General features: G+C 37.9%; 1 long non-coding RNA gene and 1 other non-coding gene across 2 annotated transcripts; both read right to left on the reverse strand.

The window, feature by feature from the left end:
- Positions 1 to 76,754: 76,754 nt before the first annotated feature.
- On the reverse strand, positions 76,755 to 109,274 carry LOC129624063 (uncharacterized). The gene is made up of 3 exons (XR_008700718.1): positions 109,184 to 109,274; positions 108,295 to 108,428; positions 76,755 to 76,963 (listed from the first exon to the last, which is right to left on the reverse strand). It is a non-coding gene; the product is annotated as an uncharacterized LOC129624063 (long non-coding RNA).
- A 7,241-nt stretch (positions 109,275 to 116,515) lies between these two features.
- On the reverse strand, positions 116,516 to 116,587 carry TRNAC-ACA (transfer RNA cysteine (anticodon ACA)). Its single transcript has one exon. It is a non-coding gene; the product is annotated as a tRNA-Cys (tRNA).
- Between the last annotated feature and the right edge of the window lie 27,592 nt (positions 116,588 to 144,179).

Consider the following 144,179-nt stretch of genomic DNA (forward strand, 5'->3'; position numbering starts at 1 on the left):
AGTTTCGGTGAACAAGGCCCACACTTTATTTTCCAAAGTAGTTTTTATACCTTAAGTTGTGCATAGAGGATAATGGGGGAAGGGGCGGAGTCATGCAAGGACAGCAGTTCCTGATCCTAATAGAAGCCAGGCTTTCAAACTTATCATATGCAAAAGTTCAGGTGATTGACATCATCTTCTGGCCAGGAGCCCTGTTAACATTTTAAGAAACTTATTTTTCTCTAAAGGTGATTATTCCAAAGTCAGGCACCAGCCTCCAAAAAAGCACTGGACAAAGCTGCATTTCTATAGGGCAATGGTGAGGTGGGCTCAATCAAGAAAAGAATTAACTCAAGGGTCCAAGGTTACAAACATTGAGGCTACTACTTACATTTCTATACACCCATTATATCAATCAATACACTGCCAAGGACACAGTAGGTAAGGAGTATGGAGACTTAGCAGCAAACATTGGCCCAATAAGTGAAAAACCCTTTACCAATACAATTTCTAATCAATCTTTTAACTACTCAAAGGAATCTGTGTTTAGACAGTTTAGAACATCTCCTGCCTCTCACAGTTGGGAGGCTCTGAACAATCACATGTGGCCGGAAAAACCTATTCAGGCAGGCTAGAGGATTTCCAAAGGAGTTTGTAGGTTGAAACACTGTCACACCAGGAATTATTAACTGGAGCTGTAAGCTAACTCTTTTTTCAGAGAGAGGTAGTGGGGGACAGCCCCCCTGTGAAGGCAGAGGTGTAGGTGAGAGCACAAAGCAGAAAGTAGTCAGACTCTGGTTTTGGGGGTAGATGTTCAAGAATTTCCAGGCGGGGACTCCTGAGGCTTGATCCCGCCTTTATGCATGCCAAGCCTCCTTCCTTATGACCTTTGTCATGGGTGGAGCTCCTCACACTGGCTCCCGGCAGTGATAGAATTCTAGTTGAGCTATTCCAGATCCTGGAAGATGATGCTGTGGAAAGTGCTGCACTCAATATGCAATATGCACTCAATATGCAATATGCACTCAATATGCAATATGCACTCAATATGCAATATGCTGGCTCCTGGCAACTTCCAAACTTATTCTACAAAGCCATAATCACCCTGATACCCAAACCAGGAAAATACAACATGAAAAAAAAAAAAAAATACAGACCGATATCACTGATGAACATAGATGCAAAAATCCTCAACAAAATTCTAGCAAACAGAATCCAACAACACACTGAAAACCTCATACACCATGATCAAGTCGGATTTATTCCAGAGATACAAGGATTCTTCAACATATGCAAATCAATCAATGTGATACACCATATCAAAAATTTAAAAATAAAAACCATATGATAATCTCCATAGATGCAGAAAAAACTTTGGACAAAATTCAACATCCATTTATGATTAAAAAAAAAAAAAACGCTTATAAAATGGGCATAGAAAAAACGTATGTCAACAGATTAAAGGTTGTATATGAAAAAATACCTCTGCAAACATTATTCTGAATGATGAAAAACTGAAAACATTCTCCCTAAGATTAGGAACAAGACAAGGGTGTCCACTCTCACCATTATTATTCAGTATAATTTTAGAAGTCCTAACTACAGCAATTAGAGAAGGAATAGAAATACAAGGAATCCATATTGGATGAAAAGAAGTAAAACTATCACTGTTTACAGATTACATGATACTTTATACAGAAAATCCAAAAGAAAATTTCAGAAAATTACTAGAATTGATCCGTGAATTCAGCAAATTTGCAGGATACAAGGTCAATACAGAGGAATCACTTGCATTCCTAATAAACTAACAATGAAACATCAGGAAGAGAAATTAAGGAATCAATCCCATTCACCACTGCAACAAAAATAGCAAAATATCTAGAAATGAACCTACCTAAGAAAACAAAAGACCTGCATAAAAAAAAAAAAAAAAAAAAAAAAAAAACAGCAACAACAACAAAAAAAAAAACAATAAGACACTGATGAAAGAAATAAAAGATGACATAAAGAAATGGTGAGATATTCCATGTTCCTGGGTAGGAAGAATCAATACTGTGAAAATTACTATACTACCAAATGCAATCTACATTCAATGTGATCCCTATCAAATTACCATGGGCATCTTTCACAGAACTAGAACAAAACATTTCACAATTCATTTGGAAACACGAAACACCCCAAATTGCCAAAGCAGTCTTGAGAAAGAAAAATGGAGCTGGAGAAATCAATCTTCCTGACTTCAGATGATACTACAAAGTTACTGTCATCAAGACAGTATGGAATGGGTACAAAAACAGAAATATAGACCAATAGAACAAGATAGAGAACCTAGAGATAAATCTACACACCTATGGGTACCTTATTTTTGACAAAGGGAAGAATATACAATGGGGAAAAGAGAGCTTCTTAACTGGTGCTGGGAAAACTAGACAGCTACATGCAAAAGAATGAAATTAGATGACTACCTAATGCCATACACAAAGATAAACTCAAAAAGGATTAAAGACCTAAATGTAAGACGAGAAACTGTTCAACTCTTAGAGGAGAACATAGGCAGAACATTCAATGAAGTAAATCAAAGCAAGATCTTCTTTGACCTACCTCCTAGAGTAATGGAAATAAAAAACAAAAATAAACAAGCATGACCTAATTAAGCTTAAAAGCTTTTGCACAGCAAAGGAAATTATAAACCAGGTGAAAAGACAACCCTCAGAATGGGAGAAAATAATAGCAAAGGAAACAATTGACAAAGAATCAATTTCCAAAATATACAAGCAGCTTATACAACTCAATCCCAGAAAAGCAAACAATCCAATCAAAAACTGGGAAAGGGACCTGAATAGACATTTCTCCAAAGAAGACATGCAGATGGCTAACAAGCACATGAAAAGATGCTCAACATCACTCATTATTACAGAAATGCACATCAAAGCTGAAATGAGATACCACATCACGCCAGTCAGAATGGCCATCATCAAAATGTCTACAAACAATAAATGCTGGTAAGGGTGTGGAGAAAAGGAAACACCCTCGCATTGCTGGTGGGAATGTAAACTGATATAGCCATTATGGAAGAAGGTATGGAGACTTCTTAGGAAGCTAGGAATAAAACCAGCATGAATCCCACTCCTAGGCAGGTACCTTGAGGAAACTGAAAACTGAAAAAGACACATGTACCCCAGTATTCACTGCAGAAATATTTACAATAGCTAGAACATGGAAGCAACTTAGATGTCCATCAACAGATGAATGGATAAAGAATCTGTGGTACATATACACAATGGAATACTAGTTAGTGGTTAGTTAGTGAAGTCGCTCAGTCCTGTTCAACTCTTTGTGACCCTGTGGACTGTAGCCCACCAGGCTCCTCCATCCATGGGATTCTCTAGGCAAGAATACTGGAGTGGGTTGCCATTTCCTTCTCCAGGGGAATCTTCCCAACCCAGGGATCGAACCCAGGTCCCTCGCATTTCAGGCAGACGTTTTAACCTCTAAGCCCCCAGGGAAGCCCACTGAGTTAAGTTCAGTCACTCAGTCTTGTCCGACTCTTTGCGACCCCATGAATTGCAGCACGCCAGGCCTCCCTGTCCATCATCAACTCCCGGAGTTCACTCAAACTCATGTCCATCGAGTCAGTGATGTCATACAGCCATCTCATCCTTTGTCATCCCCTTCTCCTCCTGCCCCCAATACCTTCCAGCATCAGAGTCTTTTCCAATGAGTCAACTCTTTGCATGAGGTGGCCAAAGTATTGGAGTTTCAGCTTTAGCATCATTCCTTCCAAAGAACACCCAGGACTGATTTCCTTTAGAATGGACTGGTTGGATCTCCTTGCAGTCCAAGGGACTCTCAAGAGTCTTCTCCAACACCACAGTTCAAAAGCATAAATTCTTCACCTCTCAGCTTTCTTCACAGTACAACTCTCACGTCCATATATGACCACTGGGAAAACCACAGTCTTGACTAGACGGACCTTTGTTGGCAAAGTAATGTCTCTGCTTTTCAATATGCTATCTAGGTTGGTCATAACTTTTCTTCCAAAGAGTAAGTGTCTTTTAATTTCATGGCTGCAGTCACCATCTACAGTGATTTTGGAGCCCCCCAAAATAAAGGCTGACACTGTTTCCACTGTTTCCCCAACTATTTCCCATGAAGTGATGGGCCCAGATGACATGATCTTCGTTTTCTGAATGTTGAGTTTTAAGCCAATGTTTTCACTCTCATCTTTAGTTCTTCTTCACTTTCTGCCATAAGGGTGGTGTCATCTGCATATCTGAGGTTATTGATATTTCTCCCGGCAATCTTGATTCCAGCTTGTGCTTCTTCCAGCCCAACATTTCTCATGATGTACTCTGCATATAATTTAAATAAGCAGGGTAACAATATACAGTCTTCACATACTCCTTTTCCTATTTGAAACCAGTCTGTTGTTCCATGTCCAATTCTAACTGTTGCTTCCTGACCTGCATATAGGTTTCTCAAGAGGTAGATCAGGTGGTCTGGAATTCCCATCTCTTCCAGAATTTTCCACAGTTTATTGTGATCCACACGGTGAAAGGCTTTGGCATAGTCAATAAAGCAGAAATAGATGTATTTCTGGAACTCTCTTGCTTTTTCGATGATCCAGCGGATGTTGGCAATTTGATCTCTGGTTCCTCTGCCTTTTCTAAAACTAGCTTGAACACCTGGAAGTTCACAGTTCACATATTGTTGAAGCCTGGCTTGGAGAATTTTGAGCATTACTTTACTAGTGTGTGAGATGAGAAGCCCACTGCTGCTGCTGCTACGCTGCTTCAGTTGTGTCCGACTCTATGCGACCCCATAGACGGCAGCCCACTAGGCTCCCCCATTCCTGGGATTCTCCCAGCAAGAACACTGGAGTGGGTTGCCATTTCCTTATCCCGTGCAGGAAAGTGAAAAGTGAAAGTGAAGTCGTTCAGTCGTGTCCGACTCTTCACAACCCCATGGACTGCAGTCCACCAGGCTCCTCCGCCCATGGGATTTTCCAGGCAAGAGTACTGGAGTGGGGTGCCATTGCCTTCTCCAGAGAAGCCCACTACTCAGTCATAAAAAGGAATGCATTTGTATCCCTTCTAATGAGGTGGATGAAACTAGAGTCCATTATACAGAGTGAAATATGTCAGAAAAAGAAACATAAATACCATATACCAACACATACTTATGGAATCTGAAAAGATAACATGATGATTTTTTTTATGGCAGCAATAGAGAAACAGACATAGATAACAGACACATGGGACATAGTGGGAGAAGAGGAGATGTATGGAGAGAGTAACATAGAAATTCACAGTACCATATGTAAACAGATAGCCAATAGGAATTTTCTATATGACTCAGGGAACTCAAATAGGGGCTCTGTGACAGACTGAAGGGTGTGATGTGGAGGGAGATGGGAAGGAGATCTAGGAGGGAGGGGACATAGATGTACCTATGGCTGATTCTTGTTGTTGTATGACAGAAAGCCACAAAATTCTGTAAGGCAATTATCCTTCGATTAAAACATTAACAAAAAAGAAAAAACAAAAATTAGAGTACTGATAGAAATGGGCTTCCCTGGTAGATCAGCTGGTAAAGAGTCTGCCTGTAATGCAGTTGAACCTGGTTCAATTCCTGGGTTGGTAAGTTCCCCTGGAGAATGGATAGGCTACCCACTCTAGTATTCATGGGCTTCTGTGGTGTCTCAGATGATAAATGATCCACCTGTAATTCAGGAGACACTGATTCAATCCCTGGGTCAGGAAGATCCCCTGAAGGAGGGTATGGCAACCCACTCCAATATTCTTGCCTGAGAATTCCTATGGGCAGAGAAGCCTGGTGGGCTACAGTCCATGTGGTCACAAAGAGTCAGACACAAGTGAGTGACTAAACACCACACAGCACATTGATAAAAATGTAAGATTACTGAGTTAGATGCAAACTGAGTAATGTGCAACTTTGGAGTTTTCTGTCTACAGACAGAAATTATTTGGATTTAGACAAGGCAGAAATCTACAAGTTAACATATAACATCACTAAGTCTGGAACCTTAAATCAATGGTGAATAGCAAGCTGAACAAGTTATTATCCAAGGTCTCCCAGATCAGGGGTTGGCAAATTACATACAACTTAGGTCTCCCATATCAGGGGTTGGTCTGTGGGCCAAATCTAGCCACTTATTTATTTACAAATGGTGTATGGCTGCTTTCATGTTATGATAGAGGTTTTTTTTGTTGTTGTTTTTTGTTGTTGTTGTTTGTTTTGTTTTGTTTTTGTGAAATAGTGTGGCCCAGAAAAGTAAAAATATTTACTATCTGGACCTGTATAAAAAACATTTTCTGATCATTGCCCTGACAGTCCTTGGATGACCTTCATTTTCTTATGACATTGAAAATATGTGGCCCCAAACTTTTTGTTTTATTTTTGTTTTGGATACTTTTTCTCATACTACTCTGATTCTGCCATGGGGAAAATGTTCTCTTCCACTTTTATGTTCACATATTTATTTGTATCTTTCTTATAATATTATATGTGGTATTATGCCCTCTTTACTAGATTTAAGCTTATTAGGAACATTTCATTTATCTTTTTTTTTTTAATTTCATGTTAGGTTTTAGGTTTTTTTTTTTTAATTTATTTTATTTTTTAACTTTACAATTTGTATTGATTTTGCCATATATCTTTGAATCTACACTTAACACAGTACTTTGCAAACAATAGATATTCAATATATATTCACTGAAATGGAAAAAAAAATCTTTTAGTTTCATTGATCTTTGCAATTTTTTTTTTCATCTTTATTTGATTTATTTCTGCTGAGACTTCCATGATTTCTTTCTACGTTTAGTTTCTTTTTCTTTCTCCAGTTGCTTTGTGTGTGAGAATAGGTTGTTTGAGATTTTTCTTGTTTCTTCAGATGAGATTTTATTGTTATAAACTTCCTTCTTAGAACTATGTTTGCTGCCTCCTATAGGTTTTATATTGTCATGTTTTCATTGTCATTTTTCTGTATATATTTTTCAATTCTCCCTTTGATTTCTGTAGTTATCTATTGATTATTTAGCAGCATAGTGCTTAGCTCCCATGTGCTTCTGTTTTTTTTGCAGGTTTCTTTTCTTTTTTTTTCCTGTAATTGATTTCTAATCTCATAGCATTGTGGTCAGAAAAGTTGTTTGATATGAATTCAATTTTCATAAATTTATTAAGGCTTGATTTGTGCCCTAAGATGTGATCTATCCTGGAGAATAGTCCATGTGCACTTGAGAAGAAATTGTGTTCTATTGTTTCCTGATGGATTGTCCTATAAATATCAATTAAATTTATTTGGTCTAATGTGTCATTTAAGACTTGTATTTTCTTATTAACTTTCTGTTTGGATGATCTAAAGGGTGATGTAAGTGGCATGTTAAAATCCCTACCAATAGTGCATTGTTGTTGATTTCCTCTTTTATGGCTGTTACCATTCGCCTTATATATTGATGCATTATTATGGTGGGTACATATACATTTACAATACATATGTCTTCTTCTTGGATTGATCCCTAGATCATTATATAGTGTCTTATTTGTCCTTTATAATATTTGTTTTAAAGTTTACTTTGTCTGATATGAATATTTATACTCCAGTTTTATTTTTCTTTTTTTGTCAGATTTTTTTTTAACTTGAGTTGTATTAGCTTTGCAATATTGTGTTTGTTTCTGCTATACAATGAAATGAATCAGCTATATGTATACACATATTGCCTCTCTATTGGGTCCCCTTCCTACACCCTCCATCCTATCCTTCTGGGTGGCTACAGAGCACCAAGCTGAGCTATACAGTAAATTTGCACTAGCTATCTATTTTACTCATGGCAGTGCACATAGGTCAATCTGATTTACCAATTCATGCCACCCATCCCCACCTCCACACATTTGATTGCTATGACTGCATTTCCATTCTTGCCCTGCAAATAGGTTCAGCTGTATCATTTTTCAAGATTGTGCATATGCATGCACAAGTATATAATTATTGCTTTTCTTTTGACTTACTTCACTCTATATAACAGACGCTACATCTATCCACATTTCTGTAAATAACATAATTTTGGCTTTTTATGACTATTATACTTTTGAATATACATACCACATCTTCTTTATCCATTCATCTATCGATGGACATTTAGGTGGTCTTCATATACTAGCAATTGTAAATAGTGTGGCAATGAACATTGATTTGCATGTGCTATTTTGAATTATGGTTTTCTCAGGATATATGCTCAGGAGTGGGATTGCTGATTGATATAGTAGCTCTATTTTTAGTTAGTTTTTTTTTTTTTTTTAGGACTCTCCATACATAGGGGCTGTATCAATTTATATTTTCACCAACAGTGCAAGAGGGATCCCTTTTCTTTGCACCATTTCTAACCTTTATTTTCTTGTAGATTTTCTGATGAAGACCATTCTGACAGGTATGAGGTGTTACTTCATTGTAGTTTTGATTTGCATTTCTCTAATAATTAACGATATTGAGCATATTTTCAATTTCTTCTTGGTCATCCATATGTCTTCTTTGATGCAATGTCTGTTTAGGTCTGTTGGCCATTTTTTGATGTTTTTTTTTTGTTATTTATGTTGAGCTTCATGAAAGTGAAATCTGCTCAGTCATGTCCGACTCTTTGAAACCCCATGAACTATACAGTCCATGGAATTCTCTAGGCCAGAATATTGGAGTGGGTAGCCTTTCTCTTCTCCAAGGGGTCTTCCCAACCCAGGAATTGAACAGAGGTCTCCTGCATTGCAGGTGGATTCTTTACCAACTGAGCTATCAGGGAAGCCCTCAAGGCTTCATGAACTGTTTTCATATTGTGGAGATTAGACCTTTGTTGTTGCTTTGTTTGCAAATACTTTCTCCCATTCTAAGGGCTGTCTTTTTTCTTATTTATGATTTCTTTTGCTGTGTAAAATATTTTAAGTTTCACTAGGACCCATTTGTTTTTGTTATTATACATATCATTCTAAGAGGTGGACTGGAAAAGATCTTGCCATAATTTATGTCAAAAAGTGTTCTAAATTTTTCTCTAATAATTTTTGCAGTGTACAGTGTTAAATATAAGCCTTTAATTCACTTTGGGTTTATTTTTGTGTAGAGTGTTAGGGAGCATTCTAATTTCTTTTACATGTAGTTGTCTTTTTTTTTTTTTAACTAGCACCAATTATTGAAGAGACTGTCTTTATTCCATTGTATATTCTTGCCTCCTTTGCCATAGATTAAGTGAAAATAGGTGCATGCATTTATCTCTGGGCTTACTATCCTAATCCATATGTTTCTATTTTTGCTCCAGAACCACATTCTCTTGATGATGTTGTTTCACAGTATAGTATAAAGTCAGGGAGTCTGCTTTCTTCAGCTCCATTTTCCTCCTGTTTTGGCTTTTCAGTATCTTTTGTGTTTCCATACCAACTGTAAACTTTTTTGTCCTAATTCTGTGAAACATACCATTGGTAATGTGATATTAATTGCACTGAATCTGTAGATTACTTTGGATAGTGTAGTTATTTTCAAAATATTGATTCTTCCAATCGAAAACTATGGCATATTTCTAAAACTGTTTCTGTCATCTTTGATTTTTTTATTAGTATCTTATAGGTTTCTGAATATAGATTTTTTTTACTTTCTTTAGTAGTTTTATTCCTATGCATTTTATTATTTTTGATCTTATGTTAAATGTAACTGATTCCCAGATTTCTCCTCCTGGTCTGTTGTTGTTAGTGTATAGGTATGCAAGAAATTTCTGTGTATTAATTTTGTATCCTGCAAATTTACTAAGTTCATTGATTAGGTCTACTAGTTTTCTGATGGTGTCTTTAGGATTTTCTATTTATAGGGTCATGATATCTGCAAACAGTGACAGTTTACATCTTCTTTTCCACTTTGAATCCCTTCTATTTTTGCTCTTCTTCACTGATTATGTCAAGAACTTCCAGAACAATGTTGAACAATAGTAATGAGACTGAACATCCTACCCACAGGGATCTCATTCAGATTCAGTGGAGAAATTAAAAGTTTTACAGATAAGCAAAAGTTCAGCACCACCAAACCAACTTTACAAATACTAAAGGAACTTCTCAAGACAGGAAACACAAAAGAAAGAAAAGACTCACAAAAACAAACCCAAAACAACAAAGTAAATAGTAGTAGGCTCATATATATCAATAATTACCTTAAATTTAAATGAATGAAATGATCCAACCAAAAGACACAGACTGGATGAATGTATATGAAAACAAGACCCATATATATATATTTGGTCTACAAGAGACCCATTCCAGACCTAGAGACACTTACAGACTGAAAGTGAGAGACTAGAAGAAGGTATTCCATGCAAATGGACATCAAAAGAAAGCAGGAGTAGAAATACACTTATCAGATAAACTAGACTTTAAAATATATATTATGAGACAAAGAAGGACACTACATAATGATTAGTATCATCATGTCCACTGAAAATGGATTAGACATAAACCTAAGGCCAGAAACCATAAAACTCTTAGAAGAAAATATAGGCAGAACACCCGTTGTCATAAATTGCATCAAGATCCTCTATGACCCACCTCCTAAAGTAATAGAAATAGAAATAAAACAAAAAGAAACAAATTAGAGCTAATTAAACATAAAAGCTTTTGCAAAGCAAAAAAAAAAAAAAAAAAAAAAAAAAAAAGTCAAGTTGAAAAAAGATAATCCTAAGAATGGGAAAGGATATTTGCAAATTAAGCTACTGACAAAGGATTAACTTCCAACATATATAAGCAGCTCAAGAAGCTCAAGTGGGCAGAAGACCTAAACAGACATTTCTCCAAAGAAGACATACAGATGGCCAATAAACACGTGGAAAGATGATCAACATCACTAATTATTACAGCAATGCAAGTTAAGTCTACAATAGGGTACCACCTCACACTAGTCATAATGCCCATCATCGAAAGATCTACAGACAGTAAATGTTGGAGAGTATGTAGATAAATAGGAATCCTCTTTGTACTGTTGGTGGGAATTTAAACTTATACAGCCTCTAAGGAGTAGAGTATGGAGCTTCTTTAACTAAGAATAAAGGTACCATATAACCCATAATCCCACTACCAGGCATAGCACCTCAGAAATCCACAATTTTAAAAGACATATGCATCCCATTGTTCACTGAAGCATTATTTACAATAGCCAGGCATAGAAGCAACCGAAACATTCATTGATAGTTGAATTGATAAAGAAGTTTTGGTAATATAAAAGGGAATATTACTCATCCCTAAAAAGGGATGGATTTGAGTAAGTGGTAGTGAGGTGTATGAGGTATAGAGTCTGTCATAAAAAGTGAAGTAAATCAAAAAGTGAAAAACAAATATATTAAAGCAACTAATTGGAATCTATAAAAATAGTGCTGATGAACATATTTTGAGAGCATAAATGGAGACACAGACACCAAGGAAAATCTGTGGACACAATGGGGGAAAGAAAGCTTTGGATGAATTGAGAAATTACAATTGACATATATACACTATCATGTGTAAAATAAATATGTAGTGGGTGCTGATATATAATACAGGGAGCCCAGCCTGGCATTCTGTGTTGACCTATAGGAATGGGATGTGGGTGTTAAGGAGAATCTCAAGATGGAGTGGATCTATATCTATATATATGCCTATCTATATCTAGCTATGACTTATTTTCATTGTGGTATGATGGAAACAGCACAACATTGTAATTATCCTCCAATTAAAATTAAAATAGGTAATTATCAATATGCATGTTTCTATTGCTATTTTTTTAATTGTTATGAGTTGGATTTTGTGGGTCTTTTTCTTCTCTTGTGTTCCCTGCTTCAAGAAATTCCTTTAGCATTTCTTGTAAAGCTGGTTTAGTGGTGTTGAATTCTCTAAGCTTTTTCTTGTCTGTAAAGCTTTTGATTTATTCACTAATGGTGAATGTTCTACTGAGTAGAGTACTCTGATTGTAGGTTTTTCATTTTCATTACTTTAAATATATCTTTACACTCCTTTCTGGCCTGCAGAACTTCTGCTAAAAAAAATCAGCTGATAATGTTATGTGGAATTTCTCATATGGTATTGATTTTTCTTGCTGCTTTTAATTTTTTTTTTTTTTTTTTTTTAGTTTGATTAACATATGTTTTGTCCTGTTTCGCCTTGAGTTTATCTTGTATGGGACTTTGGGTTTCCTGGACTTGAATTTTTACTATCCTATGTTTGGATAGTTTTTTATTATAATCTCTCCAAATATTTTCTCAGACCCTTTCTCTTTCTCTTTCTTTTCTGGAACCTGTTCTGACCTCCATTGTTTTTGACAGCTAACATTTTTTTTGGAAATTCCCTTGTACATAATTAACACAAGGATTTGCTTCTTTAAAGATGTTCTTGAAAATCTTTATCTTTTATTAATTTTACTATTATTTATCTGAGTATGATTTTTTTTTCCTTTTATCCTGCTAAGAGTTGGTTGATATTTTGGATGTGTACATAGGATTTTTTTCACCTCTAATTTTGTATTTGAGCACTGCTTTCAGTTTTTCAAATTTTTTTTCCTCTCATCTCACTGCCAAAATACGGCCTTGGGAACATGTCAATTACCCAAGGACAACAGTGGTTCTAAGCAGTCATCCTGGGCAACTCTTTCCCTGATCTCTCTGTCAAGCTTAGGCCTTTCTTGATATCATACCAAAAGTTTGTTGTTGCTGTTCTCTCACCAAGTCCTGTCCAATTATTCACTACCCCATGGACTGCAGCATGCCAGGCCTCTTTGTCCTCCACCATCTTCCAGAGTTTGATGAAGTTCATGTCCATTGCATTTGTGATGCTATCCAATCATCTCATCCTGTCACCACTTTCCCAGCATAAGAGTCTTTTTCAAAGAGTTGGTTGTTCACATTAGATAGCCAAACTATTGGAGCTTCTTTCAGCATTAGTCCTTCCAATGAGTACTCAGAGTTCATTTCCTTTGGGACTGACTGATTTGATCTCCTTGCTGTCCAGGGAACTCTCAAGAGTCTTCTCCAGCCCCACAGTTCAACAGCATCAATTTTTCGGCACTCTGCCTCTTTATGTTCCAACTCTCACAACTGTACATGACTATCATATACTCACCATACCAACAATTAGGTTGCACTAATGGTGACTGCAGCCATGAAATTAAAAGACGCTTACTCCTTGGAAGAAAAGTTATGACCAACCTAGATAGCATATTGAAAAGCAGAGACATTACTTTGCCAACAAAAGGTCTGTCTAGTCAAGGCTATGGTTTTTCCAGTGGTCATGTATGGATGTGAGAGTTGGACTGTGAAGAAAGCTGAGCGCCAAAGAATTGATGGTTTTGAACTGTGGTGTTGGAGAAGACTCTTGAGAATCCCTTGGACTGCAAGGAGATCCAACCAGTCCATTCTGAAGGAGATCAGCCCTGGGATTTCTTTGGAAAGAATGATGCTAAAGCTGAAACTCCAATACTTTGGCAACCTCATGCAAAGAGTTGACTCTGGAAAAGTCTCTGATGCTGGGAGGGATTGGGGGCAGGAGGAGAAGAGGACAACAGAGGTTGAGATGGCTGGATGGCATCACTGACTCAATGGACGTGAGTCTCAGTGAACTCCGGGAGTTGGTGATGGACAGAGAGGCCTGGGGTACTGCAATTCATGGGGTCGCAAAGAGTCGGACATGACTGAGCAACTGAACTGAACTGAATTGCTGGCTCTCTACTGTATTTGACAAAGCCCTGAGGCATAAAATCCTACACATTAGGATCCAATTAACTTAAAGATCCTTGAGAAGGTGATCAATATAGTGAAGGATTGAGAAGTGGAGCCTACCTTCTTCCTACAGATACATCAAAAATACATCTACCTATGGAACAAGTCTCACAGAATATCTTCTGAATGCTGGAAGAATAGCTCAGGCTTACAAAAGGACAAGAAAATCTCCATGTAAAAGGGTAGGGCAAAAGGAAAATAAATAATAATAATAATAAGAGAAAGAAAGGAATCATCAAGACTTGTGTCTATGGGAACGAGTGGTGAAGGAGGAAATGTTTCTTCCCACTGGGAAGTCCCTCACATGTGGGGATTTGGCAGGGGTTATCTTTGCAGCCTTGGAGGAGAGCTCAGGGTCAGATATATGGCAGTCAAAGTAGAGAAAGACCAGCAGTGAAAGTCAGTGCTTATTATCAGCACTCCCCAGTCTGAGACACTTGTCTATTCATCCAATTCCAGGGAAGTTGGAGGCCAAACGTTGAGGATAGGGCTTCAGAGGTCAGACCTTGGGTAGAGGACTGGAATTGAGATAAAACAGCCTAAAGGAGCTAGGGTTTAGCTTGGCAGAGCTGAGCGTATGTCAAAAGAGGCCTGGGGCTGCTAGAGGGACAATTGTTGGCAGCTGCTGGGGGCTCTTGCAGGCGTGTAAGAAGTACAGGCTCACAATAGGAGCCTCTTCTCTGTGCAGTCACAGGACCACCTGCATAAGTTCAAGAGGTGGGAATGAGCTATGGCTGATATCTCTGACCCCAGAGGCAGGTGTGGGCCACTGCCACCACTATAACTGAGGATCCTGTGAGAAAGCAAAGGTCACTACTCACACCTTGCTGGGAGTTTGAACAACCCATTACTGTCAATGGTCATGCAATAAGGGTCCCATTTACCCAGGAGTTTGCATGGTGCACCCCAGTTTTTTGCAACTTCCTTCCAGTCTCTATTCTGTAGACACTTTGTTCATGTCCCAATTATGGTTGCTTTATCCTCCTTTGTCTGAGTAAGTATGCCCCAGGTAGCTGCTGCTTTGCACTCCTTATACCTGGGTGCAGAATAGATGCCTGAGGATGGTTGAGATGCAGAATTGGGGCCAAAATCATAGATGACCCTCAGGGCCAGTGTAACTCAAGAAGGGGAGCAGAATTGTCTCCATGCAGTTGCCCAAGATGCAGATTAAATCCCTGCCATCAGCCTGTTAAACCTTGTGTCTGTGGAATATTGGAATGGACAATGAGTGTTCCCACAACTGAGATCAGTCTAGGTTAAGCAGCATTAGATTTGGGGGACAAGTACACATGAGAGTTGGGAAACATTAGAGCATGATCTGCTCCTGCAGTACCCCAGGAGTGTCCAGAGATCCATCTAGAGGAATTAGAGGACTTCCTGGGGAGGAAAGCATTGGGTGTGGTTCATGGTTGAGGCAAGGGTACAGATAGCTAAAGCCTCAAGAATATTCTATTATTATTATTTTTGTTTCATTTTGTTATTTTATTTTTATTAGTTCTCTCTATTGGTATTTCATTTTTCTTTTCTTTTTCATATATTTATCTTTATATTTTGACTCTTTCATTGCTTTGTGTTTTTCCTTGTTTTTGTTATTTTTTTCTTTATTTGATCTGCTTCTATCTCCTTTTGATAATTTTTATTTATTTATTTTTTCTTTTTTTGTTTGCTTTCTCTGCTTTTGGTTTGTTTTTGTTCGTTTTGTTTTCATTTGTGGGTACTTTCATTGTTCTCTTATTTTGTTTTCTTTGCTTTTGTTTTCCTTTCACTTGTGTGTGTGTGATTATTTTGCTTGTTTGATTTTTCTTTTACCACTTTTCTTGAGTTTTGTTTTTCTGCTTGCTTTTCTCTTTTTGTAGTTGTTGTTCATTTTTGTCTTTCCTATCGGTCTTGGCTTTTGCTTTTCTGCTTGTATTCTTTCACTCAATTTTTAAAAAGTTTTTTGCCACACCATGCAGTTTGCAGGTTCTCTGTTTCCCAGCCAGAGACCAAGCCTGAGTTCCTGTGGTGGGAATGCTGAATCCAAGATGCTGAACCACCAAAGAAATCCCAGAGCCAGGAAATATTAATTGGTGAGAGTTCTCCCAGTGATCTCCATCTTGACATAAAGTCCCAGCTCCACAGAATTGTCTGCAGGTTTCAGTGCTTGACACCTGATGCCAAACAACTGGCAACCCCTCAGTAGACAGAAAGTCTAAAGTCACACTAAGCTCACAGACACCATAAAACAACACCACCTAATATGACCCTTAAGTTAGAGAGACAAGCCTCAGTTCAACCTACTAGAGTAGAGGCACCAGTCCTTCCAACCAGGAAGCCTACACATGTCACTAGAACAAACGCATGTACCAGGAAGCAGACACCAGAAGCAAGAGGAATTATAGCCCTGAAGATACTGGAAGGGAAACCTCAAATACAGTAAATTAGACAAAATGAGACGACTGAGAAATATTTTGTAGGGGAAGACGCTGCTTGTGTCTGATGATGCATGTGTAAAGGGTATCAGTCTGGAGGGAAAATCTGCATGCTAAGTAGCTTCAGTCATGTTTAATTCTTTGAGACTCAAAGAACTACAGCCCACCAGGATCCTCTGTGCATGGGATTCTCCAGGTAAGAATACTGGAATGGGTTGCCATTTCCTCCTCCAAGGGATTTTCCCCAACCAGGGATGGAACTCAATCCCTCTTTCATCTCTTGCATTTGCAGGTGGGTCCTTTACCATTAGTGCCACCTTTAAGCAAGGTAAAAACCTACAAGATCAACTAAATGAAGAAGAGATGTGCAATCTATTTGAAAAAAAAACGAAAAAGAAAATTCAGAGTAAGGACAGTAAAGATGATCCAAGATCTCAGAAATAGACTGGAGACACAGATTGAGAACATAAAAGAAATGTTTAACAAGGAGCTAGAAAACTAAAGAACAATCTGATGAACAACACAATAACTGAAATAAAATTATGTTAGAGGGAATCAATAGAATAGCTGAGACAAAAGAATGAATAAGCAAACTGAAATATAGAATAACTGTCATGGAGGAGAATAAAGATAAAAGAATGAAAAGAATTAAAAATAGTCTCAGAGATCTCAGGGACAAAATTAAGAGCACCATCATTTGAATTGTAGGGGCCCCAGAACAGGAAGAGTCTGAAACAATATATGAATAAATTATAATTGAAAACTTCCTTAACATTAGGAAGGAAATAACCACTGAAGTCCATGAAGTGCAAATAGGATAAACACAAAGAGAAACACATAGGATACATACTAATCACACTAATAGAAATTAAATTAAAAGAAAAAAAATCAAAAACAGTAAGGAAAATGCAAAAAAAAAAAAAAAAGCAGAAGAATCCCCCATAAGGTAATCAGCTTATTTTTCAGCAGAAAATCTGCAGGACAAAATATAGTGGAATGATATATTTCAAGTGGTGAAAGGGGAAAATCTACAACCAAGAATACTCTAACCAGAAAGAATTTCATTCAGATTCTACAGAAAAATCAAATGATTTACAGACAAGTAAAAGCTAAGAAAATTTAGCTTCACTAAATCACAAAAATGCTAAAGGAATTCTTTTAGGTGGGAAACACAAGAAAAAAAAAAAAAAAGACTACGTATGGCAAAACCAATGCAATATTGTAAAGTAATTAGCCTCCAATTAAAATAAATAAATAATTTTAAAAAGACTACAAAAACAAACTCAAGGTTGTTAATAAAATGATATTAGGAACATGCATATTGATAACTATTTTAAATGTAAATGGATCAAATGCTCCAACCAAAAGATGCAGAATGAAGGAATGGGTACACAAAAAGATCTGTATGCATGTTGTCTACAAGAGACCCACTTCAGACACTATAGACTGAAAATGAGGGAATAGAAAAATATTTTCCATGCAAATTGAAGTAAAAAGAAAGCTGGAGTAGGAATTCTTATATCAGATGAACTAGACTTTAACATAGATTGTTATAATAAATAAAGAATGACACTGCATATGAGTGAATTATTCCAAGAAGAAGATATAACAATTATAAATATATATGCATCCAACATAAGCACACCTCAGTACATAAGAGAAATGCTAACAGATATAAATGGTAAAACTGAAAGCACTACAATAATATTCAGGGACTTTAATGCCTCACTTACAGAAATGATCATCCTGATAGAAAATTAATAAGGAAGCACAATCAGTAACTGACATATTAGACCAGATAGACTAAATTGATATTTATAGGAGATTACACACAAAAACAGCACACTACACTTTCTTCTCAAGTGCCCATGAAACATTCTACAGTAAAAATCACATTGTGGGTCAAAAATCAAGCTTTGATAAATTTAAGAAAATTGAAATCCTATAAGGCATCTTTTCTTACCATAATTCTATGAGTTTAGAAATCAATTACAGGGGGAAAAAAAAAGTAAACATCTCAAACAAAACAAAGCTAAACCAATATGATACTAAATGAACAAGAGATCACTGAAGAAATCAAAGAGGAAATAAAAAATAACTAGGAAAAAATGACAATTAAAAAAAAAAACCTATAACCTAAGAGAGGCAGCAAATGCAGTTTTAAGAGGGAAGCATTTCCTAACTTAAGAAACAAGAAAAATCTCAAATAAACAACTTTGAACCTAAAACAACTAGAGAAAGAAGAACAAACAAAACCCAAAGTTAGCATAAGGAATGAAATCATAAATATCAGAACAGAAAGAAATGAAATAAAACAAAGGGAAAATAGCACAGATCAATGAAACTAAAAGCTAGCTCTTTGAGATGATAAAAACAATTAATAAACCTTTATTCAGGCTTTTCAAGGGAAAAGGGAGAGGATACAAATCACTAAAATTATAAATGAAAAAAAGAAAGTGTATAACTGCCTCCACAGAAATACAAAACATAATAAGAGACTACTACAGACAACTATCCGCTAATAAAATGGACAAGCTAAGAAAAAATTGACAGATTCTTAGAAAGGTACAACCTTCCAAGAATGAACCAGGAAGAAATAGAAAACATGAACAGACCAATCACAAGAATTGAAATCAGCACTGTGGTTAAAATCTTCCAATAAATAAAAAATCAGGAACGGATAGCTTAACAGGTGAATTTTATCAAACATTTAGAGAAAAGGTAATATCCATCCTTCTTAAGGGTTTCCCCAGTGGCTCAGTGGTAAAGAATCCACCTCCTAATAAGAAGATGTGAATTCAATCTCTGGGTTTGGAAGATTCCCTTGAGAAGGAGGGCAACTCACAAAAGAATTCTTTCTGGGAAATCCCATGGACAGAGAAGCCTGAAGGGCTCCAGTCTATGGGATCACAAAGAATGGGACATGACTTCGTGACTCAAAAACAGTCTCCTTCTTAAACTGCTCAAAAAATTGCAGAGGCAGGGATAATACCAAGCTCATTCTAAAAGGCCCCCATCACTCTGTAACCAAAATCAGACTCAGATATCACAAAAGAAGAGAATCACAAATCAATATCACTGATAAACATGGATGCAAATATCCCCCAACAAGGTACAAGCAAATGGAATCCATCCATATATTAAAAGGATCATTTGCCATGATCAAGTGTGAATTATCCAAAGGATGCAAGGATTCTTCAATATCTATCCATTTGAGAACCATATTAACAAGTTGAAGAAAAAAAAAAATCATATGGTCATCTAAATATATACAGAGAAAGCTTTTGACAAAACTAAACACCCATTTATGATAAAAGCTCTCCAGAAAGTAGGGATAACATACTATCCATATATGACAAACACCACAAATCTCATTCTAAATGGTGAAAAACTGAAAGCATTTTATCTAAGATGAGGAACAAGACAAGGATGCTTACTCTAGTCACTATTATTCAACATAGTTTTGGAAGTCCTGTCCATGGCAATCATGGAAGTAAACACAATAAAATGAACCCAACTGGAAAAGAAGAATTAAAACTCTCACTGTTTGCATATGACATAATGTCGTGAATAGAAGATCCTAGAGAGGCCACTCGAGCTAAACAATGAATTGGGCAAATTTTCAGGATATAAAATCAATGCACAGAAATTTCTTGCATTTTTATACAGCAACAATGAAAGGTCAGAAAGAGAAATTAAGGAAGCAGTCCTACTTACCACTGTGACAAAAATAATAAAATGCCTAGGAATAAACCTACCAAAAGAGGCAAAACCCCTGTACTCAGAAAATTAGAAGATACTGATGAAAGAAATCAAAGACAATGTGGATAAAGTGATACACCATGTTCTTGGATTGGAAGAATCAATGTTGTGAAAATAATTCTACTATTCAAAGCAGTCTATAGATTCAATGCAACCTCTGTCTAATTACTGAAATGTTGCTGCTATGAGTCATGAATGACACCAGGATTCTTGGCCTCCAGAGGAGAGGAATTCAATCTGGGGCTAGTGACAAGGCTTGATCACTTAGAGCTTTTGTGTAATAAAGTTTTATTAAAGTATAAAAAGATAGAGAAAGCTTCTGACATAGACATCAGAAAGAGGCCAAAAGAAGGCCCCCTTGCTAGTTTAGAGCAAGAAGTTATATACCTATTAGCAAGCTGCTAATTAGAGAAAGGAAATGCCTCAAAACTGAAAGAGTTTCACCAGGCCCCTCACCCACAACATACATTTTGAGATAGCATTGGCACAAAGTGAGTCATCCTGGGCCATAAAACAATTGACATGCATCTTGAAGAAAGACAGATTTCCAAGCAAATACATAGCTTCATTAACATATTTTAAGAAAACATTTCCATGAGTAAAACATAATGGTTTATTGAGGCATTATCAGTTCTGAGTCTTGACTTGAAGAAAGACAGCGTTTAAGGTAAATACACAGTTCATTAACACAGCTTGAGAAAAACATCTCCATAAGAAAAATGTATTGGTTAGTTCAAAGTTTGAGAAAAGTTAAGTTCAGGTGGAACCAGGTGTCCTCATAGCAACACATAATTTTAAAATAAACCTTCTTTTAATTTTGTATAGAGAAGGGAGAAAAAGTCTGACACTTGTAGTTTGTTTCCTCCTTCTGCTTAAAAGAGAGAAAGAAGCATCTGACACTTGCAGTCTATTTCCTCTGCTTGGGGACCCCTAACCTTCCTGCCTGTTACCCTCTCATTATCAATGCGATTTTCCACAGAATTAGGAAAAAATCATCCAGTTAGTATGGAAATGCAAAAGACCTGGAATAGCCAAAAGAACCTCGAGAAAGAAATACAGAGTTGGATTTGCCAATCTCCTTGACTTCAGGCTATAATACAAATCTACAGCAACCAAGTCAGCATTGTATTAGCAGAAAAACAGAAATATAAGCCAATGGAGCTGAACAGAGAGTGCAGAGGTAAACCCATGCACTTGCAATCAACAATCCATGACAAAAGGCTGTGAGAGCATACAGTGGAAAAAAGACAAACTTTCAGTAACTGATCCTTGGAAAACTAGACAGTGACATGTAGAAGAATGAAATTAGAACAGTCTTAACACCATACATAAAAGTAAACTCAAAATGGATTAAAAACCTGGATGTAAGGCTGGGCACTGTAAAACTCTTACAGTGAAACTGAGACAGAACACTCTTTGACACAGATTTCAGTAAGATTTTTTTTTTTTAAACTCTAAATCTCTTAGAGTTATAAAAATAAAAGGAAAAGTAAAGAATAAATGAAAACAGAAACAAAAAAAAAATGAGATCTAACTAAACTTAAAAACTTTTTCACAGTATAGGAAACCATAAACAAAACAGTAAACATAAGTAACATAAGTAAACATAAGTAAACATAAGACTAAAGGACAATCCTCAGAATGGGACAAAAGTGGTTAAACTGCAAAATATACAAACAGCTTATGCAAAAAAACAAACAAACAAACAAACAAAAAACAAACAAACAAACAAAAAAAACAACCCAATAAGACAATGGACAGAAGATCTAAATAAACATTTATCAAAAGAAGATATGTAGATTACCAACAAACACATGAAAAGATGTTCAATATTGCTGAGTATTAGAGATATGCAGATCAAAATCACAATGAGGTTTCATTTCACACCAGTTAGAATTTTCATCATCAAAAATATCTACAAACAGTAAATGCTGGAGAGGGTGTGGAGAAAAGGGAACCCATTTAAACTGTTGATGGAAATGTAAATCAATACAGTCATTATGGAGAACAATATGGTGGTTCCTTTAAAATCTAAAAAACAGAGCTATGTTATGATTCAGCAGTCCCACCCCCGGTCATATGCCTGGATAAAACCATAATTGAAAAGCATACATGTACCTCAAGTTACACTGAAGCACTACACATTGTAGCTAGGACTCGGAAGCAACTCAAATGTCTATCAACTAAAGAATCAATAAAGAAGTTGCGGTACATATTTAACGTTACTCAGTCAAATAAAGGAAAGACATTGTTCCATTTGCCCATATGTGGTTGCCATTGTTGCATTTGCAGATATGTAGATACCACGTACAGATGTGTGGATGGACCTAGAGACTGTCATACAGAATGAAATAAATAGAAAGAGAAAATCAAATATCATATATTAACGTGTATTGTTTTTGTTTCTGTTCAGTCACCAGGTCCTGTCCAACTCTTTGCAACCTCATGGACTGCAGACACCAGGCTTCTCTGTCCCATTAATGCATATATGTGGAATCTAAAAATACTTTAGAGATTAACTTATTTGCAAAGCAGAAATAGAGACTCAGATATAGGGAGCACACCCGTGGATACCAATGGGAGGTTGTGATGGACCGGAAATTCAGATTGACAGATATACCCTATGTGCATACTAACTCGCTTCAGTAATGTCCAACTCTTTACAACAGTATGGACTGCTGTTCACCTGCCTCCTCTGTCCGTGGGGTTCTCCAGGCAAGAATATGGGAGTGGATTGCACACTCTCCTCCAGGGGATATTCCTGACTCAGGGATCAAACCAGGGTCTCATTTACCTCCAATAGGTGGATCCTTTACCACTAGTGCCACCTGGGAAGTCTAGATATACATTATTATGTATAAAATAGATAACTAATTAGAACCACTGGTATAACACAGGGGACTTTGCTCAATGCTCCATGGCAATGTAAATTGGAAATAATTTTTTTTAAAAAAAAGAGAGGATATCTGTATATTTGTAGCTGATTCACATTGCTGTACAACAGAACCTAAGACAACATTGTAAAGCAACTGCTGCTTAGTTGCTTCAGTCGTGTCTGATGTGCGACTAGCCTCCAGCAAAAAGAAACAAATTAAGGGTCCTTTTAAGGGTTTTTTGAGGCCAATCTTTGAAATTTTTTCTGGCTACTGAAGAGCTCTTCTTATCTGTATCTTTCCCTGATTCTTTCCAGTATATTCACTAGCCTGCAGTTTAGCTTGTTTCTCTCTTAGAGCTACCAGCATCCTGTTCATTGCTTAACAAATAAAGTCAGTCCCTCTGAAAGCTTCAGAGCTCTCTGTTCCTATAGCCAGCCTCTCCTCCTGCACTAAATTTCTACACCACAGCTCCAGAGCTGGGGATGTGAACTTGCTTTCTTGGAGTGACTCCCCTTCTTGAAGAGCATGGAGCTGCAAAGAGGCAGAGGTCCTTAGTCTTCTTAAGTTATTCATCAGGTGTGGAGCCCCCAGCAGACAAACAAAGGTGAGGGTGTTTGTCATTTCAGTATTCTCAGTCTCCCATTCCTGAAGTATGACTTCTAACTTACACATGTAGGTTAGTTATATAAAGGAAGCCTCTGAACTCGGTGTATGAGAAGGAAGAAATAAAAATGCTGACAACTAGTCTTTCCTGGAGAGACAGCATCAACATCGAGCTGGTGAATTGCAAGCTCCATACCCATCCAGTGTGGCACATCCATCGTGCTGAATGGGGCAGTTAGTGTACAGTGGTTGTGACAAGTACTCTACAATTACTATTCTTCCTGAGATTAAGTAAATGTTCTTGACTAAAAATTCCTATGTGGGTTTTATCCCATAAGTCTGCATGAGAATATAGGTAATTGTTTATTCTTTATCAGATTATTTTCCTGAGGAGAGAGTCCATGAAATTGCTCACAAGGCCTTATAGAGTATAAGTTTCTTTTTAATTAATTAATTAACTTTAATTGGAAGATAATTACTTTACAATATGGTGATGGTTTTGCCATACATTAAGATGAATAAGTCACAGGTATACATGTGTCCCCTCCATCCTGAAAGAATGTGAGTTTTACTTCATGCTTTCTTTCCTTTCCTCAGCAATGACAATATTCATCTATATTGACAAATATGATGTGTAACATTCGTTAATTGCTATTGTTTTAATTTACTTCATTTTGTGACTATGTCACAATTCCTTTCGCCCAATCTAAAACTGCAAGACACTCTAGGTTATATTCTTAGGATTGAAACCATTGGATTTTATAGAATGAAAATAAACAACTATTATTACTTAATGCCACATTGTTTTCAAGATATTTTCATTAGTAGTGTTCAAGAGAATTCAGAATAGATCTCAAATGACATAATTTAGAATAATACATTATTTGCAAATTTTTCTATAATTTTAAGGATTCAATTCCTGACTATTAGTAAGATTGAATGGTTATTCAATGCATTTTTTGGTGATGCATATTTCCTACTTGATAATGTCTATCTAATCTTTTTGTCCATTTTTCTGTTTGATTATGTGTGTATTCATGCTTTGATTTTTTTCTAAAAAAATATATTGAAAATCACTAGAGTACTTTGTCTAATACTGAAACTAAATTTTTGAAAAAAATATTTTTCAATTTTTTACTCTTTTTCTGGCTTGTCATTTCATTTATTAATTATATATTGATGAATAGAAGATCTTAAGATTAGTGTAACTGATCATTTTCCCATGAGAGTCTGTGTCCTAACTATAGTGTTCTTGAATTTCTCACCACAGTTGGTACTTTGCCCACTGTGTTCATTAAAGGCAAAAGATCAAATTTAGGGCTCCTCTGTCCTTTCCCAAAGGTTTTACTCCATCCATACCATTTTCCCAATCTTCACCACAAGCATTGATCCATCTATCAGTTCATTTCAGTTCAGTCGTTCACTCATGTCTGACTATTTGTGACTCCGTGGATTACAGCACGCCAGGCCTCCCTGCCCATCACCAACTACCAGAGTTTATTCAAAATCATGTCCACTGAGTCGGTAATGCCATCCAACCATCTCATCCTCTGTCATCCCCTTTTCCTCCTGCCTTAGTCTTTCCCAGCACCAGAGTCTTTTCAAATGAGACAGTTCTTCACATCAGGTGGCCAAAGTATTGGAGTTTCAGCTTCAGCATCAGTCCTTCCAATGAATATTCAGGACTGATTTTCTTTAAGATATCCTTGGATATCCTTGCTCTCCAAGGGACTCTCAAGAGTCTTCTCCAACACCACAGTTCAAAACCATCGATTCTTTGGTGCTCAGCTTTAATAATAGTCCAAATCTCACATCCATACATGACTACTGGAAAAATCATAGCTTTGACTATATGGACCTTTGTTGGCAAAGTCATGCCTCTGCTTTTTAGTATGCTGTCTAGGTTTGTCATAGCTTTACTTTCAAGGAGCAAGCAGTCACCATCTGCAGTGATTTTGGAGCCCCCCAAAATAAAGTCTGTCACTGTTTCCATTGTTTCCCCAATTATTTGCCATGAGATTAATGGGACTAGATGCCATGCTCTGAGTTTTCTGAATGTTGAGTTTGGGGCCAACTTTTCAGTCTCCTCTTTCATTTTCATCAAGAGGCTCTTTAGTTCTTCCCTTTCTGCCATAAGTGGTATCATCTGCATATCTGAGGTTGATATTTCTCCCAGCAATCTTGATTCCAGCTTTTGCTTCACCCAGCCCAGCATTTCTCACAATGTATCCTGCATATAAGTTAAAAGAGCAGGGTGACAATATGTAGCCTTGATGTACTCCTTTCCCGATTTGGAACCAGTCTGTTGTTCCATGTCCAGTTCTAACTGTTGCATCTTGAGCTGCATAGACATTTCTCAGGAGGCAGGACAGGTCATCTGATATTCCCATCTGTTTAAGAATTTTACACAGTTTGTCGTGATCCACAGTCAAAGGCTTTGGCATAGTCAGTAAAACAGATGTAGATGTTTCTCTGGAACTCTCTTGGTTTTTCAATGATCCAACAGATGTTGGGAATTTGACCTCTGATTTGTCTGCCCTTCCTAATTCCAGCTTGAACATCTGGAACTTCATGGTTCACGTACTATTGAGGCCCCAATTGGAGAATTTTGAGCATTACTTTGCTAGCATATAAGATGAGTGCAATTGTGTGGTGGTTTGAGCATTCTTTGGCATTGCCTTTTTTTGGGATTGGAATGAAAACTGACCTTTCCCTGTCCTGTGGCCACTGCTGAATTTTCCAAATTTGCTGGCATATTGAGTCCAGCACTTTCATAGCATCATATTTTAGAATTTGAAATAGCTCAACTTGAATTCCATCACCTCCGCTAGCTTTGTTTGTGGTGATACTTCCTAAGACCCACTTGATTTCTCATTCTAGGATGTCTGGCTCTAGGTCAGTGATCACACCATCATGCATATCTGGGTCATGAAGATCTTTTTTGTACAGTTCTTCTGTGTATTCCTTCCACCTCTTCTTAATATTTTCTGCTTCTGTTAGATCCATACCTTTTATGTCCTTTATTGTGCCCATCTTTGCATAAAATGTTCCCTTGGTATCTCTAATTTTCTTGAGATTTCTAGCCTTTCCCATTCTATTGTTTTCTTGTATTTCTTTGCATTGATCACTGAGGAAGGCTTTCTTATCTCTCTTTGCTATTCTTTGGAACTCTGCATTCAAATGGGTATATCTTTAGACCCATCTATAGTGTTTTTCTGTATTTTTCCACAGGCACCTCCTATTTTTCAGTGTCCTTGTGTTCATAACCACAAGCTCCATCTATTAAAGTCTCACATTCTTCACCACAGCCGCTGCTCCATCTGTAGTGCATTTTTCATTCTTCACCATGGTAAGAGCTTCATTTTTAGTGCTTTTTCCTTCATTACCATCGTGTGTGGCTTTTGATTCTGCACCATAAGCCGTTCTCTATTCCCAGTACTTTTTGTCCTTTGGTAGCGCTTCATTCATAGTTTACTTACATTTTGTTACAAAAGGCAATATGGTTCTCTAGAGCATTTGCCTAATCTTCCTTGCAGGCAATATTCCTCTGTAGTACTCTGCCATCTTCACCTATGCAGAACTTCATATAAAATCTCTTTTTCCACTCTCACAAATGACCCAAAATTTTTCCTCATTCAGAGCCTTACACTTTGGTAACTTTTCAGCTTCTTTTCTTCTTTATTTTATTATTTAATTCCTAGTCTTATTTCATTTTAGATTCAATTATCATAGTCGAAAATAGCATTCTGAATTACAGTGTAAATTTCATCATTCATTGTTATTCTTTCTTGTTATTCTGCATTATTTTTGTAAAAATATAATTTTGATTTATATCATTTAATATTTTCTAATAAATTAAACTATGCTTTTATGTGAAACTTTTGGCCATGTTAGCACAGTTTTTCTAATGTAAATAGTGCCACATAATAAATAATACTATTTTTAAAATGATCTTGATAATGATTAAATGAATGAGTAAATATTAAGCATGTCAAGCATGGCCCATATTTAACATTTGTTTAAGAAAAAAAGGAATTTTTAACAAATTTTAAGCAATCTGACAGACCTTCTAGACATAACACCAAAGAAAGATGTTGGTTTCATCATAGGGGACTGGAATGCAAAAGTAGGAAGTCAAGAAATACCTGGAGTAACAGGCAAATTTGACCTTTGAGTACAAAATGAAGCAGGACAAAGGCTAACAGAGGTTTGACAAGGGGATGCACAGGTCATAGCAAACACCCTCTTTCAACAACACCAAAGAAAATTCCACAGGTGGATATCACAAAGTGGTCAATACCAAAATCAGATTGATTACATTCTTTGCAGCCAAACACGGAGAAGCTCCATACAGCCAGCAAAAACAAAACTGGAAATTGACTATGGCTCAGATCATGAACTACTTATTGAAAAATTCAGACTGAAATTGAAGAAAATAGGGAAAACCAGTATGCCATTCAGGTGTGACCTTAATGTTGCAATTATACAGTGGAAGCAACAAACAGATTTAAAGGATTAGATCTCATAGACAGAGTGCCTGAAGAACTATTGATGGAGGTTCATAACACTGTATATGAGGCAGTAATCAAAACCATCCCCAAGAAAAAGAAATGCAAAAGACCTAATGGTTGTCTGAGGTGGCCTTACAAATAGCTGAGAAAAGTAGAGAAGTGAAAGGCTAAGGAGAAAAATAAAGATATACCCATCTGAAAGCAAAGTCCAAATAACAGCAAGGAGAGATAAGAAAGTCTTCCTAAGTGAACAATGCAAAGAAATAGAGGAAAACAATAGAATGGAAGGTCTAGAGATATCCTCAAGAAGATTAGAGATGCTAAGGGAATATTTCATGCAAAGAGGGGCACAATATAGGACATAAATGGTATGGACCTAACAGAAGCAGAAAATATTAAGAAGAGGTGTCAGGAATACACAGAAGAACTATACAAAAAGATCTTAATGACCCAGATAATTGTGATGGTGTGATTACTCATCTTGAGCCAGACAACTTGGAGTGCAAAGTCAAGTGGGCCTTAGGAATCATCACAATGAACAAAGCTAGTGGAGGTGATGGAATTCTAGGTGTTTTTTTTTTTTTTTTTTTAATATAAATTTATTTATTTTAATTGGAGGTTAATTACTTTACTTAAAATTCTAAAATATGATGCTGTGAAAGTGCTGGACTCAATATGTCAGCAAATTTGGAAAACTCAGCAGTGGCCACAGGACTGGAAAATGTCAGTTTCCATTCCAATCTCAAAGAAAGTCAATGCCAAAAAATGTTCAAACTACCACACAATTGCACTCATCTCATATGCTAGCAAAGTAATGCTCAAAATTCTCCAAGATAGGCTTCAAACCAAGATCATCCAGATTTTCAAGCTGGATTTAGAAAAGGCAGAGGAACCAGAGATCAAGTTGTCAATATCTATTGTATCATGGAAAAAGCAAGAGAGTTCCAGGAAAACTTCTGCTTCGTTGACTATGTTAAAGCTTTTGATTGTGTGGATCACAACAAATTGGAAAATTCTTAAAGAGATGGGAATACCAGACCACCTTACTTGCCTCCTGAGAAAGCTGTATGCAGATCAAGAAGCAACAGTTAGAACTGGACAAAAAACAACTGTAGAATGGACTGGCTCCAAATTGGAAAGGGAGTACACCAAAGCTGTATAGAAACACCAATAATCTCAGATATGCAGATGACACCACCTTTATGGCAGAAAATGAAGAGGAATTGAAGAGCTTCTTGAGGAAAGTGAAAGAGGAGAGTTAAAAACTTGACTTTAAACTCAGTATTCAAAAAATGAAAATGATGGCATCCGGTCTCATCACTTCATGGCAAATAGATGGGAAAACAATGGAAACAGTGACAGACTTTATTTTCTTGGGCTTCAAAATCACTGCAGATGGTAACTGTAGCTATGAAGTTAAAAGACGCTTGCTCCTTGGAAGAAAAGTTATGGCCAACCTAGACAACATATTAAAAAGTAGAGACGTTACTTTTTGCCAACAAAAGTCTGTTTAGTCAAAGCTCTGTTTTTTCCAGTAGTCATGTATGGTATGAGAGTTGGACCATACAGAAGGTTGATTGCTGAAGAATTGATGTGTTTGAACTGTAGTGTTGGAGAAAACTCTTGAGAAAACCTTGGATTGGAAGGTGATCAAACCAGTCAATCTTAAAGGAAATCCATCCTGCATATTAATTGGAAGGACTGATGCTGAAGTTAAAGCCCCAATACTTTTGCCACCTGATGTGAAGAACTGACTCATTAGAAAGACCCTGATGCTGGAAAAGATTGAAGGCAGGAGGAAGGAGATGACAGAGGATGAGATTGTTGGATGGAATCCCCAAGTCAATGACGTGAGTTTGAGCAAGATCCAGTAGATGGTGAAGGACAAAGAAGTCTGGTGTGCTGTAGTCCATAGGGGTCACAAAAAGTCAGACATGGCTGAGTAAGTGAACAACAACAGAAAATGTAACCAACATGAAAACAATCCAAGAACATCTTATGAGGAAATTTTGTTTTCTTACTTAAATATCATTTACCTTGTAATGAAAAATCCTCTTCTTTAAAAAAAGAAATATTTCTAGATATTTTGTCACAGTTTTTCCTGTCATTTATAGTTCCGTAATCAGATTTGTATTTCTATTTTGTTGTCAAATTTTCAACTTTTCCATTAACAAAGTTGTTTGAATTTTTTGTCAATTTCAAAGCTAGAAATTTGAAATCCCTCTAAAGAAAACATTTTTCTGAGAGATTCCTTAATAACACACATGAAAAAATAAACATTTTAAATATTTTGGAAAAATTGAAAGCTTTTATTTAAATTTAAAACAAGTTTTTAGATCATATTTTGACTTTTGATTTTATCCCTAGCCTTGGGAACAACTGCCTGTGATACTTATTTTATTCTTGTATTCAATATAATTACCAAAATGGAGAAATCACATCAATTTCTTTTCTTTTTAATGTAATTTTGCATACTTTTTAGTTTTGAAATATAATTGATACATGACATTGTTTTAGCTTAGGTATATAACATAATAATTTGTATATTTATATACTGCCAGATTATTATTACAGTAACTTTATTTAACAATATCCATCACCACACATTAGTTACACATTTTTCTTGTGATGAGACCGTTAAAGAACCACAGTTGTAGCACCTTTCAAATGTATTATATAGTATTTTTAACTATAGTCACTATGCAGTACATTATGTCCCCCCAAAATATCATATAATTGAAAGTTTATTCATTTATTACCTTCCATCATTTCCCCCAACCTCCACCATCTCCTTTGCCCCTGGCAATCACCATTCTGTTCTCTATATCTGAGTTTATATATATATATATATATATATATATATATATATAAAATCACATTTTTATTTTTAAATTGGCATTTATTTAAATATGTTTTTTAATCTTTTTAAGTATTAAGAAGTATCTTAAAACTTATTGTTAACTTCTGTGTCCCTATAGTGTTATCCTGCACTGAGAATTGCACAAAACCCTTCAAAAAATCTATTTTTGACCAAGGTGATTGCTTATAGATGTCTCACTGTTACAGAAAATAGAGGGCCTATACAGTTATTCTGCCAGTATATCACCCAGCATAAAAATAAATGGCCTGCAGGTCTAATGGTTAACAATCCATCTGCCAATGCAGGGGACATGGGTTCAACCTCTGGTCCAGGAAGATTCCACATGCTGTGGAGCACTAAGCCCTTGCACTGCAACTAATGAAGCATAAGCACCGTAGAGCCCATGCTCCACAACAAGAGAGGTCACCACAGTGAGAAGCCTGGGAAACACAACAAAGAGTAGCTCGCATTCTCCACAACTACTGGAAGCCTGCATACAGCAAGGAAGACCCAGTACAGCCAAAAAATAAATAAATGATAACACATGTTTACAATAGGTGTGCTGGTTATTTTCTCAGGAACTATCTGCATGACTTTTTAGGTGTAAAAGTGGAGCATTTATTTGGAAATATATAACTTTTACAATAGATAGTCTAACATTTGGGAAACTAAAAATCTGAGGAAGGTGCTACTCATTTGGTATGAAATAATTAATTGCCATCTCCTAGGTTTCTGCCAAGTCTATAGACAGCAGTTTGGTAGGTTTGTTTAGCTTTTTATTTCTCATAAGAAGCATTTAGCATTACTTGATATTTAAACTTCTGATATTAAGTTTCTAATTTCACATATTTTCTTGAGGAATTGCAGAGAAAATTGGAAAATTTTCCTCTTACCAAAGGATGAGGGTGAATAAAAGGGTAGAGGAAAAAAGAAGTAGTGGAAGAAGATGGATAAGAAGCAAGGAAAACTGAAGGAAAAAAGAGAAAGAAGAGAGCAGAACAGTAGTGATTATATGATGCATATTATAGAATAATACTTTTTTTCACCAGTACAGTCTCTGATTTAAGTGACTGTGAGAAGGCAATGGCACCCCACTCCAGTACTCTTGCCTGGAAAATTTCACTGACGGAGGATCCCGGTAGGCTGCAGTCTATGGGGTCGCTACGAGTCCGACACGACTGAACGACTTCACTTTCACTTTTCACTTTCATGCGTTGGAGAAGGAAATGGCAACCCACTCCAATGTTCTTGCCTGGAGAATCCCAGGGACAGAGGACCCTGGTGGGCTGCCGTCTATGGGGTTGCACAGAGTCGGACACAACTGAAGCGACTTAGCAGCAGCAGCAGTCTATGTGTGAAACTTAAGTTGTGAGACTACCATCACAGTAAAGCAGTATAATGACCACCACATAACCATATTGGTTAACACCTTCACAAGGAATTTTCTGTTCAGTTGTAAGAAATTACTGTGGATTTATTAATGGAAGGGAGTAGAACTCAATTTGTGCCACCTGGCTGTATATTAAATGACCTGGAGTAGCTTAAAAATCATGATACTTAAAAATATTTTCAAATTTGTAATTTTAAAAAAATATATGAATTTTTACAACCGTGGTCTCGTAATTAGATATTTAATATGTATCTGCATTTATAATATGGTCTGTAAAGGATCCTTTTGTAACATGATCACCAACTATTTTATTTATGCATTTAAAACAGGAATCCTATTTGAAAAGTTGATTTATTTTGTATATTAACACAACCAATCTGTAGAACTAGACAATTTTCTCTGATGACGTATCATTATATAAACCTCATTGAACCAATTTTGTATTATAGGTTATTCTGGGTCAACTATGGCCTTTACCCATGTGGGTAGAATCTACTTGCTCATCCATTTTTTTCCAGATTCTAATTGACTATTTCCCTTGTAATTCGTTTGAATGGTAGGGCTTTGATGACATTTATTTTAGTTTTATAACTCAATTTCCAAAGGTTATTATAGAGGGAACTGAGAATATGGACAGTTATAACTTGGAGATACTTTTGCTGTATAAACGTATTTCTGTACCTTATGCCATCTGCTATACAAATGCTAGTTTGTTCCCTGCTTCTGTGTAAGTAAGTTGCTTTGATTAGAAGGCAAACTAAAATAAATCCCTCAACTCATTATGTGTGTGTGTGTGTGTTTTAATTTTCCTTTTTGTTTCTAGGTCAATGCTTAGTTTTATGCAGATATTCACCTCTGCTCTGAGCCCATCAAATAGGCTTACACCCGGGACTCATCTCTTCTAATTAACAAGGCAAATCAGAGAGAGAGGGAGAGAAATAAAAGGGGAGGGGGGTCCTCTCCACTGCAATTGTTCTTCTAGCCTCTCCACTCCTGATGGACCCTGTTTGTAAATCCTTCAAGTTGCAGTCATAGGACCACTGTAAAATAATCTTCCAGTTATTTATCAAAACTTAAATATGTTTGTGAGGGAAATCTATGAAGAACACCCTGCCTTTTTTTATCGCTTTTGTTCAAGCCATATTTTATTTTGTGAATATTGTGCAAAGCTTGTAAAACAGTGATAAGGTCATTCTCTAATTGGTGTTTAAATGAAGTTTTCTTTGCTACATATAGTGATACTTCCTCTACTATTTCTCTCAGAACCTTTCTTTAACATCAAAGATTTGATGACTATAAGTCTACATGACTTGGATTGAATTATTCTGAGTTTTTGTTTACTTTGTTTTACATATGGTTGTACACACAACTCCATGTGCATGGTGGATTCAGTATTATTAAACAAGACATAAAATAAGTACAGGTAATGAATGGCTCAACTGACAGACAACCATCCAGTCAGTTATAAAGAATCAAAATGTAGTAACCCCCCAAAATGCATCTCTCTATTATTGTTAGAAGCAACAGAGAGGAAAATGGAGTTTATGGGCAGTCTTTTGTTACAATAAACATAAGAACTTTTATGTATAATATCATATATGAAATGAGTCGCCAGTCCAGGTTTGATGCACCATACTAGATGCTTGGGGCTGGTGCACTGGGACGACCCAGAGGGATGGTATGGGGAGGGAGGAGGGAGGAGGGTTCAGGATGGGGAACACATGTACGCATGTGGTGGATTCATTTCGATATATGGCAGAACCAATACAATATTGTAAAGTTTAAAAATAAAATAAAATTAAAAAAAAATTTTGCAAGTTTATGAGAAATTACAAATAAAAAAAGATCAACTTTTCTTATACTCTATGTATCTTAGAAAAATAGTTAATACTTTGTGAAAAAATCCCCCTAGAAATATTATATAGATCGATGAGATTATGAAAATGATTTGAAAGCCTTATTTAGGTACATTACTCAATATTTATCACAATAAGACCCTTGAATACAAAGTACTGAAGAGTCTTTAAAATTTTCTTATTAGTTGAAAATATTTATTAAGTATAAAGTCTCTTTCTCCAACAGTTTCAGAAATATTTTTAAAACGCTGTTTGAGTCTCATATATTTAGAAGTGAAGTAATATCCTATTTCTTCTTACTTAGTAAGGAGAAAACACACAAACATTGTCTTTGCTCATTTGATTCTATTTCAAAAAATTAATTTTCCCTTCTAAAAGTGTTCTTATATATAAAAACAACAACTCTGTAGAACTAGATAATCTTCTATATTTAGGTAGCATTATGGAAACCTCACTAAATCTTTTACTGTAGCTAATTCTGATGAAATAAAATTGACATACACTTTAAAAGACTTCAAAAAGGCAAATATTGACTTCATCATTTCAAATATATGCATATACACAAAACAGAAAATTCAGAACTATCAAATTTGAACACTAGTCAAAAACAGAGAGCCTTCAGAATTAAGTATGCATCTGCTTGGCCAGTTATATTCAGTGTTTTCTCGCTTCTACATTTTTAATCCTTTAAAGTAATCATTCTTAGAGATCTAGGGACTACTAGAAGATGTATAAGATGCTACCATGTTTTAAAAAGCAAAAAAACATGGGAATCCTCAATTAAAATTTATATTCATTAAATCTGATTTCCTGAGCAAATTTCTATGCCAACTTTAAGCTAATTTATATTCAAATTTTAACTGACTTATTTGAATGACTCTTACTGAATTCTTTGGGCTTCCCTTGTGGCTCAACTGGTAAAGAATCCGCCTGCAGTATGGGAGACCTGGGTTTGATCCCTGAGTTGGGAAGATCCCCTGGAGAAGTGAAAGGCTACCCACTCCAGTATTCTGGCCTGGAGAATTCCATGTACTATATAGCTCATGGGATTACAAAGAGTCAGACATGACTCAGCAACTTTCACTTCACTTCACTGAATTATTTTCTTTGCTCCAAAGATTACTTTGTACCCATGATAATTTTTGTATAACTTATTATTAAAGATACTAGGAATATTTAAAACACTTATACTATCAAACAAAATCCAGTTAGTGCCAGGGATAGCCATGAAAGTTGTCTTCTGACTGAAATGATATGAGAAGACTGTAGGGGAAAAGGAATCATATGTTTGAGTTTTGAAGACTTGCTACACTTTGTAAAACTCAGAAGGAAAAAAAGAGTATTTTCAACAATACAAGTTTCTTTTTAAAAGACATGATGTAAGAAAGCTAAGCATCTCTATAGAAGCAGAATATAGTTGTAATGTTTGTAGATAGTGAACATTTTTTATAAAAATGTTGTGTCTGAAAGAGAAGTGTCTTCTAAGGAAGACACAACTAAAGTTGCTGTTGTTGTGTTTGGTTTTATTCATTTTCAATTGATGAATTCTTAATATTTAAACTTTTACATAGAGATTTTGCTTTATTATTAGATATTAAGTTGGCTCACTGAAAACCAGAATCTCAATGACAGTAGAACTTACTCCTCCTAAGAGAAAGATACTTCCCTAATTTTTGCTGTTTGTTTTAAAATAACTTTTTACTAAAGTACATTTTAATATAGGTATAAGAAAAGCCCCCAAATCATTAGCATACAACTGAATGAATCTTTATCAAGTGTCCACATCTGTGTAATCACAGCACAGATGAAGAAATAGAATATTTTATATTTATTGCCATATAGTGTCCCATGGGGAGAAGGCAATGACACCCCACTCCAATACTCTTGCCTGGAAAATCCTATGGATGGAAGAGCCTGGTAGGCTGCAGTCCATAGGGTTGCTAAGAGTCGGACACGACTGAGCGACTTCAATTTCACTTTTCACTTTCATGCATTGGAGAAGGAAATGGCAACCCGCTCCAGTGTTCTTGCCTGGAGAATCCCAGGAACGGTGGAGCCTGGTGGGCTGCCGTCTATGGAGTCACACAGAATCGGACACGACTGAAGCAACTTAGCCGCAGCAGCAGTGTCCCAGGGACCCTACTAAGGTAAAAACACAATACATACAATTAACCATTTTACTATTTAAGCTGTCTCTTGTTTGGGGGTACTGTATGTAGTGTAGAAATGAACAGTCTCTGTTATGGAATGAATTGTGCACCAGGGTTAATTTGCTGAATAAATCAGCAAAGGCCTGATTCCATGTAAGATGATAGCACAATATCTAGTATAACTGAAAACATTCTAAACATGAACTATTCCTCATCCATAAGCATCTTTCTCCTTGAAGTAGTAAATATCAAGGTAGAGCAGGTAGAAATGATGGGGTCATGTCATGCTAATAAATAAGGCATTGTGTTTAATTTCTCCTTTGAGAAGCTGTCCACATAGCTCAACTAAAGAAATTTCTAATGTTTTTTGTCCACCTAATGTTCTACATTTTCATTCCTAGCACCATGTATTTTATTTTTGGGGACTTCTTGACTCAATAGCTATAGTCATCTTATCCTTCATCTGGGACTGCAGAACTTGTGTTCCTGCTGTCATAAAAACATAGCTGTTTCCTCCTGCCTGAAGGAGAGTGAGCAGCAATCAAATCACCATTTGGGCAGCCTTTTTCAATTCTTCTTCTCATATGCATCCTTCAAACATGCATTAATAGGTACAGAACTGAGGAACTCTTAATAGCACTTCCAGTCACTCACCAATTAGATAAGAACATTTGCTAACAGCTCCAAATGCAAATTTTGTGTTCCTTATGTCAGCTCAAATAGTCATCCTTTTTCTTCTAGAAAGCCATGCCTCTGTCATCACTTCATTCTCATGGCCAAAACTCACAGTGCCTATAAAGAATCTGAAAGTTTACTCTGTTTGCAAGTTAACAAGTTAGTCTGCCATGATTTGATGGATACTGGAAAGAAGAATTAATGTACTCAGTCAAAGATAAAGAATTGAGTCAAAGATAAAGAGTTACTAGTCACAAAAGTAGCACTAGCCAGAGTATCAGCAATCATGCTGGTTCACTGAAATCCAATTCCCACAAAGTGATTCAAAGGGGATCAGATATTGACTGAATATATTATAGCCTGTATTACAATAGAAAATAAAACAAGTTTAGGAAACCCAAGCTCTTATTCTGTTGGTCTATTTTTTTGCCCTGACATTATTTTTATTATGGGTGTGCAGTGTGCTTAGTCGCTCAGTTATGTCCAACTGTCTGTGACTGCATGGACTGCAGCCTGCCAGGCTCCTCTGTCCATGGCAATTCTCCAGGTAAGAATACTGGAGTAGGTGCCATGTCCTCCTCCAAGGGATCTTCCCAACCCAGGGACTGAACCCAGGTCTCCTGCACTGCAGGCAGATTCTTTACTGACTGAGCCACCAGGGAAAACTCATCTTTATTATACTGGACTGTAATTAAGCTTGTCATGTTCTCCAGAGGGAGATGCTATCTTTCTCTTCCAAGGCTCTGTGCTCTACATATATCCTTCAAAAGGTAAAGTAGAGTAAAATGAGTCAGCTCTTTTGCTCAGAAGACATGTAGCAGTGTAAAGAGATCCATGGAGAATTATCCCACAATATTCAACTGAATATTCTACAAAATCACAGGTATAGATTGACAAGAAAAAGGCAACAAAGTAGGAGGATGGGTTATGGGCATCTGGAACATAGGCTATGCAAACTATTTACAAATTTAAGACCTACCCAAGCCAAATCTTGTATATATCACATCTGTTTGATGATGGACTATTGCTGTACACATACACCTTTAAGGTTTGAAAGATCACAGAATACCTAAGTCATGATAGGCAGCTCAGGTCAAATGGTAATTTTAGTCTGTATGGTCAAGTATTCTGTCTCTCCTAGGGCCCTGAGGAGGCAAGAGTTGTTTCTCAAAAACAAACAAATAAACAAACAAAAAAAATCCCAAATAGTTACTATCAGCTGAGTAAGGGATCACATTACTACAAATTTCTTTTTTTTTTAATATAAATTAATTTATTTTAATTGGAGGCTAATTACTTTACAATATAGTATTGGTTTTGCCATACATCAACATGAATTTCTAAGGAGAAACCCCTGAGTCCAAACAGCAATCTTGTGTGCATAACCAAAGGCATTTCAAACAAAATTTGTTCCTCTGGACCATATAATAGAGTGGTAGAATAGTATTTTGTTTTGTTTTCTTTATGGAACATTGCACATGTCACAGAAATTTATATTGTCTAAATGACTGTGGCTCAGATCATGAACTCTTTATTGGCAAATTCAGACTCAAACTGAAGAAAGTGGAGAAAACCACTATACCATTCAGGTATGACCGAAATAAAATCCTTTATGACTATACAGTGGAAGTGAGAAATAGATTTAAGGGACTAGATTTGATAGAGTGCCTGATGAGCTGTGGTTGGAGGTTCATGACATTGTACAGGAGACAGGAATCAAGGCCATCCCCAAGAAAAAGAAACACAAAAAAGCAAAAAGCTGTCTGAGGAGGCCTTAAAAATAGCTGTGAAAAGAAGGGAAGTGAAAAGCAAAGGAGAAAAGGAAAGATATACCCATTTGAATGCAGAGTTCCAAAGAATAGCAAGGAGAGATAAGAAAGGCTTTCTCAGCGATCAATGCAAAGAAATAGAGGAAAACAATAGAATGGGAAAGACTAGAGATCTCTTCAAGATAATTAGAGATCCCAAGGGAACATTTCATGCAAAGATGGGCTCAATAAAGGACAGAAATGGTAGGGACCTAAGAGAAGCAGGCAATATTAAGAAGAGGTGGCAAGAATACACAGAAGAACTGTACTAAAAAGATCTTCATGACCCGGATAATCACGATGGTGTGATCACTGACGTAGAGCCAGACATCCTGGAATGTGAAGTCAAGTGGGATTTAGGAAGCATCACTACAAACAAAGCTAGTGGAGGTGATGAAATTCCAGTTGATCTATTTCAAATACTAAAAGATGATGCTGTGAAAGTGCTGCACACAATATGCCAGGGAAATTGGAAAACTCAGCAGTGGCCACAGGACTGGTAAATGTCAGTTTTCATTCCAATCCCAAAGAAAGGCAATGACAAAAAATGCTCAAACTATCACACAATTGCACTCATCTCACACGCTAGTAAGATCAGATCAGATCAGTCTCTCAGTCATGTCCAACTCTTTGGGACCCCATGAATCGCAGCACGCCAGGTCTCCCTGTCCATCACCAACTCCTGGAGTTCACTCAGACTCAAGTCCATAGAGTCAGTGATGCCATCCAGCCATCTCATCCTCTGTCGTCCCCTTCTCCTCTTGCCCCCAATCGCACCCAGCATCAGAATCTTTTCCAATGAGTCAACTCTTTGCATGAGATGGCCAAAGTACTGGAGTTTCAGCTTTAGCATCATTCCTTCCAAAGAAATCCCAGGGCTGACCTCCTTCAGAATGGACTAGTTAAATCTCCCTGCAGTCCAAGGGACTCTCAAGAGTCTTCTCCAACACCACAGTTCAAAAGCATCAATTCTTCGGTGCGCAGCCTTCTTCACAGTCCAACTCTCACATCCATACATGACCACAGGAAAAACCATAGCCTTGACTAGATGAACCTTTGTTGGCAAAGTAATATTTCTGCTTTTGAATATGCTATCTATGTTGGTCATAACTTTCCTTCCAAGGGGTAAGCGTCTTTTAATTTCTTGGCTGCAGTCACCATTTGTAGTGATTTTGGAGCCCAGAAAAATAAAGTCTGACACTATTTCCACTGTTTCCCCATCTATTTCCCATGCTAGTAAAGTAATGCTCAAAATTCTCCAAGCCAGGCTTCAGCAATATGTGAACTATGAACTTCCAGATGTTCAAGCTGGATTCAGAAATGGCAGAGTGAGCAGAGATCAAATTGCTAACATCCTCTGGATCATTGAAAAAGCAAAAGAGTTCCAGAAAAAAAACATCTATTTCTGCTTTATTGACTATGCCAAAGCCTTTGATTTTGTGGATCACAATAAACTGTAGAAAATTCTGAAAGAGTTGGGAATACCAGACCACCCGACCTGTCTCTTGAGAAACCTGTATGCAGCTCAAGAAGCAACAGTTAGAGCTGGACATGGAACAACAGACTGGTTCCAAATAGGAAAAGGAGTATGTCAAGGCTGTATATTGTCACCCTGCTTATTTAACTTATTTGCAGAATACATCATGAGAAACGCTGGGCTGGAGAAAGCACAAGCTGGAATCAAGATTGCCAGGAGAAATATCAATAACATCAGATATGCATATGACACCACCCTTATGGCAGAAAGTGAAGAACTAAAGAGCCTCTTGATTAAAAGGAAAGAGGAGAGTGAAAATTTTGACTTAAAGCTTGACATTCAGAAAGCTAAGATAATGACATCTGGTTCCATCACTTCATGGCAAATACAAAGTGGGGGGGGGGGAATAGTGGCTAAATTTATTTTTCTGGGTTGCAAAATCACTGCAGATGGTGACTGCAGCCATAAAATTTAAGGACACTTACCCCTTGGAAGGAAAGTTATGACCAACCTAGACAGCATATTAAAAAGCAGAGACAATACTTTGCCAACAAAAGTCCATAGAGTCAAAGCTATGATTTTTCCAGTAGTCATGTATGGATGTAAGAGTTGGACTATTATTAAAGCTGAGCACCAAAGAATCAATACTTTTGATCTGTGGTGTTGGAGAAGACTCTTGAGAGTCCCTTGGACAGCAAGGATATCCACCAGTAGATCTTAAAGGAAATCAGTCCTGAATATTCATTGGAAGGACTGATGCTGAAGCTGAAACTCCAATACTTTGGCCACTTCATATGAAGAGCTGACTCATTTGAAAAGACCCTGATGCTGGGAAAGATTGAGGGCAGGAGGATAAGGGGATGACAGAGGATGAGATCGTTGGATGGCATCACCAACTCTATGGACATGGGTTTGAGTGGACTCTGGGAGTTGGTGATGGACAGGGAGGCCTGGCATGCTGCAGTTCATGGGGTCACAAAGAGTCAGCACGACTGTGTGACTGAACTGAACTTAAATGCTATTCAAAACTGGAAAGTTTTAGTGTTGCTTGGTGTATGGGTCAGAGATGCTCACCGGTATTGGGTATATGTTGCCTCCAATATTGAAACGTCAGACTAAGCATGTGTCTCTTTTTCTAGCAGTACAAGGTATCAGATGCAAAATTTGTTAATTGAAGAAATATATCTATATGTCTTGAACAACTGGACCTCAAGAGATTAACGTAGTTGACAGCTAAATTTTTGTAAAATTTATTTCCCATTTACTGGCATACATGTATTTTATAAGGGATAGTAGAATATTTGCTAATTTCTGCTACTAAGTCAAAAGAAGAACACAGTGTTACACTGATGTATAGAACAGTCTTATGGACTCTGTGGGAGAGGGAGAGGGTGGGAAGATTTTGGAGAATGGCATTGAAACATGTAAAATATCATGTATGAAACGAGTCACCAGTCCAGGTTCGATGCACGATACTGGATGCTTGGGGCTGGTGCACTGGGACGACCCAGAGGGATGGAATGGGGAGGGAGGAGGGAGGAGGGTTCAGGACGGGGAACACATGTATACCTGTGGTGGATTCATTTTGATATTTGGCAAAACTAATACAGTTATGTAAAGTTTAAAAATAAAATAAAATTAAAAAAAAAAAGAAGAACACAGTGTTCTGTAAATAAAGAGGCAATCAAGGATGGAGAGTTGAATTAGCCCCAAGGGAAGGCATAAAAGCCATATTACTAGCCCTAGGAGTTAGACAAAAATGGCTGTTGAAGATCTTTAACAAGTATGGGGCGGGGGGGCGGGGAGGGGGTAAACACTGGCCAGATTACTGGCACTTATTAAATCCCTGCACATTTGTTGACTTGTTCTAGCAATAAAATCACTTAGAAACAATAACTTTAACTATTAATAAAGGAAGATCCATTAAGTCTCTAATAATCTGCCATTGCTATCTAAAATTTATCTATAAATTGTATGGGTATGTGGTAAGCAATCGTTATCACTGAATCTTTCAGGCTTTTAATGGTGGCAGAAGTCTCTGCAGTCCCTCCAGTAATGTGGTATATATTTTGTTTTAATATTTTTTGTAGTTCAAAGGAAGTTCTGGTGATTCCATTTGGCCTACTCTAACATCATATTTATCAGTACATTTGTTAAGGAATGAAAGTGAAAGTGTTAGTTTCTCAGTTGTGTTGACTCTTTGTGACCCCATGAACTGTAGCCCGCCAGGCTTCTCTGTCCATGACATTTTCCAGGATACATCAGTGGAGTGCATAGCCATTCCCTTCTCCAGGGTGTCTTCCCAACCCAGGTATCGAACCCAGGTATCCTGCATTTCAGGCAGTTTCTTTACCATCTGAGCCACTAAGTTAGGGTATATATGTGCTGCTGCTGTTAAGTCACTTCAGTCATATCCGACTCTGTGCGACCCCATAGATGGCAGCCCACCAGGCTCCCCTGTCCCTCGGATTCTCCAGGCAACAACACTGGAGTGAGTTGCCATTTCCTTCTCCAATGCATTAAAGTGAAAAGTGAAAGTGAAGTCACTCAGTCATGTCTGACTCCTAGCGACCCCACGGACTGCAGCCTACCAGGCTCCTCCTGCCATGGGATTTTCCAGGCAAGAGTACTGGAATGGGGTGCCATTGCCTTCTGCAAATTAATAAATGTGTATGCATGCTAAGTCGCTTCAGTCATGTCCGACTCTGCAACCTTATGAACTATAACTCACCAGGCTCCTTTGTCCATGTGATTCTCCAGGCAAGAATACTTGAGCAGAGAAGAGTGCATTGCCATTCCCTCCTCCAGGGGAACTTCTCAACCCAGGGATCAACCAGCTTCTCTTGCATCTCCTACATTGGCAGATAGATTCTTTACCACTTTCATTTTCACATTGGCAGATGGGTTATTTACCACTAGTGCCACCTTGGAAGCCACCCAAATTACTAAATACCTCTGTCCAATTAGACATTCTGAACTGGGGATACAATCACAGAGACGACTCATGACCTACAGGGACCATTGTGAGAAGAGCTCAGGCCAAAACTTCATTTCTAACATAAATTCCATAATCCCTAGTATAATTGTGGACCACAAGAGAATTTGGGGTCACCTGTAATTGTCAGTTCAAAGCATTGTATCCAGCAGTATCCAAAATTGATTGTTTCCCTTTCTGCAGTGCACAGTCACCTTAGTAAATAATCATAGGTCTATTTGTAGAAGGCTGGGGAGATATATAGCATATGGCATCTGACTATATAGTAGAATTCTTTCTCAAGCTCTACCATCATTCCCTTAACTCAAGGTGTTCTTGGATTATGAACTAACTCTATCCTGGAATTGCTTATGGGATTATTGTAGTGATTTCAGTTAGATCTTAGTTCATTAGATCTAGAGATTTTCAGGTTATACATAAATCAAGTGAGATTTTAACAGTCTAATCATGTATTTTATTTCAGTTCTTGGGGTACCATAATCTACTAGGCAATGCCAAAGACCTCTAATGGTCAAAACATTCTGATCATTGGCTTCCTCCATACTACCTAGTATAGTGAGCAAGCTTACTGCATTTTGTTGAGTTTGAGCAAAATCCTCATAGCTTTTTTGTCAAGTCTAATTTTAGCCCCAAATTTATTCTCCTTTTCTCCTTTTTTTTTATTTTATGTGTGTGTTCCTGTTTGCACTATAAAAATAAATGTACTTGCACATATGCATGCAAACACAGACACACAAATATAGGACTGATGAATTTAACATTAAAATTAGGTATTGTTATGCTTAGAAAAGTACTTTTCACATGATAGAGCCTTCTTAATATTATAGATGATGTCTGTGAATTATAAATCAATTCTTCACAGAATAATTGAGATCAAAACCCAGTTCAACATAGCTTAAGGATGGAGGACAATAGATCAATGCCTGTAACTGAGCTATAGGAATAATACAACCTAACCTTAAATATATTGAGAACTATAATTTACACCACAACCCAGAACTTTGTCTCTACTGCTTCTTAATATTTCTTTCTGTATGTTGGCTTAATTCTCTCTGATTAGTTTTTTTTTTTTTTTTTCAATTTTGGACATTACTATGGCCCTCAGGATATATTAGTATGATATATTTTCACTTTTATTACCAGAGAGTATAAGCAGGGCCAAACAAGCAAGATATTAAAATAAGTAACCCATTCCAGGGAAATATTATTGGCACAAGGTTGATAATAGCCTTCCCAAAGTAAGCTTACCATCCTGTAATGAAGAAAAACTAGATAGACAAAATAATAACCATTACTGATAAGACAGATGTAATATTCATTTGTCTAAAAATTTTATCTATATAGCCAAAATAAGATTGAACAACAACAAAAAAAGACATGATTTGTACTTATGGAAATATACCTAGGAATTGTAAATTATGTTACCCATTGGTGAGTAATTACTTGCACACATTATGTGTATATACATTTATGTGCACATATATGCATGTAGGTAGATATAAAATTGAGTTAAATTTAGCAAGGGAAACAATCTTACATAAAGAAAATGCAATATACTTTAAAATGATGCAAACCTTTGTTATCTCTTTTTTATTCAACTAACTAAGGAGAAATCACCAAGCAAAATAAATGATCCAAATTAGAAATCTTATAAGTTTTAAATAGCATCTGTGTTTTGTTACAACAGATGATTAAATTATCTTGGAAACTAAGTTGAGAAATTTCCTCACAATACTGAAAGAGAATAGAAAAAACTTGTAAATTGACTTTAAACAAATGTGTGTGTCCATATTAACATTATACATAGATGTTAGAAAATTGATAGCCAAGGGAAACAATATTTAAAGGGAGAAAGGAAATCAAATGGCACTTGTATGTGCAATAGTTTAGTATATGATTGCTAAAGAAATAAGCATATTTTAACCTATTATTTTGCCAAGAAAGGTGTCTAGTCAAGGCTATGGTATTTCCAGTAGTCATATATGGATGAGAGTTGGACTGTAAAGAAGGCTGAGCACTGAAGAATTGATGTTTTTGAACTGTGGTATGGGAGAAGACTCTTGAGAGTCCCTTGGACTGCAAGGGGATCCAACCAGTCTATCCTAAAGGAGATCAGTCCTGGGTGTTCATTGGAAGGACTGATGTTGAATATGAAACTCCAATTATTTGGCCACCTAATGCGCAGAGCTGACTCATTTGAAAAGACCCTGATGCTGGGAAAGATTGAGGGCAGGTGGAAAATCGGACCACAGAGGGTGAGATGGTTGGATGGCATTACTGACTCAATGGATATGAGTTTGGATGGACTCTGGGAATTGGTGATGGACAGGGAGGCCTGGCATGCTGCAGTCCATGGGGTTGCAAAGAGTCGGACATGACTGAACAACTAAAGTGAAGTGAACAGGTCTGTATTATATTCTGTACTACATCTGTAAGTAACAAGCTATGCTGTGTGTTAGAACTTAAATCTAATAATCAGTTCAAGCTACCATAATTCAATTGAGCTGAAAAGAGATCTATGAATTTTGACATGGTTTTCCACCTGTTGATTAAGGAGCTGTTTCCCAAATGATCTGATGCAAAAATAATGATTATGACATGGATTGGTCGAGGACTCTGGCATATTTATATTTCAGCTCCAGATAACTAGTACCCATTCCACTGGGATGTTTTAGATTTTTATGTAACAAAATATACAACAGAATAGGGACTATGTGATTAGAGAAATTTTAAATTTATCCAAAGTAAAACTATTTGCCTTTTCTTAAATGAAAATAATCTAGACTTTACAACTAAATGATACTATTCATAATAGATACAGTCAAGGAGGATGGATGAACAGTTTTATGATTTGGATATAATTACTGCTTTCCTCTACTGAAATATGCTTATGAGGCTCTTCTGTGTTTTGTCTTGACCTGTCACAGTCACAAAATTTCCTTGTTTGTTACTAGGGTTCTACAAAGTTGCATTCAAAAGGAGAACATGACAGCCTAGGGGTTAGAGCAGGGCCATCTGCTAATTCCAATAGCAGGCTGATAGTGCCAGGCCAGCTTCCACCTGTCATTTTCCTATGGAAATGTAGATGTGTAAAACAGCATTGTATCATAAAAGCAGAATAAAGAGTACAGATGGCAGTTGAGTAGGGGAGAGGGGTGGATATTTTCTATCAGCTAGATTCACTTGAAGCATTTACCTTAACATATACAGTGCATATCTATCCAAGAAACTCAAATATATTTTTGAATTCTGGAAATATTTGTGAGATCTGCTCAGGTTGTGAAAACCACTTCAATTATACTACTAAGTGAACAATTTCTCTGAAATAATTTTATGTGGCAGAATATTCTCCTCCTGCCCCCAATCCCTCTCAGCATCAGAGTCTTTTCCAATAAGTCAACTCTTCACATGAGGTGGCCAGAGTACTGGAGTTTCAGCATTAGCATCATTCCTTCCAAAGAACACCTAGGACTGATCTCCTTCAGAATGGACTGATTGGATATCCTTGCAGTCCAAGGGCACCCCATTCCAGTACCTTTGCCTGGAAAATCCCATGGACGGAGGAGCTTCACTTTCACTTTTCACTTTCACACATTGGAGAAGGAAATGGCAACCCGCTCCAGTGTTCTTGCCTGGAGAATCCCAGGGACAGAGGAGCCTGGTGGGCTGCCGTCTATGGGGTCGCACAGAGTCGGATACGACTAAAGCGACTTAGCAGCAGCAGCAGCAGCCAAAATATGTCCAAGTATATTCAATATTAAAAGTATTTTAATTATTAAAAATTATTAATGAGATATATTGCATTCTTTTTTCTTTTCCTGTGTTTTCAAAATCTGGTTATGCACACACTTATATAGCATATCCATTGGGTCTAGCCACACTTATTATTGATCATTGGCTATCATACTGGACACTGTAGATACATGCTGTTCTCTAAGCATTTGGGGAAAGGCACAAAAGTGTAGTCTAAAATTATCCAATCCAAATTTTCAGTTTTCGGTCCCCAGTTATTAGTCATGTGGCCATAGGGAGAATTCACACTTCCTTGAATCAATATATTTAAATTATCTAGTAAAGACACCAATATATATTTTGGACTCATTTTGCATTACTTCCCTTTACCTCAACGTTTCATGCTTTACATGAATTATCTTAATTGAAGAGAATCATTGTAGGGTTTTAATATATAAAACATATTAAATATTTTGGTGGGTGTGCAGAAAAGAGTTAACATAGCAGATCTTCAATTGCTGTCTTTAGAAAGGCTGGATTGCAAGGTTGAACCATGGCTGCTGTCTTGATCTATTTTCTAACTGATTAAAGATCAGTAATTTTGTGTAGACCGTAAAAATATGATTTATGGTAACCACTTGTTTTCCTTTTCAGAATGTGGAATTCTGAAGATGAGGTAGAGGATGCACATGTGATCAGGTCACTAAAACCACAGGAGCTGAGTCCCTAAGGGGCTTCCCTGCAAAGAAAGCTACAAAGATTTTAATGTACTTTTTCATTGCTTTGGAAAAGACATACTTAATTTGTCCCATCATAAGAAGAAGAGAACATAATGAGTCCTGTTTATAGATTTCTACAGATACTGTATACTTTGTTTGTTTGTTTGTTTTTCTTGTTAATCCTATCATATATCTTTTCACTGTAATAAACCTTAGTCTGAGTCCATATGGTGAATCACTAAACATGAGGGTGATCTTGGAGATCTCTGAAACATTCTAAACATGCAACAAATTATTATTTGAGTTTAATCTCTATAATAAAACTATTTCCATTTGAGTAATGTATTAGCACTTTCAGGAAAGGCAAAATTAAATAAATAAAATACAATTTCCATGTAGACAAATTGAGAAAACTGAGCTTAAGTGGCGGAGAAGTACTGGCAACACACTCCAGTACTCTTGCCTGGAGAATCCCATGAACAGAGGAGCCTTGTGGGTCATGGTCCATGGAGTTGCAGAGAGTCAGACACGACTGAAGTGACTGAGTATGAGCATGAGCACAAGCTTAAGTGGTACTTCTGGGTGAATTTCTGGGAGCATTGAGAGCTCCCACCATGGACCTCCCATGAATAAAGATTATGATTTTGTGCAATATGTTCAAAACTATTCAGGTTTTCAGTTAAAAAGGAAACCAAATGATTTCTTCAGGACCCTGATACTTGTTTCATGATGGTGTATTAAAATAGATAATGTTAACTATTTGCAATGAATTTTCATATAAAAATCTCATAAATGTAGAAGCTGCAAATGGCCTGTCTTGGATATGGAGAAATACTCTCAACTAATTGTCGACCTGTTCAGGATGGGTATTTGTTGTTGGAAACTCCATAAAATCAAGACAATGTATCTGAGTCTCCCTTTCAATGTGATAGGACAATATAACTAATTCTTAATGGAACATGGAAGGAAGTGATGTGTTTCTGCCAGGTTCCATTTTCTAAGATGCAGATGTCCTTCTCAACTGCCTTCCACTTTGTCAGCTGGGTAGAGAAGAAAATCCCAAGATCACAGTGGATGAAAAAATTGAAAAACAGAAAGAACCAATGCTTTGAACTCAGTCACAGGCCAAGCATCTGACCCAAAACATCCACATTGAGCTGTTATAGAAATAAGGCATATGCATTGATTGTTTGAAGATACTAAAACTGTAAGAATACTTAGTAGTTGTTACTCTAACACAAGAAAATTTCAGGATATATGAAAATAACTGTATTTAAAAACTACTCCAATTTGACTTCAACATTCAAACACACCTTGATATGTTTTACTTCCAGAAGATCCTGTTACTTGTGGATACATTAGTGCCTTGACAAGAGTAATGAAAGCTCTCTTCACGGTGATTAGGTTTTCTGAAAGGTTAAATCCTGGGCAGTTCAGTTCCAGATCAGAATTACTTTTAAAGAATCCCAGGCCAAAATTAAAATATATAAAACTTAACCTAAATTGTTTCATAAGCAATTAAATGTGTTTTTACAATATAATTACCTCGGAATACAAGACCACCTGACCTGCCTCTTGAGAAACCTATATGCAGGTCAGGAAGCAACAGTTAGAACTGGACATGGAACAACAGACTGGTTCCAAATAGGAAAAGGAGTACGTCGAGGCTGTATATTGTCACCCTGCATATATAACTTATATGCAGAGTACATCATGATAAATGCTGGGCTTGAAGAAACACAAGCTGTAATCAAGATTGCAGGGAGAAATATCAATAACCTCAGATATGCAGATGACACCACCCTTATGGCAGAAAGTGAAGAGGAACTAAAAAGCCTCTTGATGAAAGTGAAAGAGGAGAGTGAAAAAGTTGGCTTAAAGCTCAACATTCAGAAAACAAAGATCATGGCATCCGGTCCCATCACTTCATGGGAAATAGATGGGGAGACAGTGGAAACAGTGTCAGACTTTATTTTTTGGGGCTCCAAAATCACTGCAGATGGTGACTGCAGCCATGAAATTAAAAGATGTTTACTCCTTGGAAGGAAAGTTATGTCCAACCTAGATAGCATATTCAAGAGCAGAGACATTACTTTGCCAACAAAGGTCCATCTAGTCAAGGCTATGGTTTTTCCTGTGGTTATGTATGGATGTGAGAGTTGGACTATGAAGAAGGCTGAGCACCAAAGAATTGATGCTTTTGAACTGTGGTGTTGGAGAAGACTCTTGAGAGTCCCTTGGACTGCAAGGAGATTTAACTAGTCCATTCTGAAGGAGGTCAGCCCTGGGATTTCTTTGGAAGGAATGATGCTAAAGCTGAAACTCCAGTACTTTGGCCACCTCATGCAAAGAGTGGATTCATTGGAAAAGACTCTGAGTCTGGGAGGGATTGGGGGCAGGAGGAGAAGGGGACGACAGAGGATGAGATGGCTGGATGGCGTCGCTGACTCGATGGTCGTAAGTCTGAGTGAACTCCGGGAGTTGGTGATGGACAGGGAGGCCAGATGTGCTGCGATTCATGGGGCCACAAAAGTCGGACATGACTGAGTGACTGAACTGAACTGAACTGACTCTTAGTACCAACTAACAACTAGTTTCATACCAACCCTAAAGCTTCAAACTCACTCAAATGCTCCAAGAATTCTGTCTCGTGTTCTCTTTGTGTTCTCTTAATCATCTCTAATCTTTCATCCCCTCCAACTTTACCAAAATGCTGCTACAGTCAGCAGAATTATGAACCCCATGAGCATTACAACTTCAAGCAGATACTTGTTAGATAGAATATGTAATGCTATAGAAGATTTTTATAAACTCAGTGAATTATATATCAGTTGCCAATTTGACACATAGTCACCTCTCAGTATCTAAAGTATTGGTTCCAGGACCAAGCAGAGATGAAAAGTTGTGGATATTCAAGTCCTATATATAAAGTGAATTATATTAACTGCATTAATTTCTATATTTTCTTAACCGAATGTTAGTCAGTTATATGACTTTTCTGAAGTGTTTGAAAATAAAATCTCCAACTGTAGATGCCACAATACATAATGTATATTTTTATATAATAGAATATTCAATATATTCTCAGTCCTTTCCAGGAACAAGTAAATGTTTGCCTTTGAATGTGTAGATCACAACAAATTGTAGAAAATTCTTAAAAAGATGGGAATATCAGAGCATTATACCTGTCTGCTTAGAAACCAGTATGCAGGTCAAGAGCAACAATTAGAAATGGACATGGGACAACTGACTGGTTCAAAATTAGAAAAGGAGTATAACAAGACTGTATATCATCATTTAATTTATATGCAGAGTGCATCATACTAAATGCTGAATGGGATGAATCACAACCTGGAATCAAGACTGCCACTTTTTCCTTGGAAGAAAAGCTAGGACAAATTTAAACAGTGTATTAAAATGCAAAGACATCACTTTGCTGACAAAAGTCCATATAGTCAAAGCTATGTTTTTTCCAATTGTCATGTATGCATGTGAGAGTGGGACCAAAAAGAAGCCTAAGGGTTGTAGAATTGATGCTTTCAAACTGTGATGATGGAGAAGACTCTTGAGAGTCCCTTGGAGTGCAGGGAGGTCAAACCAATCAATTCTAAAGGACACCAATCCAGAATATTCTTTGCAAGGACTGATATTGAAACTGAAGCTCTGACTTTTGTTACCATATGTGAAGAACCAACTCATTGGAAAAGACACTGATGCAAAAGATTGAAGTCAAAAGGAGAAGAGGATGGCAGAGGATGAGACGGTTAGAATACATCATTGATTCAATGGGCATGAATTTGAGGAAACTCTTGGAGATAGTGAAGGATAGAGAAGCCTAACTTTCTGCAGTCCACGGGGTTTCAAAGAGTCGAACATGATTTGGTGGCTGAACACAACAGATCTGCTAATACAGTTCAGTTGCTCAGCTGTGTCCAACTGTTTGTGTCCCCATGGACTGCAGCACTTCAAGCTTCCCTGTCCATCACCAACTCCCAGAGCTTGTTCAAACTCATGTCCATTGAGTTGGTGGTGCCATCAAACCATCTTATCCCCTGTCAGCCCTGTCTCCTCCCGCCTTCAATCTTTCCCAGCATCAGATTTTTTTTCAAATGGGTTAGTTCTTCACATCAAGTGGCCAAAGTACTGGAATTTCAACTTCAGCATCAGTCCTTCCAATGAATATTCAGGACTGATTTCCTTTAGGATGGACTGGTTTTATCTCCTTGCGGTTCAAGGGACTCTCAAGAGTCTTCTCCAACATCACAGTTCAAAAGCATCAGTTCTTCAGTGCTCAACTTTCTTTATGGTCCAACTGTAACATCCATACATGACTACTGGAAAAACCATAGCTTTGACTAGATGGACCTTTGTTGGCAAAGTACTGTCTCTGCATTTTAATATGCTGCATTGGTTGGTCATAGCTTTTCTCCCAAGGAGCAAGTGTCTTTTAATTTCATGGCTTAAGTCACCATCTGCAGTGATTTTGGAGCCCAAAAAAATAAGTCTGTCACTGTTTCCATTGTTTCCCTATCTATTTGCCATGAAGTGATGGGACAAGATGCTATGGTCTTCATTTTTGAATGTTGAGTTTTAATCAGCCTTTTCACTCCCCTCTTTCGTTTCATCAAGAGGCTCTTTAGTTCTTCTTCACTTTCTGCCATAATGGTGGTGTCGTCTGCATATCTGAGGTTATTTCTATTTCTCCAGGCAATCTTGATTCCAGCTTGTGCTTCCTCCAGCCCAGCATTTTGCATGATGTATTCTGCATATAAGTTAAATAAGCAGGGTGACAATATACAGCCTTGACATACTCCTATCCCAGTTTGGAACCAGTCTGTTGTTCCATGTCCAGTTCTAACTGTTGTTTCTTGACCTGCATACAGATTTCTCAGGAGGTATTCCCATCTCTTGAACAATTTCCACAGTTTGTTGTGATCTACACAAAGGCTTTAGTGTAATCAATAAAACAGAAGTAAACGTTTTTCTGGAATTTTCTTGGCTTTTCCTTGATCCAGCAGGTGTTGGCAATTTGATCTCTGGTTCCTCTGCCTCTTATAAGTCCAGCTGGAACATCTGAAATTTCACAGTTCGCCTACTGTTGAAGGCTGGTTTGGAGAATTTTCAGCATTACATCAAATTTCGAGAAATTTGAGCATTTCAGTCACATGAAAATATATCTATGTAAAAAAGAAAATACATAGTAGTTCTTTTTCTATTTCCCTGACTGAATATCTCATATCTGGTGAATTTACAGCCATAATATTACCAGGAAAATATTTTTTTGACCTCTGAAAAATGCATAACCATCAAAAGTTATTATAAAAGCAATTCTTATAAAAATTTGACCATATTAATTTGAAGAGTTCATACTCATCTTTACCACCAAGGCATGCTGAAGTGTTAACCCATGGTATGGCCTAAAGCTGTGGTACCTAGTTTTTTCACTAAAAAACTTCTGAGATTTTTGTTTTGTTTTTAGTTTATTGTTGAGGTAGTCCAAGTATGGATTGGAAAAGAATTTCTAAACAGAAAGCATTTCAGAAGAATGAGTTTATTAAGAACAAAGAGCAGATATAATGATGGCTCTGTGAGCACAGTGGGCCAAACTCCTGACAGACCAGGGACAGTGACAGTTTTCCTGGGCTAGTAGCCAATTTTTAGTCCCAAGACAAAGAAAACTCCTGGAAAGTTGTCAGTAGATGATTGGTTATGGTACTATAGAGTGGCTGACCAGAGTAGGCATCTTTGCCTAATTTGAAGTCAGGAAGACTCTTAGTGATGACTGGGGTGGGGGCGAGCATGGGCAATGGTTAAAAAGGGGCTCAGTCAATTTCAGAGGTGAGCTTTGTTCTGGGGTCCACTTCTGTGGCCCTGGTACAAGGCTTTGAACTTGTGGCTTTAGGACAGGACTCAAGTTATGGTTTAGAAAAATATACATACAACTTCATTTTCATCTACTTTTCATATTATTTCTAAGTTTCTTGAAACTTATTTATGGATCCAAGTTTTAGAATATGTGACTTGGAATATATGTATCCCACACACAAACCCTGTATTTCCTTTCCATTAAAAATCAAATGGTTAAATATCATCAAGCCCCTGTTCATTTTTCTCACACTCAGTTCTATGCAACATTAAATTTTCAAAAATTTGAGAAAAGTTTAGAAACTTGAGTTTGGGACAAAACTTAGTTTTTTGAAGTTCATAAATTTGTCTAATATCCACCACCATGCTGTTTATTGTTTGGGCTTCCCCAGTGGCTCAGTGGTAAAGAATCTGCCTGCAATGCAGGAGAAATGGGTTTGATCTCTGGTTTGGGGAAATAGATGTGTGAGTGCATGCCAAGTTGCTTCAGTTGTGTTCAATTCTGTGCAACTGTATAAACTGTTGCCCACTAGGCTCCTCTGTCCATGGGATTTCCCAGGCAATAATAGTGGAGTGGGTTGCCATGTCCTCTTCCAGGGGATCGTCCAGACCCAGGAATCAAACTCACATTTCTTCTGTCTCCTGCACTGGCAGGCAAGTTATTTACCACAAGCGTCACCTGGGAAATAGCTAAATAATTTAAAAAATAAGAAATTTTGCAGAATATATTTCCAATGATGACCAATTTTCAATTTTTAAATAAGTCTTTGTAATGTTAATACAACAATAATCAATCTAGCTTTCAACACTTAGGGCTTGCCCAGGACATCAGCAAAATGGTGGTATATGAATTTCAACTTGCTTATACCCCTCCATCAACCTCAATTTGAACTATTCTCTGTGCAGAAAAATACCTTCACAAGAGCCAAGGATTACAGGTGATTACAGAATCTGGATAAAGCATAGAAATAAGACTCTGAGGGTAGTGGGAGAAACAGATTCACACAAATGCCTTCATCCCTCCCCTAGGCCCAGGCAGCCCGTAGGGAAAGAGATACCTGCTCCCTGGGAGGAGACGTAATAAGCACTTGACTGAAACATAGAAACCCAACTTGCTCTCTGTCTAGGTGATTTCTGAGGGTTCCCGGGAACTCAAGCCCCTGACTTGGTGTGGGGTCTGCCAGAGACCCCAAGTGTCTCCTTTCAGGATCCCATGAACACAGACCGTAGCAGGTTCTGGGAGTCGGGGGACTCCTATGAATCCACATCTACCTGCTCAGCATTCCCCTGTCCACTTCAGTGGCCCAGACATCCCAGGAGCCAGCCCAACTCAGAAGGCACCACCAGCTCCTGCAACCCCACGTGACTTGCATGGCCTTAAGGTCACAGTACACTTTCTCAAACAAAGTCCCCAGGCTCACCTCATTGCTGTTACACTTCTGCACTGATGGTGAGATTGCAAATTGTTGCAACCACTATGTAAGATTATGGAGGTTCCTCAAAAAAATCAATATCTGAGTATTTTTCAAATGAAATAAAATCATTATATGGAAAAGATATTTGCATCTTCCCCAATTCATTGAGGCATATTTACAACAGCCAAGAAATGGAAACAATCTAACTGTCCATTGGGGAGTGAATGGATAAAGAAACCATGGTATATAATGGACTATTACCCAGTCATAAGAAAGAGTGACATCCTACTTACCTACATGGATGAATCTTGAGGATACTATGCTAAATGAAATAAGTCAGAGAAAGACAAATATTTCACACATATGTGAAATCTAAAAAAGTTGAATTCAAAGAAATAGAGAATAGAATGGTGTTCATCAGGGGCTGGCTGTGGGGGAAAAGGGGAAATGTTGGTCAAAGGATACAAACTTCCAGTTATAAGATGAAGAAGTTATGGGTATCAGGAATCTAATGTATAGCATGGTAACTATAATTAATGATACTGTATTATATAGTTGAAAATTGTTGACAGTAGATCCTAAAATTTATTATGACAAAAAATAATTATATGAGGGATTGGAGGTGTTAACATCTTGTGGTAATCATTTCACCACACATACATATATCAAATCATCACTTTCTACACCTTAAATTTGCGTGTTTTAGGTCAAGAACATAATCAATAAAGGTAGAAAAATAATTTTTAAAAATAATGAAAAAAGTGCCTTGATTAATGTTTGTACTAATTTGTGTTTCTAATAGTAGTGTATATGGGAAACTATTTCTTCACAGTTATATGAACTTTACGCACTATTACATTTTTACATGATTCTAATTTAGAAATTGAATCTTAGGTACATCTGGAAATGTTTTAATAACAAATACTTAACTTGAAACTTAGGTGGAGATAGTGGAAAAGAATCTGCCTGCCAATGCAGGAGACACAAGAGATATGGATTCCATCCCTGAGTCAGGGACATCCCTGGAGTAGGAAATGGCACCGGATGAGCCTGGTAAGCTATAGTCCATGGGGTCACAAAGAGTGGAACATGACTGAGCACACATGTCTAAACTTGAAACAATTTAGTATCTGAAACCTTTAGTATCTGAAAGTAAAGAATGAAAGTGAAAGTGTAGTCGCTCAGTCGTGTCCAGCTGTTTGTGATCCTACTGACTGTATGTAGCCACCAGGCTCCTCTGTCCATCGTATTTTCCAGACAAGAATACTGGAGTGGGTAAAGAATATAAGTAGCCAAAACATTTTAAGGTATCAAACTTATTTTCCTCTTTTATTCTAGTACTAAATCTTTATCCTTATATTTCAAAATATTAATCCTCAATGTCTGGAGTCTCTCTGAATTCTTGGTTTGCTGTTGTTGGTGTTGTTTAGTCACTAAGTCATGATAATAAAGTGTAAATAAGATGACTGATTTCTCAGTCTTCTGTTTCTGTTCCAATTTTGCCCCACCCAATTCACTGTAGAATTATTTCTAGTGGAAATTGATCCTTAATACCCTAGAATTTGCCTTATTTATTATTTTCCTGAATTTATAAAACTACAATATTTTAATTATGCCTTATTTCTTCACTGTATCTGCATCTATATTTTAGCTCTAAACTATACTAAGGGACACTATATGCCTAAGCCATCCCAAATAAGACTTATAGTCATTGTACAATCAAGTCTCATAAAATGGCTGCTCTCTTGCTCTCTGTACATCCCTTGTAAGAACTGGCCCTGCCTCACTCTTACCTTATTCACGTGATTTTGTTCCTCTCCTAAGCTGAAAGTTTAATCAGTAACTACATGTATGATCAGTCCAACTCCCACCAACAATTATTCTAGCCCCAGAAGCAGACCAGAATGGCTCCAGATTTGGGTCATCAACTGGAAACAATAGCCTTCTTAACAGTTGCCAACACAAAGAGCTTGGGAGGGACTTGTTACAACAGTATCCCAGCAAGCATGGAGGCTTTCTGTTGTCATGCCCCCTATGTATTATAGCCTCCTCCTCCCCTATATAGCAAAGATAGTTGCTGTGTCATGCCTGCCATTGGCCTTACATGGTGAGGTGTCACTCTAAGATTTTTGCTTCTAGGATTCTCTGTCCGGTAAAGCTGATATATCTGTCACTGACTCAGTCTTCAGTCTCATGGCTGGCAATTGCAAGGATTGTAGGACTGTTGAGTGCACCCCAACATTCATGAATACAAGATTGCCCTTATTTAAGTTGTTTAAATGCTATGGATAAAAGCTTACAACCTGCCATCCTATCTGCCCCTGGGATGGATTTGCCATACCCTAAATACTAAATTGTGACATGTCAGTCCTCCAGAATTCATGAATAGTCGAGAATTTACCACAGAATACTTTATGAAGGAGATCACTACATTGTTTCTGGACTAGAATCAGTGGTCTAAACAAGAAGTACTTCTAAATGCTTTAATATTGCTGATGACCAGCACTTGCACCTAATTGTTACAAAAGTCTGGACACATCAAGAAAATGACAAACTGAAATATCTCACTTAGACATTATCTATTGCTTAAATCTTTCTACCATTCCTGTATGGAGAATTAAATTGTGTAAAAATTAAAAACGGATCAAACTATTGACCATACTAATTCCATGTGAAGATCAAATATTAAAACATTAAAAAAATAGTTGAATATCTAGAATAATAATAGCACTCTAAAAATGTATTGTCTTAGACACTGTTCACATGTGGCTATTTCAATATAAAATTTAAGTCAATTAAAATCAAATTAAAAAAATCAGTTACTTGGTTGTACTATCCAAATTTCAAGTGCTCAACAGACATGCATTTCCATCATCATGGAAGGTTATATTGAGCTGTGCTACTAAGGATGAATTACATTTCAATTTACATTTTACATTTTAATGGAAAATAATTTTCCACCTTTAAATGTGCAGAATCGCCTTTGTTATATATTTATTCCCAAACTTGGAAGCTAGCATAAGTGCTTTTGAATGGTCAAGGACAAAGATACTGATTAGATTAATCAAGATAAACATGTAGCGAAATCTGGCTTATTTTGCATTGATAAATTTCCACTTTTATGCAATGCTTGATTTAATAATGATCAATTGCTGTGCCCAAGGCACCTCTGCAAAAATCTCTGTGTCCAAAAATTTAAGTTGTAAAATTACTCTTTTTTTTTTTAAAAAAACAAGGGAGAAAAATAGCAAATAAAATGCCAGAATCAAATTGACATATCCATGAAATAAATATTTTCATAAATACTAAGGGAATTATAATTGCTCCGTTGTGTGACAGTTCTCTGTAGAAAGAAAAATAAATTGAACTTTTTGGTTTTATATTTCTTTGTTTAGAAATTCAAATCCACATTTAAAATTGAAAAGTATTTTAAATTCTAGCTATCTTTCAGAGACTAAAATTACAGTTTATTTACTAAACCTACAGAAAATAATTTATAAACCACAAGAAATAGATGTCTGTAAGAGGCAATGTTAAAGTAAACTTTTATTTTTTTAATTTTATTTTATTTTTAAACCTTACATAATTGTATTAGTTTTGCCAAATATCAAAATGAATCCACCACAGGTATACATGTGTTCCCCATACTGAACCCTCCTCCCTCCTCCCTCCCCATACCATCCCTCTGGGTCGTCCCAGTGCACCAGCCCCAAGCATCCAGTATCATGCATCGAACCTGGGCTGGCAACTCGTTTCATACATGATATTTTACATATTTCAATGCCATTCTCCCAAATCTTCCCACCCTCTCCCTCTCCCACAGAGTCCATAAGACTGTTCTATACATCAGTGTCTCTTTTGCTGTCTCGTACGCAGGCTTATTGTTACTATCTTTCTAAATTCCATATATATGCGTTAGTATACTGTATTGGTGTTTTTCTTTCTGGCTTACTTCACTCTGTATAATAGGCTCCAGTTTCATCCACCTCATTAGAACTGATTCAAATGTATTCTTTTTAATGGCTGAATAATACTCCATTGTGTATATGTACCACTGCTTTCTAATCCATTCATCTGCTGATGGACATCTAGGTTGCTTCCATGTCCTGGCTATTATAAACAGTGCTGCGATGAACACTGGGGTACACGTGTCTCTTTCCCTTCTGGTTTCCTCAGTGTGTATGCCCAGCAGTGGGATTGCTGGGTCATAAGGCAGTTCCATTTCCAGTTTTTTAAGGAATCTCCACACTGTTCTCCATAGTGGCTGTACTAGTTTGCATTCCCACCAACAGTGTAAGAGGGTTCCCTTTTCTCCACACCCTCTCCAGCATTTATTACTTGTAGACTTTTGGATCACAGCCATTCTGACTGGTGTGAAATGGTACCTCATAGTGGTTTTGATTTGCATTTCTCTGATAATGAGTGATGTTGAACATTTTTTCATGTGTTTGTTAGCCATCTGTATGTCTTCTCTGGAGAAATGTCTATTTAGTTCTTTGGCCCATTTTTTGATTGGGTCATTTATTTTTCTGGAGTTGAGCTGTAGGAGTTGCTTGTATATTTTTGAGATTAGTTGTTTGTCAGTTGCTTCATTTCCTATTATTTTCTCCCATTCTGAAGGCTGTCTTTTCACCTTGCTTATAGTTTCCTTTGATGTGCAGAAGCTTTTAAGTTTAATTAGGTCCCATTTGTTTATTTCTGCTTTTATTTCCAGTATTATGGGAGGTGGGTCATAGAGGATCCTGCTGTGATGTATGTCAGAGAGTGTTTTGCCTATGCTCTCCTCTAGGAGTTTTATAGTTTCTGGTCTTATGTTTAGATCTTTAATCCATTTTGAGTTTATTTTTGTGTATGGTGTTAGAAAGTGTTCTAGTTTCATTCTTTTACAAGTGGTTGACCAGATTTCCCAGCACCACTTGTTAAAGAGATTGTCTTTAATCCCTTGTATATTCTTGCCTCCTTTGTCAAAGATAAGGTGTCCATATGTGCGTGGATTTATCTCTGGGCTTTCTATTTTGTTCCATTGATCTATATTTCTGTCTTTGTGCCAGTACCATACTGTCTTGGTAACTGTGGCTTTGTAGTAGAGCCTCCAGCAAACAAAAGCCCAGGTCCGACAGCTTCACAGCTGAATTCTACCAAAAATTTAGAGAAGATCTAACACCTATCCTGCTCAAACTCTTCCAGAAAATTGCAGAGGAAGGTAAACTTCCAAACTCATTCTATGGGGCCACCATCACCCTAATACCAAAACCTGACAAAGATCCCACACAAAAAAAAAAGAAAGAAAACTACAGGCCAATATCACTGATGAACATAGATGCAAAAATCCTTAACAAAATTCTAGCAACCAGAATCCAACAACACATTAAGAGGATCATACACCATGACCAAGTGGGCTTTATCCCAGGGATGCAAGGATTCTTCAATATCCTCAAATCAATCAATGTAATACACCATATTAACAAATTGAAAAATAAAAACCATATGATTATCTCAATAGATGCAGAGAAAGACTTTGACAAAATTCAACATCCATTTATGATAAAGACTCTCCAGAAAGCAGGAATAGAAGGAACATACCTCAACATAATCAAAGCTATACATGACAAACCCACAGCAAACATTATCCTCAATGGTGAAAAATTGAAAGCATTTCCTCTAAAGTCAGGAACAAGACAAGGGTGCCCACTTTCACCATTACTATTCAACATAGTTTTGGAAGTTCTGGCCACAGCAATCAGAGCAGAAAAAGAAATAAAAGGAATCCAAATTGGAAAAGAAGAAGTAAAACTCTCACTATTTGCAGATGACATGATCCTCTACATAGAAAAACCCTGAAGACTCCACCAGAAAATTACTAGAACTAATCAATGACTATAGTAAAGTTGCAGGATATAAAATCAACACACAGAAATCCCTTGCATTCCTATACATTAATAATAAGAAAACAGAAATAGAAATTAAGGAAACAATTCCATTCACCATTGCAAAGGAAAGAATAAAATACTTAGGAATATATCTACCTAAAGGAACTAAAGACCTATATATAGAAAAGTATAAAACACTGGTGAAAGAAATCAAAGAGGACACTAATAGATGGAGAAATATACCATGTTCATGGATTGGAAGAATCAATATAGTGAAAATGAGTATACTACCCAAAGCAATTTATAGATTCAATGCAATCCCTATCAAGCTACCAACAGTATTCTTCACAGAGCTAGAATAAATAATTTCACAATTTGTATGGAAATACAAAAAACCTCGAATAGCCAAAGCGATCTTGAGAAAGAAGAATGGAACTGGAAGAATCAACCTACCTGACTTCAGGCTCTACTTCAAAGTAAACTTTTAAAAAGAGAACATTTTAACTGAACTACTGAAACATTCTATCATTCTCCAAAATAAAACAACCAAAAAAAAATTAATCTTTCTCCTCAATATCATTATAACTCCTGTGTTTGTGCAACACATATTAGGCAAACTACTATAATTATAAGTTATTAAATGGAGTATGGGACAGTTTTGTCCTCTAAACCATATTTTCCTGGAAAATTAATAAATTGTTAATGCATGTAAGCTTGAAATTGCTCCTATAAACAAATAATTTTCCTTTCTGTGGGTAATAAATTTTTTTTTAGAAAATGTTGTTAGGTTTCTTCTCTCTCTTTTGTTTGTTTTGTTTTTTTTGTTTGTTTGTTTTTTACCTTTGGTTTTTCCTTCTTATACTCTTAATCGCCTAAAGATCATTATTACATTGCAACAGGAGTAAAAATAAGTATTATAAATAATATAAATTATACCACTTCTATGAGAGAGTATTATGTTGATATTTTCAAAATATGTACCTAATTACTCTTTAATAACATATTATAAGTGATTTTTCTAAATTAAAGTGATTAGCATTTAATGTAATGAAAGTTAGCATTATTTCTGCTTTAATGATTACACATAAAAATAATGATGATAAGTGAACAAAGGAATGAATTATAATTAAAAATCTATATAATATATGATTAAATGTATAAGTGAAAATCTCTATCCACTGGAAATATTGTTTAAATTTAATATATTTATTTTCACGTGCCAATATATGATAACAAATTTGTGAGAGACTCACAGTGTTACTTCGAAAAAATATACCACATTGTTATTTAGTTTGTAAATTAAACAATTTCATCACATTTAAAGATATCTTTTAGGCAACAGCAACTCTTCTACTTAAAATTTTAGGTACTCAACAAATCTTTCCACTTTTGTGAATATAACTGTTTGCAATTTAAAAAAATCTATATATGGCCCATTTTCAGCAATGTTTGAAATTTAATACATTTAAATCTATATTTGAATGAATGCCTTATTATTTTTAGTTTTCAAATTAACTATTAAACAGTGTTTAGGTTTTTCAACACAGAAAACTTAAATTAGCTATTTGTAGCGCAAAACAAATGACAATCACAAGTGAAAGTACAGAAGTCCTTTTTTGTGTGTGTTGATTATTATGCAATAAAATGCATATTTATTCATATATAAATAGCACAAATGTCTCTTTCTATGGACAACTTACACCCCAACTATATGCTAAAGTGTTATTTACCCTTGTGAGATGGATTAGTACTTGGATTTGGGTTTTGATACTCTATATAATTTTGTCTTTACAAATTTAAGAAATTTTTTGAAAATACAAAATACACATATATGAATATTAAGTTAAGCTGTTGATTGAATAATCTTGAGTTTTCTAAAAATATTATAGTTGTCAAAAGTCACAAAATGTCAATTATGTCAAAATGCCTTTAATTCACCTATAATATATTCAATATTTATAGTTACATTTTAACTAAAATATACTTGCAAATTTTGGAATTATTTCAGTTAATTATTCAAAATTAAGGTAGTTCTTCCTTCATATGGAAAATATTCCTTGTAACATACCTTAATTAAATGTGCTAATTTTGCATATTTTTTTCTTATTTATATTCACTCAATTAATTAATGAGGTATCATATTCAATTATTGAAACTACATGCCCCTATAAAATAATACTGGAGTGTGTTGCCATTTCTTTCTCTAGGGAATCTTCCTAATCCAGGAATCAAATCCACACTTCCTGAATCTCCTGTGTTGGCAGGCAGATTTACTGCTGAGCCAGCCATAAAAATGTTCTATCTATTAAATTTATAAAATAATCATTTTATGAAGGTTACAAAAGAAATACAAAATGTGTCTTTTTAACATTTCATGAGCTAATTGGAAAAATGAGCATTACGTTCCTAGGTAAATATTGAATTTAATACATCTAGAAACAGATTATAACAGTTTTGCAAAGTTGACTCATTGGAAAAGACTCTGAGTCTGGGAGGGATTGGGGGCAGGAGGAGAAGGGGACGACAGAGGATGAGATGGCTGGATGGCATCGCTGACTCGATGGATGTGAGTCTGAGTGAACTCCGGGAGTTGGTGATGGACAGGGAGGCCTGGCATGCTGCGATTCATGGGGTTGCAAAGAGTCAGATATGACTGATCTGATCTGATCTGAATCTAATAAAGGTATCAGATGAAAACAGATGTCTGAATAATATAGTTGTGTAACTCAACAAGGCTAACATTAATGGAAGGAATACTGTAAACTGTGTCAAGTACTTCATATGCTTAAAATTGCAGGAAGTTTTCTCGCTCATTTTACGGAAAAGAATACTGAAGTATAGAAAGGTCTAGCAGCTTGTTCAAATTCACACAGCAAGTAAATAGCAAGGCAGGAGACAGAATTCCAAAAGTCTAACCCAAAAGACAACACTTGTCATTACTGTAATACATATCCTCTGAAGAGAATTTTTAGCCCACTGCAGTTGTTTTACAATAAACACAAATTAATTGCTCTTGGATAAAAGCAATTTTGGGAAAGGAAATTACTCACATTGGCAAATGTGACATAAAAGGTAGAGGAAAGGGAAAACATTTTAAGTGGAAATGTGGGATTTGGAATTTCAGAATACATATTATAGGTATTTTCCTTTTCTTTTTCTAAGAGGAGTCATAAGTTTTGGAGAGCTCAAAATTTAGCTTCATTAAATTGAGAGGGAAGAGAATTCTCATTATTGGTTCCCACCATTTTCTTTCTTCCAAGTTGTGACCTATCTTATCACTACAAGTAGTCACTAATGCTGTAAAACATATTTCCTGGTGTCTGTTCAGGAAAGATGGCAGGAGTGTTCTTCTCTGTCTCTTGGAAGCAATGTGGAATGATAGCAGAAACAATACACAAACTTCTTTAAGGAATCGCCAGTGAGTAGTTAGACACTCTCCCTTCTTTCTGCTATAGTAATCATAGAGCTTATGTCAAGGGCAAGTCTCCACTGGCCTGGGTTTCAGAAAGACTGCAATGAATTGAGCCTAGCTGACAACTTCTGTAGAACATATAGCCTGGTGAGAAATAAACATATATGCTAATAAAACCGCTGATATTTAGGGTCTCTTTGTTACATCAGGTTATGCTGAATAATATGTTCTCAAAGCACCATGAGGTGTTTGGGAAATAATTATCTGTTTATGCAAAACCTGGGCTTCCCTTGCGGCTCAGCTGGTGAAGAATCTGCCTACAATGCATGAGACCTGGGTTCAATCCCTGGGTTGGGAAGATCCCCTGGAGAAGGGAAAGGCTACCCACTCCAGTATTCTGGCCTGGAGAATTCCATGGATTGTATAGTCCAGAGGTCGCAAAGAGTTGAACATGACTGAGCAACTTTCACTTCACTGCATGCAAAACCTTGGTCATAAAATTGTAAGAAGGATTTAATTACTAATTAACCTAAAATGAATTTTAAAATACTTGAGACAACTTTTTCCCAAAAGTTAACTTTGAATATGTCTTCTAAAATAGCAACAAATAATCTTCACTTTATAATTCCATTGCTGAAAATGTCCATGGATATAAATCACAATACATCTCCTACTCAGAAGATAACATCAGTAATGTATCACCAAAAATTTTAGAAAAGAAAAGGGGTGCTATTTTCCATTAGTTATGATATCCAAATTTTAGATACCTTCTCCTTAATCTGGAGTGACCCTGGAGTAATCATCCCCCATTCTTAGTTGAAATATTCTCTTTCTTTCAAGAATATCTCTGAGTTTCCCCACTTAACTGATGTTATTTAGGCAGAAAAGACAGAGAGGTGAAAAGGATGAGTATTCTAGAGAAAGTAAAACCAGAGTGTAGATAAAAAGCAGCCTTTGCTATATATGTTCTACCAAGTGGCCATTATGCTATCACCGATATTTTTTTAGCTACTGCTACTCTTCTCAATATTGAAAAAGGTATTGTGGTAAAAATTTGTTGGCAAAGTAACTTTTTTTTCTATGGCAACACCCACCTTCAGGGCACTATGTCTTGTTAGGAGATTTTGGGTTAGAAATGGACTGGCTCAACATATTCTAAACAGAATTATATTAAAAGTATAGAGTTTTAGTTTTCACACTAGCTTAAAATACCTGCACAAATTGTGTGTGTGTGTGTGTGTTTATATATCTTTCAGAAAATTAACTTTCTTTATGGGAGCTTTTAACTTTCCATACACTAAATATTTCTCAGCAACATCAGATTTTCTCATTTATATGTCAAGGTGTAATTATTTGCTTGGGAGAAGAAAGTGGCAACCCACTCCAGTGTTCTTGCCTGAAAATCCCATGAACGGAGAAGCCTGGCATGCTACAGTCCAAAGGGTGGAAGAGTCAGACACAACTGAACCATTGAGCACATACACTATACATTTAAAAAATGTGGTGGTAGTTTGGAGGAAAATTTAAAGCAATTTTAATAGTGTTATTTACTTATTAGCTACAAAATTAATGTTATTTTTAATGAAATGGTTCAAAATTGAAGCAAATCATTAAGTTCTCAAAATGGACTTTGAATTACTTTCAATAAGTAAAGCTTGTGACATGGTCTTCCAGTGCTTTTCTATTGTGTTATTTGATAATTGAAATTAAATTTTTAAAAAGACTTGATATTTCATAACTTTTTATGAGCAATTTGACTGCTGAATCAATGGTTCATGCTTTATTTAGTTTACCTTTTCAACCACATTTGTAAGTATCCTAGATATGACTTTTCAAAATCTGTGTGTAAAAATATCATTTGCATCCCCTCAGTGTAATTATAAGTACTAAATAGAAAAAAGAGAAAGTCCTTTGTAATACTTTAATATTCTACTAAGAAAGAGAAAAAACTTCCTATAACTAATTGATTAAATAATATTCAAAAGTGTATCTTAATCAAAAATTTATGTTGTGTGTGTGTGTGTGTGTGTGTGTGTGTGTGTGTTAGGAAGACAATATCTAATTAAAGGTAGTAAATATAGTTGAAATATCAGTGAAAGTGAAAGTCACTCAGTCATGTCTGACTCTTTGCGACCCCATGGACTATACAGTCCATGGAATTCTCTAGGGCATAATACTGGAGTGGGTAGCTTTTCCCTTCTCCAGAGGATCTTCCCAAACCAGGAATGGAACCTAGGTATCCCACATTGCAGGCAGATTCTTTACCAGCTCAGTCACCAGTGAAAGGCTGTTGCTGAGGCATGAAAGATGTTGGGATTCTTGGCCTCTGGAGGAGAAGAATTTAATCCAGGGCCAATGAAAAGGCTTGATAGCTCAGAGCTTTTATGTGATAAAGTTTTATTAAAGTATAAAAGAAATAGAGAAAGCTTCTGACATAGACATCAGAAGGGGGCAGAAAGAGTGCCCCCCTGCTAGACTTAAGCTGAATGTTATATAGCTACTAGCAGTCTGCTAATTAGAGAAAGGAAATGTCTCAAAACTCAGAGACTGGCACGAGGCCCCTCACCAACAACATGCATTTTGAGATAACATTGGCACAAGGAGAGTTGTCCCAGGCCATAAAATGATTGACATGAATCTTGGAGAAAGGAAGGTTTCCAAGCAAATACAGTCTCATTAACATAGCTTAAGAGAACATTTGCATGAGTAAGACATACTGGTTTGTCAAGTTGGTTCTGAGTCTTAGGCAGAGTCTACTTGAAGGCAGAGTGTAGGGTAAATACATAGTTCATTGACATAGCTTAGAACAAACATTTCCATAAGAAAAACACAGTGGTTAGCTTAAGGCTTGAGAAAAGTTAAGTTTAGGTGGAATCAGGTGTTGTCATGGCAACACACATTTTAACAGAAACCTGTTTTTAAATTTGTATAGAGAAGGGGAAAAAATATAACACTAGTAGTTTGTTTCCTACTGCTGCTTAAGAGAGAGATTAAAATATGTCTGACATTTGCAGCCTATTTCCTCCATTTGAAGACCTGGCCTTCCTGTCTGTTACCCTCTCATCAGGGAAGCCCAAACAAGTGCTATTCAAATTTCAATTAGTCTTTTTTTTTCCCTCTCTCTTTTTACTCAAAGGATCAAAAGTGCTCTCTAAAAAGATACCAGAAAGGAATGTTATGGATAACTTTATGATGTAATTAATAGCCAATTCATTTACAAAGATGTGAATTAAAACAAAAAAAAACTATGTGAATATATATAGAGAGAGAGTTCCATATTTGATGAACTTCTCATTATTCACTATATTAACTATATGCCTTTTTAATGTAAGAATTTCAGAAAAGAATAAAATTTATAAGCCTGGGAAATAAATATTACAGTATTTCTCAGATTATGATGTTGGCACTTGTAGTTTTGACATAATATTAACTTCCCCCTTTTCAACAATAGTATTTGAATGTTTCTTTGTAGAACAATCTTTTGCTCTGTAGATCAATTTACAGAAATGACTGTGTAGTTCAAAGCAAGCTTGTCATAGCCTAGCTACAGTGAATGGATTGTACAAGGATAAATGATCATATTAATTGCAGATTAGTGGCTTTAATTTTAATAATTAAAAAACAGGAAAGAAAAAGAAAGAAAGAAAGAGCATTAGAGAAATCCAAATAATAAAGGCTGGCTTGGACAAGAATAAAAAGCAACATATACATAAGAAGAAGATACAGTTCACTTCAGATCAGTTCAGTCGGTCAGTCTTGTCCGACTCTTTGTGACCCCATGAATCGAAGAACGCCAGGCCTCCCTGTCCATCACCAACTCCCGGAGTTCACTCAGACTTACGTCCATCGAGTCAGTGATGCCATCCAGCCATCTCATCCTCTGTCATCCACTTCTCCTCTTGCCCCCAATACCTCCCAGCATCAGAGTCTTTTCCAGTGAGTCAACTCTTCGCATGAGGTGGCCAAAGCACTGGAGTTTCAGCTTCAGCATCATACCCTCCTAAGAAATCCCAAGGCAGATCTCCATCAGAATGGACTGGTTGGATCTCCTTGCAGTCCAAGGGACTCTCAAGTGTCTTCTCCAACACCACAGTTCAAAAGCATCAATTCTTTGGTGCTCAGCTTTCTTCACAGTCCAACTCTCACATGCATACATGACCACTGGAAAAACCATAGCCTTGACTAGACGGACCTTTGTTGACAAAGTAATGTCTCTGCTTTTCAATATGCTATCTAGGTTGGTCATAACTTTTCTTCCAAGGAGTAAGCGTCTTTTAATTTAATGGCTGCATTCACCATCTGCAGTGATTTTGGAGCCCCCCAAAATAAAAACTGACACTGTTTCCCCATCTATTTCCCATGAAGTGATGGGACCAGATGCCATGATCTTCGTTTTCTGAATGTTGAACTTTAAGCCAACTTCTTCACTCTCCCTTTTAACCTTCGTCAAGAGGCTTTTTAGTTCCTCTTTACTTTCTGCCATAAGGGTGGTGTCATCTGCATATCTGAGGTTATTGACATTTCTCCCAGAAATCTTGATTCCAGCTTGTGCTTCTTCCAGCCCAGCATTTATCATGATGTACTCTGTATGTAAGTTATATATGCAGGGTGACAATATACAGCCTCGATATACTCCTTTTCCTATTTGGAACCAGTCTGTTGTTCCACGTCCAGTTCTAACTCTTGCTTCCTGACCTGAATGTAAATTTCTCAAAAGGCAGGTCAGGTGGTCTGGTATTCCCATCTCTTTCAGAATTTTCTACATTTTATTGTGATCCACATAGTCAAAGGCTTTGGCATAGTCAATAAAGCAGAAATAGATGTTTTTCTGGAACTCTCTGGCTTTTTCGATGATCCAGCATATGTTGGCAATTTGGTCTCTCGTTCCTCTGCCTTTTCTAAAATCAGCTTGAACAACTGGAAGTTCATGGTTCACATATTGCTGAAGCCTGGCTTGGAGAATTTTGAGCATTACTTTACTAGCGTGTGAGATGAGTGCAATTGTGTGGTAGTTCGAGCATTCTTTGGCATTGTCTTTCTTTGGGATTGGAATGAAAACTGCCCTTTTCCAGTCCTGTGGCCACTGCTGAGTTTTCCAACTTTGCTGGCATATTGTGCGCAGCACTTTCACAGCATCATCTTTCAGGATTTGAAATAGCTCAACTGGAATTCCATCATCTCCACTAGCTTTGTTCATAGTGATGCTTTCTAAGGCCCACTTAACTTCACATTCCAGGATGTCTGGCTCTAGGTGAGTGATCACACCATCGTGATTATCTGGGTCATGAAGATCTTTTTTGTACAGTTCTTCTGTGTATTCTTGCCATCTCCTCTTAATATCTTCTGCTTCTGTTAGGTCCATTCCATTTCTGTCCCTTATCGAGCCCATCTTTGCATGAGATGTTCCCTTGGTATCTCTAATATTCTTGAAGAGATCTCTAGTCTTTCCCATTCTGTTGTTTTCCTCTATTTCTTTGCATTGACTGCTGAGGAAGGCTTTCTTATCTCTTTTTGCTATTCTTTGGAACTCTGCATTCAGATGTTTATATCTTTCCTTTTCTCCTTTGTTTTTCTCTTCTCTTCTTTTCACAGCTATTTGTAAGGCCTCCCCAAACAGCCATTTTGCTTTTTTGCATTACTTTTCCATGGGGATGGTCTTGATCCCTATCTCCCATACAATGTCACGAGCCTCAGTCCATAGTTCATCAGGCACTCTATCTATCAGATCTAGTCCCTTAAATCTATTTCTCACTTCCACTGTATAATCATAAGGGATTTGATTTAGGTCATACTTGAGTGGTCTAGTGGTTTTCCCTACTTTCTTCAATTTAAGTCTGAATTTGTCAATAAAGAGTTCATGATCTTAGCCACAGTCAGCTCCTGGTTTTGTTTTTGTTGACTGTATAGAGCTTCTCCATCTTTGGCTGCAAATAATATAATCAATCTGATTTCAGTGTTGACCATCTGGTGATGTCCATGTGTAGAGTCTTCTCTTGTGTTGTTGGAAGAGGGTGTTTGCTATGACCAGTGCATTTTCTTGGCAAAACTCTATTAGTCTTTGTCCTGCTTCATTCCGTATTCCAAGGCCAAATTTGCTTATTACTCCAGGTGTTTCTTGACTTCCTACTTTTGCATTCCAGTCCCCTAAAATGAAATGAACATCTTTTTTGTGTGTTAGTTCTAAAAGGTCTTGTAGGTCTTCATAGAACCGTTCAACTTCATCTTCTTCAGCATTACTGGTTGGGGCATAGACTTGGATTACTGTGATATTGAATGGTTTGCCTTGGAAACGAACAGAGATCATTCTGTAGTTTTTGAGATTGCATCCAAGTATTGTATTTCAAACTCTCTTGTTGACAGTGATGGCTACTCCATTTCTTCTGAGAGATTCCTGCCCACAGTAGTAGATATAATGGTCATCTGAGTTAAATTCACCCATTCCAGTCCATTTTAGTTCGCTGATTCCTAGAATGTCGAAGTTCACTCTTTCCATCTCTTGAAGAGGTACAGGTGGATGCAAATAGACTAGATTGAACAGTCAAACAATTTAAAGTTGTATTAGATTGAGCTGTGTACATACACATTTTCCTTTTGTCTCTACTCTTGTTAATTTAATCAAAGTAATATGCAAAAACATGTGAAATATAAAGAGTGCCTGTATATTCTATATGCTTTCTGGATAACTGCATTATCAGTTTTGTTTATATACATTTGTTTAAATGGTGTAATTGAATGAAGAGGCAACTGCGCTTTGCTGTCTCAACTGGACCTTTGGCTCAATGACAAGGTTTCTCTAAGGGAATTGAACAAAGCTGACTTTGATTTCACTGTGACAATTAAATGTTTATGAAATGATAAAAAGTTCCTCTTTTATAAATTCCTCTTTATCTATAAGATGTATATTTATTAGCATAAAACAAAAAGCTTCATTGTGAAGCTTTTTGAATAGTCTACACTGATCTCATCCTAGTCTGAAAGAAGCAGACATTGGTCAACCTGGTCAAGAATAGAAAACAAACATCATTTTTCTGGATTGCATATTTCAGCTGAGTTGATTTTATTAAACCTCTCATTAGCTTCATCAAGACATGTTGTAATCAAACCCATAGTCACAGAAATCAAGGGAGAATGTCAGCTTTAAGTGGAACATATTTTCTGGAAGCAATTTTTAACACATACTTCATATTTCAAGTGCTTAACATCCATATACATTTTATGTAAAAGGTCATTTTTGTGTCTAATTATGGCTTAATTTATTTAAGCCATATTTAACTATATTAGAATAAAAAATCAGTGCTGCTTCCTAAATAAACTAGGACATTTTTGGTATTTTTACAACATGAGTTTTGTGGCAGATTTAGCACTTTCAATAAAATTTTAAATGTAAACTTTTAAATATTATACCTATAGAATTACACATTGAATGATTTTTAACATCTTTGATCAAATTAGGATAAAGCTATACTATTTACTCTTTCTCCCAAATTTGTCTTTTTTCACTATAATTTTGTTTCCATTAATTTTTACTCATTAACTTATTGAAGTCTATTCAATGAATGTTTATATTGTCTTTAGTATGATAATTGTTGAAGGGGACAAAAATGATGAACTAGGCCTATTCAACCAAGTTTTCTTATAGTGCTGAGTCAAGAATGTATTATTATGAAATATAGGTTTCATGTAAGAGAGACATCCTTTCTGGTGATATTAGGAATGATTTAATACAGGAACAAAGTAGGAATCACTTCTTTACACTGAAAGATGTTCAAGTCATATCCAGATGTCTGGGGAGTTTGTAATTTCCTTGGTTCTTTTTTGTCGCAACAAAAATTTGAAATGATGGACAGACCAGCGTTATAGCTCTCAGAAGGACTAGTGTTACAGCCCCATGTTGCATCTCAGTTTTATTTAGAAAGCAAAGGAAAAATACCCTCAAGGCATGACGGAATGCTGACCCAAAAGATGTGAAGAGAAGAGAGTCCTCCAGCCCAATTTTGGCTCCTCCTTTTATATGTTTTTTCTCCTCCCCCTGGGCTTGCCCTATGTAAATTGGACTAGCCAGGACTGCTGTTTGTTTACCTGAGGTCCTCACTCTGGTCCTTGGACCTTCCTTTGTTCTATTTTTTTTTCAGACATTTCCCTTCCTTGTCTTTTAGCCACCGCCATTCTGGACTCCTTTTTCCTATTCTAACTACTTAACATTTCCCCCCTCAAGAGATAGGAGGCCCAATTCTTTGGGAATAGGGGCGTTGAGGTCTCTCTGGCTACTTCCTGCTGAACTGGGACAGTGAGGGGCATTGGGCCTCCCCTCTTGCTAGTCTCAGGCCTCAAAGTCCTTATAGCAGTGTCCATCTAAGGGTGAGTAATATTTTCTGTGGCCGGTTGTAGTTTTATATATCCTTGTTGAACTGGCACTGTGTGTTGCAGCTTGTTAACCTGGGCAGAGAAAAATGGGCTAGACAATTGATAATACTAGGAGAAATCACAAGCAGCATCAATATGGTGATGACACAGACTAGTATAGGGGCATTAAAAGTGAAAGTGAAGTCACTCAGTTGTGTCTGACTCTTTGTGACCCCATGGACTGTAGCCTACCGGGCGTCCCCATCCATGGGATTTTCCAGGCAAGAATACTGGAGTGGGTTGTCATTTCCTTCTCCAATAGGGGCATTAGCCAACTCCAAATTTCCCGTCGGCAGCCGGATCCCCAAAGACAGATTGTAGCCACCCCAAGAACTCCCCAGCTCATTCTTTGAGATCTGGTAGGGTCTGAACGTTTTTCTTGAGGACTGTGAGGCTTTCTTTAACTTAGCTGGAGGTATTTTCCTAGAAACAACATACCTCATTCAAGATGACTCAAGTCCCTCCTTGTTCAGGGATCAGGAGATCTATCTACTGTCTGTTTTGGAGTAAAACCTCTACCAAGCTATGTTGGTTCTTTAGAGCTATCATGAGAATTCTTATCCCCAGAAAATTAATTTTGGGGGCATTGCTTAGAATGGCACTCATTTGTATTCCTGAATAGGCATCTGAGATCTCCCAGGGGCTCACAGGTGTATTGAGTATTCTCTTCTGTTTTCTTTCATGGCTTGACTCTTGAGAAGTGAATCCATGAGTCATGTCCTGGTACTTTGACTGCTGTGGGGGTAGAAAATATTACAGGGTAGGGGCCTTTCCATGTGGGCTGGAGTTGAGCCTTTGAGGACCCATCTTTCCAGACTTTAATTAGGACTTGAGTCCCTGGAGCATATATATATAGTAGTGACCCTTTAGAATCCTTTGTGTCCTGGTTGACAACCCCACAAGTGTATATCCTGTTGGAATTGCCCAATGGCCATGGTATAAGACCAGAAGATCTGAGCCTCTGGATCTAAGAAGAGGTCATTGACATAAACAAAAGGTCTCCTATATAGAATCTCATAAGGACTAAAACCAACCTGTTCCTTAGAGGCAATACAGGTGTGGAGGAGAGCTATTGGTAAAGCCTCCTTCCATCCCAGGGAGGTCTCCTCGGTTATTTTTTAATCCCTGTTTTTAAGAATTGGTTGACTCTTTCTACTTTTCCTGAAGACTGAGGTCCCCAGTCACAATGGAGTCTCCTCTCCTGGGTAGGTCCCACGTCTTTGGACAGGCTGGGTCAGCTGGGGCCTTTGAGCTCCTTGGGGGTTGTTTAATTGGCAAGTGGGACAAGAGACCACTTGCTTTATAGTCATTTGGAGGTCTGTTCCTCTGAAGGATCTTTCTAGTAATCTTTGGAGGGCTTTTCCCCTAAATGAGTGGTGGCATGTAAGGAGTTAACCAACTTCCATTGGAGGTTCCCAGGCAGAAAAAGGAGTCCCTCCTTTTAGAACCACCCCATATGATCTTCTTGAAAGCCCTCACTCTTAGCTTTAAGAGTCTCATCTTCAGTATATGAAGAAATTTCTGACAAATTAGTCTATGGACCTAAGATGCAACCCCTATTAGGTCATTGTTCTATAATGCTACCCTCTTAGCTGCCTGATCACCTGCTTGGTTCCCTCCTGCCACTTCCATGCTCCCTTTTTGGTGTCCATTTCAGTGGGAGAGTGAAAACTTAGTGGACAGATGGACTGCCTCCAAGAGCCTAAGAATTTGGTCACCATAATTGATTGGGGACACTGGAGTGGTCAAGTGGCCTCTTTCTATCCAAATCACAGCATGTGCATATAGTACCAGAAAGGCATACTTGGACTCAGTGTAAATGGCTACTCTTTTTCCTTTTCCCAGCTCTAAAGCTTGAGTCAGGGCTATGAGCTCAGCTAATCGGGCTGAAGTACCTGATGGCAAAGGTTTAGCCTCTATAGTCTCAAATTTGGGGACTTCTGCATACCTGGCTCTTCTTTTTCCATTCAAGACAAAGCTGCTTTCATCGGTGTACCAGATTTCCTCAGGATTGTTCAGAGGATCTTCTGACAATCCCTCTTGGGATTTTGTCCAGTGGTCCAAGGTTTCTAGGCAAGAGTGAAAGGGCAGAGAGCCCTCAGGAGTAGAGAGTAGGTTGACTCAATTAAGAACCTCACAAGGGGATATAGTCAGGCCTGGATTTTCCATCAGCACTACTTGATATCTGAGGATATGGATTGATCAGACATCCATAAATGGCCTCTCCCATTTAGGAGTTGTTTCACTTGAAAGTGAAAATGAAATCATTCAGTCATGTCCGACTTTTTGTGACCTATGGACTGTAGTCGGCTAGGCTCCTCCATCCATGGGATTTTCCAGGCAAGAATGCTGGAGTGGGTTGCCATTTCAGTGGCTTGTAAAAATCGTTAGATTGCCCCCAAAAGAGAGTTTTAAAGAATCTGCTATCAGGATTGCAATAGCTGCAAGATTTTGAAGGCAGGGAAGATTGAGCCTGTCCACTGGGGTTGAGGCTCTTGGATAAGTAAGCTATAGGCTGGGCTCAGGTCCCAACCTTTGAGTTAACACTCCCAAGGTTTTTCCTTCTCTTTCGTGGACATCAAGTGAGTTAAGGCTTGTTTTATTGTAGCCGCTGCCTTTTTTTGAGGAGTTCCCCACTTAAGTGGGATTGAATCATCCTGTCCCTTCAAGTTTTCATATAAGGGCTGGACAATTAGACCATAACTGGGTATCCAAATTCTACAATACCCAATTAGCCCCAGGCAAATTCGCAATTGTTTTTGAGTCGTGGGGAAGGGCAAATGAAAGATTCCTTGTACTCGATCAGAGGACAGCCTCCTGGACCCATGGGTAATCTGAAATCCCAGGTAAGTGACCTTTGTCTTGACCATAGGTCCTTAGCACAGGAGCCTTTATATCACCTCTCTGCCAAAAAGTTTAGAACCTGAATTGCATGTTGTTGGGCATTTTGCTCATCTGGAGAGCAGATTAGTAGGTCATCTATATATTGCAATATTTTCCCATTAGGTCCCAGGTCCACATCTGGGAGATCCTTTCTAAGAGTCTGCCCAAACAGGTGAGGGCTATCTCTGAACCCCTAATGTAATAATGTCCAAGTCATCTGTTGGTGTTTTTCTCCTGGAGCTTCCCACTAGAAGGAAAAATTGTATTGGGATTCATTAGCCAGTAGTATGAAAAATAATGCATCTTTGAGGTTCAAGACTGTAAACCACTTGTCACTGGGTGGGATTTCCTCCAAGATCACATAGCGATTGGGTACTGTGGGATGGAGGGGGACTGCAGCTTCATTTATGATCTGAAGATCTTGAACCATTCACTGGGTACAGTCCTTTTCTTTACAAGGAGTATCAGGGTATTTATTACATGGCGAATTGGTGGGGACCAATAGCCCACAGGCAAGGAAGTTATTTATTAGAGGCTGTAGTCCTTCCTGAGCTTCTCTTTTGAGGGGGTATTGTTTCCGCCTAGGAAACCACGTGGGATCTCAGAGGGCAATGATGACCAGTTCAGCTTAGTGGGCTCATCCAAGAGACCCTTGGTCCCACACTTGGGGGTTAATTTTGCCCTCTCATAGTTTTTGGTTCCTCTCTTTGGAGAGGATGTAATGGGTTCTTCAGTAGTAACCAGAAGCTGTAGAACTCTGGGGGCTGAAAAGCTTCCCACCACAAGGGTGGTCCCCAGTTTAGCGAGTATATCTCTTCTCAATAAGGGAGTAGGACCCTCAGCGACCACCAAAAACTGGTAGGAAAATATTTGTCCAATCCAGCAACAAAGAAGTGCGCAGGTGAATCTTTTAATAATTATTTTTCCTGTAGCACACAAAATGGTACAGGTTTGGGAGGACAAGGCTCCGGAGCAGGAGGTTAGGACAGAGTAGGTAGCTCCTGTGTCAACCAGTAAATTTTCGAACTTACCGGCCTCATCCAGTTGCACTGTTGGCTCCAGCCCCATGATGATTATCTGTGATAGGTGGACTGGGCCACTTCAGTCCTGTTGAACCATCATGATGGAAAGCTTGGTGCTTGACCTTGAGGCTCTTGAGTCCCCAGGGAAGAGTGCAGCCCTTGTAGCAAGCTGTTTTAGGAGACTTGTCACAGTTTGGACACTCTTTGGCCCAATGCCCTGCCTGTCTACAGATTAGGCATTTCCCATATGCCTTATCCTTCAAGGACTCTGGGTTTTCCATAGGACTTACCTTGAGGGTGGCCAGCATCTGGGCATGCCTTGTCTCTTTCCTTTTCTCCCTTTCCTGGGCCTTGGCTTCCCTCTTCTGTTTTCTGTTATAAAAGGTATTGGTGGCTATCTGGACCATCTCATCTAAAGAGGCAGTAGGGTCCCACTGCTGCAGCTGTTGTAACTTTATCTTGATGTCGGATGCACATTGGGACAGGAATTGTCCTTTAAAATCACCTGCACAAAATATTTAATACCCTCAAAAAAAATAAATAAAATAAAATCACCTGCACATCGTAAGAGTCTAAGTCCAAATTGGTAAACTTTTGGAGGGTTTCCAGAAAGGCAATGGGGTTCTCATTGGGCTCATGAGTTATTGCTGGGACCCAGGAATAGCTGATTACTTTTTGCTGGGTTACTTTCAGTCTTGCCTTCATACAGATCAGAAAATGATCCCTTTCCTAGATGTTCTCATGGTCATTATAATTCCAATTAAGATCTGAGGAGGAGACTGCAGTTTCCCCTACTGGGTTTTTATCACTTGACATGTGAAGCCCTGTAGCATACATTCGGGCTTCCTTTAAGACCCTAGTATGCTCAGGGTCAGATAAATTTTGGCTAAATATGGCCATTGTGTCCTTCCACGTCAAGTCAAAGGCCAAGGTAATGTGTTGGAATGTATCTAGATATTTGTCTGGGTTATCTTTATACCTCCCCAGGTCTTGTTTGATCTGTCTTCTAAGAGGGAGAAGGGCTTATGGACCCGGATTGGTGTGAATTCTCCTCCAGTTTCAACTAAGGGACATATTCAAGTTGGTTTTTGTGATAGGGGTGTTCCCAGATATGGGGGCACGTTTGGATACAAGGAAGGAGCACCAGGCAACTCAGGAGCTGTGGGAGGTAAGCCTTCAAAGGAGGGTTCCTTCTCTTGGTTGTCTGTGCCTAACACCATTTGTCTAGTAGGCTCACTTTTAGGGCATGCAGCAACCCCATACTTAAGACAGAGTTCCTTCATACATCTTAGTCAGAAGAAAATTTGGACATAGGGGATCTCTGTCCATTTCCCTTCTCTTTTGCAGAATAAGTATAGCTGCAGGATGATATTGTGATTTAAACTCCCATCCTGAGGCCACTGTTCCTTGTCCCCCAGAGGATATCGCACAGTGGCACAAAAGAATTTTAAGCGACTTCTCCTTAGAATTAGAGGATCAAACAGCTTCCAGTTATCAAGGATACATCTCAAGGACATCTGCCAGGAAGCGGATGGGTTATTTCCCATATGAAAGACAGTGATGACAGGGAAGAAAAGAAAAAAGAAAAATCTAATAGGCCTTCTTCAATTTCCATGGGTGGACTTCCTTAGGGGTGAGTCTTTCTGAAATGTATCCTACCCAGTACTATTGCAACCTGAGAGCCTGGCGTCTCTGGGTCAGGGTGCAGATCCCCAGGCAAGCTGAGGCATGACAGCCTCCTGGAGAGCGAATCCATGGGCAGGTCAAGGCATGTCGGCCTCCCAAGAACTGGATCCCTGGGAAGGTCGAGGCATATTGCCCTCCTGGGATCCTTGGACTGGCGAATGCCCAAGCAGGTTGAGACATGACAACCTTTCGAGGACAAGATCCCTAGGCAGATGGAGGCAGGATGACCTCCTGGGACCCTCAGACTGAAGTTGGGCATCCCCAAGGTCTCCAGCATAATCAGTGCTGAGTAGAATTAAGGGGTTGTAATTTTACCTCATTGCCAGTTTGTTCACCACAGATGGGAAGAGATATCATGATGTAAAGCCATCCAAGTCTGTGCCCTGAGACTGGGAACCTGGTGAACAGCCATAAGCCATAAGCCTCTTACTGCTCTAAGGGAATGTAAGTCACTGATTTCCTCCCATTGTGGAAATCTAGTGATTTCCTAGATTTCCTGCATAAGAGCAGGTTAGGGTGTCTCCAGTGGTAAACATTTCATTGTCATAGTCCCACTTGAGGTAAGAACAGAAGTGATGACAAAGGAGTGGGTTATCTGGCTCTGTTAGGGACATTAAGAGTATCTTAATAAGTGGGGTGGATTAATGTTGACTACAAGGGGGCAGGGTCCTGGTTTTAGTAGTTAGTAAGTTGCTTCAGAACAAATTGATATGAGGCAACAGACCAGGTATTCCATAAAGTGGAGTGGAGATTTGATCCAGGGGCGTGTTTCTAACTTTAGGAGAAGGGTGGTAAAAGTTTGGGTCCTAACGGCCTGCAGGGCTAACTCCCAAAGTGGCAAACATTATCCCCAGAAGCTCAATTGCCTTTGAAGGGATGCCATCAACAGATGAACTTCTAGCAGGCATTGTGTGCTTGTCACCCACCCTAGTGGGTCCACTGAGAGATGCTGTTGTTGCACGTGTTGTAGGAAACATGGAAGATGAAGGCCTGAATATCTAGAGAGATTGAATATTATACAGTGTTTCCCTCCCATGGGCCAGCTATTTTCTGGTTGTCCTCCAGAATATTGTAGAGGCAACATTGTGGGTCTGGATGGGGCTCAGGAAAGAGCATGAAAAAGGAGGGAAGGGGGCAGGGCACAACTTTTGAAAGAATGACATAGCCCAAGGGCATAGCATAAACTGATTAAAGTCAAATCATGGGTCCAAGATGACAAGTCAAATTCAACTAAACCTTGATCCCCAATCTGCAAGCTTAATGACATACCCAGAGGTGGCAGGACAGCTCCAAGTCACTGTCAAAAGACAGAGGAGTGGGTGGTTCCCCAATGGTTGGGATGATCCTCCCACTCATTAGCATATGAACTCACCCAACTGGAGAAAACTAGCCACACTACCTTCCATGGCCACTGCACTTGCCCTCTGTGATGGCCCACACCCTGTGGAGTGTGCTTCTCTCTGAATCCGAACAAATCCTCTTCTTACCTATCTCTGTGTCTCTCACTGAATTTTTGCAATCAGACATCAGAGCCTGAGCTGCATTAATTCCTGAAGCCACACACCATGGGTTTTGGCCAGGCTCAAGTCCCAGGAGAGAGGAGCTGAAGGACAGAAGGAAAAGGCAGTGGAAAAATGTGCCAAGGAATCCCCTTCATAACCTGCCAGAAAATCTGCTAAATACCTGACTTGTGCTCACAGTTTTCATTGACCTGATTCTTAGCACAAAGAAGATTAAGGACAGAAGAACACCCATCTGCTTGGGTAACAGCTACTAGAGCAGAGGATAGTAAGGTCTTCAGGACACACTGGGGAGTAGCCTCTCCAGAGTCCCTCAATTGCACCTACTGCCACTAGCCTGTTCTCGAGAGGTTTGAGGAAACAAGAAATAAGAGATTGTAAAGAAATTAAAATTTTGTTAGGCTTACGTCCTTCCAGGCATAGGAATGATACCCTCCTACCTTAACTGAAGGTCTTCTGAAATCTGAGACTGAGCTGTGTGAGTTTTCTGCTGAGTTTGTTTTTCACTGTTTCAGTTTCCAGCATGCTGTGCTTCTTGTCACTTCCCCTGTGCTGGGTTTTTTTCATGTTCAGCTTCCACCACAGGAGCTTTCGCCGATTTGGGCTCCTGCTGTGCTTGGTTTCCTCCTTGTGGGGGCCACACTGAGGTTGTTTCAGGCAGATTAAATCCAAGAAACAGCACCATAGATGTAGGGGAAATTTGTAATTTCCTTAGTTCTGTCTCATTGCAACAAAAATTTGAAACAACAGACTGACCAGTGTTACAGTCCTTGGATGGACTAGTGTTGCAGCTCCCTGTTACAGCTCAGTTTTATTTAGAAAGCAAAGAAAAATGAATCCTCGAGGTGTGAGGGAAGGCTGACCCAAAAGACACAAAGAGAAGAGAGTCCCCCAGCCCAATTTTGGGTCCTCTTTTTATGTTTTTTTTTTTTTTTTTTTCTCCTCCCTTGGCCCTGCCTTATGCAAATTGGGTTAGCCAGGAGTGCTTTTTATTTTACCTGAGGTCCTCACTCTGGTGTTTGGACCTTCCTTTGTTCTATTTTTGAGGGCTTTTCCTTTCCTTGTCTTTTAGCCACAGCCATTCTGGATTCCTTTTTCCTATTCTAACTACCTAACACATATTCAGCAAGAAATATTTGACTGTATATTTAAAAATGGTAAAAGTTATTTCTGAATAATAATTCTACATCTAGAAACTAATTTCCAGAAAACTTGCCCTAGTCATAAGTACACAATTATTTCATTGAATATATTATAAATGGTAAAAGCTAAAATTTTATTTATAATGAATGCTATAGCAAATGAAAGTACATAATTCATTTATCAAAGTGAGCTAGAGGAATCCATCTGTACCAATTTAAAATGATATCAACATATATTAATAAGAAATAAGTTGGTTGCCAAAGATTGTGGTTATATTTATATGAATAAGCATACACATAATCACAATAAGAGGAATTTATATAGCTCAATAGTTATATTTTTGTGTTGTAGTTTGGGAGAATATCACTTTGTACAACATATATTTTAGGAATCTTTGAATTTTAAAGGTGTATGTATTACTTTTGTTATCAGAAAACTGAGAAAGACTGAGAACTTTTCTAGTTACCACCTTACTTCTTTCTTCATAGTGAAACTTAAAGAATATTCCTTACTTTTTCTTTGGTTTGATATCTCTCATTCCTCCTATAAACCATGTTTCCTCTCAATATCTTATCTTCCCATAGGTTTTCAAGAGGGAAAAGAGAAAACAGGAAAATAGGGGGAGACTAAACTTCTTTTTTCAATGTAAGTTAAAATGATTCTTTCTTCTGGCTCTTATTTGAGAGTAATCTCCAATGGACTATTATACTCATCATTTACCATTTTCTTTTTACTTCTCTTGCCTTCTTGCTGACTTTTTTTTTTTTTTTTTTTTTTTTGCTTCTTGTCTACTTTTGACAATAGCAAAAACATCTGTTGATTGCCCAATATTTATTCCCATTTTTATACTGGCTAACAGTCTTTTAACTTTGTTCAAATAATCACCTCTCCCCTTCATTTCTCAAGAGATACTTACTCCATCTCCAACACAGAGGTAAATGCTGAATGAACTGAACCAATCAGAGTGAAACAATTCCCCAGTTAATGTAAAGGGTGGCCATGTGTCCTGTTCCTATTCAGTGAGATTTTATAACATATCTAAGGTTACAGATGGCTTCCCATGAGCTTCAGTGGTAAAGAATATACTTGCCAATTCAGGAGACACAGCAAATAAAAGTTTCATCCCTGGATCAGGAAGATCCCCTGGAGAAGGGAATGGCAACCACTCCAGTATTCTTTCCTGGAGCATTCCATGGACAGAGGAATCTGGCAGGGTACAGTCCACAAGGTTGCAAAAAGTTGGACAACATTGAGTGACTGAGCATGCATGAATGAAAGGTCACAGATAGACTTGAATGGTTTTCTATATATTTTAATGTTACCTCTAACGACTACAGTACTTTGTAACCATGATAAAATCACTCTGAGGGCAGAAACACAAATGAGGATGATGAAGCACAAAGGAGATGAGAGTGTTAAATTATTACCAAAAAAAAAAAAGAAAGAAAGAAAGAAAGAAAGAAAAATCTAGAAAACTGCCTTTCAGTTCTTGTTCCATGGGCAATTCATTTTCTTGCTATATAAGTCAATTTAACTTAAGATATCCAGATACAGCCTCAAGAATCCTAAATAAGCGATTGCTATGTGCTCTAGAATGCCTCTAGAATACCTGTCATCCTGACTATCCACTCACTGAGGGGCCACACACAGTAACGGCCTTTGGAATTGTAACTTCTAGGTCTCTACCTCAGACTTCCCTGCTTAAAAAAAAAAAAGAAAAAATGTATTGACAAATCACAGTACCTGCTAACTTCATGTTGGTGCCACATGTGTACTCCCCCCCCTACCCCACCCCACTGAATTGTGCATTTTAAATGATTGAATTAAAAGACATGTGAGTTGTATCTCAATAAAGACGTTAAAGAAGGAGAGACAGAATCAGTAGTTTGATGTGTTAGTCGTTCTGTCATGTCTGACTCTTTGTGTCCCTCTGAACTTTTATCTGCCAGGTGCCTCTATCCATGGAATTCTCCAGGTAAGAATACTGAAGCGGGTGGCCATTCCCTTCTTTAGGGGATCCTCCCAATCCAGGGATGGAACTGTGATCTCCTGCATTGCAAACAGGTTCTTTACCACCTGAGCCACAAGGGGAACCCCAGTCTACCCTAATTCATTCTAATCTGACACATCCCACCCCAATTTTGAAACTATTCATTTTCCTTTTATAGGCATATAAGTCTTAACTGCTCTCAGTTATTTCAGCCAAGAAAAATGTAAAAGTATCTTAGTCCATGAGCTTTTGTGTGGGGAACAAGCAGGGACTTGAATGCCCAGCTACTGTGCCTTTAAGTCAGTTTATTTCTGTTTATCTTGCAAGAAACTTAAGAAAATAGAAGTTTTGTTGTAGGGAATAAATTCAAAGTTCACAAGCAAATGTTGTAAAAAAAAAAAAAAATCCCAAAATGATGTAACTAATAAAAATGCAATAAACTTACAAAGACCAGAAAAAAAAAATGATAAAAATGAGAAGAAATACACCAAGTTTGAATTCTAATTCTACAGCTTCCTAGCAGGATGATGTTAGAAAAAACACTAACCATTCCAAGCATTGTTTTTCTCTTTTATGAAATGGAGTTTTTATACCATGCAAGGTTGTTCTGAAGGTTAGAAATAATGTATATAAGTGCCTGGCACTGAATAAATGGTAGCAATTGTTGTAAAGGACATACTTAAAGGCTCTACCTTTGGTCTAAAATATTATACATATTAATTTATTAATTCTGAATAAATTAATGAATAAATACCATACTACTTATGGTAGTCAGGATAAGCTATTATGGTGCAATATTCAATAACTTCAAAGTCTCAATGGCTTTAAAAAAATGAAAGAATTATTTCTTCCTCAATTTACATGTCCATCACATGTTGACTTGAAACTTAACTCTATACCATCCTTTAAATAGCACTAATCTAAAAAACCTAGTGTTTTACAAAACACTTTGGATAACATGGGTTCACATGGGGAAAAAAAAAGTGTGATCAATCACACCAGATTCCTAAAATGTATATCTGGAAATGACACATGTTATTTTGATTCCATTTTATTGGCTGAACGAAGTCACATGACCATATTTCTCTTCAAAAGAGTAGTGAATTTCATCTTAAACATATGCATAGAAGATGATAGAATACTTAATATCAGCCTTACTGATTACCACACAATGTTATGAGGGAGGTATTTATTTATAACAATTGATATGTGCATTTGATAGTCAATCTGTTCTCAATGAAATAAATTTTCTACTCTCTAATCTCCAACCCAAGTCAGAAACTCAGGAATCATCTTAAATTTATCTTTCCGCCTCATGTATTTACCTTTTTAACCTGCAAATAATGTTGATTCCACATCATTAACATATTTTGTCTCTCTAGAAGTACTAAAATATGGATTCTAAAGCCAAGCTTCGAGGGTTTAAATTTTATCTCGGCCACTTTCTTGCTGTATACTAGTTGTGATACTGAGTGAATCACTTAACCTCTCTGAGCTTCAATGTCTTCATCTGGGATTAGATGGTCGAATTTATACATATTGTGACAATAGTTGTATAAATTGAAAGGGCGTGCTGTGATTCATGGGGTCGCAAAAAGTCAGACACGACTGAGCGACTGATCTGATCTGGTCTGATCTGATGGTAAAGAAAAGCAATGACACAAATATAGATGGTTTTCCCTCGTCTGTTCCTTTATCCTATCCCCAAATGAACCCAAACAACATAAACTGACTAAACTCTTCTAAATAGATGAAATATGTTAAGAATGATAAGTAAAACAGGACACACACACACACAAAAATCTCTACATACCGCAATAGGTACTTAATCAACATTTATCTAGCACTTATCATGTGCCAGACCTTGTGCTAAGCATTTCCAAGTGTTAACTTATTTAGAACCCCCTAACCTAGATAGCATATTGAAAAGCAGAGACATTACTTTGCCAACAAAGGTCTGTCTAGTCAAGGCTATGGTTTTTCCAGTGGTCATGTATGGATGTAAGAGTTGGACTGTGAAGAAAGCTGAGCACCGAAGAATTTATGCTTTTGAACTGTGGTGTTGGAGAAGACTCTTGAGAGTCGTTGGACTGCAAGGAGATCCAACCAGTCCATTCTGAAGGAGATCAGCCCTGGGATTTCTTTGGAAGGAATGATGCTAAAGCTGAAACTCCAGTACTTTGGCCACCTCATGGTAAGAGTGGACTCATTGGAAAAGACCCTGATGCTGGGAGGGGTTGGGGGCAGGAGGAGAAGGGGACGACAGAGGATGGGATGGCTGGATGGCATCACTGATTCGATCCACATGAGTCTGAGTGAACTCCGGGAGTTGGTGGTGGACAGGGAGGCCTGACGTGCTGCAATTCATGGGGTCGCAAAGAGTCGGACACAACTGAGCAACTGAACTGATAAGTGTAAAATACTCAACAGTGCACAGCACTTGAAAAATACTCAAAATATATTAGTTATGGAGATTAATTTACTTTGTGAGGTTTATCCTTTCCCACTTCATTCCAATTGCTCTTGTGAGTTCAAGCTCTCACCATTTTTTATCTAAATTATAGAACTACACTTTCCCTATCTCCTTTCTCAATTTCTTTCAATAAATTCTCATGTTGTGAGAGGTCTCATCCAATTCTCTCTTCACTTAGGAAACTTTCTCAGTAAAATTTGTTCACACAACCACCAATATGGAATCTTGCCACTATATAATTGTAAGGGATTTGACTTAGGTCATACCTCAATGGTCTAGTGGTTTTCCCTACTTTCTCCAATTTAAGTCTGAATTTGGCAATAAGGAGTTCATGATCTGAGCCACAGTCAGCTCCAGGTCTTGTTTTTGCTGACTGTATAGAGCTTCTCCATCTTTTGCTGCAAAAATACAATCAATTTGACTTCAGTATTGACCGTCTGGTGATGTGCATGTGTAGAGTCTTCTCTTGTGTTGTTGGAAGGCAGCGTTTGCTATGACAAATGCATTCTCTTGGCAAAACTCTGTTAGCCTTTGACCTGCTTTGTTTTGTACTCCAAGGACAAATTTGCCTGTTCCTCCAGATATCTCTTGACTTCCTACTTTTACTTTCCAGTCCCCTATAATGAAAAGGACATCTTTTTTGGGTGTTAGTTCTAGAAGGTCTTATAAGTCTTCATAGAACCATTCAGCTTCTTCAGTATTACTGATTGGGGCATAAACTGAACAGTTTGCCTTGGAAATGAACAGAGATCATTCTGATATTTTTCAGATTGGACCCACGTGTTACATTTTGGACTCTTTCTTTGACCATGATGGCTATTCCATTTCTTCTAAGGGATTCTTGCCCACAGTAGTAGATATAATAGTCATCTGAGTTAAATTCACCCATTCCAGTCCATTTTAGTTCGCTGATTCCTAAAATGTCAATGTTCACTCTTGCCATTTCCTGTTTGACGACTTCCAATTTGTTTTGATTCATGGACTGAACATGCCAGGTTCCTATGCAGTATTGTTCTTTACAGCATCAGATGTTACTTCCATCACTCATCATATCCACAACTGGGTGTTGTTTTTGCTTTGGCTGCATCTCTTCATTCTTTCTGGAGTTATTTCTCCACTAATCTCCAGTGGCATATTGAGCACCAATGGACCTGGGGAGTTCATTTTCAGTGTCTTATCTTTTTGGTTTTTCATTCTGTTCATTGGGTTCTCAAGGCAAGAATACTGAAGTGGTTTGCCATTCCCTTCTCCAATGCATGGAGAAGGAAACAGCAACCCACTACAATACTATTGCCGGGAAAATCCCATGGTCGGAGGAGCCTGGTAGGCTCCAGTCCATGGGGTTGCAAAGAGTCAGACACAATTGAACAAATTCACCTTAATTTTTTAAGGGCTTCCCTGGTGGCTCAGAGGGTAAAGCATCTGCCTGTGATGCGGAAGACCCAGGTTCGATCCCTGGGTCAGAAAGATCCCTAGAAAAGGAAATGGCAACCTCACTTCAGTATTCTTGTCTGGAGAATCCCATGGACAGAGGAGCCTTGTGGGCTATAGTCCTTGAGGTTGCAAAGAGTAGGACATGACTGAGCGACTACACTTTCTCCAATGGACCACGTTTTGTCAGAACTCTCCATCAGAGACACCACTCAGGTATGAACTAAATCAAATCCCTTACAATTTTGCAGTGAAAGTGACAAATAGATTCAAGGGATTAGATCTGATAGACAGAGTGCCTGAAGATCTATGGATGGAGGTTCATGGCATTGTATAGGAGGGAGTGCTCAGGATCATCCCCAAGAAAAATAAATTCAAAAAGGCAAAATGACTTTCTGAAGAGGCCTTACAAAGAACTGAGAAAAGAAAAGACGAAAAGGGGAAAGGAAAAAAGGAAAGATATACCCATTTGAATACAGAGTTCCAAAGAATATCAAGGAGCAATAAGAAAGCTTTCCTCAGTGATCAATGTAAAGATATAGAGGAAAACAAAAGAATGGGAAAGACTAGAGATCACTTCATGAAAATTAGATATACCAAGAAAATATTTCATGCAAAGATGGGCACAATATAGGACATACATGGTATGGACCTAACAGAAGCAAATATATTAAGAAGAAGTGACAAGAATACATAGAAGAACTATAAAAAACAAGATATTCATGACCCAGATTTCCATGACGGTGTGATCACTCACCTAGAGCCAGACATCCTGGAATGAGAAGTCAAGTAGACCTTAGGCAGCATCACTATGAACAAAGCTAGTTGAGGTGATGAAATTCCAGTTGAACTATTTCAAATCCTAAAAGATGATGCTGTGAAAGTGCTGGACTCAATATGCCAGCAAATTTGGAAAGCTCAGCAGTGGCCACAGGACTGGAAAAGGTCAGTTTTCATTCTAATCCCTAAGAAAGGCAATGCTAAAGAATGCTCAAGCCACCTTATAGTTACACTCATCTCACACACTACCAAAGTTATTCTCAAAATTCTCCAAGCAAGGCTTCAACAGTACGTGAACAAAGAACTTCCAGATGTTCAAGCAGGATTTAGAAAAAACAGAGGAACAGAGATCAAATTGCCAACATCCGTTGGATCATCAAAAAAGCAAGAGAGTTTCAGAGAAACATCTACTTCTGCTTTATTGACTATGCCAAAGACTTTGACTGTGTGGATCACAACAAACTGGGAAATTCTTAAAGAGGTGGAAACACCAGAACACATTATTGCCTCCTGAGAAATCTGTATGCAGGTCAAGAGACAACAGTTAAAACTGTACATAGAACAACAGACTGGTTCCAAATCAGGAAAGTAGCAAGGCAAGGCTATATATTATCACCCTGCTTATTTAACTTATGTGCAGGGTACATCATGAGAAATGCTGGCTCGATAAAACACAGACTGGAATCAACATTGTTAGAAGAAATATTAATAACCTCATATATGCAGATGACGTCACCCTTATGGCAGAAAGTGAAGAACTAAAAAGCCTCTTGATGAAAGTGAAAGAGGAGAGAGAAAAAGTTGGCTTAAAACTCAGGATTCAGGACACTAAGATCATGGCATCCAGTCCTATCACTTCATGGCGAATAGATGAAGAAACAATGGAAACAGTGAGAGACTATTTTGGGGGGCTTCAAAATCACTGCAGATGGTGACTGCAGCCATGAAATTAAAAGATACTTGCTCCTTGGAAGAACAACTATGACCATCTTAGACAGCAGATTAAAAAGCAGGGACATTACTTTGTCAACAAAGGTCCGTCTAGTCAAAGCTATGGTTTTTCCAGTAGTGGAAATTCATGTATTCACATATATGAATTTGAGAATTGGACTACAAAGAAAACTGAGTGCAGAAGAATTAATGCTTTCAAACTTCAGTGTTGAAGAAGACCCTTGAGAGTCCCTTGGACTGCAAGGAAATCCAACCAGTCAATCCTAAAGGATAAGCCTGGTGTGCTGCAGTCCACGGGGTCGCCAAGAGTCAGACACGGCTGAGGGACTCAACTGAACTGATGGAATCTTTCAATTAGTTTCATTGTCAGTGCCATATAATCTAATCTCTATAGGTGAGCAGTCAATGCCCTGATAATAGGTATTTCCCCTTTCTTTCTCATTTCCAGAAGCACTAGACCCTCTCAAAACCCAAGGTATTTGTAAGTGCCATTTCTGATCCCCAGAAAGCATTTCTCTCTGTTTTCCTTAGGATTGTCACACTTTTGTATTTGAGGATCAGCTAAGTTACTATTATTTCTAGGCATTCTTTTTAATTTCTTCAGGACTCACTATAAACTTATATTCTGTGCCTACTTGAATCTCTAGCACATTATTTTTCCTGTATTGAAAATATTTCTTCATGAGTGTAGACTATTTTTTTTTTAATTTTCTTTCTTTCTTTTTTTTTTTTTAGGATAGAGTCTCTGCAGATCCAGATATTTTGTCTTTTATCTCTGTATCCATAAGACCTATAATATCAATGGGAACATGACACATATTCAATAAATGGGTTAAAAGAATAAAATAATGAGCTATGTGTAACCTCTAATTTCTAATTATCTAAAACCTATTAGCCTGGAATTTATCAACACAATTCAAATACCATCACACTAACCCAAGATAATCTTTCTTCCTTGGAGATGATTAATTTTGTTATTAAGTAAATAAGCAAGGAATTAATTTAAAAGCATTTATGGAAAATTTTTATTTATTACATAAATTGCCTTCATTCAAGAAATATTTACTGAATAGACTCCAGTGGCAGAGTCTGTTATGAAAGTAAGTACACTTGCTCATTAATGAATAAAAATGACTAAATCTTCCTGAACCAGCTTATATTCTAAACGTGGTAGCACAAAATATTTCATTACTATTTGTTAGTTCAAACTTTTATCTTGTCTTCCTAAGAATATTAGTCTCCATAATATCCAGATTTTGTTTACATTTTATAGCTTCTGAAAGGCAATATTGTTCCCTGAATTTAAATATTTCCTTTCCCAATCAGTATTTTCTGTCTTTTTCATTCTCTTTGTATTTTTCTTTACTGTATTTTCTTCACTTTTTCTCCCTCTTCCTGAAAAGTATACATGTATTCAATTGTATATAATTAAGTTGTATGCAGGTCAGGAAGCAACAGTTAGAACTGGACATGGAACAATGGACTGGTTCCAAATAGGAAAAGGAGTACGTCAAGGCTGTATATTGTCATCTTGCTTATTTAACTTCTATGCATAGTACATCATGAGAAACGCTGGACTGGAAGAAACACAAGCTGGAATCAAGACTGCTGGGAGAAATATCAATACCCTCAGATATATTTTTGAGATTAGTTATTTGTCAGTTGCTTCATTTGCTATTATTTTCTCCCATTCTGAAGGCTGTCTTTTCACCTTGCTTATAGTTTCCTTTGTTGTGCAGAAGCTTTTAAGTTTAATTAGGTCCCATTTGTTTATTTTTGCTTTTATTTCCAATATTCTGGGAGGTGGGTCATAGAGGATCCTTCTGTGATGTATGTCGGAGAGTGTTTTGCTGATGTTCTCCTCTAGGAGTTTTGTAGTTTCTGGTCTTACATTTAGATCTTTAAACCATTTTGAGTTTATTTTTGTGTATGGTGTTAGAAAGTGTTCTAGTTTCATTCTTTTACAAGTGGTTGACCAGTTTTCCCAGCATCACTTGTTAAAAAAGATTGTCTTTAATCCCTTGTATATTCTTGCCTCCTTTGTCAAAGATAAGGTGTCCATAGGTGCGTGGATTTATCTCTGGGCTTTCTATTTTGTTCCCTTGATCTATATTTCTGTCTTTGTGCCAGTACCACACTGTCTTGATGACTGTGGCTTTGTAGTGGAGCCTGAAGTCAGGCAGGTTGATTCCTCCAATTCCATTCTTCTTTCTCAAGATTTCTTTGGCTATTCGAGGTTTTTTGTATTTCCATACAAATTGTGAAATTATTTGTTCTAGCTCTGTGAAGAATACTGTTGGTAGCTTGATAGGGATTGCATTGAATCTATAAATTGCTTTGGGTAGTATACTCATTTTCACTATATTGATTCTTCCAATCCACGAACATGGAATATTTCTCCATCTATAGTGTCCTCCTTGATTTCTTTCAGCAGTGTTTTATAGTTTTCTATGTATAGGTCTTTAATTTCTTTAGGTAGATATATTCCTAAGCATTTTATTTTTTTTGCTGCAATCATGAATGGAATTGTTTTCTTAATTTCTCTATTTTCTCATTATTAGTGTATAAGAATGCAAAGGATTTCTGTGTGTTGATTTTATATCCTGCAATTTTACTATATTCTTTGATTAGTTCTAGTAATTTTCTGGTGGATTCTTTAGGGTTTTCTATGTAGAGGATCAGGTCATCTGCAAATAGTGATAGTTTTACTTCTTTTCCAATTTGGATTCCTTTTTTTTCTTTTTCTGCTCTGATTGCTGTGGCCAAAACTTCCAAAACTATGTTGAATAGTAATGGTGAAAGAGGGCACCCTTGTCTTGTTCCTCATTTTAGGGGAAATGCTTTCAATTTTTCATAATTGAAGATAATATTTGCTGTGTGTTTGTCATATATAGCTTTTATTATGCTGAGATATGTTCCTTCCATCCCTGCTTTCTGGAGAGTTTTTATCATAGGATAAATGATGTTGATTTTTGTCAAAGGCTTTCTCTGCATCTATTGAGATAATCATATGGTTTTTATTTTTCAATTTGTTAATGTGGTGTATTACATTGATTGATTTGAGGATATTGAAGAATCCTTGCATCCCTGGGATAAAGCCCACTTGGTCATGGTGTATGATCTTTTTAATGTGTTGTTGGATTCTGATTGCTAGAATTTTGTTAAGAATTTTTGCATCTATGTTCATCAGTGATATTGGCCTGTAGTTTTCTTTTTGTGTGGGATCTTTGTCAGGTTTTGATATTAGGGTGATGGTGGCCTCGTAGAATGAGTTTGGAAGTTTACCTTCCTCTGCAATTTTCTGGAAGAGTTTGAGCAGGATAGGTGTTAGCTCTTCTCTAAATTTTTGGTAGAATTCAGCTGTGAAGCCATCTGGACCTGGGCTTTTGTTTGCTGGAAGATTTTTGATTACAGTTTCAATCTCCATGCTTATGATGGGTCTGTTAAGATTTTCTATCTCTTCCTGGTCCAGTTTTGGAAAGTTGTACTTTTCTAAGAATTTGTCCATTTCTTCCACGTTGTCCATTTTATTGGCATATAATTGTTATAGTAGTCTCTTATGATCCTTTTATTTCTGTGTTGTCTGTTGTGATCTCTCCATTTTCATTTCTAATTTTATAGATTTGATTTTTCTCCCTTTGTTTCTTGATGAGTCTGGCTAATGGTTTGTCAATTTTATTTATCCTTTCAAAGAACCAGCTTTTGGCTTTGTTGATTTTTGCTATGGTCTCTTTTGTTTCTTTTGCCTTTATTTCTGCTCTAATTTTTAAGATTTCTTTCCTTCTACTAACCCTGGGGTTCTTCATTTCTTCCTTTTCTAGTTGCTTTAGGTGTAGAGTTAGGTTATTTATTTGATTTTTTTCTTGTTTCTTGAGGTATGCCTGTATTGCTATGAACTTTCCCCTTAGGACTGCTTTTACAGTGTCCCACAGATTTTGGGTTGTTGTGTTTTCATTTTCATTCGTTTCTATGCTAATTTTGATTTCTTTTTTGATTTCTTCTGTTATTTTTTGATTATTCAGTAGCGTGTTGTTCAGCCTCCATATGTTGGAATTTTTAATAGTTTTTCTCCTGTAATTGAGATCTAATCTTACTGCATTGTAGTCAGAAAAGATGCTTGGAATGATTTCTGTTTTTTTTTTTTTTTTAATTTATGGCCCAGGATGTGATCTATTTTGGAGAAGGTTCCATGTGCACTTGAGAAAAAGGTGAAATTCATTGTTTTGGGATGAAATGTCCTATAGATATCAATTAGGTCTAACTCGTCTATTGTATCATTTAAAGTTTGTGTTTAAAATAAATAAATAAAGTTTGTGTTTCCTTGTTAATTTTCTGTTTAGTTGGTCTATCCATAGGTGTGAGTGGGGTATTAAAGTCTCCCACTATTATTGTGTTATTGTTAATTTCACCTTTCATACTTGTTAGCATTTGTCTTTCATACTGTGGTGCTCCCATGTTGGGTGCATATATATTTATAATTGTTATATCTTCTTCTTGGCTTGATCCTTTGATCATTATGTATTGACCATCTTTGTCTCTTTTCACAGCTTTTGTTTTAAAGTCTATTTTATCTGATATGAGTATTGCTTCTCCTGCTTTCTTTTGGTCCCTATTTGCATGGAAAAACTTTTTCCAGCCCTTCACTTTCAGTCTGTATGTGTCCCCTGTTTTGAGGTGGGTCTCTTGTAGACAACATATGTAGGGATCTTGTTTTTGTATCCATTCAGCCAGTCTTTGTCTTTTGGTTGGGCCATTCAACCCATTTACGTTTAAGGTAATTACTGATAAGTATGATCCCTATGCCATTTACTTTATTTTTTGGGGTTCTAATTTATACACCATTTTTGTGTTTCCTAGACAGCATATTAAAAAGCAGACACATTACTTTGTCAACAAAGGTTCATCTAGTCAAACATATGTTTTTTCTTGTAGTCATGTGAGAGTTGGATTATAAAGAAAGCTGAGCACTGAAGAATTGATGCTTTTGAACTGTGGTGGTGGAGAAGACTCTTGAGAGTCCCTTGGACCGCAAGGAGATCCAACCAGTCCATCCTAATGGAAATCAGTCCTGAATATTCATTGGAAGAACTGATGCTGAAGCTGAAACTCCAATACTCTAGCCACCTGATATGAAGAACTGACTCAGTGGAAAAGATCCTGATGATGGGAAAGATTGAAGGCAGGAAGAGAAAGGGATGACAGAAGATGAGATTGCTGGATGGCATCACGGATTCAATGGATATGAGTTTGAGTAGGCTCCGGGAGTTGGTGATGGATAGGGAGGCCTGGCCTGGCCTGCTGCAATCCATAGGCTTGCAGAGTGGCATACAACTGAGCGACTGAACTGAACTGAGAGACTTAACGATTAGTTTGTTCACTTTTCAGTTACTATTTCTTAAGTAGTTGATTCTTGATCATTTTTAGAGGTAGGTTGTACTATTGTTCTGAAAGAGATGGGAATACCAGACCACCTGGTCTGCCTCTTGAGAAATTTGTATGCAGGTCAGGAAGCAACAGTTAGAACTGGACATGGAACAACAGACTGGTTCCAAATAGGAAAAGGAGTTCGTCAAGGCTGTATATTGTCACCCTGTTTATTTAACTTATATGCAGAGTACATCATGAGTAATGCTGGACTGGAAGAAACACAAACTGGAATCAAGAGTGCCAGGAGAAATATCAATAACATCAGATATGCAGATGACACCACCCTTAGGGCAGGAAGTGAAGAAGAACTCAAAAGCCTCTTGATGAAAGTGAAAATGGAGAGTGAAAAAGTTGGCTTAAAGCTCAACATTCAGAAAACGAAGATCATGGCATCCAGTCCCACCACTTCGTTGGAAATAGGTGGGGAAATAGTGGAAACAGTGTCAAACTTTATTTTTCTGGGCTCCAAAATCACTACAGATGGTGACTGCGGCCATGAAATTAAAAGATGCTTACTCCTTGGAAGGAAAGTTATGACCAACCTAGATAGCATATTCAAAAGCAGAGACATTACTTTACCAACAAAGGTTCGTCTAGTCAAGGCTATGGTTTTTCCTGTGGTCATGTATGGATGTGAGTGTTGGACTGTGAAGAAGGCTGAGCGCCGAAGAATTGGTGCTTTTGAACTGTGATGTTGGAGAAGACTCTTGAGAGTCCCTTGGACTGCAAGGAGATCCAACCAGTCCATTCTGAAGGAGATTGGCCCTGGGATTTCTTTGGAAGTAATGATGCTAAAGCTGAAACTCCAGTACTTTGGCCACCTCATGGTAAGAGTGGACTCATTGGAAAAGACTCTGATGCTGGGAGGGATTGGGGGCAGGAGAAGAAGGGGACGAGAGAGGATGAGATGGCTGGATGGCATTACTGACTCGATGGACATGAGTCTCAGTGAACTCTGGGAGTTGGTGATGGACAGGGAGGCCTGGCGTGCTGCAATTCATGGGGTGGCAAAGAGTCGGACATGACTGAGCGACTGATCTAATCTGATATCTGTACTATTGTTGCTTTCATTATTTTTCAAATCATTTTGACCAGGTGATGATCCCAACTGAACTCACCAGAAAACTGAATCTGTGATGTCCATATCAGGAAAGTCAAAACCATGTCTCTGGTTTAAAGGAAAATTTTAAATAAGCATAATTTTACAAATTTCTTATTTATTGTCCTGCTGGGTCTTCATTACTTCCCAAGGGCTTTCTCTAATTTTGGCAAGCAGGGGCTACTCTCTAGTTGCAGTGTTTGGCCTATCATTAAGTTGGCTTCTCATGTTGTTGAACGCTGGTTCATTATTTGGGGCACATGGGCTTGGTTGCTTTGAGGCATGTGGAATCTTCTTGGATCAGGGATTAAAGTGGTGCAAATCAAATTCTTAACTACTGGACCACCAGGAAAGTCCCTAAATAAGCATAATTTGAAAGTATAGCACCACAAACATTAGACCCTTTTGAAGAGATTGAAATATAAGAAAACATGTTGATTTTGACTGAAGAACTGTGGGACAAAAACTGAAATTCCTTAACTAAGGAGAGTAAAGTCAAAGGCTGGAAAGCAGAGAACACAATGCAATCTTGAGGTCATTCGTTTGGGAGATACAGTTCAGGAAAAGGCCCAGAAGGAGGGATTCCTAAGGGCAAGCAGGAGATTGAATTTGAATAGGAGCCCTAGTTCTAGGGCCATGTGATCTGGATTCAAATTTTGCTTCTGCCTCTTAGAACTATTAGGCACTTAGTCTTAGTTTCCCTGTCCAAAGATGGATATACAAGAGTTACTATGCCTGTTCAACAAGATAATAAATAATAATAGGAATAATCATAGGTATCAAATTTCATATAAACCATAAATTTTCATTTAGATCAAGTGTATATTGTTTTTTTTTTTAATTTTATTTTATTTTTAAACTTTACATAACTGTATTAGATTTGCCAAATATCAAAATGAATCCGCCACAGGTATACATGTGTTCCCCATCCCGAACCCTCCTCCCTCGATGTATAGATCAAGTGTATATTGTTTTAAAGCAATCTTTTTTTTTTGACTTGTTATAAATGTGGAATTATTTTTAAAATTTATTTATTTTTGATTGAGGAATAATTGCTTTACATAATTTTGCTGTTTTCTGTCAAACCTCAAAATGAATCAGCCATAGGTATATATATATACCCACCCTTTTGAACCTCCCACCCATTTCCCTCCCCATCCCAATCCTCTAGGTTGATACAGATCCCTTATTTGAGATTTCTGAGTCAAACAGCAAATTCCCATTGGCTATCTATTTTGCATGTGGTAATGTAGGTTTCCATGTTACTCTTTCAATATATTTCACCTTCTCCTCCCCTCTTCTAATGTCCATAAGTCTTTTCTCTATGTCTGTTTCTCCATTGCTGCCCTGTAAATAAATTCTTAAGAATCACATTTCTAGATTCCATATATATGCATTAGAATATGATATTTATCTTTCTCTTTCTGACTCACTTCACTCTGTATAATAGGTTCTAGGTTCACCCACTTCATTAGAACTGACTCAAATGTGTTCCTTTTTATGGCTGAGTATGGGATTTCTTTGGAAGGAATGATGCTAAAGCTGAAACTCCAGTACTTTGGCCACCTCATGCGAAGAGTGGACTCATTGGAAAAGACCCTGATTCTGAGAGGGATTGGGGGCAGGAGGAGAAGGGGACGGGAGAGGATGAGATGGCTGGATGGCATCACTGACTCGATGGACGTGAGTCTGAGTGAACTCCGGGGTTGGTGATGGACAGGGAGGCCTGGTGTGCTGCAATTCACGGGGTCACAAAAAGTCGGACATGACTGAGCGACTGATCTGATCTGAATATTCCATTGTGTATATGTATCACAAAATCTTTATCCATTTATCTGTTGAAGGGCATCTAGGTTGATTCCAAATTCTAGCTATTGTAAAGAGTACTATAATGAACCATGAGAAATATGTGTCTTTTTCAATTTTGGTTTCCTCAGGATAAATGTCCAGGAGTGGGATAGCTGGGTCATATTGGTGGTTTTATTCTTAGTATTTTAAGGAATCTCCATACCGTCTTCCATAGTGGCTGTATCAACTTATATCCCAACCAACAGTGCAAAAGTGTTGCCTTTTCTCTACACCCTTTTCAGCATATATTGTTTGTAGACTTTTTGATGAGGGCCATTATGACCAGTGTGAAGTGATAATGCATTGTGGTTTTGATTTACATTTGTCTAATAATGAGCAATGTTGAGCATCTTTTCATGTGTTTTTTAGCCATCTGTATGTCTTCTTTGGAGAAATGTCTGTTTAGGTCTTTTTCTCATTTTTGATTGGGTTGTTTGTTTTTCTGGTATTGAGTTGTATGAGCTGTTTATATATTTTGGAAATTAATCCTTTGTCAGTTGTTTCATTTGTTATTATTTTCTTCCATTCTGAGGGTTGTCTTTTCACCTTGCTTATAGTTTCCTTTGTTGTGCAAAAGCTTTTAACTTTAATCAGGTCCCACGTGTTTACTTTTGTTTTTATTTTCATTACTCTAGGAGGTAGGTCAAAGAGGATCTCTCTTTGAGTTATGTCATCAAGTCTTCTGCCTATATTTTCCTCTAAGAGTTTTACAGTTTCTGTTCTTACATTTAGGTCCTTAGTCCCTTTTGAGTTTAGGATTGTGTATGGTGTTAGGAAATATTCTAATTTCTGCCATTGATAATTTGATAGGGATCAAATTGAATCTGTAGATTGAATTTGGTTATATAGTCATTTCTACAATATTTATTCTTCCTACCGAGGAACATGGAATATCTCTCCGTTTGTTTATGTCATGTTTGATTTCTTTCATTAGTGTCTTATACTTTTCTGTGCACAGTATTTTTGCCTCTTTAGGTAAGTTTATACCTGGATATTTTATTCTTTTTCTTGCAATGCTGAATGGATTGATTCCTAAAATTCTCTTTCTTATTTTTCATTGTTAGTATATAGAAATGCAAGTGATTTCTGGGTATTGACTATATATCCTGCAACTTTGTTAAATTCACTGATTAGCTTTAGTAATTTTCTGATACTATCTTTAGGGTTTTCTATGTACAGTAAGTATCATGTCATCTGTAAACAGTGAGAGCTTTACTTCTTATTTTCTTTCCTGGGTTTCTTTTATTTCTATTTCTTTTCTGATTGCTGTAGCTAGGACTTCCAAAACTATGTTGAATAATAGTGGTGAAAGTGGACACCATTGTCGTCTTCCTTATCTTAGGAAGAATGCTTTCAGTTTTTCACCATTGAGAATAATGTTTGCTCTAGGCTTACCATATACGGCCTTTACTATGTTGAGGTAAATTCCTTCTATGCCCATTTTTTGAAGAGTTTTAATCATAAATGGGTCCTAAATTTTTTCAAAGGCTTTTTCTGAATCTACTGAGATTACCATATGGCTTTTATCTTTCAATTTGTTAATATGGTGTATCACATTGATTAATTTGCATATATTAATTTGCATATATATTGAAGTATCCTTGCATTCTTGGAATAAACATAACCTGATTATGGATTATGAGCTTTTTCATGTGTTGCTGAATTCTGTTTGGTAAAATTTTGTTGAGGATTTTTGCATCTATAATCATCAGTGATATTGGTCTATAGTTTTCTTTGTGTGTGTGTGTGTGTTGTCTTTGTCCGGTTTGGTGTCAGGGTGATGGTGGCCTCATAGAATGAGTTTAGAAGTGTTCCTTCCTCTGTAATATTTTGAAAGAGTTTAGAAGGGTAGGCATTAGCTCTTCTCCAAATGTTTGATAGAATTCTGCTGTGAAGCCATCTGGTCCTTGGCTTTTGTTTTTTGGGAGATTTTTATCACAGCTTCAATTTCAGTGCTTTTAATTGGGTTGTTCATAATTAATGGCCTCTTATAATCCTTTGTATTTCTGCATTGTCTGTTGAAACATCTCTTTTTTCATTTCTAATTTTGATGATTTGATTCTTCTGTTTTTTCTTCTTTATGAGTGTAGCTAAAGTTTGCCAATTGTGCTTATCTTCTCAAAGAATCAGGTTTTTGTTTACTTTTGTTTGCTATTGTTTCTTTAATTTCTTTTTCATTTATTTCTGCTCAGATCTTTATGATTTTTTTCCTTCTACTAGTTTTGGAGTTTTTTGTTCTTTTTCCAGTTGTTTTAGGTGTAAAGTTAGGTTGTCTATTTGATGTTGTTCTTGTTTCTTGAGGTAGGATTGTATTGCTATAAACTTCCCTCTTAGTACTGTTTTTGCTTCATCCCATAGATTGTCATGTTTTCATTGCCGTTTGTTTCTAGAAATTTTTTGATTTCACTTTTGAGTTCTTCAGTAACCTGTTGGTTATGTAGAAATATATTGTTTAATCTCCATATGTTTGTTTTTCTTATATTTTTTTTTCTTGGAATTGATATCTAGTCTCAAACAACTGTGGTCAGAGAAGATGCTTGATAGGATTCAATTTTCTTAAATTTATTGAGGTTTGATTTGTCACCCAAGATGTGGTCTATCCTGGAGAATGTTCCATGTGCACTTGAGGAGAGGACATATTCTTCTGCATTTGGATGGACTATCCTGAAGATATCAATGAGATCCTTCTCATCTGATGTGTACTTTAAGACTCGTGTTTCCTTATTAATTTTATGTTTTGATGATCTGTCCGTTGGTGTGAGTGGGGTGTTAAAGTGTCATACTGTTATTGTATTATTGTCAATTTCTCCTTTTATGTGTGTTAGTGCTTGTCTTATGTACTGAGGTGCTCCTATGTTGGGTGCATAGATATTTACAAATGTTGTGTCTTTCTCTTATATTGATCCTTTGATGATTATGTAGTGTTCTTCCTTATCTGTTATAATCTTTATTTTAAGGTATATTTTGTCTGATATAAGGATTGTTACTCCAGCTTTCTTTTGTTTCCCATTTGCCTGGAATATATTTTTCTATCCTCTCACTTTCAGTCTATATGTGTCTTTAGGTCCGAAGTGGGTTTCTTGTAGACAGCATATATAAGGGCATTGTTTTGTATCCATTCAGCCAGTCTGTGTCTTTTGGTTGGAGCATTTAATCACTTTAAGTCATTTGCATTTAAAGTAGTTATTGATATATATGTTCCTATTGCCATTTTCTTAATTGCTTGAGGTTGATTTTGTAGATCTTTTTTCTTCTCTTGCATTTCTTGACTATATAAGTCCCTTTAACATTTGTTGTAAAGCTTATTTGGTGGTACTGAATTCTCTTAACTTTTGTTTGTCTGAAAAGCTTTTGATATCTCTGTCAATTTTGAGTGAGATTCTTGCTGGGTACAGCAATCTTAGTTGTAGACTTTCCCCTTTCAGTACTTTAAATATATCGTGTCATTCCCTTCTGGCCTGCAGACTTTCTGCTGAATGGTCAGTTGTTAAGCATATGGCATTTCCCTTGTACGTTACTTGTTCCTTTTCCCTTGCTACTTTTAATATTCTTTCTTTGTGTTTAATCTTTGTTAGTTTGATTAGTATGTGTCTTGGCATGTTTCTTCTTGAGTTTATCTTCTATGGGACTCTTTGCACCTCTTGGGCTATTTCCTTTTCCATGTTGGGGAAGTTTTAAACTATAATCTCTTCAAAAATTTTCCCATACACTTTCTTTTTCTCTTCTTCTTCTGGGACCCCTATAATTTGAATATTGGTGCGTTTGTTATTGTCCCACATGTCTCTGAGGCTATCCTCAGTCCTTTTCATTCTTTTTTACTTTATTCTGCTCTTCAGAAGTTATTACCATCATTTTATCTTCCAGCTCACTGATTCATTCTTCTGTTTCAGATATTCTGCTATTGATTTCTTCTAGAGTATTTTTAATTTCAGTGATGGTTTTCTTTGTCTCTGTATGCTTATTCTTTAATTCCTAGATCTTTGTTAATTGATTCTGGCATTTTCACAGTTTTGTTTTCAAGGTTTTTGATCGTCTTCACTATCATTATTCTGAATTATTTTTCAGATATTCCTCTTCATTTATTTGGACTTCTATGTTTCTAGTTTGTTCCTCCATTTGTGTAGTATCTCTCTGCCTTTTCATTTTTATTATTATTTTACTTATTCTGTTTGAGGTCTCCTTTTCACTGGCTTCAAGGATGAATTATTTCTTCCCTTGGTTTCTGCCCTCCTAAGGTTGGTCCAGTGGTTTATGTGATCTTTGTATAGAGTGAGATTTGTGCTGAGTTTTTTTTTCTCTGATGGGCAAGTCTGAGTGAGGTGGTAATACTGTCTGTTGATGATTTGGTTTGTATTGCATGTGTGTGTGTGTGTGTGTGTGTGTGTGTGTGTGTGGTTTAGATGAAGTGTCCTGAACAGGGTGCTACTAGTGGTTGGGTGATGCTGGAACTTTTATTCAAGTGGTTTCCATTGTGTGTGTTCTCATGGTTTGATACTCTCTAGGGTTTGTTCTTTGGTACCTTAGGGTCTTGGGGTCAGTGCTCCCACTCCAAAGGCTCAGGGCTTGATCTCTGGTCAGGAATGAAGATTCAACAAGTGGTTTTTTATGACATTAAGTGAGATTAAAACAAAAACCCCAAAATGAGAAACCGAAGTTGAACCCTGGACAAATGACAGTTACAAAATCAGGCAAATAATTAAAATAATGGAATATGCACATATACATATACACCCATAAGCAAAATCAAAACAGTCCAACAAAAATAAAGTACAGTAGACTGACACAACGAACAAAGGAAATCACAAATTATATCTACCAGTTAAGAACAAAAGTAACTAAAGGGAAAACTGAAAAGCAAAACTAAAGCAAGGTGCCCAGTGGGGGATAAAGCAGTGAAATCAAAAGTAACAAATATGTTAAGTGGGAAGAAATGAAAGAAAGGATAGGTAGGCAAAGTTAAATTTAACTAGATAAAAAAGATTTATATACATGAAAGGTTAACTGTTAGGGGAAAAACAACAGCAGGAAGAGCAAGCAAAAGAATAACTATAGGAAAAAATTAGTTTTAAAAATTAAAATTATAAAAAATAAAACAATAAAAATTAAAGAAAGACAAAAGAGAAAGGAAAAGAAAAGAAAAGAAAACTTCATAGAACTGCAAAAGCCCAACATAGAGGCAGAGATTTATATCGACAATAAAAAATATGACTGAGAAAAAAAAAAGCTCAAAAGCTTAATTAGATTTCATATGGCAATAAAATTAACAAATACAATTAGGGTGGGAAGAAAAAGAAAAAAGTAAAAAAGATAGAAAAGAATCTATAGAACAAGTCAAAACATTAGAGTAACAAATGCTTTTCTTGAGTAATTGTTGTCAGAGTCCTTTCCACTGGGCATTACAATGCACCTCACCTCCTTGGGATGCCTTCCAACACTGCTGGTTTCTGGACCTGTTTTGGGGTCAACTAAGATTCTAATCTGGTCCTTCTGTGGTGTGTCCTTGCCCCCAATGTGCACAGCTATCAGAACTAGTACATTTTCTTTTGAGGGAGCTCTCAATGTCCTTTTATATATTCCATAGACACAGAGTCTGCCTAGTTGATCTTGTGGATTTAATCTGCAGCTTGTACAGCTGGTGGGAAGGTTTTGGGTCTTCTGTCTTAGCCATACTGCCCCTGAGTTTCACTTGTGGTTTTATTTCCACCTGTGCATGTGGGTCATCCAGTGGAGGTTTGTTCCTGAGGTTGCCCTGGAGGATTTGTGTCTGCCTCAGTGAGGCTCAGGTGTGAAAGTGGTGCAGCTTCTCGGGTTGCAGGAGTTCTGGCAGCACCAGGTACTCAGGGGAGTTGGTGGCTAGGGTGGTAGGAAATATAGTGCTCTATAAGGGTATGGCTACCAGTATTGGAAAGTACATTCCAGTAATTTTATCTGGAGAACTCCCCTCTCTGACAGAGAAGCCTGGCAGGCCACAGTTCAGTTCAGTTCAGTTGCTCAGTCATGTCCGACTCTTGGAGACCCCACAAACTGCAGCACGACAAACCTCCCTGTCCATCACCAACTCCCAGAGTCCACCCAAACCCATGTCTACTGATGCGGTGATGACATCTAACCATCTCAACCTAAGTCGTCCCCTTTTCCTCCTGCCCTCAATCTTTCTTAGCATCAGGATCTTTTCAAATGTGTCAGATCTTCGCATCAGGTGGCGAAAGTATTGGAGTTTCAGGTTCAAAATCAGTCCTACCAATGAAGACCCAGGACTGATATCCTTTAGGATGGGTTGATTGGATCTCCTTGCAGTTAAGGGACTCTCAAGAGTCTTCTCCAACACCACAGTTCAAAATCATCAGTATTTCGGCACCCAACTTTCATTAAAATCCAACTCTCACATCCATACATGACTACTGGATAAACCATAGTCTTGCCTAGACGGATCTTTGTTGACCAAAAAAAAAAAAAAGTCTCTGCTTTTTAATATGCTGCCTAAGTTGGTCATAACTTTCCTTCCAAAGACTTAGCGTCTTTTACTTTCATGGCTTCAATCACCATTTGCAGTGATTTTGGAACCCAAAAAAACTAGCCAGACACTGTTTCCCCATCTATTTGCATGAAGTGATGGGACCAGATGCCATGATCTAAGTTTTCTGAATGTTGAGCTTTAAGCCAACTTTTTCACTCTCCTCTTTCACTTTCATCGAGAGGTTCTTTTGGTCTTCTTCACTTTCTGCCATAAGGGTGGTGTTATCTGCATATCTGAGGTTATTGATATTTCTCCTGGCAATCTTGATTCCAGCTTGTGCTTCTTCCAGCCCAGCGTTTCTCATGATGTACTCTGCATATAAGTTAAATAGGCAGGGTGACCCTTGACATACTCCTTTTCCTATTTGGAAAAGTCTGTTTTTCTATGTCTAGTTCTAACTGTTGTTTCCAGACCTGCATATGGGTTTTCAAGAGGCAGCTCAGGTGGTCTGATATTCCCATCTCTTTCAGAATTTTCTATAGTTTATTGTGATACATTCAGTCAAATGCTTTGACATAGTCAATAAAGCAGAAATAGAGGTTTTTCAGGAACTCTCTTGCCTTTTTGATGATCCAGGGGATATTGGCAATTAGATCTCTGGTTCCTCTGCCTTTTCTAAATCCAGCTTGATCATCTGGAAGTTCATGTTCATGTATTGCTGAAGCCTGGCTTGAATAATTTTGAGCATTACTTTACTAGCATGTGAGATGAGTGCAATTGTGCAATAATTTGAGCATTCTTTGGCATTGCCTTTCTTAGGGATTGGAATGAAAACTGACCTTTTCCAGTCCTGTGGCCACTGCTCAGATTTCCAAATTTCCCAGCATATTGAGTGTAGCACTTTGACAGCATCTTCTTTCAGGATTTGAAGTAGCTCCACTGGAATTCCATCACCTCCACTAGCTTTGTTCATAGTGATGCTTTCTAAGGCCCACTTGGCTTCACATTCCAGGATATCTGGCTCTAGGTGAGTGATCACATCATCAGGATTATCTTGGTCATGAAGATCTTTTTAGTACAGTTCTTCTGTGTATTCTTGCCATCTCTTCTTAATATCTTCTGCTTCTGTTAAGTCCTTACAGTTTCTGTCCTTTATTAAGCCCATTTTGCCTGGAATGTTCCCTTGGTATCTCTAATTTTCTTGAAGAAATCTCTAGTCTTTCCTATTCTATTGTTTTCCTCTGTTTCTTTCCATTGATCGCTGAGAAGACTTTCTTATCTCTCCTGGTTATTCTTTGGAACTCTGCATTCAAATGGGTATATCTTTCCTTTTCTCCTTTGCTTTTCACTTCCCTTCTTTTCACAGCTATTTGTAAGGCCTCCTCAGACAGCCATTTTGATTTCTGAATTTCTTTTTCTGGGGGATGGTCTTGATCCCTGTCTCCTGTACAATGTCACGAACCTCTGTCCATAGTTCATCAGGTACTTTGTCTATCAAATCTAGTCCCTTAAATCTATTTCTCACTTCACTGTGTAATCATAAGGGATATGATTTAGATCATACCAGAATGGTCTAGTGTTTTTCCCTAGTTTGTTCAATTTCAGTCTGAATTTTTCAATAAGGAGTTCATGATTTGAGCCACATTCTGCTCCCAGTCTTGTTTTTTCTGACTGTATAGAGCTTCCCCATCTTTGGCTGCAAAGAATATAATTAACCTGATTTTGGTATTGACCATCTGGTGATGTCCATGTGTAGAGTCTTCGCTTGTGTTGTTGGAAGAGGGTGTTTGCTATGACCAGTGAGTTTCCTTGGCAGAATTCTATTAGCTTTTGCCCTGCTTCATTCTGTACTCCAAGGCCAAATTTTTCTGTTACTCCAGGTGTTTCTTGATTCCTACTTTTGCATTCTAGTCCCAAATAATGAAAAGGACATCTTTTGGGGATGTTATTTCTAAAAGGTCTTGTAGATATTCATAGAACTGTTCAACTTCAGCTACTTTAGTGTTACTGGTTGTGACATAGACTTGGATTACCACGATATTGAATGGTTTGCCTTGGAAATGAACAGAGATCATTCTGTCATTTTTGAGACTGCATCCAAGTACTGCATTTCAGACTCTTTTGTAGACTATAATGGCTACTTCATTTCTTCTAAGGGATTCTTGCCCACAGTAGTAGATATAATCATCATCTGAGTGAAATTCACGCATTTCAGTCCATTTTAGTTTTCTGATTCCTAGAATGTTGACATGGAGAAGGCAATGGCACCCCACTCCAGTACTTTTGCCTAGAAAATCCCATTGACGGAGGAGCCTGGTAGGCTGCAGTCCATGGGGTCTCTAGAGTCGGACACGGCTGAGCGACTTCCCTTTCACTTTTCACTTTCATGCATTTGAGAAGGAAATGGCAATCCACTCCAGTGTTCTTGCCTGGAGAATCCCAGGGATGGGAAGCCTGGTGGGCTGCCGTCTATGGGGTCGCACCGAGTCAGACATGACTTAAGCGACTTAGCAGCAGCAGCAGCAGAATGTTGACATTCACTCATGCCATCTCCTGTTTGACCACTTCCAATTTGTCTTGATTCATGGACCTAACATTCTAGGTTCCTATGCAATATTGCTCTTTACAGCATCAGACCTTGCTTCTATCACCAGTCACATCCACAACTGGGTATTGTTTTTTCTTTGGCTCCATCTCTTCTTTATTTCTGGAGTTATTTCTTCATTGATCTCCTGTAGCATATTGGGCACCTACCGACCTGGGAAGTTCATTTTTCAGTGTCCCATCTTTTGCCTCTTCATACTGTTCATGGGGTTCTCAAGGCAGGAATACTGAAGTGGTTTGCCATTCCCTTCTCCAGTGGACCACATTCTGTCAGACCTCTCCACCATGACCCATCCATTTTGGGTGGCCCCACCCTGCATGGCTTAGTTTCATTGTTAGATAAGCTGTGGTCCATGTTATCAGATTGGCTAATTGTCTATGATTGCAGTTTCAGTCTTTCTGCCCTTTGATGCCCTCTCTCAACATCTACCGTTTTACTTGGGTTTCTCTTACCTTGGACACAGGGTATCTCTTCACAGCTGCTCCAGCAAAGCACAGCCTCTGCTCTTTACCTTGGACATGGGGCAGCTTCTCTCAGCCACCGCCCCTGACCCTGGGCTTGGGGTAGCTCCTCTAGGTCGCTCCTGTGCCATCACACAGCCACCTCTCCTGTGCCATAGCGCAACCACTACAGTTCACAGTGTTGGCAAAGATTTGGACACAACCATAGCAACCCTAAGTACCTACATTCAAGACTTTTTTCGCCTGTGTCAGCTCTGCCCCAGTGAGGGTTGAACATGAAGGCGGTGCAGCTTCTTGGCTTCCAGGGACCCTGGTGGTGCCAAGTGTGAAGAGACACAGACTTCCTCTGCCACAGGATATATGGCCTTATCAGAGTCTTTTTTAGAACCTCTTATAGCTTGATGGCAATGGCAACCCACTCCAGTACTCTTGCCTGGAAAATCCCATGGATGGAGGAGCCTGGTAGGCTGTAGTCCATGGGGTCACGAAGAGTCAGACTCTTACTGAGTGACTTCACTTTCACTTTCATGCATTGGAGAAGGAAACGGCAACCCACTCCAATGTTCTTGCCTGGAGAATGTGGGGTCACACAGAGTCGGACACGACTGAAGCGACTTAGCAGTAGCAGCATAGCTTGATGATCAGAAGGCTACTTTGGCCAGTCTTTCTCTGTAGCTCCACTTCTTCAGACTTAGAGGACTCCCTTGCCTGGTGGGCCTTCTCAGTTGTTCAGTGCATCAGGCACATAGAGGGGCCCCCCTGGTTGTGAACTGGAACATCAGGCACTTAAAGGGGCACCCTGGGTGGGGTCCTACTCTGTAGTTCAGCACATCAGTCACTTAATGGAGCACGCTGGGTGGGGTTGTACTCTGTTTTTCAGTGTGTCAGGCATTTGATGGGACAGCCTCTCTAATTGTCCAGCTATCTATGCTGGCATGTGGGGAGAGAGAGGCTTTGGTGATGGCTCTACCCCTATGTGTGACTCAGCAGTATCGTCTTGCTTCCATGGCTGCCTGGATTTCCTCCACAGGTTTTCCCACCAGTCTCCTCCCTCACACACCCCTTGATCTGTCACTCTGTGGTCATCAGCAGTCCTCACCTTTGGATTGCTCCACAATTCCTAAACTCCAGCTCCCAGTCACTGCACCTTCTAGGGGACCTGTGTGCCTGTCCAGGGTATATATGGAAGTGGCAAGAACTGCCTGATTCTCATTCTATTTAGGCTGTCACAGATCATCTCTTTCACTCTCAGCCTTAAATGTTTCTCCTCTGACTCAGACAATTGCCCCAATATGGGGATGGGACCCCTGCTTGAGTTCTCCCATCCATCAAGGGCAGGTCCAGTCCTACAAACATTCCTATTTATCACCCAACTTCCTTTGTCCTACTGAGTTTTGTGTGGGTATATATATTCTTTTCAGCTGGTCAGGTACTCGTGTCCATGATGTACAATGTATCCTGATGTATCAATGAAGAGAGATGTACTCTACGTCCACTTACTCCTCTGCCATCTTTTTCTCAAACTATTTTCCTCACTTTTACCCTGACAAATTCTATAACAGCCATAAGACTGAGGTAAAGTGTCAAATCAGCCTCTTACTTAACCACTCAGCCAGGATCATTCAGACCATGTGACATTGGCATCTTTCAGCCAAGCCCTGAGTATTCCTCGATTTTTTCCCCAATTGAGCTCCCCTACCTGTACCTTTCCACTGGATAGATAATTCCCCTGGCATCTTTCAGCCTGCTCCCCACCCAGTATATTTTGCCTGGGTGGGAACTTCTCAACATCTTTCAACAGAACCCTACTCAGGGTCTAGACCATGAGTGTGTATGCCCTGGATGCTTCACTCAGCCCTTCCCCAGTATCTGTCCTATTGGGAAGGGTAGGGAACCTACTCCACCAGCAAATAAAACTCAGAATCTCAACAAATATGGGAGATTTGAGAACTAGGAGAGACTTACCCAAATTCATCTGCACTTCCTGAGGATGAAGATGGGTGCAAGGGGATGCTGCTGGTACAAAAGTCTGGTTCCTCATGGAGTCCAGTCGAAGGAAGAAAGTCCACTCTGAGTCATTTCTTTGGTTTCCATAATGTCTGCAATGGACCACGCAGAAGTTCAGCTGAGAAGAGCTACCCCACGCCCGAGGTCAGGGGTGGCAGCCGAGAGGAGCAACCCCATGTCCAAGGAGTGGCGGCTGCAAAGACACAGGAGTGCTGAGAGGAGCTACTCCACGTCCAAGGTCAGGAAGGGCGACCTCTTCCAAGGTAAGGAGCAGTAGCTGTGCTTTGCTGGAACAGCTGTGAAGAGATACCCCACATCCAAGAGAAACCCAAGTAAGACAGTATGTGTTGCGAGAGGGCATCAGAGGACAGACACACTGAAACCATAATCACAGAAAACTAGCCAATCTGATCACACATACCAGAGTCTTGTCTAACTCAATGAAACTAAGCCATGCTGTGTGGGGCCCCCCAAGACGGACGGGTCATGGTGGAGAGGTCTGAGAGAATGTGGTCCACTGGAGAAGGGAATGGCAAACCACTTCAGTATTCCTGCCTTGAGAACCCCATGAACAGTATGAAAAGGCAAAATGATAGGATACTGAAAGAGGAACTCCCCAGGTCGGTAGGTGCCCAATATGCTACAGGAGATCAATGGAGAAATAACTCCAGAAAGAACGAAGGTGCCGGGAGCTGGCGAGAGACATTCCACTCGTAACAAAGGTCATGAGGAAGGAGGCTCGGCATACGCAAGGGCGGGATCGAGCCTCGGGAGTGCCCCCGGATATTCTCGAGCATCTACCCCCAAAAAACCAGAGTCTGCCTACTTTATTGCTTTGTGCTCTCACCTCTGACTTTACTGGGGGCTGTCCCCCACCACCATCTCGCTCTCTCTGTCAAAGAGTTAACTTACAGCTCCAATTAATAAAGTTCCTGGGCAATTAGGAGTGTTTAAATCCAAACACGTCAGATGGCTCTCTAACTCGCCTGACAAGTTTACCCGGACACCTACAGCTATGCATACGATTGTGTACAGTCTCCCAGCCTCGAGAGGCACGGGAAGCTTAAGATATTCAAATAGCTTAGAGCCTCTCAGAGAATTAGAAACTGCCAGAATAAAACTAGTAAAAGATTTCATTGATGAGCCAATGTTTGTTGCCAAGTTTTCACATCCCCTGAATTGTATCCTTGAATGTGCATTAATTAATATAGTTGGTATGTAGAAAAAATAAGTAGTGGCCTTGGTGTTAGTAACTTTAGACCCTTAAGGTAATAAATTCTTTCCTTTGTAAACCCATTACACATCCACCCTATAGGAACGTAATCTTATCTTCGGAAGATGGCGCCAAACCTTAAAATAATTACTCTTAGAGAAAATAAGTCTTTGTTGATAAGTGCTTGTCAAGAGTCATAAAATGTTAATAGGCCTCTGGCCAGAAGATGATGTAAATCACCTAAACCATTTGTATACGATAAATTTGCAGGAAAGAAACCCTGGTTTTTGATAAGCATCAAAGACTGCTGACTTCGCATCCCCTATTGTCCTCTATGTGTAACTTAGGGTATAAAAGCCCCTGTTGAAAATAAAGCTATGGGCCTTGCTCACCAACGCTTGGTCTCCCCATGTCATTCTTCCCTTTAACTTCCAGCTGAGTGTCCATCTGGAGCGCGGATATCCTCTGCAACCATTTATTTGCCTGGGCTTCTAAGACCCACTCGAGAAGGTGTCTAAGGTGGGGCACCTTCCGCTATTCGAGAGGGCGCCTGCGGCCTCCGTGGTCAGAGCTAACCTGGTGTCACGGGTTATATTGATTTTCCGCATAAACCAAGCCACTCAGCTTCTTTTCTCCACTGAATTTTCCTACTGAGCTATCCTCATTCTATTACTCTTTATTATCTCTAATTAACATTTGAATAGGTCGCCTAGCTGTCTCTCCTTCGAATACCCTGGATCAGCCGGGGCTGGACCTCGGCACGAAGGGATGGACCCAAAGCAAAAACAATACCCAGTTGTGGATGTGACTGGTGATAGAAGCAAGGTCTGATGCTGTAAAGAGCAATATTGCATAGGAACCTAGAATGTTAGGTCCATGAATCAAGACAAATTGGAAGCGGTCAAACAGGAGATGGCATGAGTGAATGTCAACAATCTAGGAATCAGCAAACTAAAATGGACTGGAATGGGTGAATTTAACTCAGATGATGAGTATATCTACTACTGTGGGCAAGAATCCCTTAGAATAAATGGAGTAGCCATCATGGTCAACAAAAGAGTCCTAAATGCAGTACTTAGAGGCAATCTCAAGAATGACAGAATGATCTCTGTTCGTTTCCAAGGCAAACCATTCAATATCATGGTGACCCAAGCCTATGCCTCAAACAGTAACGCTGAAGAAGCTGAAGTTGAACAGTTCTATGAAGATATACAAGAACTTTTAGAACTAACACCCAAAAAAGATGTCCTTTCCATTATAGGGAACTGCAATGCAAAAGTAGGAAGTCAAGAAACATCTGGGGTAACAGGCAAATTTGGCCTTGGAATACAGAATGAAGCAGGGCAAAGGCTAATAGAGTTTTGCCAAGAGAATGTACTAGTCATAGCAAACACCCCCTTTCAAAAACACAAGAGAAGACTCTACACATGGACATCATCAGATGGTCAACAATGAAATCAGATTGATTATATTCTTTTTAGCTGAAAACGGAGAAGTTCTATACAGTCACCAAAAACAAGACTGGGAGGAGACTGTGGCTCAGATCATGAACTCCTTATTGCCAAATTCAGACTTAAATTGAACAAACTAGGGAAAACCAGTAGACCATTCAGGTATGACCTAAATAAAATCCCTTATGATTATACAGTGGAAGTGAGAAATAGATTTAGGGAGTAGATTTGATAGGCAGAGTATTTCATGAACTATGGACGGAGGTTTGTGTCATTGTACAGGAGACAGGGATCAAGACCATCCCCATGGAAAAGAAATGCAAAAAAGCAAAATGGCTATTTGAGGAGGCCTTACATATAGCTGTGAAAAGGAAAGATGTTCCCATTTTAATGCAGAGTTCCAAAGAATAGCAAGGAGAGATAAGAAAGCCTTCCTCAGCGATCAATGCAAGAAAATAGAGGAAAACAACAGAATAGGGAAGACTACAGATGTCTTCAAGAAAATTAGAGATTCCAATGGAATATTTCATGCAAAGATAGGCTCGAAAAAGCACAGAAATCGTATGGACCTAACAGAAGCAGAAGATATTAAGAAGAGGTGGCAAGAATACACAGAAAAACTGTACAAAGAAGATCTTCATGACCCAGATAATCACGATGGTGTGATCACTCACCTAGAGCCAGACATCCTGGAATGTGAAGTCAAGTGGGCCTTAGAAAGCATCACTACAAACAAAGTTAGTGGAGGTGATGGAATTCCAGTGGAGCTATTTCAAATCCTGAAAGATGATTTTGTGAAAGTGCTGCACTCAATATGACAGCAAATTTGGAAAACTCAGCAGTGGCCACAGGACTGGAAAATGTCAGTTTTCATTCCAATCCCAAAGAAAGGCAGTGCCAAAGAATGCTCAAACTACCGCACAATTGCACTCATCTCACACGCTAGTAAAGTAATGCTCAAAGTTCTCCAAGCCAGGCTTCAGCAATACATGAGCCGTGAACTTCCAGATATTCAAGCTGGTTTTAGAAAAAGCAGACGAACCAGAGATCAAATTGCAACATCCCCTGGATCATCAAAAAAGCAAGAGAGTATATATATATATATATATATATATATATATATATATATATATTCTGTTTTATTGACTATGTCAAAGCCTTTGACTTTGTGGATCACAATAAACTATGGGAAATTCTGAAAGAGAAGGGAATACCAGACCACCTGACCTGCCTCTTGAGAAACCTATATGCAGCTCAGGAAGCAACAGTTAGAACTGGACATGGAACAACAGACTGGTTCCAAATAGGAAAAGGAGTGTGTTAAGGCTGTATATTGTTGCCCTGCTTATTTAATTTATATGCAGATTACATCAGGAGAAACGCTAGGCTGGGGGAAGCACAGGCTGGAATCAAGATTGCTGGGAGAAATATCAGGAACTTCAGATATGCAGATGACACCACCCTTATGGCAAAAAGTGAAGAGGAACTAAAAAGCCTCTTGATGAAAGTGAAAGAGGAGAGTGAAAAAGTTGGCTTAAAGCTCAACATTCAGAAAACTAAGATCATGGCATTTGGTCCTATAATTTCATGGGAATAGATAGAAAAACTGTGGAAACATTGTCAAACTTTATTTTTCGGGGCTCTAAAATCACTGCAGATGGTGATTGCAGCCATGAACTTATAAGACGCTTATGACCAACCTAGATAGCATATTCAAAAGAAGAGATATTATTTTTCCAACAAAGGTCCATCTAGTCAAGGCTATGGTTTTTCCAGTGCTCACATATAGATGTGAGATTTGGACTGTGAAGAAAGCTGAGCGCTGAAGAATTGATGCTTTTGAACTGTGGTGCTGGAGAAGACTCTTGCAAATCCCTTGGACTGCAAGGAGATCCAACCAGTCCATCCTAAAGGAGACCAGTCTGGGTGTTCATTAGAAGCACTGATGCTTTTGCTGTCTCACATACAGGGTTATCATTGCCATCTTTCTAACTGCCATATATATGCGTTAGTATACTGTATTGGTGTTTTTCTTTCTGGCTTACTTCACTCTATAATCGGCTAAGGGATGGTATGGGGAGGGAGGTGGAAGGGGGTTCAGGATTGGGAATGCATGTACACCTGTGGTGGGTTCATGCTGATGTATGGAAAAACCAATACAATATTGTAAAGTAAAAATAATAATAATAAATTAAAAAAAAAAAAAAAAAACACTTGTTAAAAAAAAAAAAAAGAAGGACTGATGCTGAGGCTGAAACTCCAATACTTTGGCCACCTCATACGAGGAGCTGACTCATTGAAAAAGACCCTGATGCTGGATGCTGGGAGGGATTGGGGGCAGGAGGAGAAGGGGATGACAGAGGATGATATGGCTGGATCACCAACTCGATGGACATGAGTTTGGGTGAACTCCGGGAGTTGGTGATGGACATGGAGGCCCAGTGTGCTGCGATTCATGGGGTCGCAAAGAATCGGACACAACTGAGCAGCTGAACTGAACTGAACTGAATGTCGTCTAAAAATATGTGCAACATGAGAGTTAAGTTTTAATTGGAGGCAAAATGAGGCCTGTAGCCTGGAAAGCAGCATCTCAGATAACTCAGACACACTGCTCCAAAGCAGCAGTGCGGGGAAGGTCAATATGTAAAGTTTGGGTGAAGGGGGAGTTCAATACCATGAAGTATTCATTTTACAAAGTTTTTTTGTTAGTTAGGAGGATCTGATGTCCTCATGGAGGTATTTAGTGCTTCTCTATATAAGGAGATGCAAGGATTGAGATCATAAAATCTGTTCCTAAAAACATCCAACTAAAGACCTGTCCCACCAGATTCCCTGGAGCACAGAGTGCCTCACTCCACCCTGAACTCCCTCAGAGGTTGCTGAAGGTCAACAGCTATAGCAGCATTGGGTTCAATACCATAGAGGCAGATGGCCAATGCCTTTGTTGTTCAGTCATTGGCAATGCTCTTGGTGAGTGCCAACTTACAGTTGATATTCACTGTCTCTTGGAGCTTGCTGAAACTCATGTCCATTGAGTAGGTGATGCCATGAAACTATTTTGTCCTGTCATTCCCTTCTCCTTCTGTCAATCTTTCCTAGCATCAGAGGCTTTATTTAATGAGTTGGCTCTTCGCAAATTTGGCCAAACTATTGGATTTTCATCTTTAGCACAAGTTCTTCCAATTAATATTCAGGCTTGATTTCCTTTAAGAATGACTGGTTTTATCTCTCTGCAGTCCAAGGGATTCTCAAGAGTCTTCTCCAACACCACAATTCAAAAGCATTCATTCATGTTGATATATGGCAAAAACCACCTCAATATTGTAAGGTAATTATCCCCCAGTTAAAATAAATTAATTATTAAAAAAAAAAAAAAAAAAAACATCAGTTCTTTGGCACTCAGTCTTCTTTATGGTTCAACTCTTACATCCTGACATGACTACTGGAAAAACCATAGCTTTGATGATACGGATCTTTGTTAGCAAAGTACTGTCTCTGCTTTTTAATGTGTTTTCTATGTTTGTGATAGATATTCTCCCAAGGAACAACTGTCTTTAAATTACATGGCTGCAGTCACCACCTGTGGTGATTTTGGCACCCAAGAAAAAAGTCAGTCACTGTTTCCATTGTTTCCCCATACATTTGCCATGAAGTGATGGGACCGGATGTCATGATCTCAGTTTTTTGAATGTTGAGTTTTAAGCCAGCTTTTTCACTCTCCTCTTTCACCTTTATTAAGAAGCTCTTTAGTTCTTCTTGGCTTACTGCCATTAAGGTGGTGCCACTGGCATATCTCAGGTTATTAATATTCTTCTCTGCAATCTTGGTTTTGGCTACTGTTTCTTCCAGCTCAGCAATATGCATGATGTACTCTGCCTAAAATTTAAAGAAGCAGGATGACAATAAACATCCTTGACATACTCCTTTCCCAATTGGAACCAGTCAGTTGTTCCATGTCTGGTTCTAACTGTTGCTTCTTGATCTGCATACAGGTTTCTCAGGAGACAGGTAAGGTGGTCTGGTATTCCATCTCTTTAAGAATTTTCCAGTTTGTTGTGATCCACACAGTCAAAGACTGTAGCATGGTCAATGAAGTAGAAGAGATGCTTTTCTGGAATTCTCTTGCTTTTTCCTATGTTCCAACAAATGTTGGCAATTTGACCAGACCATCTTATCTACCTCCTGCAGAACCTGTATGCTAGTTAAGAAGCAACAGTTAGAACCAGACATGGAGCAATGTACTGGTTCAAAATGGGACAGATGTACATCAAGGCTTATATTGTCATCCTGCTTATTTAACTTATATGCAGAGAGTATATCATGAGAAGTGCTGGGCTGGATGAAGCACAAGCTCGAATGAAGATTGCCAGGAGAAGTATCAATATGAAGATATGCAAATGATACCACATTTATGGCAGAAAGCAAAGAACTAAAGAGCCTTTTGATGAAAGTGAAAGAGGAGAGTGAAAAAGTTGGCTTAAACCTCAACATTCATAAAACTAAGATCATGGTGAGAGAATCATTCCCTAGGTATGTTGATAAGAAGTCTAGGGGTTCCCAAGGGGAGAGGGGTCTGGAATTATCAAGGAGGGAAAAAAGACAAACTTTTTCCACTCTATATTCCTTAGGATTATATAACAATAATGTATCCTGCTTGAGGACAGTCTATGGAAAAATCCTTCTGGCTAATCCTGTTATCTTAAAATGTAAATTATGGGAGTAGGTCTAGTGAGCTCTTTACAACCTCCAGACATTCTTTTGATTCACTTTAATAACTAATTAAAGAGTATATAATCCCATTGCTAACACTAGCAAGGGGGTATATTAGCAAGGGGGTACTCTTTCTGCCCCCTTCTGATACTTATGTCAGAAGCTTTCTCTATCTCCTTTATACTTTAATAAAACTTTATTACACAAAAGTTCTGAGTGATCAAGCCTTGTCTCTGGCCCCAGACTGAATTCTTCTCCTCTGGAGGCCAAGAATCCTGGCGTCTTTGCATGGTTCAGCAACAACCTTTCATCTTGGGGGCTCATCTGGGATTCTTCAGGACAAGGTAAGGATGCTTGGAGCTCCAGTTCTTTGTTCTCCTAGTGAACATGTTTTCTGCTGTACTACTAACTCTACAGTGTGCTTGTGTGAATGAATGAAACACTCTGTGTGAAGCAAGTGAGGAGCCCTGCTCTGTGGTTCTGTGGTGACCTCATATGACTTATGGCAAAGCCTGTTGGGGGTTTATACCAACCTGTCAATGCCAAGAGGCACCCAATGTATCCTTTGCGGGACCGACCAGAAGTGGGCAAAGCGTGTGGACAGAACTCTCCTTTCTCTGTCAAACTTTTCAGTGTCTTTGACCATTTTGTAACTCCTTGGAAATTAGAAGAAGTGAAGTGAAGTTGCTCAGTCGTGTCTGACTCTTTGTGACCCCACGGACTGTAGCCTACAACATTCCTCCATCCATGGGATTATCCAGGCAAGAGTACTAGAATGTGTTGTCATTTCCTTCTCCAGAGGATCTTCCCAACCCAGGGATTGAACCTGGGTCTCCTGCATTGTAGGCAGATGCTTTACCATCTGAGCCACCAGGGAATTAGAAGTACTAACTTAATCTGTCAGATCATTGACTTTCACGGGACTTGTGATCTATGCTGTTACTGTGTACTGTTACTTAGGTCCCAAACATAGATTGGTAGTCTGAAAGCTCCTAGCCTTGCTAGGACTCAAAAATTCAGAAGCTAGATGGAGCTCTAGTTCCAAGAGCATCTCTGAGGTTAAAGTTTACTCAGATTGGAACTACAGTGAAATTTTTTCCCATTGATAACACTGGTTCTTAGTGGACCAGAGGAGACTCTTATACTGGTATGGTGATGCTTAGGAGGCTCTTATACTGGTGTGGTGATGCTTGGAAGGAACATCTCAGTTTTATGTTCGTATTGGTCTTATTGTTGTCAAGAATATACTCAGGGTAGTGCATAAGCACTCAGGTGAGAAATGTTTCCCCCAGCAGTTTAGCCTGGGAGGCATTCTGGAAGGTTACTCTGATTGCACCCCGGGTGGCATCAGAGGTAAGCAAGGTTTTAATGGTGAGGAGCTGGACATCAGTCAGGGATGCTATCAGGTCTACCCGTGGTGCATCCCCACCCCATCTCGGTGGTAGAACGGCAAGAGACGAGTATGTTGCCTGCATCGGTAAGGGACAGACTAAGTCCGACCAGGAAAGAAAAGCTTTGGTGTACGAGATGGCTGGATGGCATCACTGACTCGATGGACGTGAGTCTCAGTGAACTCTGGGAGTTGGTGATGGATAGGGAGGCCTGGCGTGCTGCGATTCATGGGGTTGCAAAGAGTCGGACACGACTGACTGATCTGATCTGAAAGTCTGTCTACACCCCCATCTAGAACAAGGAGGGACGCCTGCAATAGAAAGAGGGTGCTGGTCGCTTTTTTCTCTCTCTCTTACAGATGGGAGCTAACAATTCCAGCCTCACTCCTTTGAACTGCATCCTGAAAAACTGGGATAGATTTGATCCCCAGGGCTTAAAGAAGACACACCTGGTCTTCCTATGTGATACTGCATGGCCACTGTATCCATTGGAGGATGGTGAATGGTGGCCGGTTGGAGGGTCTCTTAAGTATAATACTGTTTTACAATTAGACCAGTTCTGTAAAAAAAAAAAAAAAGGAAAATGGGTAGAAGTAGACTATGTGTTGCCCTTTTTCTCTCTGTGATATATGCCAGACTTATGTCCTATGGGTATAGATTTCAGTGTGACTCCTTTAGCTCCCTCCTGCCCTCCTACCTTGCTAGATAAGATGGAGGAAAGGAAACAAAGAGATAAAGAAAAACAGGTTTCTCCAATCTATCCTTGGGATCATAAGTACATAGCAGCCAGAGAGATTGAGGAACAGCCACACAAGCTGTTCCCTCTTCATGAAGCACCTACCCGGAATAATAATCAGTCTATGAGAGTTAATAATCCTTTTTCTTATCAAGAAATAAAAAAAAAATCAAGGAGGATCTGGGAGACTATTTAGAGGACCCAGAAAAATATATTAGAGCTTTTAAAGGTGTTACTCTGCTTTATGACCTTACTTGGAAGGATGTGATGTGTATCTTGGGACAAAGGCTGGCTGCCAACTCAAAAAGTCGAGTGTTGGGAAAAGTGGCTGCTTATGGAGATAAATGGTTTGGTAATAGATCAGTAGGGGAGAGGGAGGATGAGATAACTGCCCTCCCCACAGAAAATCATGCGGTTCCAACTACAAAACCAGACTGGGAATACAACAGAGCTAAAGGAAGATGGGATCAGAGTCATTTTGCCAGATGTATTCTTGAAGGACTTAGGCAGGCATGTGCTAAGCCTTTAAACAATGGCAAATTGGCAAACACAGAACAGGAGGAGAAGGAAGCTCCTGGTAAATTCCTAGATAGACTGAGAGAAGCCCTTCACAGATTCCCTGAGATTGATCCTGAAAGTGAAGAGGGAAAAGTGATCTTAAAAGATAGATTTCTCACTCAGTCAGCTCCAGATATCAGTCGTAAGCTATTAAAATGGGCCTATGGCCCAAATCAGTCTTTAGATAATCTGTTACAACTGGCTCAGACAGTCTATTATGGTAGGAAATATTTTAAAAAGAAAGAAAGGTGGAAAAAGACTAAGGAACGGCAGAAGCCTCCGCAATGGCTATGAAAACCGTTCTTCAACAGCCTGAGAAAAATGCCCAGAGGGACCCAGGTGAAAAGGGATGGGCTTGTTATTACTGTGGAAAGGAGGGTCATCTCAAGTGAGATTGCCCTCAGGCATCTAAGCTGCCCCCGGTTCCATGTCCGGTCTGCAAAGGACCACACTGGAAGAGAGACTACGCCCCAGAGGTGTAAGTCTCAGGGGTTGGACTCTCAAGACAATCAGGACTGAAGGTGCCTGGGGTTCCCCATACAAGCTCCCATCCTAATTACAACTGAGGAACCTCAGGTATAATAACTTTGGGGGGGAGGGGCAATCCATCAATTTCCTTTTAGATACTGGGGCAACTTACTCCATGCTTACTGAAGCCCCTGGCCCAGGTTCTTCCTGATCTGCTTCCATAATGGAACTGTCTGGAAGAGCCAAAACATATTACTTCGGTGTTTCTGTCAGTTTTGGCTGGGATTTGGTGCTATTTTCACACGAGTTTCTGATCATGCCAGAATCTTCCTCACCCCTTTTGGGGAGGGATATACTGAACACAATAAACTGTGGAAAATTCTGAAAGAGATGGGAATACCGGACCACCTTATCTGCCTCTTGAGAAACCTACATGCAGGTCAGGAAACAACAGTTAGAACTGGACATGGAACAACAGACAGGTTCAAAATAGGAAAAGGAGTATGTCAAGGCTGTATATTGTCACCCTGCTTATTTAACTTCTATGCAGAGTAAACCATGAGAAACACTGGGCTGGAAGAAGCACAAGCTGGAATCAAGATTGCCAGAAGAAATATCAATAAACTCATATATGCAGATGACACCACCCTTATGGCAGAAGGTGAAGAGGAACTAAAAAGCCTCTTGATAAAAGTGAAAGAGGAGAGTGAAAAAGTTGGCTTAAAGCTCAACATTCAGAAAACAAAGATCATAGCATCTGGTCCCATCACTTCATGGGAAATAGATGGGGAAACAGTGGAAACAGTATCAGACTTTATTTTTTGGGGGCTCCAAAATCACTGCAGAAGGTGACTGCAGCCATGAAATTAAAAGATGCTTACTCCTTGGAAGGAAAGTTATGACCAACCTAGACAGCATATTCAAAAGCAGAGACATTACTTTGTCAATAAAGGTCCATCTAGTCAAGGCTATGGTTTTTCCAGTGGTCATGTATGGATGTGAGAGTTGGACTGTGAAGAAAGCTGAGCACTGAAGAATTTATGCTTTTGAACTGTGGTGTTGGAGGAGACTCTGGACTGCAAGGAGATCCAACCAGTCCATTCCAAAGGAGATCAGTCCTGGGTGTTAATTGGAAGGACTGATGCTAAAGCTGAAACTCCAGTACTTTGGCCACCTCATGTGAAGAGTTGACTCATTGGAAAAAACCCTGATGCTGGGAGAGACTGGGGGCAGGAGGAGAAGGGGACAACAGAGGATTAGATGGCTGGATGGCATCACCAACTCGATGGACATGAGTTTGAGTGAACTCCAGGAGTTGGTGATGGACAGGGAGGCCTGGCGTGCTGCGACTCATGGGGTCACAAAGAGTCGCACACGACCGAGTGACTGAACTGAACTGATACTGAACAAAGTCCATGCCTTTGTTTTCATGAATATGGAGCCTTCTCTTTCTCTCCCTTTAATTGAACAAAATACAAATCCTAGTGTATGGACTGATGGAAAATCTGTGGGTGGAGCACAAAATGCTATTCCTGTAGTTGTCAAGCTCAAAGACCCGCACTTATTTCCACATAAGAAGCAGTATCGACTGAAACCTGAAGTTAAAAAATGGTTAAAACCCATCATCGAAAATTTAAAGGAGCAGGGACTATTAATTCCCTGTAACCAGTCCATACGATACTTCTATTTTGGGTATAAAGAAATCAATTGGTAAATGGAGACTAGGTCGAGATTTACAAATAATAAATGAAGCTGTAGTTCCTTTACACCCTGTGGTGCCTAATCCTTATACTCTATTGTCTGAAATTCCTGAAGGAGCCAAATATTTCTCAGTAATTGACTTGAAAGATGCCTTCTATTCAGTGCCTTTGGCGGAGGAAAGTCAATTTCTATTTGCCTCTGAGGACCCCACGCAGCCAGTTTCTCAGTTAACCTGTAGAGTTTTGTCCCAGGGATTTTGTGACAGTCCTCACTTATTTAGACAAAGTTTGTCACAAGATCTAAAAACTTTAACAGCTCCCAAGCAGTGGTGTTACAATATGTAGATGATATTTTGCTCTGTGCTGAGACAGAAGAAACTTGTTCACGAGCCTCAAAAGGATTCTTAAACTTTCTGTCAGGCTGTGGTACAAGATAACAAGAGAAAAGGCTCAGCTTTGTCAACAATCTGCTAGCTATCTGGGCCTAATCATATCAGAAGAGACTAAGGCCATAGGCCCTGAGAGAATTAAACCTATACTAAATCCTCCCCTACCTATGACTTTAAGACAATTGAGAAGATTTTTGGAAATCACAGGCTACTGTCACATTTGGATTCTGGGTTATGGAGAACTTACCCAGCCTTTATATAAACTTATAGCTGAAACTTAGCAGGCCCAAACCGACAAACTGGTTTTTGGTTTCCAGATACTCAAAAGGCTTTTAAGGTTCTTCAGACTGCCCTCCTGCAAGCTCCTGCTCTGAGCTTGCCCACAGGGTCAGAATTTAATTTGTTTGTCACAGAAAGAAAAGGTGTGGCCTTGGGAGTTTTGACACAACCCCAAGGCCCTCACCAGCAAACTGTTGCTTATCTAAACAGAAAATTGGATGTAATTTTATGTGGTTGGCCCCAGTGCCTAAGAGTAATTGGGGCAGTGGCTTTATTAGCATATGAAGCTTTAAAAATAATTAATGGACAAAACCTTACTATACTGACTTCTCATGATGTGAGTGGAATCTTCAATTCTAAGGTTAATATTTGGATGACAGACTTCTTAAATATCAGTCATTGTTGTTAGAAGGACCGGTAACTACCTTAAAGTTTGTGGAAATTTAAATCCTGCCACTTTCCTTCCTGAGAAAGAAAATGATACACCTGATCACGATTGTTCCCAATTCCTAACTTTAAACTATGCAGCTCAGGAAAATTTAATGGATACCCCATTAGACAATCCTGGCATGGAAATATTTACTGATAGCAGTTCTTTCGTTTGTGGTGGAAAGTGTAAAGCAGGTTACACTATGGTGACTGCTGAACAAGTTTTGGAAGCAAAATCTGTCTCCCAGGGAACCAGTGCTCAGTTAGTGGAGTTTGTGGCTCTGACCCGAGTTAAGCAAAGGGGAGCGGGTAAATATCTACACTGATTCTAAGTATGCTTATTTGACTTTACATGCTCACGCTACAATATGGAAAGAAAGACAGTTTAAAACAACAACAGGAGAACCTATTAAACATTTCAGAGAGATCGAGAGACTTTTAACTGCTATATATTGTCCTAACGAGGTAACTGTTATGCATTGCAAAGGACACAACAGGGATGGGAGTAAAGTAGCTGAAGGTAATGAGCTGGCTGACTGTCAAGCCAGAAAAGCAGCACTTTACGAAACCCCTTCACTATAGATGCCTTTGATCTGGACAGGTCCTGTGGAACAGGAAAAGCCATAATCTACTGATGAAGAATTAGAAAGATATGAGAAAAGAGGAGCAAATATTACTGGTAAAAGATGGTTACAGTCTGAGGATGGACAATTAATAATTCCTGAAAGTGCTCAATGGAAAATTCTTAAGAGTTTACACCATAGTTTTCATTTGGGTGCAGAGAGTACTTACCAGATGGCTTCTCATTTGTTTGAAGGTAAAAATGTAATGAAAACTTTAAAGAACAGTATCAAAAGGTGTGAGGTTTGTCAGAAAAATAACCCAAAGACTGAAAAGCTAGCAAAATCTGGATTGCAACGAAGTGGAAAGTATCCTGGAAAGGACTGGGAAATTGATCTTACTCATATGCCAAAAGCTAATGTATTGTTGCTTACAAGTTTGGGTGGATACTTTTACTGGGTGGATTGAGGCTTTTCCCTGTTGTAGTGAACAAGGAGGTTATAAAGATTTTAATCCATAAAATTATCCCCAGGTTTGGACTGCCACGGAGCCTTCAGAGTGACAATGGCTCCACCTTTAAAGCTGCTGTAACTCAGGGGGTATCTAAAGCTCTAGGAATAGATTGTCACTTACACTGTTCCTGGAGACCCCAATCCTCAGGAAAGGTTGAAAAAGCTAATGATATTATCAAAATACATCTGCACAAATTAACTCAAGAGACACAGGGCAATTGGATTAACGTCCTACCCATAGCTTTAATGAGGCCTCGAACTGCCCCCAAAAAGGAGGGACTGTCCCCCTTTGAATGTATTTATGGAAGGCCTTTCTTATGCACGGACATTGTTATAGAACTTGAAGGCTTGGAATTAACTAATTATGTAACTCAGCTCTCAGCTTTTCAACAGACATTAACAGAACTCCAGGAGATGACTCCTGACCCAGCCTCTGAGTCAAGCAAGCCTCTATTTGAGCCAGGAACTGAGGTCCTCATAAAAACATTGGGATCTGGAGGCCCATCCCTTTAGCCCCTCTGGGAAGGCCCTTATCAGGTTATTCTTTCTTCTCCCACAGCTGTCAAAGTGCCAGGAACTGATTCGTGGGTTCATCATACTCGAGTTAAGAGGTGGCACCCTGACCAGAACTAAGTGATGTCATTTTATGTCTTTACGTTCTATGCTCTGACTTTGTACTTTTCAGATGGGCCTGATAATCTATATGAGCCGACTTCTGCTGACTCCAAAAATCCTGAGTCTGTCGGTTGATCCTCAAGACAATGCCTTCTTGTCCTGGTCTCACTCCTACACAGCATTTCACAATCAGTTTACCTGCTGGGTCAGTGGAGCACTCCCGTCTTCATCAGTGGAAGACTTCCCATGGTGGACATCTCCACTTCAAGGAAAAGACCTTCTCCAAGTCTGTGAATACCTGCAACAACAATCATATGTGATGTCTCTTCTTCATCTGATGACATCTAATAACCCTAAAATGTATTGGTGTAACACGTTGTACTTTAACTATGGACATAATGTGACTTTTAATTTTGATTATAGATTGTCTCGGTTCAATGACTATTTTGCTACACATAAGGCAAATAGGTCTAGATTTAATGGTTTCTTACCTGACGTTTATCAAATATGGGATGAAGTTATATGGTTAACACCTGAAAAAGGACATATAATATCTACTGCTCCTATATGCTGGGAACAGAGCCATCCCAGGTGTTAGTCAACTACTTAATTATAGTGATTGGAAACACTTGGGACTTTTGCCTCAGGAAATATGCAATGTAATCATTCCCATGTTTTCCAACCCCAATTCAGGTCCTCCCTTTGTCTTGCCAGGCACTGATTGGGACTGGATATCTCAGTCATGTTGGCTTTCTCCAAATGGGACCTATTGGATATGTGGCTCTCACCTATGGGCCTGGCTTCCCCTTGGTTGGATAGCGAGATGTACCTTAGGTCTAGCCTTTACTCATGGCTTTATATTTTCAGAGCTTCCAGAAAAGCCTGATAATTTACCCCACCTTAAAACTCGGTGGGCAAGGTCTGTATTTCACTGGTATGATTATTTGCCTTCAGTGTTTGTTCCCTCTTTGCGAACTACAGATGTTATGCTACGAGTGGATGCTTTGAATACTTTTACTGAACAGGCACTAAAAGGTTCTCAAAAGGCTATTTCAGCTCTTAATGCTGAACAAGCACAAATTAGAAAGCTGGTTTTACAAAACAGATTAGCTTTAGATATTCTGAGAGCTGCACAAGGAGGAATGTGTGCCATTATTCATACCCAATGCTGTACTTATATACCTGATATGAGCACTGCTAAGTCACTTCAGTCGTGTTCAACTCTGTGCAACCCCATAGACGACAGCCCACCAGGCTCTCCCGTCCCTGGGATTCTCCAGGCAAGAACACTGGGGTGGGTTGCCATTTCCTTCTCCAATGCATGAAAGTGAAAAGTGAAAGGGAAGTCGCTCAGTCGTATCTGACTCGTAGCGACCCCATGGACTGCAGCCTACCAGGCTCCTCCATCCATGGGATTTTCCAGGCAAGAGTACTGGAGTGGGGTGCCATTGCCTTCTCCGGATATGAGCACTAATGTTACTCATTTTACTAAACAGATGACCAAGATGATTGGGGCTATGGATACTCCTGAAGCCTCAATTGCCTCACTTTGGGAGACGTTAACTAGTTCCCCATGGTGGAAAACTATCTTAATGACAATAATTCTGATTGTTCTATTTTTTATTGTCTGCTCCCTGTTTCTGTAACTGTGTAACTGGATTTGTTTCTAGTTGCATGAAGGCTTTTAACTTACAAATGGTTGTCTGAGCTCCTATGAGTGCCACAGCCTCCTCCAACTATTACTTGAGGCCCCTGGATCAGAGACCCTCAGTATGAGGATTAGGAGAATATGTTGCCTTAACAAATTAGGGACTATGCCCCTAAACAGCAGGAAGTAGTTATGGAATGAAAGCAATGCCCCTTTCCCTTGGCAAAATAATTTTCCTAAAAGAAAAGGGGGGAATGAGAGAGTCATTTCCTAGGCAGGTTGATAAGAAGTCTAGGGGTCCGCAAGGAGAGAGGGGTCTGGAATTCTCAAGGAGGAAGAAAGGACAAACTTTTTTTCCCCTCTACATTCCTTAGGATTATATAACAACAATGTATCCTGCTTGAGGACAGTCTCTGGGAAAAAAAACTTCTGGATAACCCTGTTATCTTAAAATGTAAATTATGGGAGTAGGTCCAGTGAGGCCTTTACAACCTCCAGACATTCTTTTGATTCACTGTAATAACTAATTAGCATATAATTCCATTGCTAACACTAGCAAGGGGGTACTCTTTCTGCCCCCGTCTGATGCTTATGTCAGAAGCCTTCTCTATCTCCTTTATACTTTAATAAAACTTTATTACACAAAAGCTCTGAGTGATCAAGCCTCATCTCTGGCCCAGGATTGAATTCTTCTCCTCCAGAGGCCAAGAATCCCATTGTCTTTGCATGGTTCAGCAACAACCTTTCAATGGCATCTGGTCCCACTTCATGGCAAATAGATGGAGAAACAGTGGAAACAGTGGCTGACTTTATTTTGGGGGGAGGCTCCAAAATCACTGCACATGGTGACTGCAGCCATGAAATTAAAAGACACTTGCTTCTTGGAAGAAAAGTCATGACCAATCTAGACAGCGTATTAAAAAGCAGACACATTACTTTGTCAACAATGGTCCATCTAGTCAAGGTTATGGTTTATCCAGTAGTCATATATGAATGTGAGAGTTGGACTATAAAGAAAGTTGAGCACCAAAGAATTGATGCTTTTGAACTGTGGTGTTGCAGAAGACTCTTGAGAGTCCTTTGGACAGCAAACAGATCCAACCAGTTCATCCTAAAGGAAATTAGTCCAGAATATTCTTTGGATGGACTGATGCTGAAGACGAAACTCCAATACTTTGGCCACCTGATGAGAAGAACTGACTCATTTGAAAGACCCTGATGCTGGGAAAGATTGAAAGCAAGAGGAGAATGTGAGGACAGAGGATGAGATGGTTGGATGGCATCACCGACTCAATGGACATGAGTTTGGGTAAACTCTGGGAGTTGGTGATGGACAGTGTGGCCTGGTGTGCTGTGGTCCATGGGGTTGCAAAGAGGCAGACACGACTAAGTGACTGAACTGAACTGAACAACATGTGCAATGCCGGGATGGGTGAAGTTCAAGCTGGGATCAGGAATGCAAGGAGAATATCAATGACCTCAGATAATGTAGATTATACCACTTTAATGGCAGACAGCAAAGAGGAACTAAAAAGCCTCTTACTGAAGGTGAAATAGGAGAGTAATAAAGTTGGCTTAAAACTCAACATTCTTAAAACTAAAATCATGGCATCCAGTCCCATCACTTCATGGCAAATGGATGAGGAAGACATGCAGACAGTGACATATTATGTTTTATTGGTCTCCAAAATCACTGTGGATGTGAGTGAAACCATGAAATTAAAAGACGCTTGCTCTCTGGAAGTTCAGTTCAGGCGCTCAGTCGTGTCTGACTCTTTGCTACCCCATGGACCTCAGCACACTTTGGAAGAAAAGCTGTAACAAACCTAGACAGCATATTAGAAAGCAGAGATATCAACTTGCTGACAAATGTCCATGCAGTGAAAGCTATGTTTTTTCCAGCAGTCATGTGTGGATGTGAGAGTTGGACTGTAAAGATGGCTGAGTACCAATGAATTGATTCTTTCAGACTCTGGTGTTGGAGAAGACTTTTGAGAGTCCCTTGGACAGGAAGGAGATAAAACCAGTCCGCCCTAAAGGAAATCAACCTTAAGTATTCTTTGGAAGCACAGATGCTGAAGCTGAAGTGCTGATACTTTCACCACCTGATAGGAAGAGTAGACTCTTTTGAAAAGACCTTGATAATGAGAAAAATTGAGGGCAAGAGAAGAAGCAGGCAACAGAGGATGAGATTTCTGGATGGAGTTACTTACTGAATGGATATGAGTTTGAGCAAATTTAGGGAAATAGTGAAGAACAAGAGAGTCTGGTATGCTGCAGTCCATACCCTGAAAGAGTTGGACATAACTTAGCAACTGAACAAAAACAAGTTGGCTCAGTGGTTGTATTTCTGATCATGTTCGTGTTGCCTACTGTCTTGCTGTTCACACTCTTCTCACTGTTCTCTGAACTCATGGTAGGCAAGGCATAAGCTAAGAGGGTGGAAGAATACTTGAAGAGCCACAGGAATTGCACATATTTATTCTCTCTTGGCTGGCATGACAGTCATAACACAACTTCTCTTCTGGCTAACACATCAGTTGTAGCAGCAGTCATAACATCACCATAATGTAGTCATAATATAGCCAAAACATAAGCTCACATAACATAACCATAATGCTGCCTCAGTGGAGCCCCAGTGCATTAGAGGCCAGGACTTTCATGGTGAAGCTCATATAGGCGTACCATACAAAGTAGCCTGTGACCAAGTGAGTACCTCATGATGTCCATGCACAGTGTTATAAGTGATTTCAGCTGTTACTTAACTGTGCAAAATCATTGTTTACAGAACATGGAGTGAGAGGGCATAAGAGCATGGGACTAGAGAGTCTGACTGGCTCCATCTTATTAATTTGCCCATAATGGTGAATATTCTGATTGCCAATGCAGGACACACAGGAGATGTGGGTTGCATCCCTGGGTCAGGAAGATCCCCTGGAGGAAGAAATGGGAACCCACTCCAGTATTCTTGCCTAGAGAATCCCTTGGACAGAAAAGCCTGGCTGGCTACAGTCCACAGGGTCACAAAGAGTTGGACATGACTGAGCACACTCACAAATGAACATTTAGAATGTAATTATTAATTAGCACCAAATTATATCTATAAACTTTTATAATTAAAAAAAAACTTGCATAATTTATCCTCTGAGATACTTCTCTCAAAAAATAATACAAAATTTGGAGATATTTGAAAAGTACAAGAACATGCATCGAGGAATATAATTATCAGAGATAATCAAATTACAACATTCTTTCCTATAAATAAAAAAAAAACTGAAATCTTTTATTTAAATTGAAAAATATTGTATAGTTCATTTAAATCAAATGACAGCGATATCTGCAAGACAAACTTGCAGTCAGTGAACAGAAAACAAAAGTTTTAACTTGGAAATCATGAGATTAATGGAAAATAAAAATAATACAAATAAGATTACAAAAGAAGTCTTACTTACCTATGTTATAGAATGTGTATTTAAAACTTCCACATCTTTAATTTTCAAAAACCAAAGGATATTTTCATTATATAACTGTGATATCTAATTATGTTATCAAACAAGCATAAAGGAGTGTAACCATCTTTAAGTTGGACTAGCACTTAAGAATACTACCAGCACTTAGGAATACTACCAGGAATACAATGAAGTAAAAAATAGCTCAAAGTAAAACTATAATTAAAGTCATTTCAATCTTTTTTTACAGGTTGGAAAATATTCACAATGAAATCCTTTAATGATTTTGCCATTTTTCAAGCTGCCTTGCAGTATAAATAATGTTAGACAACATCCTAAAGGGAAATTTTAAATAATACTCATATTTTTTTCTTATTAGAAGGTATTACTATAGTTTGAACTTTCCTTGTAGCTCAGTTGGTAAAGAATCTGCCTGCAGTGCAGGAGACCCGGGTTCAATCCTTGAGTCGGGAAGATCCCCTGGAAAAGGAAATGGCAACCGACTCCAGTATCCTTGCCTGGAAAATCTCATGGACACAGGAGCCTTGTGGGCTACAGTCCATTGGGTCACAAAGAGTCGGGCACGACTGAGTGACTAACACTTACTTACTTACTATACTTTACCACAGAGGTTCTACAGTATTTATCATAAGCTCTTTTATGGATTAATGAATAGAAGGAACAGGTATTAAAGCAAAACAGGAAGGATTTGAATGTATTTATTTTAACTGCTGTAAATTTTAGGTAATATTTTGTTGATTAAATATTTATAATTATTTATGGCCAGGCTTTCATGGTGAAGCTCATACATATTCATGCATACTTATATAAATAACAAATGTACGTATATGTATGTATATATTTATATATTTTCTGAAAGCTAACACATGATCACAAAATGTAACTGATGCTATTCAATAGGTAAGCATTATTCGTTAATTAAAATTCAAAACCACAATATGAATCTAGCTAATATCAGAATTCCATAGTGTCTCTTCTATTAATTTGCCTCTACAAATTTTCTTATATTTAATAAATACAAATTAATGTGTAGGTATTTATTTAGTGAATTATTAAAGTTGTATTCTAGTTTTTCACTGTTTGAAGAAAAAATGTTAGCAAAATTAGCTTACTGAGGGTTAAAGATATTTTCTCTGAATTTATAAATTAGGATGAGTATTTGACTTACTATCACGACATTGTAGGCTGATCACTGCACACAGATTAAAAAAATATATATTTAAGAAGAAGCCCAGAGGAAGATGCTAAATTTCATTCAATACTAAATCCATTACTTAACAAAAGCAATCTGAATGTCAAATTTCTGACACCAAAATTGGTAGGAACTAAGTCTCACAGAACTAAACTGCAAAGTGGCATGCAAAATTTAGAACAGTAGGTTGTATATAATTAGGAGAGTTTGTACTTCCAAATATAAAAGTCCTATGTTCCTCATGCTGAAATAAAACCCTTTGGAAATCAGCAGTCTGGTTGTACTCTTTAAAAACCCTTAAGACAAACATAAGGACAACAGATAAAACATGTCTGCTAAGTTAGGAGAAGCAGGCTTTCCACAGACAAATGTGTAAGATTCTTAACAGAACTAAGCAGAGAGTGCTATTATGTTTTGCCTTCCTTTATACTTAAATATTTTGCCTACATTTCTTTAAATAGAAGAAAGATTTGTAAAGGTTTGAGGCAGAGACATTTCAAACCTAAAACACTTGCATTTCCAAAACTCTTGCATACTGCATTCACTCACAAAACAAATAATCCCAAATATTTATAACAAGGTAGTATTTCTTTATTTTTTTTTTTAATTTCTTTTACTTTACAATATTGTATTGGTTTTGCCATACATCAACATCCATCCACCACGGGTGTACACGTGTTCCCCATCCTGAACCCCACCCCACCTCCCTCCCCATACCATCCCTCTGGGTCATCCCAGTGCACCAGCCCCAAGCTTCCTGTATCCTGCATTGAACCTGGACTGGCGATTCATTTCTTATATGATATTATATATGTTTTAATACCATTCTCCCAAACCATCCCCCCTTCCCTCTCCCACAGAGTCCAAAAGACTGTTCTATACATCTGTGTCTCTTTTGCTGTCTCGCATACAGGATTGTCGTTACCATCTTTCTAAATTCCATATATATGCGTTATTATACTGTATTGGTGTTTTTCTTTCTGGCTTACTTCACTCTGTATAATAGGCTCCAGTTTCATCCACCTCATTAGAACTGATTCAAATGTATTCTTTTTAATGGCTGAGTAATACTCCATTGTGTATATGTACCACAGCTTTCTAGTATTTCAAATTTGGGAGATACTGAAATGAAGGAGGAAAAATCCCTTTCTTTAATGGCACTTAAATACTAATGATATAGACAGATGGTGAATAAAAGTTTAAATTAATATAAAATAAAGCAGACAGTGAATAAAAAGTGATTTGAGTGGGGGATAATTTACAAAGAACAGTCATTCAAACACATTCTGAAAGGGTGTCTTCTTTTTTAATTTAATTTTTATTTTACATTGGAGTTAGTTGATTTACAATGTTGTATTAATTTCAGGTATACAGCAAGGTGATTCAGTTATTTGCTGTTTAGTTATTAAGTCATGTCTGACTCTTTGTAACCCCATGAATTGTAGCCCACAAAGTTCTTCTGTCCATGGGATTCCCCAGGCAATAATTCTGGAGTGTGTTGCCATTTCCTTCTCCAGGGGATCTTCCCCACCCATGGATTGAACTTTCATGGTAGGTGGATTCTTTACCACTGAGTTTTATATATATATGTATATATACATACACACACACACACACACACATACATATACCTATTCTTTTTCAGTCTTTCCCATCTAAGTTATTAGAGAATATTGAGAAGAGTTCCCTGTCTTTGTTGATTATTTAATATATAGTTTTGTGTATATGTTAATCCCAAACTTCTAACTTATGCCTCCACTCCAATCTTTCCATTTTGGCAAACATAAATTTGTTTTTGAAGCCCGTGAATATGTTTCTGTTTTGTGAATAAGTTTATTTGTATCATTTTCTTAGATTCCACATGTAAGTGATGGCATATGATATTTTTCTTCCTCTGTCTGACTTACTGCACTTATAAGCTTTGCATAGCAAAGGAGACCATAAACAAAAATGAAAAGGCAACCTGCAAGGAAAATATCCACAAGCCATGAACTGACAAGGGATTAATCTCCCAAATATATGGAGAGCTCATGCAACTTTCTCTCTTTATATATATATATATATATATATATATATATATATATATATATAAATATATATGCATATCTATATCTCCATATATATATATATATATATATATATATATATATATATATATAAACAACCACAAATGGGCAGAAGATTTAAAAAGACATTTCTATGAAGAAGACATACAGAAGGTCAAAAAGCACATAGGAAGATATCCAACATTGCCAATTCTTAGAGAAATGCAGCAAAACCACAACAAGGCTGTGGTGCACCTCACACCAGTGAAAATGGCCATCATCGTAAAGTCTACAAACAATAAATGCTAGAGAGGATATGGTCAGAATATATTAATAAATATATACAACCACTATGGATAACAGTATGGGTGTTCTTTAAAAATTAGAAGTAGAACACACACACGATCCAGAAATTTCACTCCTGTGCATACATCCAGAGAAAGCTATAATTCAAAAAGATATAGGCATCCCAATGTTCACTGAAGCTCTATTTACAATAGCCAAGACATGGAAGTAACCTATGTGTGCATCAAGAGAGAAATGGATAAAGAAGAAGTGGTACATATATACGATGGAATATTACTCAGCCATTAAAAAAGAACAAAATAATGTCATCTGCAGTGACATGGATGGGCCTAGAGGTTATCATACTAACTGAAGTGATGTCTTTTGAGGTGAGACCAGGATTAAATGAGCACATGATCCATGCAAATATATGGAGAAACATCATGTAGCTAGAACAGAAAGTTCACAGAGGCAATGAACCAGGTTATTTTGCCAGGAGGCAAGTAGAACAGAGATAAGGTGAAACCCATTAGGAGGTATTTCTAGACTTCCAAGGAGCAAAGGAATAGATTACAATTGTGCTATCATTGTGGAAATGATAATAATTATATTGAGATTATAATTGAATTTTGAGGCAATTGTAAATCAGTTCCATGTGGGCTGAGAGGAAAAGAGACAAATCAAATATGTTGCTAATATGTTGTCTTTAACTATAGGGTAAATGATGGGACAACTACTGATATTGTATCATTGGATGGAGACAGTAGAATCAAGAATAACATATTGGATATATCAGATTTGAGATGCCTCTATATTTGTACTTCTATATTTCAAAGGCAGATGCCTTTCATTGAACTTTAATATTTCTCTTTACTGACTGTCCAGAGATATCTCACCACCAATATATCAGATATATTACTCAGTAGTTCCCTGCCTCTTTCCAGAACCTTTCACTGTTTTCAGAAGAGCATCAACTTCAATCTAGCTTTTAAAACTGAAACCTGGGAGTGATCCATAAGTTTTGCTTTCCTTCTTCTCTATACTCATACAAGCATACCGTATATTCATTATATTTCCTTTGCATATTCTGTCTAGTTATCTCTTTGTCTTATGTACTCCATCTCTTATCTGACAGCATCAACCTATTTTGTCTCCCTATTCTTAAATAAGACTCACTCTTTCTCAGCACTAGCTTTAGGCTTCATATTTCTACATGATCTGAGCTCTATTTACCACTCCACCCTTATTTAGAATGTCACATACATACATAAACCAAAAATGGACTATGCAAACTCTTTTTCATGTGTCTAGAGACCATGAGGAGGCAAATAATATAAATTAATTTAATAATAAGTTAATTAAATAGCAACACTACAGTGTAAAATACATACTTTTGTTATGAGAAACTAAAGTCAAAATTATCTTCTTTTATAAATTATAATTATTTTACAACAAACAGCTAAAGGAATGCCATATACTTTAAAAATTAAAATGCAGAATCTAAGACAATTTATCTTAATTTACCCTCAAACAATAGGATCAGATTATGATAAACGATCAGCTCATATTTTAAGTGAGAGTTATAGAAAACAAAATACATTTTCAGAAGTTAAATTCAGTTGACTGTAAGAAAGAATACATTGTGTAAAACTGCATCCTGACACCTTTACCCTTTACTTATGGAAATCATCTTAATTTTTTAAAACCTAACTCAAAAGCTGTCTTCTTAATGATGACTGTTTTAAAGCCTAATTAGATAATACTCCATCTACTTACTGTGTTTTACTTCTAACTTTCTTGCTTAAATAAAATAAAATTAAATTAAGATAGTTTTGTTTAATTAAATTTTAATTTTTTAACAATTTAATTTAACAAATAAAATTTGTTAACAGATTAAAATAGTTTTGTTGGTAGCATACTGCAAAATGTTATATCTTCCTTGAAGATAGGTGATATGATTACACATATTTGCTTTCACTGAATACAAATATCCCTCATTTAATAATATTAGGGTTTTATAATTGTATTTCATAGTGTCTTAAAATAATTTCTATATTTTCTTTTTATTTTTAGTTAAAAGGTACAAATGAACAAACAAAAATTTAACTCCATATGTACCACAAAACTTATTTTGCTACTAATTCGACATGATTTCCCATGAAATAAAGGGCTATATCTGCTACCATCACTTATTATACATTATTCTTTATGTAGGTTAAGGTTTATAAACATTTGTAGCCATTTTAAGTAAATGTATACATACAAACATACATATCAATATATATTAGAAATATATATATATAACAAATATATATAGCCTGGTATACATACACACACGTTTATGTGCATAAATCAGAGGCTAAATTTTTTTGTGTGAAATTCTTCACAGAAATAGATCTCAAATGAAATTAGAAATATGACTGGTGTTATAATAAATTGATTAGAAATTAATTATTTAATACTGAGAATGAGACTCAGAAAGTATTTTGAATTCCAAATAGAATATAATTCTCAGTGACTTCAATGGAGCAATTTCTTTTGAGTTTACTCAGAATACTTTAAAGTCATCCTAAGAAGCCATTTCTATTAACACCCTTAATCCCACGTTTTATTTTTAGAAAAAAAGATGTCACTGATCTTGGTTTACTTTACCTTATGCACTCTCTCAGTCATTCCAATTGAGTTGAACAGAATAAGGATATTTTAATTTTTTGTTTATATGGCATATAGTTAGAATCTGACAGCTAGAGTGGTGGGAGGGGCTAGATTATCTCTCCAAGTTCTATTCTACCATTTGCAAGATGTTTTCTAAGAAAGAGTGGATTAAAAAACACAGGCCCTGGGCTTCTATGGAAACCTGTCCTGATGAACATATACAAGCCAGATTTATTTTATTATGCATCGCTCAAGTTCAGTTCAGTTCAGTCGCTCAGTCGTGTCCGACTCTTTGCGACTCCACTGACTGCAGCAAGTCAGGCTTCCCTGTCCATCACCAACTCCCAGAGCTTGCTCAAACTCATGTCTATCCAGTCCATGATGCCATCCAACAACCTGGTCCCCTTCTCCTCCTGCCTTCAATTTTTCCCAGCATCAGGGTCTTTTCCAATGTCAGTTTTTTGCATCAGGTGGCCAAGTATTGCAGTTTCAGTTTCAGCATCAGTCCTTTCAATGAATGAATATTCAGAAGTGATTTCCTTTAGGACTGACTGGTTTGATCTCCTTGCAGTCCAAGAGACTCTCAAGGTCCTGATCTAAAGAATTGTTTCCAATGCAATTATTGAAATATTATTAGGTAACAAAAATCAATAAGTTTAAAAATCAATAGAAAGTATCATCACCTAGGTGGAGACTTTGAAAGGTTTTATTGATTGATTGATTGATTGATGATGATTTTGAAATACAAAGTAATGCTTAGGTCATTGGAATTGGGGCTACTTCTTTTAAAAATCTTAAATGATTCTCTAGACGTTGGGACTGACCACAATTTGCCTAAGTTGGAGTTTCCCAAACTTGACAATGTTAACATTTTGGGTCAAATAATTGTTATGGGAAGTTGCTCTGTGCATTATAGGATGTTTAGCAGCACCCGTGGCCTTTACCCACTAGGGGTCAGTCGCACCTCTTCCTCAGGTTGTGTCATCCAAAACAGAACTTGTTAATGGTTCCAAATAGGAAAAGGAGTATGTCAAGGCTGTATATTGTCACCCTGTTTATTTAACTTATATGCAGAGTACATCATGAGAAATGCTGGGCTGGAAGAAGCACAAGCTGGAATCAAGATTGCCGGGAGAAATATCAATAACCTAGATATGCAGATGACACCACTCTTGTGGCAGAAAGTGAAAAGGAACTAAAAAGCCTCTTGATGAAAGTGAAAGAGGAGAGTGAAAAAGTTGGCTTAAAGCTCAGCATTCAGAAAACGAAGATCATGGCATCTGGTCCCATCCCTTCATGGGAAATAGATGGGGAAACAGTGGAAACAGTGTCAGACTTTATTTTTCTGGGCTCCAAAATCACGGCAGATGGTGACTGCAGCCATGAAATTAAAAGATGCTTACTCCTTGGAAGAAAAGTTATGACCAACCTAGATAGCATATGGAAAAGCAGAGACATTACTTTGCCAACAAAGTTCTGTCTAGTCAAGGCTATGGTTTTTCCTGTGGTCATGTATGGATGTGAAAGTTGGACTGTGAAGAAAGCTGAGTGCCAAAGAATTGATGCTTTTGAACTGTGGTGTTGGAGAAGACTCTTCAGAGTCCCTTGATCTGTAAGGAAATCCAACCAGTTCATTCTAAAGGAAATCAATCCTGGGCGTTCTTTGGAAGGACTGATGCTAAAGCTGAAACTCCAGTACTTTGGCTACCTCATGCGAAGAGTTGACTCATTGGAAAAGACTCTGATGCTGGGAGGGATTGGGGGCAGGAGGAGAAGGGGATGACAGAGGATGAGATGGCTGGATGGCATCACTGACTCGATGGACATGAGTGTGAGTGAACTCCGGGAGTTGGTGATAGACAGGGAGGCCTGGTGTGCTGCTATTCATGGGGTCACAAAGAGTCGGACACGACTGAGCGACTAAACTGAATTGAACTGAACTGAATGTTTTCCATATTAGCTCAAAGCAACTTTGTGCTATTGGTCAAGATAGAAGTTCATTACATTGACTTCCAAAATGTGAGACTAAGAGAAATATCCAGATATGAAAAGGAGTATTTGGACTGAGACATATTATACATAGTAACCATAACAAATTATAGTGTAAGTATCTTTAAGATATTACATAATAACATTTTAACAATATGGTGAATTTTAATGTGTAAAAATTATGAAAAAGTGCTAAGGGTATATTTATGACATATTACATATTTCCCTATATTTGTTCTATCTTCACACTCTATTAAGTGTTATCTCTGTTATGGTTGAATTTGGTTATCTCTGTTATGGTTGAATCTCCATATATATAGTCACTGTATTATTATATCCTGAGTATCATTTTTCTATTCTTACTAATTTGAATATAGCTAGTAGTATAAATATATTGGAAAGAAATATATACATGTATATACAATACATACCTATATGCTTTTGTGTGGTATTATGTATAATATATATAATACATGTGAAGTGTGTATATATTATTTATACACAATATGTTTGAAATATATATATATATATATAAATGTTGAAAAAAATCATTGAAAAATAATATTCCACTGCCAAAATTGAAAGCAATTGTCTCTTCATAAAATGAGAATGTCTCTAACATTTCCTCTATTTCTTAATAAAGTATACATAAAACTTAGTTTTTCTCATTTATCCCCATATAAGTATTTCATATCTTTGCCTTTTTCCAGAATAGATACTTCAGTATCTATTGACTTCAGTCAACAGCCTTGTTCCACAAAAACTTGAGGTATTTAGAATTTAATCAATAGTTAAAATGCCACTATTAAAAAAATATATATTCTATATATTGATTTTTAGACCTCTAGTGACATTCAAAAGTGCCCACCATGCTGAGCACCGTGACTTTGGGATGAAATTATGGGTGTATAAATATGAATTGTGACTATGGTGATAGTTACTACTTTAATATACCTGTCTCTAGAAAGTTTCATCCAAGCCTTAATGAAAAATGTTGTTATTTTCACATAAATTACACAAGTAATTTGGGTCTGCAAGGAATAGCCACTTTGTAGTAATTGGTATATTGATTAATAAGAATTAGATATTGTGTGGGTGCTTCTGTATGCAGTTTAGGTTCTTATTTATATATTTCCTCTCATTATGTATGAATGCAAAGGTGGTGATGATATTTTCATTATGGACATTTATTAGTGATATTTGACCATGATTATTCTCACAGAATAATATTATGTAAGAATATCTTCATGCTAAACTCTGAAATAAATTTTAGTATATCATTTAAAACCTTTTGATAGAATTCTCCATTCTATCACACTACCTTTTATTTTTTACTGTGTTTATCAGTCACTTTTACATTATTTGGACTAAATTTTTCAAAGGTATCTAAATGAATATTCTAAGATTTAAAATGTTAAAACGAATACTACGTGTAATTTTGATACTACTATGAAATAATTGCCCAAATCTCAATAATGAAAATTAGATAAAAGCAATAATGTTAAAAAATTAGACTTTGAGTAACTCCATTAGGAAAATGTCCAGAATAAATATAATTTACCAAATGAATAAACTATACATGCTGGTAATAGGTTTGTGTTAGTAGCAGAAATCATCTTCCATTGCTTTTCTTAGGTTATTGTCATCCTACTAATTAAATGTCTCTCCCCCTCTCCATTTCTCCTATATCCTTCCATTAAGTGGCATAAGAAAAGCATAATCTTGCAAACAAGGAGTCTCTGTAGTCACATAACAAAGACATCTTAGCAAATAGGCCACTCACAATATTAACACCTTAGCAGATTAAAAAATTGCCTCTAATGATAGCAATGACTATACTAAAGATTCTCCCTGAAAATATTAAATGGAAACCACAGTGAGCAATCATGATATTTTAATGTATAGGACAAAGTGAACTGGATTTGTTTAATAGTCTCAGCATTGTTGATTTTCATTGAAAAGGAAAAAAAAAATTCAAAAAATCCAAACATATAAAGCCAACTGAGAGGAAGTAGAATAACTCAATGTTAAATCTTTTTTGCAATAGGCTGCTTGATATGTTCCTTGAAGCCTAATGAATCATGATAGACACATAATAGTTTTATTAACTAAAGACCTAAAAATATGTCCTACATTGGGGCTTCCCTGGTGCCTCAGACAGTAAAGAATCTGCCTTTAATGCAAAAGATATGGCTTTGAACTCTGGGTTGAAAAGATCCCCTGGAGAAAGGAAAGGCTACTTATTCCAATATTGTTGCCTAAGAATTCCATGGACAGAAGAGCCTGGAATTGCAAAAGAATTGGACTCAACTGAGTGACTAATTTTTTTCTGGACTGATAAACTTCAAGATGGGCTTCCCTGGTGGCACAGAGGATAAAGCATCTGCCTGCAATGTGGGAGACCCAGGTTTGATCCCTGGATAGGGAAATGAAATGGCAACCCATTCTAGTACTTTTGCCTGGAAAATTCCATAAACTTCAAATTAGAATAATTCATAAATGTATATATGTAAAAACACTATATATTTTTTTCCTATCTTATACATACAGTGAGCATACTTATTTATAAATATCTCTGTTTGAAAATCTACCAATTCATGCATATTTATGCACAGATATACAGATGTTGTTATAGGAATTAGCCTTGTTTGTAAACTCTATTGCAATGGTTATGTATAAACTTAATATGGTAGATGTTTAGCTGTATGATCAATGAATCAGGAGACAAGTATATATCTCTTCAATAAAGTAAATCTATAATAACCTAAAGTTTCATAAAAAAAGAATGGTCTTCCTTTAAGCAAATTATAGTATTATTCTTAGTAATTACAAGGAAAAAAGGTCCCAAATTTTAATGACATTGGATGTATGTCTTTCACAGCATGTGGTTCTTAATGAAATAATGATTATACCAGCATAATATGTCAATAATTTTAACTTATTTTTAATACACATATTTTTTATTTTACTAATTTATTTATTTTTTGGCTGCACTGGGTCTTCATTGCTATACATAGTCTTTCTCTAGTGTGTTGAGCAGGGGCGACACTCTAGCGGGGTTCATGGGTTTTCATTGTGGTGGTTTCTGTTTTTGCAGAGCGTGAGGTCAAGGGCATGTGGCTTTCAGTAATTGCAAGATATGGGCTCAGTATTTGCCGTATGTGGGCTCCAAAGAGTGCAGATTCAGAAGCTGCTGAGCAGGGGTTTAGTTACTCTTCAGTATGTGGAATCTTCTCAGACCAGAGATTGAACTTGTGTGCCCTAAATTGGCAGACAGATTCTTAATGTCTGGACCACCATAAAAGTACTTTTACTTCTTTAACTTTTTTTTTTTTTCTTTTTAGGCATTTCTTAATATTTTATTACTTTTTAATCCCTCTTCATTTTAAATGCCTTTTAAAAATGTATTTATTTTAATTGGGGGCTAATTACTTTACAGTGTTGTGGTGGTTTTTGCCATACACTCACATGAATCAGCCATGGGTGTACATGTGTGCCCCATCCTGACCCTCCCTCCCATCTACCTTCCCACCCCATCCCTCAGGATCATCCCAGTGCAACAGCCCTGAGCACCCTGTCTCATGCTTGGAACCTGGACTGGCGATCATTTTCACATATGATAAAATACATGTTTCACGGCTATTTTCTCAAATCATCCCACCCTTGCCTTCTCTCAGAGTCCAAAGTCTCTTCTTTGCATCAGTGTCTCTTTTTCTGTCTTGCATGTATGGTCATCGTTACCATCTTTCTAAATTCCATATATATTCACTAATACACTGTACAATATACTGTATTTGCCAAATTTGGAATGAAATTGAAAAAAGTGGAGAAAACCACTACACCTTTCAGTTATGACCTAAATCAAATCCCTTATGACTATACAGTGGAAGTGAGAAATAGATTTAAGGGACTAGATCTGAAAGACAGAGTGCCTAATGAACTATGGATGGAGGTTTGTGACATTGTACAGGAGAGAGGAATCAAGATCATACCCAAGCAAAAGAACTGCAAAAATAGCAAAATGGCTGTCTGAGGAGGCCTTACAAATAGCTATGTAAACAAGGGAAGCTAAAAGCAAAGGAGAAAAGGAAAGATATACCCATTTGAATGCAGTGTTCCAAAGAATAGAAAAGAGAGATAAGAAAGCCTTCCTCGGTGATCAATGCAAAGAAATAAAGGAAAACAATAGAATAGGAAAGACTAGAGATCTCTTCAGGAAAATAAGAGATACCAAGGGAACACTGCATGCAAAAATGGGCTGGATAAAGGACAGAAATTGTAGGGAGCTAGCAGAAGCAGAAGATATTAAGAAGAGGTTGCAAGAATACACAGAAGAACTATACAAAAAAGATCTTCATGGCCCAGATAATCACGATGGTGTGATCACTCACCTGGAGCCAGACATCCTGGAATGTGAAGTCAAGTGGGCATTAGGAAGCATAACTATGAACAAAACTAGTGCGGGTGATGGAACTCCAGTTGAGCTATTTCAAATCCTGAAAGATGATGCTGTGAAAGTGTTGCACTCAATATACCAGCAAATTCGGAAAACTCAGCAGTGGACACAGGACTGGAAAAGTCAGTTTTCATTCAAATCCCTAAGAAAGGCAATGCCAAAGAATGCTCAAACTATCACACAATTGCATTCATCTCACATGCTAGTAAAGTAATGCTCAAAATTCTCCAAGCCAGGCTTTAGCAATACATGAACCATGAACTTCCTGATGTTCAAGCTGGTTTTAGAAAAAGCAGAGGAAGCAGAGATCAAATTGCCACCATCCTATGGATCATGGAAAAAGCAAGAGAGTTCCAGAAAAACATCTATTTCTATTTTATTGACTATGCCAAAGGCTTTGACTGTGTGGATCACAATAAACTGTGGAAAATTCTGAAAGAGATGGGAATACCAGATCCCCTGACCTGCCTCTTGAGAAAGGTCAGGAAGCAGCCATGAGAACTGGACATGGAACAATAGACTGGTTCCAGATAGGAAAAGGAGTATGTCAAGGCTGTATATTGTCGCCCTGCTTATTTAACTTATATGCAAAGTACATCATGAGAAACCCTGGACTGGAAGAAGCACAAACTGGAATCAAGATTGCTGGGAGAAATATCAAGAACCTCAGATATGCAGATGACACCACCCTTATGGCAGAAAGTGAAGAGGAACTAAAGAACCTCTTGATGAAAGGGAAAGTGGAGAGTGAAAAAGTTGCCCTAAAACTCAACATTTAGAAAACGAAGATCATGGCATCTGGTCCCATCACTGCATGGCAAATAGATGGGGAAAGTGGAAACAGTGGCTGGCTTTATTTTTCTGGGCTCCAAAATCACTGCAGATGGTGTCCGAAGTCATGAAATTAAAAGATGCTTACTGCTTGGAAGGAAAGTATGACCAACGTAGATAGCATATTAAAAAGCATAGACATTACTTTGCCAACAAAGGTCAGTCTATTCAAGGCTATGGTTTTTCCAGTAGTCATGTATGTTGTGAGAGTTAGACTCTAAAGAAAGCTGAGTGCTGAAGAATTGATACTTTTGAACTGTGGTGTTGGAGAAGACTCTTGAGAGTCCCTTTGGACTGCCAGGATTCCCAACCAGCCCATCCTAAAGGAGACTAGTCCTGGGTGTTCATTGGTAGGACTGATGTTGAAGATGAAATTCCAATACTTTGGCCACCTTATGTGAAGAGCTGACTCCTTTGAAAAGACCCTGGTGCTGCGAGGGATTGGGGGCAGGAGGAGAAGGGGACGACAGAGGATGAGATGGTTGAATGGCATCGATGACTCATTGGAAATGGGTTTGGGTGAGCTCTGGGAGTTGGTGATGGACAAGGAGGCCTGGTGTGCTATGGTTCATGGGGTTGCAAAGAATCAGACACGACTAAGCAACTGAACTGAACTGATCCTGTATTAGTGTTTTTTTTTTTTTTTTTTTTTTTTTTCTGACTTACTTAACTCTGTATAATAGGCTCCAGTTTCATCCACCTCATTAGAACTGATTCAAATGCATTCATGTTAATAGCTGGGTTATATTTCATTGTATATATGTACCACAGCTTTCTTATCCACAAGTCTGCCAATGGACATCTAGGGTGCTTCCTTATCCTGGATATTGTAAAGAGTACTGCGATGAACATTGGGGTACACGTGTCTCTTTCAGTTCTGGTTTCCTCAGTGTGCATGCCCAGCAGTGGTATTGCTGGGTCATATGGCAGTTCTATTTCGAGTTTTTAAAGGAATCTCCACACTGTCTCCATAGTGGCTGTACTAGTTTGCATTCCCACCAACAGTGTAAGAGGGTTCCTTTTTCTCTTCACCCTCTCCAGCCTTTATTGCTTGTAGACTTTATAATAGCAGCCATTGTGACTGGCATGAGATGGTACCTCATTTTGGTTTTGATTTACATTTCTCTGATAATGAGTGATGTTGAGCATCTTTTCATGTGTTTGTTAGCCATTTGTGTATTCTTTGGAGAAATGTCTGTTTAGTTCTTTGGCCTATTTTTTGATTGGGTCATTTATTTTTTAACTTTTAAATTAACCATAGTTCTCTTTAAAATGCAAAATTTTTGTTTTAATAATATGATATTCTGGTTCACAGAAGAGGAGGTGAAAAGACAAGAGAGGAGTTATCTAGATGAAAAATAGCTAAAGTTGATAAATCAAAATTAGATATTTAAGTATATTTCTTAAAGGATTAAAGGTAAGATTAAACATAACAAAAATATAGCTAACAAAATATGAGGATGGAAATTAAAAGATAATTGTAATTAGTGTGTTCAAGTTTTCTTATGTTTTAAAAAAAAATCAGTTAACAGAGGTATATGTTCTTTATTTAAAATTATTGTGTTATCTACCACTACTAAAAACTATACATGCTTACCTCTAACGGAGAAGGCAATGGCACCCCACTCCAGAACCCTTACCTGGAAAATCCCATGGACTGAGGAGCCTGGTGGGCTGCAGTCCATGGGGTCGCTAAGAGTCAGACATGACTGAGCGACTGCATTTTCAGTTTTCCCTTTCATGCATTGGAGAAGGAAATGGCAACCCAATCCAGTGTTCTTTCCTGGAGAATCCCAGGGTCGGGGGAGCCTGATGGCTGCCATCTCTGGGATCACACAGAGTCGGACATGGCTTAGCAGTAGCAGCAGCAGCTTACCTCTAAGAAGTGGTAAAAGTATGAGGAAGGAATGGGGCAAGAAATTTTTACTCTTCATTTTTCATCCCAGAGAGTGATCTGTTCTTCACCAGATACATGCCCAAGATTGAAATTGCAAGGTTATATGGCAGCTCTATTTTTAGTTGTTTAAGGAACCTCCATGCTGTTCTTCATAGGGGTTGTAAAATTTTACATTCCAGAGAAGGAGGGTCCCCTTGTATTCACACCCTCTCTAGCATTTATTGTTTGTGGATTTTTTGATGATAGCCAATGTGATTGGTGTGAGATGATATCTCACTGTATTTTTTTATTTGCATTCTATGATGATTAGGGATGTTGAACATATTTCATGTGCCTCTTAGCTACCTGTATATACTCTTTGGA

The sequence above is a fragment of the Bubalus kerabau genome, chromosome 12 (genome assembly GCF_029407905.1).
Source record: "Bubalus kerabau isolate K-KA32 ecotype Philippines breed swamp buffalo chromosome 12, PCC_UOA_SB_1v2, whole genome shotgun sequence".
Taxonomy (NCBI): domain Eukaryota; kingdom Metazoa; phylum Chordata; class Mammalia; order Artiodactyla; family Bovidae; genus Bubalus; species Bubalus kerabau.